The sequence below is a fragment of the Brachycentrus maculatus genome, unplaced genomic scaffold (assembly GCF_059751285.1).
Source record: "Brachycentrus maculatus isolate JH-2025_06_01 unplaced genomic scaffold, ASM5975128v1 h1tg000109l, whole genome shotgun sequence".
NCBI classification, from domain to species: Eukaryota; Metazoa; Arthropoda; class Insecta; order Trichoptera; family Brachycentridae; genus Brachycentrus; species Brachycentrus maculatus.
Window position 1 is genome coordinate 977182 of NW_028280862.1, and position 125560 is coordinate 1102741.

The 125560-nt window shown below is 32.4% G+C and overlaps 2 protein-coding genes across 3 annotated transcripts; one reads left to right on the top strand and one right to left on the bottom strand.

Annotated features, from left to right (window-relative positions):
- Positions 1-12863: 12863 nt before the first annotated feature.
- On the bottom strand, positions 12864-17821 carry LOC148310068 (uncharacterized). Its single transcript, XM_088259080.1, has 3 exons — positions 17460-17821; positions 14065-14301; positions 12864-13517 (listed from the first exon to the last, which is right to left on the bottom strand). Exons 1-3 carry the CDS (start codon positions 17806-17808, stop codon positions 13246-13248), a joined length of 858 nt encoding a protein of 285 aa, XP_088115206.1. The 5' UTR covers positions 17809-17821; the 3' UTR covers positions 12864-13245.
- Positions 17822-39515: 21694 nt separating this feature from the next.
- Positions 39516-102468, top strand: LOC148310069 (glutamate decarboxylase-like). 2 transcript variants are annotated; one of them, XM_088259070.1, is made up of 13 exons: positions 39516-39583; positions 42584-42668; positions 60198-60307; positions 61133-61259; positions 78029-78226; positions 79337-79455; positions 81845-81985; positions 83057-83167; positions 85004-85071; positions 94158-94236; positions 99763-99912; positions 100700-100894; positions 101204-101469. In XM_088259070.1, exons 2-13 carry the CDS (start codon positions 42593-42595, stop codon positions 101375-101377), a joined length of 1548 nt encoding a protein of 515 aa, XP_088115196.1. In that variant the 5' UTR covers positions 39516-39583; positions 42584-42592; the 3' UTR covers positions 101378-101469. The 2 variants fall into 2 exon arrangements, with proteins under 2 accessions (XP_088115196.1, XP_088115195.1); XM_088259069.1 differs by lacking the exon at positions 39516-39583 and adding an exon at positions 39714-39858 and having other exon boundaries at positions 101204-102468.
- The last annotated feature ends 23092 nt before the right edge of the window (positions 102469-125560 follow it).

Below are 125560 nucleotides of genomic sequence, written 5' to 3' on the forward strand. Positions count from 1 at the left end.
TTTTTCTGGGATATAGTACATTTTCAGGGCATTCCGAAAACATGTACAACTGAAAATTTACAATTTTTTATTTATGACGTTCTTGAAAGGAGTGAGCGATATGTCCACCTCCGTAGTGTAGTGGTCAGCGCATTTGGCTAACGTACTGGATTCGATTCCCAGGGGGCTCAAAATAAATACTGATGATTTTCACTCTAATATTTATTCAATATTTCTCTGGACTGGTACGTGAAGCGGAGGGCTGATCACCTTTCCTTCCTGTGTTAACGATCAAGATAACAATGCGTTTATATGATTCAGTGCCCTATGCACCATCGGATGAGGATAAGGGTTTCAAGATCTTCACAAGGTATAGTGAATACGTGCTCTGAGGTAGATATCAATAAATTTATTTTATAAAATACTGGATATTTGAAGAGAGACGGACAAAATAAGTGATGATAGACAATTATAAAAATGTAATATATCATATGACAATTGACAAATATAAAAAACGTCTCTGTTAAGGCATGAAAATATTTGTATAAAAAATACTTACATAGGTAATGAATTCTGTAGATTGAAACCTTTTTTCCGAACCTGCAATTTGCTCTCGAAACAGCATTTCGACAAAATGAAAAATTTATAAAATTTTAAAAATTATATATTATTTTGCAGATAAGTTTTTATTATCTGAGCGTGACTAACTGGAATCGAATTAACAGTTGTAAACTGAAGTTTATCAATTACTTGCTGTACCTGGCCGTGTGAATCTGTGGCTCAGTCTAAATAAACGGAAATTAAAGAAAAATCATATTAAAACACGCGCGTCTTCAAATGCAACGTTGTGACGAAACTTCAAAGCAATCGGTGGATAACTTTAGGGGATTTAATATTTTGAACAAACGTAAATCAGCATTATTATTTTTCAATCGTGAACTAACTGATGCTCTGTCTAGTTATCCTTACTTTTGGTCTCTAAATGAAATATTTCCCACATTATCTTATACCAATCATACCTATACTCAAAATAATATATTTAACGAATGACTGACAAATCACGTAAGGTTACCACAGGTTCTAAAATTTTAATTTTTGTTTTTATTTTATATATTTTTAATTTTTTGTAAAACACATAGTAAACTACATAGCTTTGAGAATAGGTGTTTGCGAAAAACTTTAGGCGTGCGGTGATTTGACTTTGTGAGGAATGAAGAGATAAGGCGTAGGACGCAGCAAATCTTGGTCACAACTGTCGTCAAGAAAAGGCGATTCAGTTGGCTTGGCCATGTATATCAAGCTTGCCTCTTTTACAAGGCATCAGGTTCGCGCCAATTCGACAATTCTGACAATTCGTCGGCAGTTCTCGTCAGAACTTCGGGACGCGGATCTGACTTGGGAGGATGCAAGGGAGCTGGCAGCCGACAGAAAAGCCTGGAGACAGTTTGTGGACTAGTTTGTGTTTATTAATTGAAATACATAGTTACAAGGTATTTTTATAATTTAATTTTCTAGCACATAATATAAAAATCTTCAAGTACATAACCATGGTACCCGATTTACCCACAACGAAGGGTTGATGGTCCCAAAAATTAATAATAAATATGGGAGTAGAACACTTCAATACTGTATATTTAGTTCCGAGCATTTTTAATTAGTTTCCGACGGAGGTCAGAGGTGAAAATAAAATATGGAACAAAGGAAAAATAAAGGAATGGGTTAGTACTATGAAAATTACAAAATGGTTTTAATTTTTTTTTAAATTATTATATTTTTATGGATATAATGTTAAAATAGATGAAAATAATAATAACTTATTTTTTTTTACAAAAATGTTAATTATATTAGTATATAACCACTCACTAAATTAGTATATGCACTAACATGTTGGTCTTCGGGTCGACCAAAAATCGCATGTGTTAAACATTTTGTTTACTTTTAAGTGTGTAAATAGTGCTATGGTGGTGAAGGGTGGTGTTGTTTGCATGCTGTAATAGTGATTGTCCTGACGAAGAGACTGGTACGTCTCGAAACCGGTAGACATAAAAATCTCGGTGAGTGGTTATATACTAATATTATTAACATTTTTGTAAAAAAATAAACAAGTAAAAATGACTAACTACAAAGTAAATGCTTTAAAAATTAATAATATTAAGAATATAATAATAACGTTTACAAAAAGAACTCCACCGACAAGACACACAAGGCGGCTTGGTGGTTCTCTGCAAAAAAAATAATTATGTTTATGAATTTTTAAACAAATATTAACAAAAAAGTGTTACAATATATATATTTTTCAAACTACACGCACTAGTTTTCTTCCATCTGGTCCAAATAAATTAAATCTCGATTCATCGGAGAATATGACCTTCTTCCAATCCTCTAAAGTCCAATTTTTTTTCGCTCCAACTGTCCAACTGTCTTCTGGACACGATTTTCACGGAAAATGTTGAAGTACCTACTAGCAGATTGCACCTTGTTGTGTATTTTGGGTGCTGTTAAAAAACGATTTACCAAAACATTTTTTTTTATCAAACGGTACTCCGCCGAAGACCAACAGGCACTACAGTTTTCACCACAGACATGCGTTACGAGCCGAGGTTAAACATGCACTAAAGTGCTTCGGGTCGACCAAGAATCGCATATGTTAAACATTTTGTGTAGTTTTAAGTGTGTAAATGGTGCTATGGTGGTGAAGGGTGGTATTGTTTGCATGCTGTAATAGTGATTGTCCTGACGAAGAGACGGGTACGTCTCGAAACCGGTAGACATAAAAATCTGGGTGAGTTGTTATATACTAATATTATTAACATTTTTGTAAAAAAAAAAAGAATCTACTTACAATATTTTGAGTGTGTCCAAATACTTGCTCACAAAATCTGGATTATCTCCAATTACAGGAGTTATTTTCATATTATTTTTTGACATCTCATCAAAGATGAAGAAGATTATGGAAGTTCTGGGCATTTACGGGGCTGACGACCGTCATAGGCTGGTTTAAGTGATCACTTTACACACGCTTACTTTACTTTAGATGTCTCTAGTGAAGTTCTAGTGATTCAAGAACAAGGTTTCTAAATTGGTTCATGTACATAGAACTTCCAAGAATTTGAGTAGTGTGGTTGTCAATAATGGGTAGAATTGGTGAATGTTACACGTGTGTAAAGTGATCACTTAAACCAGCCTATGACGGTCGTCAGTCCCGTAAATGCCCAGACTTCCATATTCTTCTTCATCTTTGATGAGATCCAAAAATGCAAAAAAAAACAACCACTACAAAAAAAAATCTTGTGTATCTGCGTAATCCGCTTGTATCTTCCCATGAGCCTGGCGCCAGCCCTTCGTAGAACTTATCGTTATGGGGGAACCTTCTCCCACAGTTTGAGAATATCGTCATTTTGGTTAATTACTCAATGATTTATTAACGATAAATAGAATCCTTTTGTTATCGTATCTGCTTTTATTGAAAAAGTTTCCCGAACGGAAGAGAAATAATAATTAATTATTGATAAGCCACTTATATCAAAAGCTCCCATTTCAATACTCGTATAAGTACACAGACAGGTGGTTCGATAAGTTTTTGTATCGTTTATTTATTTATTTGTATGTCCTTGCATGTGTCCTTTAAATGTCTGATGAATGATACTGTATATGAACTATTTTTAATTTATATATTAATTAAAATTAAATCTCGGGTTGTTGTCCCGTTGTTAGTTTCGCGGAATCTTGAGACAACACCGCTTATCATGTCCCTACTCAGGCTTCAACTTTTTAAGTTTTATAGCCTTTGCCTACTCGTGAGTGGATTTACTCGTAAAAATTCTAGACAAAAACACTCGATACTTTGAAATCTGGACAGAAGTACATAGTACTGGGTACTGGGTTGTGGTCCCGTGGTTAGTGTCACGGACTCTTGAGTCAGAGTTTCTCGGTTCGAACCCACTCTACCACAATTTGATACCTATTTCTAATAATGAGCCGCTAGGATCACAGAAATAGTATAAATTTAAATATTTGTGTAAAAAATAAAAACACAAATATTTCTCATTTATTAAATATTAAAAAATAAATAAACTAAACATCATGCCGCTTCTCCGCAGGCGTAGGCGGAGAGAATATAACGCCACACCACTCTGTCTTTGCAAACATTCTTTGTCTCTTCCACGTTCATGCATCTCTTCATACATACCCGACGATTATTTCGACTCCTAACCTGACCGCTTTCAAGCATTTGTCATACCTAATCGTGCCAAGTTTTTCCCAGTCTTCCTCTGCTTCTTTTTCCAGCTACATTCGCCTCACAAATTTGTTTTACCGTTCTTTCCTCACTCATTCGTTCCACATGTTTCGGGAATATCTGTTGTTATCGAAACTGAACGTGTTTACATTTTACTAACCAACTAATTACTAACTATCATTCACCTCCCCCGCAGGGGTAGGCAGAGAGAATAGAACGCAGCACCAATCTGTCATTGCAAACATTTTTCACCTCTTCCACATACATGCATCTCCTTATACATACCCGCACGATTATTTCGACCCTTACCTGACCTGTTTCGAGTATTTGGCATACCTACCTGATCCTCCCGTGTTTTTATCGGTCTTCGTCTGCTCCTTTTTCCAACTACATTCGCATCATAAATTTGTTTTACCGTTCTTTCCTCACTCATTCGTTCCACATGTACAAACCATCTCCTTTCTTAAACACACCTTTCTTAATTTTATCGATAATCCTTGTCTCAGATTTGCATTCCTTCCTTATTTCACTATTCAAACATCTATCATACATCGTTTTGACACCTAACCTATCCGCTTTCGAGTATTTGACATACCTGATCATGCCAAGTTTTCCTCGGTTTTACTCTGCTCCTTTTTCCAACTACATTCACCACATGATTTCTTCAAATTATTACTTGTGTTCACATGAATTCGAACGGTACTGTATACATACAGTGGCCTTATATCCTTCAGCATACCAGTAAGGTTTTCGATACATTTGTGCACCCAGAAAATGTACTGTATCCCAGCAAAGGCGGCATATTTTTAACTTAATATTTACCCGCTAAACGGCAGAAAGTGTTGTTTTTGCATTTTGAAGAAAAGGAAAAAAATAAATTATTAATGAAAAGGAATTTTTTTTTTCTTAAATATTAACATATTTTTCAAATGGAGAAAAAACCTTCAGGTTTTACCTAAAAAGATCTGTTGCACAGTAAAAAGTTCAATAAGTGACTTGATATTTATTTTTAATACATTTTATTATATTTTTTAACTTTAAAAACGATCTCCTGATCAATCAAGTTTTTTGATTTATGACGTTGTTGAAAGGAGTGAGCGACAAGATTTCTGATGGCAAATGAGTAACGTTAAAAAAACAGGTATGTTTTCAAATAATAAATATTTTTATTGGCAAAGCATGGTTATATAATATAATACATTTTTAAAAATTGTGGAAAATTTGGCACAAAACAATTGGATACTGTTTTCAATTTTTAAATAAATTATTTATTAAGATTTGTGAACAAGTATTTAGACACACTCAAAATGTTGTAAATTTTCTTACTTTTTACGTATTTCTAGCTTTTAATTACATAAAGTTGGCAACTTGACGTAAAAATTTAAGCTGGAAATAAAAATAAATCGAGAAAATGTAGCAATAAGAAGAAGTTAGCTTACATTTTTTTTAATGCCTTTACTTTTTTTTCGTTTTCAAGCATAACTATGTATAATAAAAAAATCATATAAATTAATTATAATGATAAAAGAAAACACTTGTTTTTTACCACTTGAGTTTTATTATAGACTACATGTTTCAGAAGTTAAACTTCCATCATTCAGGTCTGTATAATAACGTTATTATACAGACCTGAATGATGGAAGTTTAACTTCTGAAACATGTAGTCTACAATAAAACTCAAGTAGTAAAAAACAAGTGTTTTCTTTAATCATTGTAACATGTCTTACCACAAAGTTAATGCCGAAACAATAAATAAAATAAATTAATTACTATTCAGCAAATGTTTGACTAAATTTAATATGAGAATTGTTTTTTAACCCTCAGTAAAATAAACAAAACTTAACTTTAGATTACCTAACTTTTCTTCTAAATAATAAGCTAACCTAATCTTACAATGATTAAAGAAAACACTTGTTTTTTACCACTTGAGTTTTATTAAAGACTACATGTTTCAGAAGTTAAACTTCCATCATTCAGGTCTGTATAATAACTGTATAGTTATTATACAGACCTGAATGATGGAAGTTTAACTTCTAAAACATGTAGTCTACAATAAAACTCAAGTAGTAAAAAACAAGTGTTTTCTTTAATCATTGTAACATGTCTTACCACAAAGTTAATGCCGAAACAATAAATAAAATATTTTAATTAATTATTATTCAGCAAATGTTTGACTAAATTTAATATGAGAATTATTTTTTAACCCTCAGTAAAATAGACAAAACTTAACCTTAGATTACCTAACTTATTTTCTAAATAATAAACTAACCTAATCTTTAGGTACATACAACTTTTCATACAAATCACAACGAAACTCAAAACAATACATAAACTAAATCCGTTTATTTCATATGTAATAACAAGTCTCTATTACAAAGTAAAATGTATGTTTTGTTAGTTGTATGATATTGCTCCACACTAAAAAGCCCATCAGTATACTTAAACATTCCGAAAAATGCTGTATAAATAATTATTTACTACATTTTTACATCTCAAAACACATGGATGAATGAGAATATGGAAGTCATGGTATTTACAGGGCTTGCGACCCGTCATAGGCTGTTTTATCTGATCACTTATTAGAGCCTATTATTACTCATGATCGACAACCACACTTCTCAATTTTCGGAAATCCTTTTTTGGATTTTTTGCAGCATAAACAGTTTAGTTAGGTTTTTATTTAAAAGAGAGCCTTATTTTAAATGTATCCTTCACGATTTTTTCACATACTGGGATACGCCTGAAAACATGATTTATAATATTTTAAAAGCTCATTTAAATAGCGTGCTCTCAAAAAAATATTGTTATAAAAACAGGGTAGTGTGGTTGTCAATCATGGGTGGAATGGTGGAGTTATATTTGTGTAAAATGATCGTTTAATGTTGATTCGCCTCCGTAGTATAATGGTCAGCACACTCGGCTACCGTTCTGGAGGACCCGGGTTCGATTCCCAGGGGGGATAAGAACAAATATGAGTGAGTTTTTCACTGTAATATTTATTCAATATTACCCTGGACTGGTACTTGAAGCGGAGGGTTGATCACCTTTCCTTCATGTGTAAACGATTAAGATAACGCTGCGTTTATATGACGCAGTGCCCTATGCACCATTAGGGTGCGGATAAGGGTTTATTATTATTATTATTATGACAGACTGAAAGCCCTGTAAATACTTAGACTTCTATATTCTTCTTCATCTATGTTGAGATGTCAATATTTAAAAAAAAACTCCTTAGTAGAGAAACCAAGATTTGTGAACAAAAAATTACACAAAATATACTGAAAGTTTTGTAAATTTTTACTCAAGTGAGAAAATGATAATTCTACTTATTTATTTTTTTACAAAAATGTTAATAAAATTAGTATATAACCACTCACCGTGAGTATATAAGGTGAGTGGTTATATAATAATTTTACTAACATTTTTGTAAAAAAATACATAAGTAAAAATTACTAACCACAAAGTAAATGCTTTAAATATGAATAATATTGAAAAAACTAAAATGGTAATTCGTTCATTCATTTTTCTTAGTATTAAGTATATTTATTATTTTAACTTATTTTAATTTTATTATTTATTATATCCTTAATCCTAGTGTATGTACAATTTTATTGTCTTATTCACTGCAGTAAGGTTTTATTAAACCATTAAAAAATTAAAAGATCAACTTTTAAAATTAAATTATATCCCTAACTATCATATACGAGTAAACATACACATATTCACAAAATATACTTAATAATGTAAATTTTAAAATTTCTCTCTTACATTCACTGTACTTCTATCTTTCTTCTATCTCACTTACTTGCATTCTTGAATCTCACATTTACACTCTGCTCATTCCTGCTTTATAATACGATTCATGACACTACCAAACCTTTATTTTATTAACTCATTGTTATATTTTTGCTAACTTCATTCCTAACATTTCTCTCTTTCTCCCTTGCATTTACTGTTCTTCTATCTTTATTCTTTGCATTCTTGAATCTCACATTCAAACTCTGCTCATTCCTATTTTCTTACACGGTTTTCTTGCACTGCATTTCCTTTGGTTTTACATTAATTTCTTATATTCTCGCTTTCTTCGTTCCTACATTCATTCCCATTCATTCATGTTATTTTATCTTCACTTTTTCTGCGTCTTACATTCAAATTGACTCATTGTCACTCACTTACTTTCAATATCTTTCTCTTACATTCATTTTCTTTCTTACCGTATCATATATATATATATATATTATTTTAAATCCTGCTTACTCAATGTATTTCTTTCAAGTATTCCAGCATTCTTTGTTACTTTGATTATTACCGATATTAATTTTCTTGGTAAATACCACTTTTTCTTAAAATTTACTGTGCCACTTCTTTCGATGCATTCCGCATTATTTTACGTTGTTTGAAAATGATGCAGAATGCAACGAAACACGTGGCATAATAGATTTTATGAAATATCGGTATTTGCCATGTATTTTAAATTAAATTATTTTATATTAAATAGATAGATATTACCGTAAAGTGACTGCTGAGTCAATTAATGAATTCATTATTACCACCCATACGTAAATACATATTTTTATATTTTTACACTTTCTTACATTCTTTTTTCAATAAAATCTCTTAGTAGTGCATTCTTTCATCTCACATTTTCTTAGTTTCATCACATATCGCTCACTCCTTTCAAGAACGTCATAAATCAAAAAACTTGATTTTGCAGGAGAACGTTTTTAATGTTTAAAAATATAATACAATATATTAAAAATAAATACCAAGCAAGTTAGTGAACTTTTTACTGTGCAACAGATCTTTTTAGGTAAAACCTGAAGGTTTTTTCTCCATTTGAAAAATAATTAGTATTTAAAAAAAAATAATTAAACAATACCTTTTCTTCAAAATGCAAAATCAACACTTTCTGCCCTGTAGCGGATAAATATTAAGTTAAAAATATGCCTCTTTTGCTGGGATATAGTACATTTTCTGGGCATTCCGAAAACATGCACAATTGAAAATTGACAAATTTTGATTTATGACGTTCTTGAAAGGAGTGAGCGATATACTCTTTTCTATTACATTCTTAAATTCTCTTTGATTATTTTCTCAAACTCATTAAATCTTACATGAAACTCCTTTATATTTTCCCTTAAATTAAAATAATACCTTATAAGTAGATACATTATTTCTATACATCCTTAATTCTTTATATTTTTTAAAAATATTTCCTTTCATTCTTATTAAAATTGTTAAATTTTCATTAAATTTCCTTAAAAAATTCATCAAATCTCCATTCATTCACCTTTTTATATTTATCCACTCTACTTTCATTCAGTTTTAACAAATTATTTTAAATGTTGCACAATTTTTTAAAATAAAATTCTTATAAAGATACCTTACATGTTAAATATATGTTTCGATATGTTAATATATTTTTTTTTTTATTATTTAATATATTATTATATTTTTCACACAATAGATATAAATCTGTAATTTAAAAATGAAATTTAAAATATTCACAAATAATTGGTTACTTGTTCGATAATATCGGCTAATAAAAAAATCAGAACTAAAATTTTGGAAGTTTTATTTATGCGACAGTTGAAAACATCAACAGCATGTTACTTTTACGGCGACATCTGTTGGTTAAATGAAGTAAGTTTTTCACTTTACATTGATGAAATATATGAAAGATTATTTCCCGAATTATTTTACATACTTGAAGACGTCTGAAAATATATTTTTCAAATTTAATTCAGTATTTTTTTAGACCAGTTTTGTTTTATTATCCACAATATATTTAGAATAGGTTGTATTAATTTGTGAGCTAAATTTGGACGCTTAAAATATCATAAATAAAAAAAATGTGTTTTTTTAACTGTAGTGTTAATGATAATTTTAAAATATAAAATACACAATTAATTTGAATATACATATACATATAGATATATATATATATATATATATATATATATATATATATATATATATATATATATATATATATATATATATATATATCCGCCTCCGCAGTGTAATGGTCAGCACGCTCGGCTACCGTTCTGGAGGTCCCAGGTTCGATTCCCAAGGGGGGTAAAATAAATGTAAGTGATTTTTTCACTGTAATATTTATTCAATATTATTACCCTAGACTGGTACCTGAAGCGGAGGGCTGATCACCTTTCCTTCATGTGTAAACGATCAAGATAACACTGCGTTTATATGACGCAGTGCCCTATGCACCATTGGGGTGCGGTAAGGGATTTATTATTATTATATATATATATATATATATATATATATATATATATATATATATATATATATATATATATATATATATATATATATATATATATATATATATATATATATATATATATATATATATATACATACATAAAGGTAAAACATAGAATCCTGAATGATCCGGACCCGTTTTGTCTCTGTTGTTTGGTATTATCAATGTTTGTCTATATTTGTGTGTCCTATCAACCATGCATTTTACGGCGATCCGTTCATTGTCGGTTTTCACTCACACTTTTTACCTCTTTAATGTCATTAAAATATCTTAAAATTACGTTTTGATTTTTTAAATACTAGTGTTATTTTAAATTATAGCTATCATCGGCGTTTTATAAAATAATTAACACTTTATTAATTGATAATATATGTATGTCAATAACTGTCCTTCTTAAATCGGTAAACTGTCAATAACTTGTATAATTAATGCTTTACTTAGTAAATACCACTATTTCTTAAAATCTACTGTAACACGTGTTTCGATGCATTCCGCATCATTTTCAAACACTAAGTATTTACTAAGTAAAACATTGATTAAAAATGGATAGATTTTACCATGAAGTGACTGCCGAATCAATTAATGAAATTGTCAATAACTTGTCTTGTTATGATCGGTAATTTGTCAGTATCTTGCCAATTTAAATTCATCTTGTAATACATGTAAGTGACTGTTTTTTATATCAGTAAAAATGGTCATTAACTAGTCATATTTGGGTCGATAATTTGTCACTGTCTTGCCAATTTTATTTCATATTGTCATTTACTTGTCATGTTTTGGTCGGTAATTTGTCACTATCCTGCCAATTTAAGATATTTAATCAGTCATTATCTTGTCACGTTAATTTTATCTTGTAATGTATGTCAGTGAACGTTTTTTTAGTCAGTAAAAAATGGTCAATAATTTGTCATGTTTGGGTCGGTAATTTGTCACTTTGTCCTCCTGATTTAAAATATTTTGTCATTTGCTTGCCAATCAAAACGACAATGCAAGGTTAAACTTTATTTCCAAATTAAAATTTATGTCACTAACTTGTCCTTAAAACAGTAAATGGTCAATACGATGTAATGTAATCTGCAATTTGTAAATATAATGCCAATTTATATCGGTAATTTGTCACTATTTTGCCAATTTAGATCGGTAAATTGTCACTATCAAGCCTATTATGAATGGCAATTTGTAATTATCATGCCAATTAAGATCGGTAATTTGTAACTATAATGTCAATTTATATCGGTAATTTGTCACTATCTTGCCAATTTAGATCGGTAAATTGTCACTATCAAGCCTATTATGAATGGCTATTTGTAATTATCATGCCAATTAAGATCGGTAATTTGTAACTATCAGGCCAATTTATATCGGTAATTAGTAACTATCATGCCAATTCAGATCGGTAATATGTAACAATCTTGCCAATTTTTGATCGATAAATTATGAATGAATAATGTTCGGAAATTTAAACGATTACACGCCGACAAAATGCTATTTTGACTTAAAATAATTAAAACTAACCTTATTACTATTTTTATATAGACACTATACATATTTAATATTATTTATAAATACATTAATATAACATCTACTCATTTGGAAGCCCTAAGTGATATTGTGTTTCGACGAATATTCTTGGTTGCTATTCTTATCCTAGAAATAATAAGTAAAAATAAAAAAATAAAAACAAAATGGAAATAATGGAAAAATAAAACAATAAAAAAATTATAAAATAATTTTAATCAATGAAAAAATCATTTTAAAATGCCGTATCGTTACTGCATACAAAAATATATTTTTATATTTATATATATATATATATATATATATATATATATATATATATATATATATATATATATATATATATATATATATATATATATATATATATATATATATATATATATATATATATATATATATAGTTTTCAACAAATTTAAAGTGCACTAACGATACACCAATTATAATAAGAAATAAAAATAAACTCAACATCCAAAATTCAATTTAATATTAAAAATAAATGATTAACCTAAAAAAATCGGTAATAATAAAATATATATATATATTTTTTTAAATTTTATAAATATGATATATTTATTTATATATATTAATTGAAGTAATAGGGTGAATTATAATTAATTACGAAGATCTTTTTTCCAGCAATAGATTTGCCTTTTCAAAATCAACAAGGATTTATTAAACGATATATATGTATATATATATATTTATATATATATATATATATATATATATATATATATATATATATATATATATATATATATATATATATATATATATATATATATATATATATATATATATATACATTTTATGATTTATAAAACATATATTAAATATCTAAACTGATAGATATAAAAGCAAAGCTTACACACACGTAGCTAAATAATAGAGTTGGTTAGTGAATCTTCATGGATATTTATGCCAGGTCGCTATTGTAGAGAGATATATTCATTCTAGTAGTAAGAAAGATAAACTATGATAAATGACGACCGTAGCTAAATAATAAAGTTGGTTGGTGAATCTCTATGGATATTGGTGTCAATTCGCCGTTATAGAGAGATGTCTTCATGGCCTGGTGGTAAGATATTTATGGCTACCGTAAATAATAAAGTTGGTTAGTGAATCAATATGGATATTGGTGTCAAGTTGCCGTTATAGAGAGATGTCGTCATGACCTGGTGGTAGGATAGTTATGGCGACCGTAAATAATAAAGTTGGTTAGTGAATCTTCATGGACATCGGTGCCAGGTCGCAGTTGCAAGCGGCCCCTCCCTGGCCGTTCTTGCACTGGACCTTGCACCAAGCCAACCAGAAGTCCGAAGGGCTGGACATAGCCAGGGGATAGGACACGAAGCTGTCAGGCGTTGGACAGGCTGGACAGCCGTTCAGGTGGTAGCTCGACTCCGCATTGCAGAACTCGTCGCATACGGAAGACCAAGAGACGGGCTTGATGATGATGATGGTACTGTTGCAAGAGCACAGAGGATAACCTGGAAAAAAGGACTTATTTATATAACAAAATACTTACTAACTAACCATCACGCCCCTTCCCCGCAGGAGTAGGCAGAGATAATAGAATGCCACATCTTCTTTTCTCATCTTCTCCGTCTATGCAAAGATTCTTCGCTTCAAAACACTCTTCTTTTCATTCATCGATCACCTTGTGTAATACCACTTTTATAAACACTTATTCGTGACTACCGGTTTCGGAATAATCATTCCATCTTTTCCATTTTTGTCACGGTGTCCGCTCTGCTTTCGATCCTATATATCATGAAAGCCGGCACACAAGTTTTGGATATTATATATTATTGTTATATTCAACAGTACGGCTGTCCAAACTTAAAACACAGTATGGGACATTTTTTTTATAGTACGTTTTTTTGCGTTTTTGCACTAAGTAGAATCTAAAAGTCCAAAAATGCAAAAGAAAATACGTACTACAAAAAAATGTCGCTTACTGTGTTTTGAGTTTGGACAGCCGAGTAGATGGAAGCATCTGTAGCTTAAAGTAACGTCATAATTTTTCATCCTTACCTAATCCATTAGCGCAGAGTGTGGGACACACCTCAGACCTTGGCACCCCTGCAGCCTGAGGCGTCTCGGTAGTGGTCTTCGTCTCCTCGGTATTCTTGGGAGGTTCCACGCTGGCTCTGGTGGTGGTGGTGGTCTTCCAGCGTGTGATGGCCAACTTCTCAAACTCGGTCTTGTACTCCCCGAAGATGTCAGGGGTGGCCAGCTGGCAGGAAGACCCGCAAGGGTCTCCGCCGAGCCCTGAAACAGATATCTTGTTTCAATGTTTTGTAAAATCAATGTTTCGTAAAATCAATGTGTAGTAAAATCAATGTATCGTAAAATAAATGTTTCGTATAATCAATGTTTAGTAAAATCAATGTTTCGTATAATCAATGATTAGTAAAATCAATGTTTAGTAAAATCAATGTTTAGTGAAATTAATGTTTCGTATAATCAATGTTTAGTAAAATCAATGTTTTGTATAATCAATGTTTAATACAATCAATGTTTCGCATAACCAATGATTAGTAAAATCATTGTTTAGTAAAATCAATGTTTCGTATAAAAATGTTTTGTATAATCAATGTTTAGTAAATTCAATGTTTCGTAAAAGTAATGTTATTAAGTCATTACCAAACATTTCATTCATGTTAATAATGTCTTAATAAGACAAAACGCGTCACAATACACATCATTGCATATATTTAAATTAAAGTTGAATTCAATCCAATAACCGTGTTTAATTTTGGATCCCAAAAAAATTATACGGAATTCTCCCAACTGTACAATAAATAAGAAAATAAACATTCCTAATTTACCGCTAATGCTTATTTCGTTATTATTATTTTATTACATATCAATCTATTACATATCATTTTTTTCCTTTTTTTTGCAAAATACCGATAATTCAGTGCTACATGTTTTTTTCATTTAAACATGCTTCTTTTTTTCTTTTCTTTTAACGCTTATGTGCCCTATGAGCCGGTTCATAGGGCACTGCATTGTAGCGACGCAGTGTTATCTTGTTCGTTAATTTCATGAAGGTAAGGTACCAGTACCAGTCCAGGGTGATTGAATAAACGTTAGAGTGTTAAATCACTAATATTTATTTCTACCCCCCTGGGAATCGAACCCGGGACCTCCAGTGCGGTAGCTAAACACGCCAACCATGATACCACAGTGGCAAGCATGCTTCTTACCTAATGTTTTTTTATATGCTTTTTTATTTGCTGTATATTTTATTGGTTCATATTTTATATTTTGCCCTGTGTTTAATTATTGATTACTTTCTCACCTGTTTTTCAGCCTTATTAACGTTAATCCCATGTTCCAAAATGAGTCATGGAAATTACTCATCGAGAATATTATACATGTGACTTTTTTATGTAATACATTTAAAAATATTAAAAATACTTCCGAATTCATCATTTTTTGCCAATTCCATCTTTCACATCGTGTGTGTACTGGCAAAAGACGTTAACTCGAAAATATACAATTTCGACTAAGGTAATGATTCATATTATAAAGTTTTCATCATTCTATAAACTGGCAAAATACACTAAGTAGTTTGAAATGTCATATATATGTGGTTTTACAAGTAAAACCCTTATCCGCACCCCAATGGTGCATAGGGCACTGCATCATATAAACGCAGTGTTATCTTGATCGTTAACACATGAAGGAAAGGTGATCAGCCCTCCGCTTCAAGTACCAGTCCAGGGTAATATTGAATAAATATTAGAGTGAAAAAATCACTTATATTTATTTGACCCCCCCCCCCCCTGGGAATCGAACCCGGGATCTCCAGAACGGTAGCCGAGCGTGCTGATCACTACGGAGGCGGACAAGTTTTTTTACAAGTAAATTCAATTTTAAGTTTGATAGCGGGTATTTTATTCAGGCTAAGAGCTGTAATTTTTTTTAAACTCTCATCCGCACCTCAGTGGTGCATAGGGCACTGCATATAAACGCAGTGTTATCTTGATCGTTAACACATGAAGGAAAGGTGATCAGCCCTCCGCTTCAGGTACCAGTCCAGGGTGATACTGAATTAATATTAGAGTGAAAAAATCCCTTTTATTTATTTGACCCCTGAGAGCTGCAAATTATAAAGGTAAAATGTAAAGGGATTATTTAAACAGGAATTTTAGAGCTAATTTTTTTTGTTAATATCAATACGTTTATCGAGAATAAAAGTTAACAACATTTTGAGTGTGTCCAAATAATTACGATTATCTCCAATTATGGGAGTTATTTATCATATTGTCCGCCTGCGTAGTGTAATGGTCAGCACGCTCGGCTACCGTTCTGGAGGTCCCGGGTTCGATTCCCAAGGGGGGTAAAATAAATATAAGTGATTTTTTCACTGTCATATTTATTCAATATTACCCTGGACTGGTGGTACCTGAAGCGGAGGGCTGATCACCTTTCCTTCATGTGTAAACGATCAAGATAACACTGCGTTTATATGACGCAGTGCCCTATGCACCATTGGGGTGCGGATAAGGGTTTTATTTCTTATTGTTATTATTTATCATATTATAGACAGGTCATAAGCCCTGTAAAAGTCGAGACTTCAATCTTCTTTATCTTTTTTGAGATGTTAAAATGCACTCGTTTATGATTTTCCATTAAATTTAACTTAAAAAATAATACTTTATTGTAGCATCACTATATGTATATCTTATTATATTATATTATTTTTTGAGAACTCAACATAGATGAAGAATAATATGGATTATCTCCAATTACAGGAGTTATTTTCATATTATTTTTTTGACATCTCATCAGAGATGAAGAAGAATAGGGAAGTCTGGGCATTTACGGGGCTGACGACCGCCATAGGCTGGTTTAAGTGATCACTTTACACACGTGTAACATTCACCAATTGTACCCATTATTGACAACCACACTACTCAAATTCTTTGAGGTTCTATGTATATATATATGAACCAATTTAGAAACCTTGTTCTTGAATCACTAGAACTTCACTAGAGACATCTATTGGTGAGATGTCAACGCCAAGACTTCCATATTCTTCTTCATCTTTGATGAGATGTATAAAATGATAATAATAATAAGTAAGTAATAATAATTAAGATGTATGTAATTTAATTAAGATGTATGGATGTGAAGGAGGCGAGGAGTGTATGCCAGGACAGAAGAGTGTGGCGTTCCATCCTCTCTGCCTACCCCTGCGGGGAAACAGCGTGATGGTAGTAGTAGTAGTAGTAGTAGTAGTAGTAGAAAGTAATAATAATTTAATAAAGGTCTAAAATTATAATAATGTTGTATTCTATAGAACAGCATACATATTTAGCTCCCAATAAAATAACGCAATAAAAAATACAATAAAATATAGCAAAATAGAAAAAAATACACATAAAATCAACAAAAAATATATATATTTTACTCACCCGACTGACACAGGTCTTGGCACACTCGTGTCTTTTCACTGACTGAAGGCTCCCAGGCAGAATCACCCCTCAGCTTCCCCTTGGTTTGAGACAAATACACCCTCTGTATCATCCCTCTATTATACTCTACAGACAGCACAGTATCAGGGATGTCTTCAAACCCACCCCCGTCCCTGTCCTGCTCGTTGGATTCCCCAACCCTAGCTTCTATCTCCATCTCTCTCTCCCAGGCGTAAGGGCGGTTCGAGGGGTTTGCTATTGGTCGCTCTTTGGGGTGGGAGGCGTGGCCTGCGTTAACAACTGCGCAGGCGTATGACAACGTCAACAGCAGGACCAATTTCCACGTCATATCTGGATAATTGTATTTTCTGAAATTTATTTGTTTCTTTCAAGTTTAATGGGAAAATTTTCAGCTCAAAGCGCGATATAAATCATGCTAAATTGGAAAATGCCTTTTAAAACCATTATTATTAATTATTTTTGACACAGAATGCAAAGAAAATTTGTGTACGGTAAAAATCATAACATTTTAGGTTGGTCAAAATTCTGGTTTTCTATACTTGTTTTTAAATTTTTTATATCTCATCTTAGAAGAAGAAGATTAATGATAATTTTTGATAATTAATGATAAATTGTGTACAGTAGAATTCACAACATTTTGGATCTTGTATGAGTCCAAATTCTTGTTCACAAATCTGTATTTCCTCACTTATTTTTACATTGATGTGAGTTTTACGATTTATATGAGATGTGAGATTGTCAATCATGAGTTTGTATAGAATGGTGAATTTTATACGTGTATAACGTGATACTTTAAAGCAGCCAATGACGAGAAAATACCTGACTAAATTAATAAAATAGCCTTGCAAATACCCTGCAAACGCCCAGACTTCTATATTCTTCATTTATTTCCATCACATGTGCTTCTTATCCCTATTTATTATACCTGTTTATTGTTTTTATATTTTGCCATGTATTAGTTTTGGTTATTTAAAAAAAATGTTTTTTGTAACTTTATTATTTGTGTTCCAGTCTTGTTAACCTTAATCCCATGTCCCAAAATGAGAAATAGAAATTACTCATATCGGGAATATTATACATCGCTCACTCCTTTCAAGAACGTCATAAATCAAAAATCGTCAATTCTCAGTTGTGCATGTTTTCGGAATGCCCAGAAAATGTACTATATCCCAGCAAAAGCGGCATATTATTAACTTAATATTTACCCGCTACAGGGCAGTAAGTGTTGTTTTTGCATTTTGAATAAAAGGTATGGTTTTATTACTTTTTTAAATATTCTAAATATTTTTCGAATGGAGAAAAAACCTTCAGGTTTTATCTAAAAAGATGTGTTGCACAGTAAAAAGTGGCTTCAATGAGTGGCTTGATATTTATTTTTAACACATTGTATTATATTTATAAACTTTAAAAACGTTGTCCTGAAAAATCAAAATTTTGATTTATGACGTTCTTGAAAGGAGTGAGCGAAATGTGACTTATGTATCTAATATGTTTTAAAAAATAAATAAATCAAATTAATCTACGTTAATTGAAATGTCAACAAATATAAACAGAATTAAAAATAAAAATATGTATTATAAAGGAATGTAAGGCTGAATTCGGAGATAATTGAAATGACAAAGAGAGGCTCTTTGAAGTGGTTTGGATATATGGATAATGACGAGGAAATGAGTATATTTGGAATGTGTGAATAGGAGAACAGAATGAGAGTTGCCAAGAAAGATTTGGCAGGACAAAACCAATCCGAATCTAAAATCTGGTCGTGCCAAAAGTCTACGTAATTGTATGACTAGATGTGGGCAATTTCTCTGAATAAGTAGGTGCGTATAAAGATTAAAGGAAAAGGAAAACATCCAATTATACTTTGTACATTTGACTTTATTTGTTGGACGTGTTGACCTCTGTTTATTTATATATAAATATAAATATATATATATATATATATATAACGTGGTAATATTTTCCTTTTGAAAATTAAGTGTAAATAATATGTAAAGTGGGTGTATAATAATAAAATAAACAATGTGTTGCTTTGTAATTAAAGTTTATTCTTAATTTATCTTTATAATAATTTTTATATCTATCTATCTATCTATCTATCTGATTCTGACAGTTAATAATATTATCGGAAGTCTTTTGTTTAATTCTGAGCGACGCATGCGGCATCTGGTGGTAGAACTGTTTTATGTAGGTACTTTTTGTAAGTACTTAATAAAATGTATAGGTAGGTACCTAGTTATTTTATTACATCTCCCCCCTTGGGGATGAAAATTCATAGTAAAATTTTCACTCGTCCTCCGGATCATCTTCTTGTATAAGTTTAGTGATATGATAAAGTTTTTTTTTTTTTTTTTTTCTTTCTTTCTTTTTTCCTTCTTTTTTTTCTTTCTTGTTTTTTTTCTTTCTTCCTTTTTTTTCCTTTTTTTTCATTCTTTTTTTTTCTTTTTTTTGTATTTTTTTTTTCTTCTTGACCCTTTTAAAGTAGACACAGTTTTTCTCAATCCATTTGTTTTTTTCTTTTGAATTCCTTCATTTTTATTCAGATCTCTTAAAGTATCTTCTAATATAACCAAATGTACAACTTTTAATTGTTCATCTGCATTTTTATTCGATTCTAAAACTGGATTCCGGCTTAGACAATCTACTTCTAAATTCTTCTTTCCTGGAGTATATTTTATTTCATCTTTCGTAGAAGTTTTTTCTACTTTATTTTTATTTTCATTTTTCAAGCACTGTTTCTGTGTTATTTGTATGTCTTCATTTTTATTCTGATCTTTTGAAATATCTTCTAATTTAACCAAATTTACAACTTTTAATTGTTCATCTGCATTTTCATTCGATTTTAATACTGGATTCCTGCTTAGACAATCTACTTCTAAATTCTTCTTTCCTGGAGTATATTTTATTTTATCTTTCGTAGAAGCTTTTTCTACTTTATTTTTATTTTCATTTTTCAAGCACTGTTTCTGTGTTATTTGTATGTCTTCATTTTTATTCTGATCTTTTAAAATATCTTCTAATTTAACCAAATTTACAACTTTTAATTGTTCATTTGCATTTTCCTTCGATTCTAATACTGGATTCCTGCTCATACAATCTGCTTCGAAATTCTTCTTTTCTGGAGTATATTTTATTTTATATTTTGTAGAAATTTTTTCCACATTATTTTTATTTTCATTCTTCAAGCACTGTTTCTGTGTGATTTGTAAATCTTCATTTTTATTATTAATCTTATCATCGTCCTTTGTTTTAAACCAGCATGTTGCTTCAGGGTGATATCGAGTTCCCTTATTTAATTTTTCACAAATCTTACATGGACTTTTATCTTTAATTTTATCACTAGTTCTTAGATTTCCACGTCTTCTTTGATTATCTTCTAATCGTTTTCTTTGATCATCTTCTAATTTTTCTCTCTCACTCCGAACATATTGTAGTAATTGTTTTAATACATCTAATGTTTCATAATCCATTTCCATTTAACAAAATTGTCGTTTTATAACGTGGTAATATTTTCCTTTTGAAAATTAAGTGTAAATAATATGTAAAGTGGGTGTATAATAATAAAATAAACAATGTGTTGCTTTGTAATTAAAGTTTATTCTTAATTTATCTTTATAATAATTTTTATATCTATCTATCTATCTATCTATCTGATTCTGACAGTTAATAATATTATCGGAAGTCTTTTGTTTAATTCTGAGCGACGCATGCGGCATCTGGTGGTAGAACTGTTTTATGTAGGTACTTTTTGTAAGTACTTAATAAAATGTATAGGTAGGTACCTAGTTATTTTATTACATATATATATATATATATATATATATATATATATATATATATATATATATATATATATATATATATATATATATATATAATATGTATATATATATATATATATATATATATATATGTATATATATATATATATATATATATATATATATAAATATGTTTATATATATATATATATATATATATATATATATATATATATATATATATATATATATACATATATATATATATATATATATATATATATATATATATATATATATATATATATATATATATATATATATATATATATATATATTCCATTGGAGTATAAAAGGGAAGATCGAAAATGATAAATCTTTGAGAAAATTCCAGTTATTCCTGTCCGAGAATTTGTAATGCTGTATACATATATATATATATATATATATATATATATATATATATATATATATATATATATATATATATATATATATATATATATATATATATATATATATATATATATATATATATATATATATATATATATATAAATATGTATATATATATATATATATATATATATATATATATGTATATATATATATATATATTTATATATATATATTTATAGCGGCTTGAAGCATTTGAGATGTGGGTTTGGAGAAAGATGACCAAGACATCATGGGTCGTAAGGAAGTCCAACGAAAAGGTGTTGCAGGACGTAAAAGAAAGAAGAGAGCTTTTAAATCATATTTTGAAGAGGAAGGCCAAGCTAATAGGGCACTCAATTAGACATAGCACCTTTCTTAGCAACATCTTCGAAGGAAGAATCTTGGGAAAACGAACAAGAGGCCGCCCAAGAACTTCATACTTCCAGGATTTGAAGCGGCTCATGGACGTCTCCTCCTATTCGCAGCTCAAGAGGATGGCGACTGACAGAGACAAGTGGCTGACACTACAAGGCGCTGCCTTTAGAAGATGATGATGATGATATATATATATATATATATATATATATATATATATATATATATATATATATATATATATATATATATATATATATATATATATATATATATATATATATATATATATATATATATATATATATATATATATATATATATATATATATATATATATATATATATATATATATATATATATAATATATATATATATATATCTTTGAGAAAATTCCAGTTATTCCTGTCCGAGAATTTGTAATGCTGAAAGTTTTTCAATTTAAAACGCAATCAAATTTCTTTGAAGATAAAACCTTTCAGACAGTTCACGTTCTCATATCGCTCACTCCTTTCAACAACGTCATATATAAAAAAAACTTGATTTTTCAGGAGATCGTTTTTAAACTTTAAAAATATAATGAAATGTTTTCAAAATTAATATCTAGCCACTTATTGAACTTTTTACTGAGAAACAGATATTTTTTTATGTAAAATCGGAATGTTTTTTCTCCATTTGAAATAATATTTAGTATATTTAAAAACATAATTAAACAATTCTTATTCTTCAAAATGCAAAAACAACACTTTCTGCCCTGTAGCGGGTAAATATTAAATATGCCGCTTTTGCTGGGATATAGTACATTTTATGGGCATTCCGAAAACATGCACAACTGAAAATGGACGTTTTTTTTATATGACGTTGTTGAAAGGAGTGAACGATATTTGCGATAGACTATCTTACAAAACCTGTTTTCAGTTTTTCGTTTTGTAGATACTTATCTTGTCTAAAAAATCAAGATCAATTTTGAATAATTCTGTTAAAATAAAATACCGGCAAAATGCTCTTTGTTAAGATAATCTACAAAAATTAAAAATAAATAAAGCAAATTGCAAAAAATTATTAAAAAGATGTGAAAATATTAAAATTTTCAATTAACGTTACTTATACTACGAGTCCGCCTCCATAGTGTAATGGTCAACATGCTCGGCTACCGTTCTGGAGGTCCCGGGTTCGATTCCCAGGGGGGTCAAATAAATAAAAGTGATTTTTTATTCAATATTATCCTGGAGGGCTGCTTACCCTTCCTTCGTGTGTTAACGATCAAGATAACACTGTGTTTATATAATGCAGTGCCCTGTTCACCATTGACATTGACAGAATCAACGAAATTTGTTAAGCAATTGCTTTCAGAATATATAAAACATAGTAACGTTGGACGTTAAACTAATTACTCCTGAAATTTCAGTTGATGCTCCGCCGATTGCATAACACAAGGCGCTCTCATAAAGTCAATATTCCGTCACCTCCCTCTCATTCCGTTTCCGGCGGCCATTTTGAATTTCCCGAAGGCTTTTTGGGTCAGAATTGGAAAGGGAAGTCGAGGCGGGGGCGGCGCATTAGTGATTTTCCGGGAAAAAACACGAATTGCTAACAAATACGCTTTTTATATGCGCGCTCACTGAACGATAAAACATCTTTCATCTGGGCTAACAAACTCGGGGACGTATTTTAAAGCTCGTAAAACGTTTTATTGCCAATAATAAATTAAGAAATAAAAGTGCTAGCAGTCACATTTTTAAATGGCGAGTGATTCAGAGAGATAAGTGTTTTCTTTTTATCACTAATTTGTTAATTTTACACAATTGGTTAAAAAAATACATGCAAAAGAAACCGAAATAGATTTAAAAAGAAAAAAAATAACCCGCAAAGCTTCTAATTTTAGAGGCTTGTCTGTAGTGGGATGAAATTAAGGATAGGGAAGGTAAATGTGAAAAATACATCAAAATCACCCAGGCCAATGAAAATCATTCTTGAATTTATTTTAGAATTGGAGTCAAACCCGCGACGCCAGTTTTGTATATAGCGTCTACACTGCACCACGATGTACCACTGCACTAGATTAAAATTATCGTTTTACACAAATGATTTTTTTACATGCAAACGTATGTTCAATGTGTGCATGTTTTTACATGTAAAATGTTAAAATACAGTAATTACAAAAACATTATTGATGTATATTTCATTAAGCATTACATTTCACATATCGCAGGCTCGATTTTAAAATGAATTTCGGTAGGTCTTTGGTGTGCATTTTAGGGATTTTAAATAATAAAAAAATTATGATTTGTGCCCCCGGGACTCTAAAATTGATGAGTGATAACTAAATTAAACGTATCGCTGAGTTTTGCTATTTAATTTTTTGAATCAGGCACACAAAATAACGTTAAAATGATCAAATATTATCAAAAATATATCGTTTGATAAAAACGACCCCATTTTACGTTACTTTTTTGGTAAAGGATATCTTCACATGAAATAAAATTAACTTTTGGTGGCTCGTCATGTCGTCAAGTCGGATGGACCAGCCAAGAGAAGTTAGGGAATATATTACATCAATCCTCCCCTTAGCTACACGACAAGACAAATCGCAATATGGTCCTCTGGCCTGTCACCGACAGACGTTTCGGAGTCACTTGTGCGCCCCGCGCTCCGGCAAGGGATGATTTATGATGAGAGGGGTGTCGAGTGTGGTAAAATGTGCAGAAAATTGTATCAGTACACGGATTAAGATGAAAAACTGATGTATTTAACAAAATAACAACTATGCAGTTACAACATTTTGAGTGTGTCCAAATACAAATTGTTCACAAAATCTGGATTATCTCCAATTACAGGAGTTATTTTCATATTATTTTTGACATCTCATCAAAGATGAAGAAAAATATGGAAGTCTGGGCATTTACGGGGCTGACGACCGTCATAAGCTGGTTTAAGTGATCACTTTACACACGTGTAACATTCACCAATTCTACCCATTATTGACAACCACACTACTCAAATTCTTGGAAGTTCTATATACATGAACCAATTTAGAAACCTTGTTCTTGAATCACTACAACTTTACTAGAGACATCTATTGGTGAGATGTAAACTATGCCGTATATTTTTTGACATCTCATCAAAGATGAAGAAGAATATGGAATTTTTAATTAATGTTTTACTTAGTGAATACCACTATTTCTTAACATCTACTGTTACACGTGCTTCGATGCATTCCGCATCATTTATACGTTATTTATTATATTAAATGTAGTAATTAAGTGTAAATAATAGTTTGTATTACATATAATATAAGCTAAATAAAGTAACTTAAAAATATAAAATTTAAAAAAATAAAAAATTGTCAATACTTAAAATTCAATTTTAATAAGAACACAAAAAGATCAGTAAGACATACAAATACAGTATTTTACTTACTTATTTTGTATTTAGGGAGAGTTGCCAAAGTATTTATTTTCAAATAAATATTTTTACTATGATTATTAGGCTATTTCAAAAAGAAAACTTTTAAAATTGCAATTAATTTACAGATTTATTGTCGGAAATTATATATGCAATGCGACTTATAATATTTTGTAGTTTTATATATAGACTTTGTGACCAGAAGCACGTTTTACACGCATGAAAGATAAAAAAGTATGTAATTAAATTTGTTACATTTTTAAATACTTTTGATAAGTTTCACTTTTTAATAGCGTAGTCCGCCAGACAAATCGCTCACTCCTTTCAAGAACGTCATAAATCAAAAAACTTTATTTTTCAGGAGAACGTTTTTAAAGTTTCAAAATATAATACAATGTATTAAAAATAAATATCAAGCCACTTATTGAACTTTTTACTGTGCAACAGATCTTTTAAGGTAAAACCTGAAGGTTTTTTCTCCATTTGAAAAATATTTAGTATATTTAAAAAAATAATTAAACAATACATTTTCTTCAAAATGCAAAAACAACACTTTCTGCCCTGTAGCGGGTAAATATCAAGTTAAAAATATGCCGCTTTTGCTGGGATATAGTACATTTTCTGGGCATTCCGAAAACATGCACAACTCAAAATTGTCGATTTTTGATTTATGACGTTCTTGAAAGGAGTGAGCGAAATGTATAGTTATGAAGGGTTAAGAAAGGTGTGTTGAGATGGTTTAGACATGAGAACCAAATAAGTGAATTAAGAATAGAAAAAACAAATTGTTGGCAATAGAAGCAGGTGAAAGCTTGATCAAGTATTTCCAATAGTTAGTGGTCAGATCAGAAGTCAGAATTACCGGTGCATTTGTGTGAGGAGGTGCGTGAATGTGGAAGCGGCGAAGATTGTTTTGTAAAGACAGATTGATGTGGCATTCTTTTTTCTCTGCCTACCCCTGTGGAGAAGCGGCGTGATGGTTAGTTTGTTTGTTAGTTTTAGAAATATATTTTTAATCAGTTTACAATCTCTCAGGTCGCAAGGTCCCGTAAAAACCCAGACTTCTACAGTCTTCTTCGTCTATGTTAAGATGTCAATGATTAAGAGAACTTACATTGGAAACCTTAAAAGACTCCTTTGAAAAATTATTGTAAAATGTATAGTTAGGGTATGATTGCATTTAGGCGACAAAAAATTGTTATTAAAAGCTTTGTCTACCTTTCCTCTATGAGCAATTTTTTTTAACAACTTTCGTTTTGTTTTTAACAGTGTAATACAGACTTTTCTGAATTGCGTACATGCTGTGTAAACATTTGAGCTTAAATGTTATTCACACTTAATGAACGGAAAAGTTAATGTGTGGTATCTATGTAATATGTATGGTATGTACCTTTTAAAATATATTTTAGTCACGATGTTGGTTTATTAGATAATAAATTAATATGAAAAATCACAAGACTATCGGTAGCATTCTTATTGAAATCTGTAGAGAACTAAGGGAGATATTAAGGTTTAAACTTTAGATATTTTAATAAAACAAAAAACGTGCGTTCGCATATGTCATCGAACGTTTAATGACGTCATATGGTTTATTACCTATGGTTTATAGAGCTGTAATAGTAGTAGTGTGGATTGTTTGTTTACCACTACACTACCATTTGTGTTATACAAATATGGTTGGGGGGTGGACTATAGAAATCAACAAAATGAGCCGCCAATAATTTAGCAATGTTACCAATATTAAAATAAGTCCATCGTTTCTGTGACGTCATTCATTACCAACTTACGAAAACAGCGTTTTTACGAAGGCAAATTTTCCAAAAGAAAACAATGAACGAAAATATTCATTATATCGGCTGTTATAAACTCAAAAGGAGTCTAATACAATCCTTTATAGGTTGAGTATGTTAAATTAGATATTCCTCCCGTCTGACAACGACCATGTTTAATTTTGGACATATTACCCAACAATTCAATTGGAATTCTACCAACTGTCAGCAGTTACAATAAAAAAAATGAAGAATGTCATTGAATTTCTTCGTAATATACAAAATTCTAACTGTTCATCTTTCACCTAATTATGGTTCACCCTATACACTTCCTGACACATTTCATTAAACGTCAGTAAAGTTATTGATCAAAATAATTCATCATCATGTTTTTTGATCAGTATAAACAGACAGCTTTCACTCTATCTTATCAGCTTAATGAAGTCGAGTGCTATAACTGCTTTATTTCATACATTGCTGAATATTTTATCTAATCAGGTATTTGAAAAAACTCCATATATGTACGTCAACAAAGGCTAAGTGCTAAATACTGATAACCTTATTTTTCTTCTTGGTGTATCCCATAGGATGCAGAGAACGTGATCATATTATAAACCATTGCTGGTTATATGGTAATATGATCAGGTTCTGCTGATATGCAAACATATCGCTCACTCCTTTCAACAACGTCACGGAGAACTTTTTTAAAGTTTAAAAATATAATACAATGTATTAAAAATAAATATCAAGCCACTTATTGAACTTTTTACTGTGCAACGGATCTTTTTATGTAAAACCTGAAGGTATTTTCTCCATTTGAAAAATATTTAGTATATTTAATAAAATAATTAAACAATACCTTTTTATCAAAATGCAAAAACAACACTTTCTGCCCTGTAGCGGGTAAATATTAAGTTAAAAATATGCCTCTTTTGCCGGGATATAGTACATTTTCTGGACATTACGAAAACATGCACAACTGAAAATTGTCGATTTTTGATTTATGACGTTCTTGAAAGCAGTGAGCGATATGCCATTGACCAATCCACAGAATTGAGACCACAAAAGAAGATTTTTCGACCAGTAATCCAAAAATGCAAGCTAAGCTTAAGGTAAAAGCTTATCAAACCAAAGTCAGATTCGCACTTCTTTATGGCTCCGAATGCTGGACGGTGTACAACACCTACTCTAGACAACTTGAAACATATTATTTATTGATTCAGCATTAACTTTGATAGGAAACATTGATAAAACAAATTCCTTTTACAAAAATGTTGTTCCTTAACCCCCCTACCTATATTTATTAACCTATATATACACCTAAATAGATTTTTATTCGTTAGTTTTAATTTGTACTAGATGATGAAAACAATTGTCGTTTTCGAAACTAGTCGTAAATAAAATAAAACTCAATTCAGTGGATTATTCAAGTGTTTAATTCAATTAAAACTTGAAACATAACTATGAAATGCGAATACTTTAATGGTCAGCTGGAGTGTCCCTCAGAGGCAAATGAAGAGTTCACGCATTCGTGAAAGCCTGGCTTTACAGGCATTAATAGTAATATAGAGGAAAGGCAATTGAGATGGTATGGGCACATAGGACGCAGAGAACCTGATCATATCGTGAACCAGGCCATCACCATGGATCTTCCTCGAAAGACATCTAGAGGGAGACTAAAAAAGAATGCAGATAATTTACTTTTATTTTCCATTTTATATGACGTTATCTCATCTATTATACCTTACAAACAATCAATCTTTTTCAGTAAACTTTCAAACGCAAAAGACAAATATCCATTATCGATTTCGCATCAAACAATGTATTCAGCATATCTGGCAAATTGTGTCGGGTTATGCAGGATATGACTAAGACTCACAGAACTAAAATATTGAATTGAATTCACAGTATGGCGTCTTTCAAAAAAATATATGGAAAAATAACATCCTAATGCTTACAAGTCTCGGTGATATAAGGAAAGAATACCAGGCTGAGATTAGCATTATCGATAAAATTAAGAAAGGCGAGTTGAGATGGTTTAAAAATATCGAACATATGAGTGAGGAATGAATAGTTAAACGAATGTATTATGAGAATGAAAACTTGATATGATGAAGTATTTTAAATATTAAAGGAATCACTCTCCTTACCATCCATTGTTTACTTTGTGTAATATCATTTTTTTTAAACACTTATGACTTATTACTTGTGGCTACCGTTTTCAAAAAATCATTCCATCATCAGGTCATTAAAATTTACTACTACTACTACTACTACCATCACGCCGTTTCTCCGCAGGGGTAGGCAGAGAGGATGGAACGCCACACTCTTCTGTCCTGACATACACTTCTCGCCTCCTTCACATCCATACATCTAGTCATATATGGCCTCCGATTACGCAGACTTTTGACACCGCCAGATTTGATCTGACCCTGCCAAGTCTTTTTCGGTCGTCCACAAAATTTGAATAAAATTACATTTAAATAAAAATTTTACGATTTGACATTTGTATAAAAACAAAATTTTTGAAAGAGAGAAAGACGACATATCGCCCACTCCTTTCAAGAACGTCATAAATCGAAAATCGTCCATTTTCAGTTGTGCATGTTTTCCGAATGCCTTTCTTGAAAGGAGTGAGCGATATGACATCACATTAGGAATATTTTCAAAAGTGGACTTGAAGTGAAATTTAGTTGGTTATTTATTATGGGTGTCTTTATCGATTGCTTTACTTATTTCTAATTATTCTAGATTATCTAAACAAAGACCAGTTTTATTTACATGTAATGTTTCTATACCCGTTGATTTATTAAAAATTATGGTCTTCAGATATACGGTGATTAGCGAATTCCGAAAAATTATTAATATTAAGGCACCTTAGATGTTCTTCGTCTCTGATATTGAATTCACGCGACGTTTTTCCTATGTAAAATTTAGAAATTTTAAATTTGATATAGAATTTTTGCATGTAAATAAAACTAGTTTTTATTAACATTATGTATAAAAATTAAAAATAAGTAAAGCAATCTATTTAGATTACAATCTATTTAACTACCCATAATAAATAATCATCCAAATTTAACTTCGAAATATTCCCATTGTGATTCCTTTGACGTCTTTCTCTCTTTCAAAATTTTTATTTTTATACAAAATTTATAAAATCGTAATAATTTTATTTTAATTTCAATAATTTCAATGTAATATTTTTATTTTTATTTTAATGACCTGATTTTTCGAAACCGATAGGAATAAATAAGTGTTTAAAAAGTGGTATTACACAAAGTAAACAATGGATGGTAAGAAGAGTGTTTTATCACCATACCACAAAGTTATCAATGCTTTTAATAAAAAAAATATTATCGGTCACGAGTCGAAATAATCGCTGGTTAGTATGAGGAGACACATGTATATGGAGACAGTAAGCTTGTTTGCAAAGACACATTCGTGGGTGGTGCGGGGTTCTACTCTCTCTGCCTACCCCTTGGGGAACCAGGATGATGTCACTTAATTTTAATTTTATTTTTATACATATATATTTTTTTGGTACCGTTAGTTCATTATTCCAAAACGACATTCCACGCTTTTCACCCCCTCACATTTCCACAGGGCGTGTCCTATTTTCCAAAGGGGAGTGTCCATCCCCTCCAGAGTCCTGGGATCTTCCCTCCCACTCTACCCCTTGGTGTCCTTTGTCCCCGAACAACTGAGCATCGATTTTCTGCTGACGTCATTGGGAATAATGGCTGGAGCAGACGCAGAGGTACTCGCAGATCGTGTCTGCATTTAATGGCTTTCATTATCCGGCTATCTTTAGACTCGAAATATTATTTAATTACCCGATTATTCAAATCTCATGAAAAAGATTTCATAAAAAGATTCAAGTTTCATGAAAGATATACTTAAAGAGAAAAGAACGCCATACCACTATTTTATTCATCAAAAGCTCAATCAGCCATTTAAGAATCAATATATAAATGGATGTTTGTTTGATATCCTAAGGTCAAAATAAATAAAAACAGATGTAAGGTAAAAAAAAATGCTTTCTTAACGTAATGGCAGCGCCATCTGTTGAACAACTGAATTCTCAACATTGATTATGGTGGACAGCGAGCTTCTTGGAAACTTCTGTCATTTATCATTTTCAATGTTTTCGATTGGATTGCTGTTTTATAGATTTTTTAAAAATATTTTCGTAGCTTTAAAAGCATCATGAAATGAAATATATTAGAAAATAATACTTCAATAAATTAGTACGATTTTTCTTCTTTTTGTATTTAACTGAACTGAACCACAATAACATCCACTTGTTAACATGTGTGTATGTATATATATATATATATATATATATATATATATATATATATATATATATATATATATATATATATATATATATATATATATATATATATATGTGTGTGTATAGTATGTTGAAATATTATTATTAAAATAATCTTTTGTACTTTAAATGTCATCGCAATCATGTTGACGTTGTCATCTTCAGGGATGGATATGTACAAGATGATCATGACAAGATGCTCGTCAAAACCGGCTGGAAAAAAGTACAAAAAATGAACGTTTTTACAAATAATCAATGTGTTTATATATATATATATATATATATATATATATATATATATATATATATATATATATATATATATATATATATATATATATATATATATATATATATAAATCAATTTATATTTGTAAATATATTGTGTGTTTATGCAAAACATATATTAAATAAACTTAACTTGATATTTTTCAAACAAAAATACTTTTTTTTATAAAAGTTTTGTATTAATGAAAATTTCAGGAATTTACTGTTTGAAGCGTTGGGAAAGGTTTCAGGTGTTCTAGTTTACCCCTTACAAGTAAAAGCTCTTTCGACCCTTATCAAAAGGAATTATTGGTAAATAAAATCCTTTTCTAATTCAACAAAACCACCATTTTGTTACGGTTGCCCATCATACAAGGGTTATGAAGGTATAATATGTATTTTAATGTTTTTTTATTGGTAATTTGTGGTACAAATTTATAATCTATATTAAAAAAAAAATTAAATAAAACTAGCTATAAGCTATAAGCTTTATTTTCTTACTTACTTACTTATAACCCTTATCCGCACCCAATGGTGCATAGGGCACTACATCAAATTGACGCAGTATTATCTTGACCTTCTATTTTAGATGATTGTCTGCAGGTAGGGTAGTAAGGATAGGGAAGGTAGATGTAAAAATTCATCACTAACACCCAGACCAATTGAAAATAAATCTTTCTTGAATTTATTTTGCAATAGTTGTTATTTTATTCTATACTTTTATTTAATACTATTTTACAACCGATTTCCAGATTATATAAATTTATTTATTTAAACATATTCATACATAAGTCACATATATAATATCCCCGATAGATGATTTCCAATACCGTACACCCCCCTATGAGATAGGTTTGCGTTATCGGAGGTAACGTTATAGGGTGTAAATGTTTTTATATTGTATTTTAATTTCATTATGACTCGTTTCATTCATTTCCGCTGGTTAAAATGTAATAATACAATTCAAAAAATCAACCCCCCTTAAAGTTCTATCGGATAACGAAGAACCTATATCAACTTTATCGGGTGGTTTACTATAGTTATTTTGGGACATGGGATTAAGGTTAACAAGACTGAAAAACAATTAAAAAAACACAATGCAAAATTTTAAATATAAAACAATACAAGGTACAGTTTTATTTTTTGATATTTCATCAAAGATGAAGAAGAATATGGAAGTCTGGGCATTTACGGGGCTGACGACCGCCATAGGTTGGTTTAAGTGATCGCTTTACACACGCGTAACATTCACCAATTCTACCCATTATTGACAGCCACACTACTCAAATTCTTGGAAGTTCTATATATATGAACCAATTTTGAAACATTATTCTTGAATCACTAGAACTTCACTAGAAACATCTATTGGTGAGATGAAAAGAAGATTTTTATTGAGCAGAAACTCTTTTAATAGTATGTGAAGTCCGAATCCTGGATTATAAAAACACACACGAGAAACGCCAGAAAATACCATTTTCATTTTTATCATTTTAAGCTTATAATTTGACCAGATAATTTATTTACAACATTTTGAGTGTGTCCAAATACTTGTTCACAAATCTAGATTATCTCCAATTATAAGAGTTTTTTTCAATTATTAAATTAAGTATACTATTTAATTTTTATTATATCTTTTTCTAATAAAAGTTTTGGACACACTGAAAGTGTTGGGGATGGATAATTATTTCAGGAAATTTCATGAATTTACTGTCGCGCTGCCCTCCGACATTTCAGGCTTGCGTGGGCAGCTTACATAAGACCAGAAATCAATTCCCCGTCTGCTTTCTCGCTCTAAAGCAGTGCATCTCTCTCGGGAGGCTGTGTTCAGGGTGCGCGCGCACTACCCTTCTTTCCACCCATTCCACAAACATGTTTAATATGGTTAGCCCCACCGAATTGTGCGACCATAAATTAAAATGATATCAATATAAATTTAAATTAAATACCCGTTTGTTGAAAATCTTTCAAATCCTATAGTTAACTAAATGACTTACCTACATGGGTATCAAATATCTCCTGCATCCTTCTGTACTCCTGGTAGCTTCATGAAAGTTTGTATGGAAATGATGAGTGGAATATCAAAACGTATGTGTGTTATTGAATTGTATTGAAAGGTTGTATGTATCCCTTCGTAGTACTATAGTAAAAATAATAATTAACTAACTAACTAGCATCGGTACAAAATACCTCCTGCGCCGTTCTGTACTCCTGGTAGCTTCATGCCATCAGTACCTTACATCCATTCATCAAACTAGGTTTATCTAGATGTTGTACCTAACTAACCATCATGCCACTTCCCCGCAGGGGTAGGCAGAGAGAATAGAAGGCCACACCAATCTGTCTTTGTAAACAATCTTTGCCTCATTCGCATTCATGCATCTCCCTATATATACCCGCCGATTATTCCGGCTCCTGATCAGGCCACTTTTAATTATTTGATATATTTGATCATGTCAATTTTTCTTCGGTCTTCCTCTATTTGCCTCATAAATATGTTTTACTATCCATTCTTTACTCATTCGTTCCACATGCCCAAACCATCTCAACACACCTTTCGTAATTTGATGGATAGGGCTTATCTCAGCCTTGCATTATTTTCTTATATCATAATTCGTACATGTATTTATTATTATATAAAATAAAATAAATCACAAAAAAGACGTGCCAAGTTTTCCTTGGTCTTCCTCCGCTCCTTATTCCAACTACAATTAGCCTCATGAATTTGTTAAATCGTTTCATCACTCATTCGTTCCATACGTCCAAACCATCTCAACACACCTTTCAAAATATACACATATCGCTCACTCCTTTCAAGAACGTCAAAAATAAAAAATCGTGACTTTTCTGTTGTGCGTGTTTTCAGCATGCCCAGAAAACGTACTATATCCCAGCAAAAGAGGTATATTTTTAACTTAATATTTACCCGCTACAGGGCAGAAAGTGTTGTTTTTGCATTTTGAAGAAAAGGTGTTATTTAAGTATTTTTTTAAATAAACTAAATATTTTTCAAATGGAGAAAATACCTTCAGGTTTTACTTAAAAAGACTGTTGCACAGTAAAAAGTTCAGTAAATGGCTTGATATTTATTTTTAATACACTGTATTATATTTATAAACTTTAAAAACGTTCTCCTGAAAAATCAAGTTTTTTGATTTATGACGTTCTTGAAAGGAATGAGCGATATGTTATATTATTTCTACGGTTAAATAACTCCGAAATAATGGTCACTCTACTATTATTTGAAAACACAAACTGTATGGTTTCCCCCACTCTCTTTGACCTTAATCAAAAAACAATTTGTTACAGGTTAACCCGTGACTAAAATTTCAACCGTGCAAAATCCGTAATTTAATCTTAAGATTTCTGTTAACGTTCATCTGACCAAAAACCCTAGATTAGTGTAACTATACACCAGCAAAAATATTATTTAAAAATAACAATTTATATATTTTTTTAACATGGTTCTAGATTCTAAAATTTCCTATTTTTTTCTACATTAATAAAATATCCTTTTCTTTAATTTTTTCTGATACTTTATGGAATATTTTTTAAACTTTATAAAATAAAACCCAATGATTATTTCTATCAACTTTCATTTTTGTAACTTTTCAGCTAGTTTTAGTCTAGTCATCATCATCTTATACATATCCATCCCTGAAGATGACAATGTCAACGTTTTTATTAAGTTTTAAAAATATCGTTATTGAGATGACATTTAAAATAAAAAAGCTTATTTTAACAATAATACTTTATCATTTTTTATTATTATTTTTACTAACAGTGTGTTCATTGGCGTGCTTACCTACATCCTTTAACGTAATATCTTGCAACCAACAAAAAATCGTAAAAACCTTACAATATAAGTGAAACAAGTAGTGGATAATGTGAACCAGATATTAAGTATGGAGGTATAGTATGGAGTTTGCAAAGGAAGGATGAAAGTAGTCTGAATGCAGTTAGAATGACATCAGTAGGAAAAATATGCACCAAAACGATATATGACAGATGTACAAATGATGATATAGGGAAAGAATGAAAGTCTAAGGTATTATCCGCCAATATAAGAAAGATGGTTTGGACACGTGGAACAAATGAGTGAGGAAAGAACGGAAAATAAATACCACGGAATCTACATGGAACTATGTACATTCCAAGTTCCAAGGTATTTATGCATTTGCTCTATAAGTCCATACCACCTTAAATAACTTCTTTTAAATTATTTTTAACTACAATTTCATATGGCAAATATCGCTATTCATTAAAATCTATTGTGACACGTGTTTTAATATTTTCGATCAAAATGATGCGGAATACATTGAAACACGTGTCACATCAGATTTTAAGAAATATTGGTATTATTTACCTACAGGACAGGCGCTGTGGCGTAGTTGGGTAGACGCTCAACTGCGAAACTGGCGTCGCGGGTTCGATTCCGCTAATTCCAAAATGAATTTAAAAAATATTTATTTTCAATTTGTCTGGGTGTTTGTGATGTAGTTTTCAGATTTACCTTCCCTATCCTTACTATCCTACCTGCAGACAAGCATCTAAAATAGTTATTCCTTTTAAAAATAAAATTAAAAAAACTATAATATAAGCAGAGGCAAACTGTATTTACCATAGTAAACCATGATTAAGTATTTCAAATTGTGCGTAAGTCAGGAGTTGGAATCACCGGCAGAGCGAATGTGAAAAAGGCGAAAAATGTCATTTGTATTCTTTGATTGGTGTTAATTGTGACTAAGCGGCGTGATGGATAGTTAGTTAGTTTACACACAGAACACTTACAGTCTCGAAGACGAATCTCTATTTTTGCAATGCAAAGAATCAAACCAATGACGTTTGAAAAATCTAACTAATAATGTTTCATAACTATTTATCCGTTGCGAAGAATCTAACAACTGATATTTAATAACTATTTTTCCGATTCAAAGAGTCTAATAAAGATGACTATTTTTTCGATGCAAAGAATCCAATAAAGATGACTATATTTTCGATGCAAAGAATCTAAGAATCTAATAAAGATTACTATTTTCCAATACAAAGAAACCAATAAAGATGACTGTTTTTTCCATGCAAAGAATCTAATAAATATGATTATTTTCATCATATTTATTAGACAAAAAAGATGTTTTTTTCGATGCAAAGAATCCAGTAAAGATGACTATTTTTCCGATACAAAGAGTCCAAAAAAACTACTATTTTTCCGATGCAAAGAATCCAATAAAGATGACTTTTTTCAGCTGCAAAAAATCCAATAAAATCACAATTTTTTCGATGCAAAGAATCTAATAAAAATTATTATTTTCCGATGCACGGAATCCAATAAAGATGACTATTTTTCCAATGCCAAGATTCTCACAAATGATGTTTGACAACCATTTTTGGAATCAACGAAAAATACCTTATTTTTATTTTAGTTTTTATTTAGACCTGAAGAAGAAACTAGTCGTCATAATAAAATAAACTCAAGTGGTAAAAAACAAGTGTTTTTCTTTTACAATTTTATAAAACCCGTTCGGAGATCAAAATTGCCAAACGAAATTCTTCAATTTCATTCATTCTTGCCCAGGAATTCAAAATCACCTAGATTGATCTAAGATAATGTAATATTGTACCAAATAAACAATTCGAAATTGCCGAATCACCCCTAATTAAAAGAATCATCCCTTTCCTTTCGGAATACTAATTCGGTATCAGCACTCCAGGGTGGGATCGAGGGTGGTGACACAGATTCGCCCCTCGGGCGTGGCCTGGCGACCTCCAGGCGTCCTTCCGCCCCAGCCTCCCCGCCGAGCTGGCTACAGCCGGGAGATCCGAGCAGCCAGTCTGGATCTAGGCGCAGTCGGGAGTGTTTCGCGAAGTCGTGTCGGTAAAATAAGAACATTACTTTTTGACCATTTTTTCTTATAAAACGAGCCCGGCCACTGGAGAATATAATCATAATTTTCCTATAAAACGAGCCTAGTTACTGGAGAATAAAATCATAATTTTCCTATAAAACGAGCCTAGCTACTGGAGAATAAAAACATTATTATTTGCCCATTTTTGTTACTATAAAACGATACCGGCCACTGGAAAATAAAAACATTTTTTTATGATTTGCATTTTATTTTGTATTTTATATTTTAAACTGACCCAAAATCAACTTAAAAATACCCCTAATATTTTCACATTTTTGTCACTGAAAACTCTTTTGAAACCCACAATTTTTTTTATGGTGATGGCTGTTTCGCCTTTCCAAAGCAAATTTGAATAATATCTTACCATATAAAAACCTCTTTAACATCTTGAATATTTTGAAACTCGCATAAATCCATTTACATACATCGCTCACTCCTTTCAACAACGTCATATATCAAAAAACTTGATTTTTCAGGAGATTGTTTTTAAAGTTTAAGAATATAATAAAATGCATTAAAAATAAATATCAAGCCACTTATTCAACTTTTTAGTGTGCAACAGATCTTTTTAGGTAAAACCTGAAGGTTTTTCTCCATTTGAAAAATATTTAGTTTATTAAAAAAATATATTAAACAATACTTTTTCAACAAAATGCAAAAACAGCACTTTCTGCCCTGTAGCGGGTAAATATTAAGTTAAAAATATGCCGCCTTTGCTGGGATATAGTACATTTTCTGGGCATTCCGAAAACATGCACAACTGAAAATTGACTAAGTTTTATATATGACGTTGTTGAAAGGAGTGAGCGACATATATCTAAAAGTTTATTATTTTTCATATGATATTGTTTTTAATTTCATTAAAATAATCAAATGAAATATTTTATATTTTCAGAGCATTATCAACTTTCTGGTATGGTAAAATAACACTCTTCTCATTATTATTCGTTCACTTTGTGTAATACCACTAAAAACTTAAAACTGTACTTAACGACTACCAGTTTCGGAATAACCATTCACTTATCAGGTCAACTATAGCCGATAGTTGACCTGATGATGGAAATGGTGATTCCGAAACCGAAAGTCGTAAAGTAGAGTTTTCAAGTGGTATTAAATAAAATGAACGAAGAATGAAAAGAAGAGTGTTTAATAAACAAAATGCCAATACGTCATATTAAAATATAGATTTTAAATATAATATAATAGTATTCATATTTAATTAATCCATTATTTGTTTTTTACAAAAAAAAACTAATCCATTTGAAAAAAATATACTTTTAAAAAGAGGCATTTGAAAAAATATATATTACAACTTACCCCACCTTTTAGATGTTGTTTAAACATTTTTTTAATATTTAACGTCAGCCTCTGTAGGCAGCACGATGGTTAGCACGCTCGGCTACCGTTCTGGAGGTCCCGGGTTCGATTCCCAAGGGGGGTAAAATAAATATAAGTGATTTTTTTCACTGTCATATTTATTCAATATTGCCCTGGACTGGTACCTGAAGCGGAAGGCTGATCACCTTTCCTTCATGTGTAAACGATCAAGATAACACTGCGTTTATATGACGCAGTGCCCTATGCACCATTGGGATGCAGATAAGGGTTTTTTTGTTTTTAAATATTTATTGGGACTAAAAAGAAGAAATTGATTTGTATTAATTGAGAATAAAGTCGTAAATGGCCAAAAAAAGGCACCCGGAAAAAAATATTACAACTTACCCCAATTTATTTTTATTTTCTTTAAACAAATTAAATTTATTTTATAATTTTTTAGGATAAAAAAATAAAACAGCTAAATCAGTCAAGAAATTAATTTGCATTAATTGAGAATAAATTCTTAAGGTATTTATTTTAAAATATTTAATATTTAAAGCATTAAATTTACCCGCTGTAGAATAATCATTTTTTATGTTATTTTTCGCTTTTTATAGACTTAATTTTGATTTGCATTAAAATCATTGTGTGCATTCAGAAACTGAACCTTCAGAGTATAAATCCATCCTTAGAGATACGAGATATTGATTCATACAAAATAGCTAACGCAAGGAATGACTGCAAAGTTTAGTTGGGATCACTTTGTTCATTACTGTAAAACATTTGCAGACAATCTTCAACTGGTAAAATATTATTCATACTTAAAAATGCATGAAAGTAGAGACTATATGTAGATTTTGACACCCAAACACACATGAAGAAGAATATGTTACATGGTATGAAAATCCCAATACCGTATGTTTTTTAAAGGTCCGAAATCCACCAATAAACAGCATCCATGCAGAAAAATTGCGTTATATTGTTTTAAATTTCTTTGACATCTCAACATAGATGAAGAAGAATATGAAAGTCTAGGTATTTACGGGGCTTACGACCGTCATAGGTTGGTTTAAGTGATCACTTTACACACGTGTAACATTCACCAATTCTACCCATGATTGACAACCACACTTCTCAAATTCTTAAATATATATAAATATATATATATATATATATATATATATATATATATATATATATATATATATATATATATATATATATATATATATATATATATATATATATATATATATATATATATAAATATATATATATTTATATATATATATATATATACATATATATATATATAAATATATATATATATATATATATATATATATATATATATATATATATATATATATATATATATATATACATATTTATATATATATATATATATATACATATATATATATATATATATATATATATATATATATATATATATATATATATATATATACATATTTATATATATATATATATATATATATATATATATATATATATATATATATATATATATACATATATATATATATATATATATTTATATTTATATATACATATATATATATATATATATATATATATATATATATATATATATATATATATATATATATATATATATATATATATATATGTATATATATATATGTATATATAAATATAAATATATATATATATATATATATATATATATATATATATATATATATATATATATATATATATATATATATATATATATATATATATATATATATATATATATATATATATATATATATGTATTTATATGGTTCAATTTCGAAATATAGTGCTGAAATCACTAGAATTTTAAAAGCGACATAAATGGTGAGATGTGAGAAGCTTTTTGTGTATAGTATGTGATGTCCAAATCCTGGATTATAATCACATACATGAGATGGACGCTACGCTATGGAGATAACGCTAGAAAAATTTTAAGTCGTAAGTCCCGTAAAATCTGACATCTATGTTGAGATGACAAAAATAATATGAAAAATAACTCCTATTATACGAGATAATCTAGGTTTGTGAACAAGTATTTGAACACACTCAAAATTTTTATAACTATACATTCCAATTATTCCAATTCGTGAGCTTACCAATTTCAAGTATTTGAAATACTCGATCATGCCAAGTATTCCTCGGTCTTCCTCTGCTTCTGTTACTAACCACATTCATCATTTTATCGATAACACTTATCTCAGCCTTACATTATTTCCTTGTATCACAATTGGAACATCTACCATACATCGGCTGTCCAAACTTAAAACACAGTACGGGACATATTTTTGTAGTACGTTTATTTTGCATTTTTGGACTAAGTAGAATCTCCAAAAATGCAAAAAAAAACGTACAAAAAAATGTCCTTTACTGCGTTTTGAGTTTGGACAGCCGACATGCAGAGGCGTGAATACCATATACGCATAAAAGCAGTGCCTACCCTGGATTACTCGCGTTCCACATAAGAATACGATCTTATTCTTTGGGATGGAGGCCTTAGGAGAATATAAGAGGTGTCTGAAGACCCTAAAAAGATGGTCCGACGACGACGACAGTCGCTGTGGGGGGTAAAAATTGGCTGCAAGCAGCAACCGACCGGAAGTAATCGAAGGATACGGAAGAGACCTATATCCCGCAGTGGAGGTCAGAAGGCTAGAGAAGAAGAATGTATGAAGAGATGCATGAACTTGGAAGAGACGAAGATTGTTTGCAAATACAGATTGGTGTGGCGTTCTATTCTCTTTGCCTACCTTTGCGGGGAAGCGGGGAGATGGTTACTTAGTTTTTTTTGTAATTAAAATGTAACTTTGTTTTAAAATCACTTTAAATATTTTATTGTAACTTAATTATAATGTCCACCGGTTTCCAAGCTAACCGCTTCTTTATCAAAACTGATAAATACTAGTATTAATCAGTCTTGGTTAAGTTATAATAAAATAATTATAGTTATTTAAAAAAAAAGTAACATTTTGATTATAAAATGGAAAATCACAAAGTTAGTACTTCAAATATAAATTATTATAATAATAATCATATTTTGGATAATCAATATAACGCCATTTTCGTGAAATAGAACTAAAACTTTGTTTTTAACCACTTTTAGTTTTGGTACCTTTCTCCAATCGGTTTCGACAAGAACTTTGTCATCTTCTGGGATGGACATGAACTTATATTGCTTACCCACGCACTGGATATACCCAGTGGCGTGCACAGAGAATTAATTAGGGTAGGCAGTAAAGGTAGGTATTAAGGTAAGCTAGGTACTACTTAGTAAGGTAGGATAGGTACTGGTTGTGTTCTTATAGGTCACGCGAGTAAGTAAGGATAGTTACTGTTTTTCTACCTTTATGGCAAAAAGGCAAAAAACATATTTTTCTATTACTTTTTTAGTTTTAATTATAAACTAGATTTTTTAAATGTATATGGGTAGTAATCGACTAAATTATACAAATTTATCAAAAAGATAATATTTGATTTGTATTTCAGACCGACAGAATGGCAGCTTTTGGTTCCGGGCCTTCTGGGAGTGGTTACCAGCTCTCGGCGAAGACGGGGCAGATGAAATATGACGGTAAGAAACTAATTTAACAAGGTATTTTAGCATCTTGTTCTCCTTCATGAACACTTTGTCCTCCACTATTAAAAAAATTGGAACATATATCAAAAATCTCCTAACGCTTTATCGATCAAATCAAATTTACATTATTTTTTGACATCGGCGACATAGGCGACACAATTATTTATCAAATTGAATTGAATTGAATTGAACTACACGTGGTTTGTCGCAAACTCCGCGTTATTATTACATGGGGTATTTCAAAAACCCTTCTTCGGAGTGTGCTTAATTTGTAGTTGTTTGAAAGAAGGTTTTTGGTTTTTGAAGAGGGATTTATTTTCTTTTTTTTTTGACATCTCATCAAAGATGAAGAAGAATATGGAAGTCTGGGCATTTACGGGGCTGACGACCGTCACAGGCCAGTTTGACGATTGATCACTTGACACACATGTAACAATCACCAATTCTACCCATTTTCGACAACCACACTACTCAAATTCTTGGAAGTCCTATATATATGATCCAATTTTGAAACATTATTCTTGAATTACTAGAACATCACTAGAGATATGCATTGGTGAGATGAAAAGAAGCTTTTTAGTTACCAGAAACTCTTTTATTAGTATGTGAGGTCCGAATCCTGGATTATAATCACACACACGAGAAACGCCAGAAAATATCATTTTCATTTTTATTATTTTAGCTTATAATTTGACCAGTTAATTTATTTACAAGACAAAAATAACTCCCAAGTGGAGATAATCCAGATTTGTGAACAAGTATTTGGACACACTCGAAATGTTGTAAATCAAATTTATGTTTTGTTCACGGGAGGCATCTATGTTTCGTTAGAGTAAGCTTTCATTTTACAGATCCTTTTATTTACCTGTATACCAAAATATTAATACCCAGACTTCCATATTCTATTACTGCAAAGTAAAAATATTTTTAAAAAAATTACTAAAAAGTAAAAATTAAATTTTAAAGAAAAATTCCGATTGGTTAAAAACGTGATTCAAGGATAACTAGTTGATCCTGACTGCGTTTGACACAATATACCATTAATCAGATTTTGATAGCACCCTAACGAAGCGGCTCTTCCTTAAAACACAATTCGTGCAGCACCAACGTGACATCTATTAATAATTTCTGAAAACAATGGGACCTTAACAAAGGACCTTTGTATACGCATAACCAAAATTTGCCTCCTCACTCATATCGCTCACTTCTTTCAAGAACGTCATAAATCAAAAAACTTGATTTTTCAGGAGAACGTTTTTAAAGTTCAAACATAAAATACAATGGATTAAAAATAAATATCAAGCCACTTATTTAACTTTTTACTGTGCAATAGATCTTTTTAGGTAAAACCTGAATATTTTTTCTCCATTTGAAAAATATTTAGTATATTCAAAAAAATAAATAAACAATACCTTTTCTTCAAAATGCAAAAATAACACTTTCTGCCCTGTAGCGGGTAAATATTAAGTTAAAAATATGCCGCTTTTGCTGGGATATAGTATATTTTCTGGGCATTACGAAAACATACACAACTCAAAATTGACGATTTTTGATTTATGACGTTCTTGAAAGGAGTGAGCGATATGAAACATGTTTTTATTAAGGACCAATAAACGATAAACCTCAACTTAATTTTCTTCAAACCCATGTCACATTTTATGTAATTGTTTTTTTTCCTTAAAAAACCGTTTTTATATTTAAAAAATAATAATTTTTCTTCGAAATAATTATATGGTTATAAAATGAAAATAGTTTTCGAAAGATAAGGAGTTAAAACACTATTGAATTTGGAGTAAAGTCCTTACAATATATTGCCTATACCCAAATTAACCAGCTGTCTGACATATCGCTATGTTTTTTATTTAATACAATGTATTAAAAATGAATATCAAGCCACTCATTGAACTTTTTACTGTGCAACAGATCTTTTTAGGTAAAACCTGAAGGTTTTTTCTCCATTTGAAAAATATTTTGTTTATTTAAAAAAAATAATTATACAATACATTTTCTACAAAATGCAAAAACAACACTTCCTGCCCTGTAGCGGGTAAATATTAAGTTAAAAAATTGCTGCTTTTGCTGGGATATAGTACGTTTTCTGGACATTCCGAAAATATGCACAACTGAAAATTGACGGTTTTTGATTTATGACGTTCTTGAAAGGAGTGAGCGACATGTACTATATATCGTATTTTATTTATTGTTTCGGCATTAACTTTGTGGTAAGACATGTTATAATAATTAAAGAAAACACTTTGTTTTTTACCACTTGAGTTTTTATTAAAGACTACATGTTTCAGAAGTTAAACTTCCATCATTCAGGTCTGTATAGTTATTATACAGACCTGAATGATGGAAGTTTAACTTCTGAAACATGTAGTCTTTAATAAAAACTCAAGTGGTAAAAAACAAAGTGTTTTCTTTAATTATTGTACTATATATCGTAGTCGTACAGGAGAAAATTACCAATTAACAAAACGTAAAATGTTCAGGAGGGCCATTTAAGTCACTTTTGCTCGGCAACAAAATAAACATCAATGCAGTTAGTCATTTTTAACAAGTCAATATATTATACTTCCAAGTTTAAAATCCATTGGGTTTTTTCAGGGCAATATTAAGCTAGTAAGATATCAAATAGTCAATGATCACGTTTTTGTAAGAAATGCACTTGGTCTCTTTTTCTTGAATGACTACGATATGTAGTACAAAAACAATAAAAATAAAAATAAATTATATCACTCACAACCATAAAGAATAACTAATGAGTGTAAGTCCCTCTCCAAGCACAAGAGCTCAGTCTCTTTATTGGAGAGAACTGCATAATCAATTTTAAGTATTATTTTTTGACATCTCATCAAAGATGAAGAAGAATATGGAAGTCTAGGCATTTACGGGGCTAACGACCGTCATAGGCTGGTTTAAGTGATCACTTTACACACGTGTAACATTCACCAATTCTACCCATTATTGACAACCACACTACTCAAATTCTTGGAAGTTCTATATATATGAACCAATTTAGAAACCTTGTTCATGAATAACTAAAACTTCACTAGAGACATCTATTGGTGAGATTTAAAGAAGCTTTTTGCTAAGCAGAAACTCTTATATTAGTATGTGAGATCCGAATCCCGGATTATAATCACACACATGAGAAACGCCAGAAAATACCATTTTCATTTTTATTATTAAGCTTATAATTTGACCAGATAATTTATTTACAACATTTTGAGTGTGTCCAAATACAAAAAAATAATATGAAAATAACTCCTGTAATTGGAGATAATCCAGATTTTGTGAACAAGTATTTGGACACACTCAAAATGTTGTTAATCAATTTTAAGGTTGTTAGAAGTAGAATTTTCTAACATTTTTTTTTTAATTAAAGACAAATAAATATTTGTGTTTTTATTATTTACACTATTATTTCGATTTCATACTATTTCTGTGAGCCTAAGCGGCTCATTGTTAAAAATAGGTATCAAACTGTGGTAGAGTAGGTTCGAACCGAGAAACTCTGACATAAGAGTCCGCGACACTAACCACGGGACCACAACCCGACTGATTTACAAAAAAATATTGTAATTATATTAAATATGTCCGCCTGTAGTGTTAATGGTCAGCATGCTCGGCTACCGTTCTGGAGGTCCCGGGTTCGATTTTTAGAATGGGGGGGTGAAGCAAATGTCATTTTTTCACTCTGATATTTGGTACCTGAAGCGGAGGGCTGATCACCCTTTCTTCATGTTTTAACGATCAAGATCACTCCGTTTATATGATGCCAACTTTATATTTGATTCCATCTTTCCTTCGCGTGTAAACGATCAAGATAACACTGCGTTTATATGATGCAGTGTCCTATGCACCATTGGGGTTCGCTTAAGGGTTTGAAGAAGAAGAATAATTTTAAATACATAAAATAAATAATAAAATAAAACCCTTATCCGCACCCCAATGGTGCATAGGGCACTGCGTCATATAAACGCAGTGTTATCTCGATAGTTTACACATGAAGGAAAGGTGATCAGCCCTCCACTTCGATCGTTTACGCATGAAGGAAAGGTGATCGGCCCTCCGCTTCAGGTACCAGTCCAGGGTAATATTGAATAAATATTAGAGTGAAAAAATCACTTATATTTATTTTACCCCCCTTGGGAATCGATCCCGGGACCTACAGAACGGTAGCCGAGCGTGCTGACCATTACACTACGGAGGCGGACGACATAAAATAAAACATCGAAATAACTATACAATAGTACTGTACAATACAAGATATTGTCTCTTCTTCCGTTCCTCTTTTTTGTATATTTTCATCATGTCTTTTAACCCTCTATTGTCATCTAAAACATCAGGGGAGCAGATAACAGAAAATAATCACAGCCCCTCCCGAAACTGTAGTAACAACAGGAATTTTAATCATCCCCAAAGGAGTACAATACACGGAAGGCATATGCTCCATTCCCATTGTCTATGCTTCGAGAAGTCAAAGACATGTCAGACTTTATCTATGCTTTTGAGTTTTTTCTTCACCCCAGTAGACTTCTAGTTAAAAAAAAAATGTGATAATAATTTTAATTTAAACATTTGTCACAAAAATTACGAGTGCAACTTTGAGACTAACTTACAAACTAACCATCACGCCACTTCCCATAGGGGTAGGCAGAGAGAATAGAACGCGACACCAATCTGTCCTTGCAAACATTCCTCGCCTTTTCCATATTCGTTCATCTCTACATTAGTACCCGCCGATTATACCGGCTCCTGATCTCACCACGAGCAAGAATATAAATACTTGATATATTATTAGATTAAAACCAATATTTTTAGCTTTTCCACTTTATTTTTTATTTGACCAGCGACCGGGTTTCGTCGTTACCGACATCATCAGACTGGTAATACTGTAAATACTTGATTAAATTGTAAATGAGAAAACTTGTTTATTACCACTTGAGTTAAAACAATAAAACAAGTAAAAAAACAAAATAAAATAAAATAAGTTTAATTAACAAGTGTTCTCCTTTCCCAATTTCATCATGTCTTACCACAAATATATAAAGCCGAAAACAAATAAAAATAAATACTTGATAATGACAAGTGTTCTTCTTCTTCTACTCCTATTACCAACCACATAATAATAATAAAGCGCCCTTGAGGTATTTTTTTACGAAAATAACGCTTTATAAGTTATCCAAATTTATTATTATTATTATTAATAATAATAAAACCCTTACCGCACCCCAATGGTGCATAGGGCACTGCTTCATATACACGCAGTGTTATCTCGATAGTTTACACATGAAGGAAAGGTGATCAGCCCTCCACTTCATGTGCCAGTCCAGTGTAATATTGAATAAATATTAGAGTGAAAAAATCACCTAAATTTATTAAACCCCCCTGGGAATCAAACCCGGGACCTCTAGAACGGTAGCCGAGCATGCTGACCATTACACTACGGAGGCAGACAACCACATACGCCTCATAAATTTGTATGACCGTTATTTTCTCACTCATTCGATCCAAGTGTCCAAACCATGTCAACATACCTTTCTTAATTTTATCTATAATGCATAATCTCAACCGTGCATTCATTCCTTACATCACCATTAGAACATCAACCATGCATAGTTTTGCCGTACTGAGAGATCGCATTCTGACTGCATTCAGTCTACTTTCATCCTTCTTTTGCCAACTCCGTACTTCACTTCCATACATTAGGGTTTGTCGAAAAATAGGCAAAAAAAGAATATAATAAAATAATAATAATAATAATAAAACCCTTATCCGCACCCCAATGGTGCGTAGGGCACCATTGCGTCATATAAACGCAGTGTTATCTTGATCATTTTTACACATGAAGGAAAGGTGATCAGCCCCCCGCTAGTCCAGGGTAATATTGAATAAATAACTATTATTTTTCCATATTTTCCATATTTTATATATTTTTCCGCTTTCATTTTATTTGACAAGTCACCGGGTTTCAACATTAACGATTTATACCTACATAATCAGGCATCACTAGTCTAATGATGTTGGTAACAACGAAACCTGTTCACCGGTTAAATTATTAAAAGTGGAGAAAATGTATTAACAACATTTTGAGTGTGTCCAAATACTTGTTCACAAATCTGGATTAACACTCAAAATGTTGTAAATAAATTATCTGGTCAAATTATAAGCTCAAATGATAAAAATGAAAATGATATTTTCTGCCGTTTCTCGTGTGTGTGATTATAATCTAGGATTCGGACCTCACGTACTAATAAAAGAGTTTCTGCTCAGTAAAAATCTCTTTTTCTTCTTACCAATATAGATGTCTCTAGTGAAGTTCTAGCGATTCAAGAACAATGTTTCGAAATGGGTTCATATATATATATAGAACTTCCAAGAATTTGAGTAGTGTGGTTGTCAATGATGGGTAGAATTGGTGAATTTTACACGTGTGTAAAGTGATCATCTGAACCAGCCTATGACGGTCGTCAGCCCCGTAAATGCCCAGACTTCCATATTCTTCTTCATCTTTGATGAGATGTCAAAAAATAATATAAGAAAATGTATAGTTATTATTTCATTATGTTAAATGCAGTTCCACCAAGAAATGCCAGTACGAAGCTCAAATCTAAAGAACAGTACTATTAACAATACCTTACGTCTAAGTGCAGATAATACTTGACGACTTTAAGACAAAGGATCAAGATTAAAATGTCCACTGGACTTGGAGCTTTTTAATTTTCCCGCCTTGCAAAGAATTGCCACGTTACTTCCGGTACGATTGGCGCGCTTTAATTTCAAATATTTCATATTCTTTTTGACATTTCAACATTCTTATTGAAAGTAAAAAACTTTTATTTTTTCCTGTTGTATTTTTGCTGTCGTTCTAATTTACAATTGTAACGAGTATGATATATGTATAACACAGTTGTATTGTAGAGCGAATGGATAGCGAGAGAATGACTGTCAATGTCAAATGCAATACCAATCATCATTGGCTAGTTTAATTGATCACCTTGTTCACCTTGTAACATACACCATTCGAAATTCCCATCTCAATACACATTAATAAATATCAATACAAGAAAATATACTTAGAAAATATATGTGGCGAATGTGAGCGGGAAAACAGAACGAAGAACACCGAAAAAGACTTGGCACGATTAGATCAATCAGAACCTAAAATCTGGCGGCATCAAAAGTCTGGGTTTCACAAGTGCCTTCATTCCTTTTTAGTACTTTAACCTATTTATGTATTCAGAAGCCTCTGACAAAATGATAACTTTTATCTTTACTTGATAATGCAAATACGTCATAACTCTTTTCATCTACGACCAAAGTTATAATTTCGGAGCATATATATCTTGATTGATATATAATTTTCGATTCAATATATCACTCACTCCTTTCAACAACGTCATAAATCAAAAAACTAGATTTTTCAGGAAAACGTTTTTAAAGTTTAAAAATATAATACAATGTATTCAATATAAATACCAAGCCACTTATTGAACTTTTTACTGTGCAACAGATCTTTTTAGGTAAAACCTTAATATTTATTCTCCATTTGGAAAATATTTAGTATTTTTAAAAAAATAATTAAACAATACGTTTTCTTCAAAATGCAAAAACAACACTTTCTGCCCTGTAGCGAGTAAATATCAAGTTAAAAATATGCCTTTTTTTCTGGGATATAGTACATTTTTTGGGCATTCCGAAAACATGCACAACTGAAAATTGTCAATTTTTGAATAATGACGTTCTTGAAAGGAGTGAGCGATGTTATAACACATATCATGTCACATAGCTCATTTATTGGTCTTATTCGTCTTGTCATATTTTCAAAATTAGACACCACAAAATACGATAGATATTTATATCCTATTGCCTCATCAATTTTTATCAACTGAATACCTTCTTTGGCACATTCTGCTGCAAATTTAAATTTATCTTCTTTTTTTTTTAATTGGACATACCCACACTAAATGACGGACATCTTGTAATGACATCTCATCACATTCACAAGCAGAGTTTTGTCTAATTTTAAAACGGAAGAGGTATTCTCGAAATGCTTCATGACCCGTAAAAATGTGATAAAAAACTAACTAACTAACCATCACACCGCTTCCGTTCATGCATCTCCTCGTACATACCCGCCGATTGTTACGACTCCTAACCTGACCTCTTTCAAGTATTTGGCATACCTGATCGTGCCATGTTATCCTCGGTTTTCCTCTGCTCCATTTTCCATTTACATTCGCCTCATAAATTTGTTTTACCGTTCTTTCCTCACTCATTCGTTCTACATGTCCGAACCATCTCAACACACCTTTCTTAATTTTATGGATAATGCTTATCTCAGCTTTGCATTCCTTCTTTATTTCACTATTCGCACATCTATCATACATCGTTTTGTCGCACATTCTTCTGAGAGATCGCATTTCGACTGCATTCAGTCTACTTTCATCCTTCTTTTGCCAACTCCAAAAACTTGATGCTTGAAACAAATGAATTTTAATTATTTTGGTTTATTTATTCATAAAAAAAAATTAAAAAATGAGAAACAGCTCCTACCCCCTCTTCAACCTTTAACGTCCCAAAGACACAAACCTTAAATTTAGACTTAGATTCACATACGGCGTTCGAAAATATAATAAGTTTAAAAAAAAAACGAAATTCCGAAAACGTAATATCCCCCCGAAATGCAGATAAGAGAAGTGCCAGACCGGATATGACGCCGTCTGTATAGCACCGCAGCGCCGCCGGTGACGGAAGCGGCACGCGTGCGCCGGAAGTCGTACCGGATGGCGTAACGGAAGTGACGCCATTTCCACAGCCCCGAAGCTTGCGCCGTAATGGCCCGGAAAATTGCCTGTTAAATGATAAGCTTACCGAGTCTGAGCGAGTATTAATGCTATAATTCCATCAGGGTTTGTTAAATCATATTCTATGTAAACACAAAAAAAAACTAACTAACTAACTAACCGTCACGCCGCTTCCCCGCAGGAGTAGGCAGAGAGAATAGAGCGCCACACCACTCTGTCCTTGCAAACATTCTTCGCCTCTTCCACGTTCATGCATCTCCTCATACATACCCGCCGCATGTAAACTCACTAATAAGGCAAATAAATGAACTAAGTGACAAACTTGATTGACAACATTTAGAGTGTGTCCAAATATTTGATCACAAATTTGGATTATCTCTACTTTCAAACTAACAAAGGATTTCAAACTTATATGAATAATATATTGACTTGTTAATAATGACTAAATGCATTGATGTTTATTTTGTTGCCAAGCAAACGTGAATGAAATGGTCCTCCTGAACATTTTGCATTTTGTTAGTTGATCACTTTCTCCTGTACGACTACGATATATATGTACATATTTATATAAATATATATATTTATATAAATATATATATATATATATATATATATATATATATATATATATATATATATATATATATATATATATATGTAAATATATATATATATATATATATATATATATATATATATATATATATATATATATATATATATAAATGTCCGCCTCTGTAGTGTAATGGTCAGCACGCTCAGCTACCGTTCTGGAGGTCCCGGGTTCGATTCCCAAGGGGGGTAAAATAAACATAACTGATTTTTTCACTGTAATATTTATTCAATATTACCATGGACTGGTACCTGAAGCGGAGGGCTGATAACCTTTCCTTCATGTGTAGAAACGATTAAGATAACAATGCGTTTATATGACACAGTGCCCTATGCACCATTCGGGTGCGGATGAGGGTTTTATTATTATATTTATATATATATATGTATTTTTTTTTTACGCGATCGAAATCAGCCCGCGACACCCATTGACTTACGCTCGATCAGCCCCGCATGAAACGTATTAAGAAACTTCTTACATTCAATGCAGTGCCCTATACACCATTGGATGATGATAACTGTTAGAAGAAGAACATTATTACATATGAAAAGCTTACTAAAACTAACACTGAAGTCACCCCTCGTCTCTAGATACAAGCTTTTGATATGTCGGGGGTAGCGAATCAACCCTTGGTAGAGAATTAATTAAACGCGGTTTAGGAATGTCAGAATTTCCAATTGGGGATCGGTAAAAGGTAGTGTTCACAAGTATCTGCCCTCCGTTTATCGCACTTCGGAAACAGGGATACTATTGGAAATACCCATAAGTAATATTCTCCCATAACTACTACTACAACTCGGCTGTCCAAATTTAAAACACTGTAAGGGACATATTTTGTAGTACGTTTTTTTTTGCATTTTTGGACTAAGTAGAGTTTACTTAGTCCATAAATGCAAAAAAAACGTACTACAAAAAAAATGTCCCTTACTATGTTTTAAATTTGGACAGCCGAACTACCATCACGCCGTTTTCCCGAAGGGGTAGGCAGAGAGGATGGAACGCCACACTCTTCTGTCCTGACATACACTCCTCGCCTCCTTCACATCCATACATACATCTAGTCATACATGCCCTCCGATTACGCAGACTTTTGACACCGCCAGATTTTAGGTTCTGATTGATCTGATCGTGCCAAGTCTTTTTCGGTCGTCCTCGTTCTGTTTTCCCTCTCACATTCGCCACATATATTTTCTAAGTCATTCTCTCGTTATTCATTCGCTCCACATGTCCATACCACCGCAAAGAACTCTCCCATAAGCTACTCAAATATACCTTAATAATATACCTTTACGTATATTATTTAAGAAAACACTTGTTTTTTTACCACTTGAGTTTATTTTATGAAAACTAGTTTTGGAAGCATAGCTTCCATTTTCAGGTCTAAATGTAAACTAAAACATGTAAATAAATATCTGTTCTATAAATATTAAATTAAAACACATCGCTAGTGAGCGAGGAGTGCCTTTCAAGAACGTCATAAATCAAAAAACTTGATTTTTCAGGAGAACGTATTTAAAGTTTAAAAATAAAATACAATGTATTAAAAATAAACATCAAGCCACTTACTGAACTTTTTACTGTGCAACAGATCTTTTTAGGCAAAACCTGAAGGTTTGAAAAATATTATGTATATTTAAAAAAAATAATTAAACAATACCTTTTCTTCAAAATGCAAAAACAACACTTTCTGCCCTATAGCGGGTAAATATTAAGATAAAAATTTGACTCTTTTGCTGGGATATAGTACATATTCTGGGCATTCCGAAAACATGCACAACTGAAAATTGACGATTTTTGATTTATGACGTTCTTGAAAGGAGTGACCGACATGTCAAGTATTCACAGTTATTATTTTATTCTATAAAATGCAGTTCTACCAAGAAATGTCAGTACAAAACATAAAATCTAATGAAATCAATACCTCAATTCAAATTGCAAAACTAAATGTACCATTATGTGTGAATAAATATGAAAAGAGGAAATTTCAAGGTAGTTGATGAGTTTTCACGATAAATTGAAAAAGAATGCACAGAACTCGGAGAAGGAAGTGAAATGGAATACAGTGAATGCCACAAATCCTCCCCAACCCTCTCCAAATGTAAATAATGAAAAATTAGTTTAGAATCCCCGCCATAAATTACACTTAAGTACACGGCAGTTCATGGCGTACAGGGGTGCAAAACCTACCCTCATTTGCTATATTCCTAGAGAATAATATTTTAATTCCCAATTTTTTATGTAGTTCTCACTATATTTTATTTATTGTTTCGGCATTAACTTTGTGGTAAGACATGTTACAATGATCAAAGAAAACACTTGTTTTTTACCACTTGAGTTTTATTATAGACTACATGTTTCAGAAGTTAAACTTCCATCATTCAGGTCTGTATAATAACTATATTATACGTTATTATACAGACCTGAATGATGGAAGTTTAACTTCTGAAACATGTAGTCTATAATAAAACTCAAGTGGTAAAAAACAACTGTTTTCTTTAATCATTAGTTCTCTAAATAATAATAATAATAATAATAAAACCCTTTTCTGCACCCCAATGGTGCATAGGGCACTGCGTCATATAAACGCAGTGTTATCTTGATCGTTAACACACAAAGGAAGATAAGCCCTCCGTTTTGGGTACCAATCCAGGGTTATATTGAACAAATATTATAGTGAAAAAATCACTTATTTTTATTCGACTTCCACCCCCCCCACTGGGAATCGAATCCGGAACCTCCAGAACGGTAAACGAGTGTGCTGACCATTACACTACGGAGTTGGACAAATATCATTTTTTGCAAAGCACCCAAAATTGAGTGATACATACCACAAACAATTGGTATTTTTTTTATAATTAGGTATGTTCATTATATTTTGTTTTATTTTTTCAAGTGCTTTATGATTGCATTATTGATTTATTATACATTATAACTAACTAACTAACTAACTAACTAACCATCACGCCGCTTCCCCGCAGGGGTAGACAGAGAGAATCGAACGCCACACCACTCTGTCTTTGCAAACATTCTTTGCCTCTTCTACATTCATGCATCTCCTCATACATACCCGACGATTATTACGACTCCTGATCCGGCCGCTTTCAAGTATTTGACATACCTGATTGTGTCAAGTTTTCCTCGGTCGTCCTCTGCTTCTTTTTCCAACTACATTCGCCTCATAAATTTGTTAAACCGTTCTTTCTTCACTCATACGCTCCACATGTTCAAACCATCTCAACACACCTTTCTTAATTTTATCGATAATGCTTATCTCAGCCTTACATTCTTTCCTTATCTCATCATTCGAACATCTATCAAACATCGTTTTGCCACACATTCGTCTGAGCGATCGCATTTCGACTGCATTCAGTCTGCTTTCATCCTTCTTTTACCAACTCCATGCTTCGCTTCCATACATAAGGGTTGGAACCAGAACTCCATTGTGTACTGCCAGTTTAATTATATTTTATTAAAATACCAATAAATAAATAAAATAAAAAGCTCCTACCACCTTCATCCTTCAACGTCCTGAGGACACAACTCCAAAATTTAGATTTTCATAATAATGTCAATAACACAAAATGCCGCCACAAAAACAGTGCAGAGGCACCTTTCGGAATGCGTTGCGAACCTCATCTTCGGGATTAGGTCTGAATCCCCGTTTTGTCAGTTGAAATAAGACATTAAATCCGGGAAGCTTTGCGTCATGATATAAACGCCATTTTTCTATTTCCTTTACCATACAGAGGGGCGAAAATCGATACCAACCATAATTATCCTCAAGGGTGGTTTTATGGGACTCTGGGATGTGTGTGTATATATATATAAATATATATATATATATATATATATATATATATATATATATATATATATATATATATATATATATATATATATATATATATATATATATATACATATATATATATATATACATATATATATATATATATATATATATATATATATATATATATATATATATATATATATATATATATGAATATTCAAATATCGTTGTATTCATTATAATACCATCTTTTATCATTTTGGCAAATTACAATATATGTTAATTTAGATTGAAATTACGTAAGCGCAATGATTGTTTCGTCTAATTCATTTTAAAAATAAAATAAATAAAAAAATCTGTTTTCAACAAATCAATTAGACAAAACAATGTGTGCGCATAAAAAATTACAATTTTAATTCTTGCTATTTGTCGAAATGATAGTAAAGTTGCTTTCAATTTTATTCAAACAGTATTTGAATAAAATTTGTTTTAGTAAAAAGCTTGGTATGAAGTGAGTTCCGGTACCTTTTTTGTATAAAAAAGCCCTGTATATATATATATACATATATATATATATATATATATATATATATATATATATATATATATATATATATATATATATATATATATATATATATATATATATATATATATATATATATATATATATATATATATATATATATATATATATATATATATATATATATATATATATATAATATATATATAAATAATAGTTCGTATTCATTGTAATATATGCTTACTAAAGAAATAAGTGATTTTTTCACTCAAATATTTATTCAATATTACTCTGGACTGGTACCGGAAGCGGAGGGCTGATCACCTTTCCTTCGTGTGTTATGTGACAAGATAACACTGCGTTTACATGATGCAGTGCCCTATGCACCATTGGGGTGCGGATAAGGGTTTGAATGAATGAAAGAAAAAAAAGAAAAAAAAAAGAAAATAAAAAGGGAACAGGACATACTGAAAGTTCCCCGTTTATTTGATCAGTATTTGAAATACAAACCCTTATGTTTGCTACAAACTGATGTGTAGTGTATGGAGTATAGCACTGCGAGTACAGTACACAAAATCACCCTCCACATCCCCTAACACAGGATTAACTAAAACTCACTCCCGGGGAAATTACTCCCACAACATGTCATTCCAAATACATGGTGATTACAAAAAGAGTATTTTTAAAATTATTTTTTTAAACTATATATCGTAGTCGTACAGGAGATAGTGACCAACTAATGTAACGTTAAATGTTCAGGAGGGCCATTTAAGTCACTTTTGCTTTGGCAAGAAAATAAACATCAATGCAGTTAGTCATTTTTAACTAATCAATATATTATACTTCCAAGCTTAAAATCCTTTAGGATTTTTTTCAGGGCAATATTAAGCTAGTAAGATATCAAATAGTCGACGATCACGTCTTTGTAAAAAATGCACTTGGTCACTTTCTCCTGTATGACAACGATAATACCATATTTTGAGTATGTCATTTTTTTTTATATTCTTCCCTTATTTTAAAAGGTTTTTTTAAATATGCAAATTTAAATAAAATTAAATATGAAATGATTTTGATTTGAAAGGCGCTTTGGCGTAGTTAGGTAGATGCTCGACTGCGGAACTGGCGTCGAGAGTTCGATTCCCGCTAATTGCAAAATAAATTTAAGAAACGTTTATTTTCAATTGGTCTGGGTGATTGTGATGTATTTATCACATTCACCTTTCCTATACTTACTATCCTACCTGCAGACAAGCCTCTAAAAATAGAGACTTTGCGGGTTATTCCTTTAAAAAAAAAATGGATTCATTTACTAAGTAGAAAATTACTATTTAATAAAATACATACATTTAACTATGGTAACCAGTGAAGAAAGAACAGTGAACTGTTAGTAATAAAAACAGAGCAAGACCGAGGAAAAATTGGCATGATCAGTACTTCGAATACTTGGTCATGAGTTTGATAAGGAGTCGGAATCATCTGCCTAGCCCTGCGGGAAACCGTGGTGATGCTAATTAATTTTTTTTAATAATATTGATGGAACGTGGATTCATTTACCAAATAGACAAATAGTATTTAGTAAAATATATTGAATTATTTCAACGGTAATTAGTCCCAAATACAAGCCTTGCGGTAATCCAGAATCAGTTTGGTCAGTTTATTTGGTTTACAATGTTTTAGGAGCGTCCAAATTTTTGTTTTATATTAAAATATGTGAACCTGCTTTTAAAATTTAAAAAAAAAAACATGTTCAAAACTTGTGCGATCCTTAATGACAAATGGCATCGAATGCACAGCGGACACCGCAGTAACAAAAACCGCACTAAGAGTGTCGCACTGTACTCTTTAAAACAGGCCGCAAAGTCTTCACCAAGAAAAAGAAGAAAAATAAATATCTTCTTCTTCCTAGATCCAACTTCTTTCTAGACCCAACTGTGCGGTTGTCAATCATGGATAGAATAGTGAATGTTGCACGTGTTTATAATGATCACTTAACCAGCCCTTGACAGGTCGTGAACCCTGTAAATACTAAGACTTTCATCTTCTTCTTCACCTATGTTGAAATGTCAAAATAATATTTTATTATGTACGAAGACTTTTTGGTGACCCTGTGCTGAATTAATACGGGAATAAAACCATCGACCTTATTTAAGGGAGACTGAAGGCGCTCATTAAATAGTTCAATAAGAAGTGTCACTTTGACAGCTCTGCTACTTACTTACTGCGAGCTCCCCTTAAGCATTAAGTGTTCCTTTTATAAAGCGAAGTGGAGGCGCACTTTAAGACATGAAAAAATCGTGGGTTTTTTTTATCAATTTTATCTTAGCGGTCTTAAGGGTGTATTCGCAAATATAAAAATTGAGTATATGACCGACTGTGGGTCACACATCGTTCACTCCTTTCAACAACGTCATAACTCAAAAATCATCAATTTTCAGTTTTGCATGTTTTCGGAATGCCCATAAAATGTACTATATCCCAGCAAAAGCGGCATATTTTTAACTTAATATTTACCCGCTACAGGCCAGAAGGTGTTGTTTTTGCATTTTGAAGAAAATGTGTCGTTTAGTTATTTTTTTAAATATACAAAATATTTTTCAAATGGAGAAAAAACTTTCAGGTTTTACCTAAAAAGATCTATTGTAAATTTGGAGTAAATTCCTTAAAATATATTGCCTATACTTAAATTAACCAGCTGCCTGACATATATAAAATAAAACCCATTCGGGGATCCAACATAAATGATCTGAGAAGTTACTTCATGGAAAGATTTATATCTAGTGATAAGTTATATTTTCTTATATTATTTTTTGACATTTCATCAAAGATGAAGAAGAATATGGAAGTCTGGGCATTTACGGGGCTTACGACCGTCATAGGCTGGTTTGAGTGATCACTTTACACACGTGTAACATTCACCAATTCAATTCATTAGAATTGGTGAATGTTACACGTGTGTAAAGTGATCACTCAAACCAGCCTATGACGGTCGTAAGCCCCGTAAATGCCCAGACTTCCATATTCTTCTTCATCTTTGATGAAATGTCAAAAAATAATATGAAAATAACTCCTGTAATTGGAGATAATCCAGATTTTGTGAACAAGTATTTGGACACACTCAAAATGTTGTATATTTTCTTATTTTGTTTTTACCCTATGTTTGTTATATTTTCTCATTTTTTATATTTTCTCATTTGTTTATTTTAAATAAGTAATAAATAATTTGTCCGCCTCCGTAGTGTAATGGTCAGCACGCTCGGCTACCGTTCTGGAGGTCCCGGGTTCGATTCCCAAGGGTGGTGAAATAAATATTAGTGATTTTTTCACTGTCATATTTATTCAATATTACCCTGGACTGGTACCTGAAGCGGAGGGCTGATCACCTTTCCTTCATGTGTAAACGATCAAGATAACACTGCGTTTATATGACGCAGTGCCCTATGCACCATTGGGGTGCGGATAAGGGTTTTATTTTATATATTATTTATAATAAATAATATTCTTACCTTATGTTTCTCTCATTTATTTCTTTTAAATATGCTTTTTATGCCTATTTATTATACCTATTTATTGTTTTTATATTTTGCCATAAATTAGTATTAGTTTTGGGTATGTAAAAAAATTGTTACTTCATTATTTTTTTCCAGTCTTGTTAACCTTAATATTATGTCCCAAAATGAGAAATAGAAATTTCTCTTCGGGAATATTATATGTATATATGACTTATGTGTGTAATATCTTTTGAAATAAATAAATAAATAAATTGTTCGCGTTGTTCCAGAGATTCTGCCCATGAGAGAGGATGGCTTCCCGCAGACGAAGGAGTTCCTGATGAAGGTCATAGACGTCCTAATGGAGTACGTCAAGAATACCAATGACAGGAATGAGAAGGTAAAGAACAACATTATGTTTTATCTCATCAATGAAATGTGCCCATCAAACCTCCAAATCGACTTATCAGGGACGCATAGGGAATCGCTTTTGTATGAATCAAAGCACATTGGATCACATCAAAGCTAAAGCCCTGTTTTGTGTCAGCTGGGACACAAAATGCCGAACCCTCTTCTAGTGGATCGGAAGGCCTGTTGACGACAGTCAGCAGTCCGGCTTCTCCTGAGGAGTGCAACGTAGTTTCCTCCCAGCAACGAGCAAATGCTGACAAGTTCTTGATTGGCCCATACTAGATTATCCATCCTGTTCCAAACGCAGATTATTTAAAAAATGTTTATTGCCCCTCCCATTGGAAGCTGGCGACCATCTCCACGAACTCCACACGACCCTAGACCAGCCTCATGAGGGATGCTGCCTCCGGTATTCCAAACCACTGTCTAAGATTTTCGAGCCATAAATTTCTTTTATGCCCCAAGCCCCGTCTGCCCTCCACCTTTCCCTCTACTAAAAGCCGTAGAAGGACATATTTTTTTCCACGGAATATGTGGCCAAAGTATGTGGCTTTTCGGTTGTTAACAGTGGACAGCAGTTCTCCATCTAAATACAATATTGATCTATAAACTTTGTACAAAATAAGCAAGATAAATAATAAATGCAGCTCCTATCTTAAAAAAATATCGTGTGATTGTGGAAGCTGAATAAAAAAACCTCAAAGATGAAGTCGCTCACGATCCAAAGTTTTGGTGTTAGGATTGATGTCTGATGTCGATTAGGATTCAGAACGTTGCTGCGTGAAGTGGCCCTGAACGTTTGTGTCTTCACCAGGTCTTGGAGTTCCACCACCCCGAGGAGATGAAGTCTCTGCTGGACTTGGAGCTGCCTGAGAGGGGCCTGCCGCTGCAGCAGCTGGTGCAAGACTGCGCCACAACCCTCAAGTACCAAGTCAAAACTGGTGAGCCTCCACACCTATTACTTTGCATGACTCTTATCTGTACCACATAAAATTTTTGAAATCCGAAAAAATCTAAATTCTAATTTAATAAATAATATATTGTTTCAAAATTCTTCACCTTTGCTTTCCATTTTTCCTTTATTTTCATACTCCACCCTTTGAATAACCCCCTCCACCTAACTTACCCCTCTTCTTATTTATAGAACAGTTTTTTTATATTTTAGTTATTATTCAGACCTGACGATGAAAGTTTAGCTTCCAAAACTAGTAATCATTAATAAACTCAAGTGGTATAAAATCATGTGTTTCCTTAGTCATTTTAACATGTCTTACCACAAAGTAAATGCCGAAACAATAAATAAAATATGGTATACTATCACACAATTCCAAATGATTATTTTTTTCCATGTTTCTACTCATAGTAAAGAGAACCATTCCATTATTTCCGAAAATAATACGTACAATAATAATCCATCATTATTGGCTATAGTATCGAATCAATAGCTCAATAGGGCGGGAAAACGAAAATAAAGGAGACCGGATGTGGATAAAAGCGCGCCAAATATCGGCTTATTCCAGATGGCCGCCGCCGCCGATTACTTCCGGTGTTCTCAGTTCGAATGCAGAGAAATAAAATGTGTTTTACGACGAAACCGGGGTTAGAAGTCCAATATTTCTTAGACAGGCTCTTTTAATGGGTTTTTTCGTCTTACTACATAGTGATTAGGCTTGCCATATTTATGGATAACATTTATAGAAGTAATTAAACTTTATGGTCATATTATATTTTTTCATGACAAAAATCAATGATTGTGACAAAAAAATAATGAAAATAATATTGGATAATTTATATAACGCCATTTTCGTAAAATACGGTACTACCTAAAAAAGAGAGGTGTGTTAATATGGTTTGGACATGTGGAACGAACAGTAAAATAAATTTGTGAAGCCAATGTAGTTGAAAATAGAAGCAGAGAGAGCCGGAGAAAACTTGGTATGTTCAAGCATTTCAAATATAAATTGGTCAGATTAGGAGTTAGAATAATTGATGGGTATGTATGAAGAGATGCATGAATGTGGAAGAAGCGAAGATTGTTTGCAAAGACTAAATGGTGTGGCGTTCTATTCATTCCACCTAATCTTTTAGGGAATCGGCGTTATGTTTGTTTGTTTGATGACGTTTTTACTACATCAAGGGTACTTTAATTTAGAGAAAAGAAAATTATGGAAATTATTTGGAAAACAAATGCGATTTTAGTTTTATTCCAATGGTCTTGTCACTCTCACCGTCGCTAACTACTGGTGAAAGAGCGTCCCTCGCCATCGAACCGCAACAGCAAAGTCAACGATTTTTGGTTTTTAATATTTGGAATGAGTATTTTCGAGTTTAGGAGCCTATGCAACGGATTCAGCGGTCCGTGTGTAATGCAACATGAAAAGGGCGGGAAAATGCCCCCGGCCTGGTTCTGACAAGTGAATCGATAAGCTAGAACCCAGTGGATATGTGGATGATGAAAAAATATAATTTTAAATACAGACAAACAACATAATTTTAAATATCGTCGTAGACAAAGTTCTTAAAAAAAGGAGGGCCAAGTGATTTTTAAATACGGTTGTTAAAAAATTTAACTAACTAGCACACCGCTTTCTCGCAGGGATAGGCAGAGAGAAACTTGTACTAAAATTCTTCATCAATATTTCCAATATTGTTTTCTTCATTATCATTATTTGTAATAAATCGCGCGAACGTATGTATATATATATATATATATATATATATATATATATATATATATATATATATATATATATATATACACATATGTATATATGATTATATATATATATATATATATATATATATATATATATATATATATATATATATATATATATATATATATATATATATATATATCTAACTGACTAACTATCATAAACATCGGAAGCAGAGAGAACGGACCACCACACCACTCTGTCTTTGCAAATAATCTTCGTCTCTTCCACATTCATGCATCTTCTCATATACACCTTCCGATTATTCTTACTCCCTGACCTGACAGCTTTCAAGTGTTCGACAAACTTAATCATGTCAAGTTTTAGTCGGTCTTACTCTGCTCCTGCGGTTGTTAACATACTGCATACGTATACACACACAAACATGTTAAAACATAAAATAAATAAAATTTTCCTTTAACCTTAATCCACACTAAATGATGCATAGGAGACTGTTATGTTGCTATCGGTTATCTTGATCGAAGGATAGGTGATCAGCACTGCAATTCAGGTACCATTTTATGGTAATATTTAATAAATAAAAGAGTAACAAATCACCAATGAATATTTAGACCCTCCTCGGAATCGAACCCGTAACTCTATAGTTACCAATCTAAAGCTGCAAAGCTCTTACCACTACACGTTATTGACTATATGTTTAAAGTTCTACACGTTATAGATCTCGAACGTTTATATTAGAACACGTTCGGCCGCGCTGAGGGCTAGATGTGTCTCCACGCTATTTTTTTCGAATATATATTGGAATTTGACTTTTTTAGAATATGTTTTGAAAACATATTTTTATGATTTCATTAAAACTCCTTACTTTTCAATAACTCTTGGCTTTTCAAAACTTTATATTAATTTTAAAGAATTTATTTTTCTTAAACGATGTTTAAAGAAAAAAATTCAATAACGTCATATGTTACCTGAGTTAAAAGAAGATTAAATTGCGATTTATCGTTTATAAGGCTTTAACATAATAAAATAACAACTTTGAATACTTGATATGTGTTTTAACCCGCAAGCTGCGGATTGCATCTATTGTCGTTTTTTATAGAAGTACCGTTGACTGCGGATCGCATGCATAGTCGTTTTTCAACTTTACGTACTTATATCAACACCTATGGATAATTTTTTGCACTTAAATTTGGTTCGAGGCATGGATAAATTAGTTCTCTTTGATTTATTGTCACAAAACATCAAAATTATTTTAATTTACTGTCAACTTTATCGTGAATACTTCCGGTCGGCTCGTGCTCCGCAGATACGACAGGCGCGTCTTCTATACAGCCGTCATACTTTAGGCCGCGAGTCCGTAAATGTTAATATTTTTGTGTAAATACACCATAAAAACATAATAAGTAAAGTGCATTGTGTACTGTGAACATCTATGATGGATATCCGAAAGTTTCACTACAAAAAATAGGCAAAAATATCATTTTTTTGTCAAAAATATTGTAATGTAAAATAACCCAGCACGGTACGGAATGTTTGTCACTCGAAATCGAGCAGCTTAGAGGTTAAGTTTGCATGTACGCTACTTTATAAACCATCAATAAAAACTACACTGGGTTGAAATTTTCCCAGCGCGGGAATTGATAGACGTCAAACGCCATGCTGGAATTCCACTCAGTATTGCCAGATTATCGGATCAGCGGACGTCTTCCCATTGTGCTCGAGTACCTACCCGCGCAGAGGAAACCGGGGCAAGTTGTAACAGGGGAGGGAGATAGAGGATTTTACATGTAACACTGGAGTATTTGCTGTAATAATTTCTGTGTTTGACGCGTGTCCATAATGCGTTGAGGAATGTGGTAATAGATGTATGAACTAGACCGCTTTGGATACATAAAGATTACAAAAGATTATGTGTTATAGTTGTTTGAGACATGTGTAACTTCGAATAACCGTTCGCCTCCGCGGTGTAATGGTTAGCTTGTTTAGCTACCGTGCTGGAGGTCTTAAATAATTTTTTTTTTTTTTTACTTTATATTTATATTTATTTAATATAACCGTAGACTTGTCCCTAAAACGCAGGAGTGATCACCTTGCCTACACCTGTTAACGCTTACGATGACACCGCGTCATGTTACATAGGGCACTGCATCCTAAAGCAGAAGTGTTGGAAATCACATGTGCTTCAAATATTAATTATTCATGCCTAGTATTCGTTAATAAGTCGGAACGGAATTCGTTAATCGAAACACCGTTTTTGTATTAAAAAATATTTTTTTCTTAGAAATAATTATATGGTTTTGAAAGGAAAAGAGTAATTGAAAAGTAAAAAAGATTATTGATAGGTAGAGAGTTATTTAATATATATTAGTAAAAAAAATCAAATGTACATTTTTTTTTAAAATCGGGTGTTGATAGACGCGTTTCGTCTTCAGCGGTTTGTCGGCGAATTAGTTCTTGTTGGGTAATATATCCAAAATAAAACAAGGTTTTTGTTGGATTGAATTCTACATTTATTTATGTATATCTTAATACGTGACGCATTTCGTCTTCTTAGGACATCATCAAACTCTCTCGATAATGTCCTAAGAAGACGAAATGCGTCACGTATTAAGATATATATAAATAAATGTATAATTCAATCCAAAAACACCTTGTTTTATTTTGGATATATTACCCAACAATTCAATATGGAATTCTTTATCAAACTCTCTTTATAATGTCCTAAGAAGACGAAACGCGTCACGTATTAATTCCATCGAACCTTGTTTTATTTTGGATATATTACCCAACAATTCAATATGGAATTCTTCCAACTGTCTGCAGTTACAATAAATGAATTAGTTCTTTCTTTGCGAATATCCCATAAATTATTAATATAGATAGTCAAACATGTCAATATACACATCTCCAAGTCTTCTAGACAGATTTTGATACCTCAGCTGCACCAATCTCGCCCGCATTTCCGTTCTTCCGCTCTCCGTCCACTTCTTGCAATCATCCCTCTGTAGATCCCTATCTCGACATTTCCCTTTGTCTAGCCACCCACCGCTGTAGGGGTGGCCCTCCACCGACGCCGATTATCCGCGCCATTTACTCGGATAATTGAATGGTTATTTCGACCGCCCGTGCGGGTGATTCGGCGACATGATGGAATTGAAATGATACTTTGAAATTCTAATATTTTTTGTTCATTTTTTTCTTTATTTGTCCGCCTCCGTAGTGTAATGGTCAGCACGCTCGGCTACCGTTCTGGAGGTCCCGGATTCGATTCCCAAAGGGGTTAAAATAAATATAAGTGATTTTTTCACTGTAATATTTATTCAATATTACCATGGACTGGTACCTGAAGCGGAGGGCTGATCACCCTTCCTTCATGTGTAAACGATCAAGATAACACTGCGTTTATATGACAGTGCCCTATGCACCATTGGGGTGCGGATAAGGTTTTTTTTATTATATATATATATATATATATATATATATATATATATATATATATATATATGTGTATAAATATATTTTTATATATATTTATATATATATATATATATATATATATATATATATATATATATATATATATATATATATATATATATATATATATATATATATATATATATATATATATATATATATATATATATATATATATATATATATATATATATATATATATATATATATATATATATATATATATATATATATATATATATATATATATATATATATATATATATATATATATATATATATATATATATATATATATATATATATATACATATATATATATATATATATATTTATATTTATATATATATTTATATATATATACATGTTTTATGTATATATATATATATATACTTATACATAAATATTTAAAACATTAAATTTTGTGTACCCATTATTCTCATCAGCATGTGTATTTTCACTTGTTGATAAGAACATTTTTAGGTTTTTGAAACTAGTCGTGCAAGTGTTTTATTTTTTATTCAAATTATCATGTGATTTTGCAAAGTTAATGCCAAATCTATCATCGATACGTGATAAAACTAGTCTTGTGAAATGAAATGAATCTCAATTAGTGGTTCAATACAAGTGTTTACTTTTTAATGAGTAAAACTTAAATGCAACATTTTGAGTGTGTCCAAATACTTGTTATCTCCAATTACAGGAGTTACAACCGGTCGTCAGCCCCGTAAATGCCAAGACTTCCATATTCTTCTTAATCTTAGATAAGTTAAAAAAAAATATGAGAAATATATTTCAATTAGTGGTTTAATACAGTGTTTACATTTTAATGAGTAAAACATATATTTATATATATGTATATATATTTAATATATATATATATATATATATATATATATATATATATATATATATATATATATATATATATATATACATATATATATATATATTTTTTTTTTAATGTTTTATTTAAGTCTATCGATTGTTGTGCATACAAAACTGGGAACCGGGAACAACCAGCGATGCCAGTTTTGTTAGGGGACGTCTCGCGCAACAGAGCTAGGGTCGGAGGGCGCAAATAAAGGATTATTTCTACATCGACGAACCCTCTTACAGACTTACCTACGCTCCGGTTCACAGCATCACGGCCCTACAATCACTATTAGCTAGAAACGGGATGCAGAAATGCCTAAGTGTAAATTATTTTTCCTCTTTCTTTAAGCCTTTACCCACTACTACTACTACTACTACCAACATGCCCTTTGGAGAGGATGGAACGCCACACTTTTCTGGTTTACCAACATCATAGTTCTATAAACACTATGAATTATTTTCAACATTTTGAGTGTGTCCAAAAACTTGATCACTTGTTATTATCTCCAATCAGGAGTTACTTTTTATGTTATTTTTTTACATCTCTACATGAATGAAGAAGAATATGGAAGTCTGGACATTTACGGGGCTTACGACCGTCATTGGCTGGATTAAATATGTAAAGTGATAAAAAACAATGTACAAATGAAAATGATATTTTCTGGCGTTTATCATGTGTGTAATAATCCAAGATTCGGACCTCACATACTAAGCTTCTTTTCATCTCACCAATAGACGTCTCTAGTGATTCAAGAATAATGTTTCAAAATTGGTTCATATATATATATATATATATATATATATATATGTATATATATATATATATATATATATATATATATATATATATATATATATATATATATATATATATATATATATATATATATATATATAGGAAAGGTGATCAGCCCTCCGCTTCAGGTACCAGTCCAGGGTAATATTGATTAAATATTACAGTGAAAAAATCACTTATATTTATTTGACCCCCCCTGGGAATCGAACCCGGGACCGAACCTCCAGAACGGTAGCCGAGCTTGCTGACCATTACACTACGGAGGCGGACAAAATACTTATATGTATTTATTTATATATATATATATATATATATATATATATATATATATATATATATATATATATATATATATATATATATATATATATATATATATATATATATATATATAGAAAGAGAAAAATAATTTGGACTTAGGCATTTCTGCATCCCGTTTCTAGCTTATAGTGATTGTAGAGCCATGGTGTTGGTGAACCTAAAGAGTGTTGCGTTCCATCCTCTCTGCCTACCCCTGTGGGGAAACGGCGTGATGATAGAACTAGTAGTAGTCATAGTAGGTAAGGGTTGAAAGAAATAGGAAAAATAATCTACATTTTTTTTAACAACATTTTGAGTGTGTCCAGATACTTGTTCACAAAATATAGATTATTTCCAATAAAAGGAGTTATTTCCATACTATTTTTTGGTACTGGTATTTCATACTGGTTTAAGTGATCACTTTACACACGTGTAACGTTCACCAATTCTGCTTATTATTGACAACCATACTATTCAAATTCTTGGAAGTTCTATATATAAATAAATTCCTTTTTAAATAATTGTTCCTTAATTTTTTTTGTGTAATTTTACAAGCAAAGTTTTCGATTAATCATATCTTATTTTAAAATAGCTCTTAGCTTACGAATATTTACATTAATGTGCTACCCTCTGCTGTGCAAATAACTAATTTAAAACAATTTACCACACTAGAAAGAGCGTTGAGCCTTACTACGACTCAGGGGTGGCAAACGAAATGAATATTGGAAGATATTTTATACGATTATTAAGGGTTTTTTTCAAAAGCCCTGAATAATCAATTATATCAAGCTTTTTACTTAAAAAATATATACGTATATTGTAATATCATTTAAATATTTATTACAATTCCATATTTTATCATTTTTACTAAATAAATAAATACAGATTATTAGGAATGCAAAGCTGAGATAAGCATTATCGATTAAATTAAGGAAGGTGTGTAGAGATGGTTTGGACATGTAGAAAGAATGAGTGAGGAAAGAACGGTAAAACAAATTTATGAGGCGTATGTAAATGGAAAAGGAGCAGAGGAAGATCGAGAAAAACATGGCACGATCAGGTACGCCAAATACTTGAAAGCGGTCAGGTTATGAGTCGTAATAATCGGCGGGTATGTATGAGGACATGCATGAACGTGGAAGAGGCGAAGAATGTTTGCAAAGACAGAGTGGTGTGGCGTTCTATTCACTCTGCCTGCCCTACGCGTAAGCGGCGTGATGGCTAGTTAGTTAGTTAGTCAGATTTTAGTAACGTAAGCACAAACGTTGTTTCGTTTTATTATGTTTGAAAATTTATAAAAAAAATACATTCTTGAAAAAATATATTTATTGATTTGGCGTTTAATTTGTAGAACTCCATTTTAATTTATGTATTAATTTTAAATCAAACACAGATTTTTTGTCACATTCGTTTGATAATGCCCTAACAAGGCGAAACAATTGTCACAATATATTTTTTTATGTGTTTTTGTTAATAAAATACAACTTAGTAGACTCAAAAAATCTGTGTTTGATTTAAAATTAATACATAAATTGAAAAAATATGCCGTGTGCCGTTCCACCGCATTACATGGGAAAAAAGGCCTGCTTATAACTTCATTAAATATTCATATAAAATATGATGATATAGAAATTCCCATCATTAAAAAAATTCCTACTTTCATCCTTATGTTGCCAACTCTAACACATAACTTTTGATACACGCCTGTGCAGAAATTGAATAGCCTAGGGTTGTTCACCCCTTCGTGTGATGTACGGCTCCCCTCCCCCACTCACATCCCTTTCCCTTAAGTCAAGCCCATTCGGTGGAGGTATGTCGGATTATATTAAATTCCTCTTGATGAATTAATATTGTTTTTATAGGAGCCCATTCCGCGTCACTCTACCCCACGCCGGGATTACAAATGCCGGGAATGCTTTACGCGAATTTAAAGGCGAAAGAATGCTTTTATGTCGGCATTTTGCTCGTTATTAAAATGAGAAAATTTGTATTTTTATTTTAGACTTTATTTTTTATTTACAAATGCGATTGAAGCTTTAGTAAATGCGTGAAAAAAATATTAGTCTCCTCTTCCTCAGGTTGTAAGTCCTTTTATCATATACAATGTCACCTAGGCCATACCTTTGTATCATGTTATCTTTCTTAACAACATTTTGAATGTGTCCAAATACTTTGCTCACTCCTTTCAAGAACGTCATAAATCAAAAAACTTGATTTTTCAGGAGAACGTTTTTAAAGTTTAAAAATATAATACAATGTATTACAAATAAATATCTAGCCACTTATTGAACTTTTTATTGTGCAACAGACCTTTTTAGGTAAAACCTGAAGGTTTTTTCCCCATTTGAAAAATATTTAGTTTATTTAAAAAAATAATTAAACAATACCTTTTCTTCAAAATACAAACACAACACTTTCTGCCCTGTAGCGGGTAAATATTAAGTTAGAAATATGCCTCTTTTGCTGGGATATAGTACGTTATCTGGGCATTCCGAAAACATGCACAGCTAAAAATTTACGATTTTTGATTTATGACGTTCTTGAAAGGAGTGAGCAACTTGTTCACAAAATCTGGATTACCTCCAATTACAATTGGAAAGTATTTGGACACACTCAAAATGTTGTAAATAAATTATCTGGTCAAATTATAAGCATAAATAATAAAAATGTAAATGATATTTTCTGGCGTTTGTCATGTGTGTGATTATAATCCAGGATTCGGACCTCACATACTAATAAAAGAGTTTCTGCTCAATAAAAAGCTTCTTTTCATCTCACCAATAGATGTTTCTAGTGAAGTTCTAGTGATTCAAGAATAATGTTTCAAAATTGGTTCATATATATATAGAGCTTCCAAGAATTTGGGTTGTGTGGTTGTCAATAATAAGTAGAATTGGTGAATGTTACACGTGTGTAAAGTGATCATCTAAACAAGCCTATGACGGTCATCAGCCCCGTAAATGCCCAGACTTCCATATTCTTCTTCAACTTTAATGAGATGTAAAAAGACAATATGTTTTTTTTTTCTGTAACATCCATGAATTCTTTGGTCTTCCTGTAGATGCCTTTCGAGTAAGATCCACGGCGATTGCCTGGTTCACGATATGATCAGGTTCTCTGCGTCCTATGTGCCCATACCACCTCCAATTGCCTTTCCTCTATCTAACTATTGATGCCTGTTACAGCCAGGCTTCTACGAATTCGTGAACACATTATTTTGTCTCTAAGGGACACTCCAGCTGACCATCTAAGCATTCGCATTTCAGCAATTTCTAGTTGCCTAGAGTATGTGATCATACTATCTCAATTGCCTTTCCTCTACCTTAGTATTAATTGCAAAGACAGAGCTGTGTGGCTTTCGATTCTCTCTGCCTACCCCTGCGTTGTTTACTTAGATATGTGTGGATACAATCAGATTATAATGAAAGGGTGCTATAGTTTGAAGAAGCAACAAATAATGCACACGTGACGTGATATTCAATATGCAACTCACCCCATATAAATATAAGCTTCTCAATATTATTAATATTTATTTAGAGCATTTACTTTGTGGTTGGTCATTTTTACTTATTTATTTTTTTACAAAAATGTTAATTCAATTCAAACCCTTATCCGCACCCCAATGGTGCATAGGGCACTGCATTATGTAAACACAGTGTTATCTTGATCGTTAACACGCGTAGGAAAGGTCATCAGCCCTCCGCTTCAGGTACCAGTCCTGGGTGATATTCAATAAATACAAGAGTGAGAAAATCACTTATATTTATTTGATCCCCCCTGGGAATCCAACCCGGGACCTCCAGAACGGAGGTGAGGCTAGCCGAGCGTGCTGACCATTACACTACGGAGGCGGACTGTTGAAAATGTTAATAATAATAGTATATAACCACTCGCCGAGATTTTGACACTGCATGTGCATGTTTAACCTCGGCTCGTAACGCATGTCTGTGGTGAAAACTTGTGCATGTTGGTCTTTGGGTCGACGAAAATTTTTCATATTTATATATATATATATATATATATATATATATATATATATATATATATATATATATATATATATATATATATATATATATATATATATATATATATATATATATATATATATATATATATATATATATATATATATATATATATATATATATATATATATATATATATATATATATATATATATATATATATATATATATATATATATATATATATATATATATATATATATATATATATATATATATATATATATATATATATATATATATATATATATATATATATATATATATATATATATATATATATATATATATATATATATATATATATATATATATATATATATATATATATATATATATATATATATATATATATATATATATATATATATATATATATATATATATATATATATATATATATATATATATATATATATATATATATATATATATATATATATATATATATATATATATATATATATATATATATATATATATATATATATATATATATAAAATATGAAAATTTTGAGAACCTTTGGTTTACTGTCACGTGACTCCAGTGGCGTAGGAAGGTGCCTGTGTAATGGTATTACCAATTTGGTGTCGAATTGAGGACCCCTGATTTCATTAGTGGACTGATGAACGCTCACAAACCACTGATTGCTCTATTCACCCAAATTCTACCATTGTATTGAAGAAATCGTATATCATACGAACACTCCGACGTATGAATGATTTTTTTGAATAAATTTGAACTCAATTCAAAATCATTTGATTCCAATTGTGAAGGTCTTCTACAAAAAGTAACATTTCCAATATTGCACAAAAAATCCTTTAAATGCAAATATGTTCTGTTGACTGTATTCTATCGAAATCTTAATTAAAGTTGCAACAAAACGGGACCAATCCTGTGTTAAACCAATATGAAATCATTAAATCGCACCAAAACGTAACAATTTTACAAGCTAGAATTCCTGATTACTTAAAATCATTTAAAATCGAAATATAACGTTTTGGTGAGGACCTCCACATATCGCTCACTCCTTAACGTCATAAATCAAAAAACTTGATTCTTCAGGAGAAAGTTTTTAAAGTTTAAAAATATAATGCAATGTATTAAAAATAAATATCAAGTAACTTATTGAACTTTTTATTGTGTAACAGATCTTTTTAGGTAAAACCTGAAGGTTTGTTCTTCATTTGAAAAATATTTAGTATATTTAAAAAATAATTAAAAAATACCTTTTCTTTAAAATGTAAAAACAACACTATCTGCCCTGTAGCGGGTAAATATTAAGTTAAAAATATGCCGCTTTTGCTGGGATATAGTACATTTTCTGGGCATTCTGAAAACATGCACAACTGAAAATTGACGATTTTTGATTTATGACGTTCTTGAAAGGAGTGAGCGATATATGTATCGATTCGGCATTAACATTGTGAAATAACATAATTTTTTATTTGGTTATTTATTTTAAAACATATTACATACATAAGTCACATATATAATATTCCCGATACAGATCTGAAATAGATCGTGTCATTCAGCCATGCGGTATTTTATTACATTCAAACCCTTATCCGCACCCCAATGGTGCATAGGGCACTGAATATAAACGCAGTGTTATCTCGATCGTTAACACATGAAGGAAAGGTGATCAGCCCTCCGCTTCAGGTACCAGTCCAGGGTGATATTGAATAAATATTAGGGTGAAAAAATCACTTATATTTATTTGACCCCCCGTGGAAATCGAACCCGGGACCTACAGAATGGTAGCCGAGCGTGCTGACCATTACATTATGGAGGCGGACAATTTTATAACATACCATTGACAAATTTCTTTCGTATAGTTTTCTAAATAAGTATTGTAAAATGTGTCCTCGGCACGTGAAAACTCGGTGAGGACACATTTCTGTAAATTGTTATTACGTGGATGATGAAATTTATAAATAAATATATAAAAGAAAAAATGGTACATATTTATATACAATAAAAAAATTCACGATATTTTTTATGGGGAAGTTAGGGTAGATAAGACGTGTCCGTATATTTCCCATAAATAAACACATAAAAAAGGAACAGACATGGAAGATGATAATATCTCCAATATTTTGAGGGGAAAAACTCGACACCCCTGGGATTCGAACTCGGTAGCTAAAATAATCGAATTGAAAATATATCGAGTCCTACCTTAGTTTGGAAATCATTTAAAACTTAAACCAATGGTTTGATAAAAATAAATAAGAACTAATTCTGAATTTTTGTCCGCTTTCGTAGTGTAATAGTTAGCATGTTCAACTACCGTGCTATGAGGTCCCGGGTTCGATTCCCAGAGAGGGTGAAAATTAGTGATTTTATACTTTTTTACACAAGGTGGGTCCAAACTTCTAGCTTCTAAAACATTTCCATCAATGGCAGCGCCATCTGTTGAACGTAAAAGCAATACACGCAATACTCAACAACGCTCATGGCGGAAAGCGTGCTTTTTGACAGCCGCTAAAATATTGTATTCGTCTCTGTGGTGTAATGGTTAGCGTGTTTAGCTACCGTGCTGGAAGAGCCGGGTTAGATTCCCAGAGGGAGTGAGAATAAATGTTTCAGATTTTACATTCTACTATTTATTTAATAATACCCTGGACTGGTCCCTTAGGCGCAGGAGTCTTCATGAAAGTAACGATCAAGATAACAGTGCGTCAATATGATGCAGTGCCCTATGCACCATTGGGTGTGGATAAGAGTTAGAAGAAGAAGAATTCTGAATAGGTCTCACCTATCTTCAATTGGAGTAAACTATATACATACTTACTTCACAAATTTCCCAACGGTACTTAGAACCGTGTCAACTTCAAATATTAAAAAATGTTTTACTTAGTAAATACCACTATTTCTACAAAGTGACTGCCGAATCAATTTATGAAATTATTAAAAAATTATTTAGAGTGTGTTTTTTGTTGTCAATAGAAAGAGTGAACTAAATATTCGGCTATCAACGCCAGGCAGCATCTGTTAATTAATTTTATTAAAAAATGCGGTGGCACTTGTGTCCCTTATCGCCCCAATTTCCCCCACGCAAGTGCACGTGCACCTATCTCCGAACCGATTACCAGCGCTTCTCAAAGTTTCCATTTTTTTCCACAACATTTTGGGACTCTCAGACTTATCATCATCTCTCGTATAAAAACGGTAAATACATTTTTTTAACTAAATAAGAGAAATATTTGTGTTTTTATAATGTTCAAAATTTAACCATCTACCGTCTTTGACATGTCATAAGCCGCGTAAATAACCAGACTCTCATCTTCTTTACTTATATTAGGATGTTAAAATTTAAACAAAGTGTCGTGTTGTGGTTCCATGGTTAGTGTCGCGGACTCTTGAGAAGTCAGAGTTTCTCGGTTCAAACCCACCCTACCACAATTTGGTACCTATTTCTAATAATGAACAGCTTAGACTCGCTAAAATACCATAGTATGAATTTGGAGTATTTTTGTAAATAATAATAAAATCTTTTTTTCTTAAAAAATATATTGACGTGGTGGTTTATGTATCACTTTGCGAAAAAGATACAAACTATAATAAAATAACGTGTTTTTCGTTTTTTCCACATTAATATATAGCAATATATCGTTCCGAACATTTTTAATATGTTGCCGACGGAGGTTAGAGGTCAAAATAAAAAATGGAACAAAGGCAAAATAAAGAAGTGGGTAAATGATCAAGACTTAATTTTATGAAAATTGTAAAATGTTTACAAGTATTCTTAATTTTTCTCTCTTTTTTATGTGTACATAAGGTTAAAATGGTTAAAAACAATAAAATATTAATCAAAAATAACTCCACCGACAAGACACACAAGGTGGCTGCAATTTTTTTAAAAATATGTTAAAAATTGTGATTTAAACTAGAGTAAAAAAATTATGTTAATAATAAAAAATAAAAATACATTTTTTAAAAATTAATAATAAAAAAAAAACAAATATGTCTCTTTGATTATAAAAATAAATATACATATATTAGATAGCAAAAATAATGAAATTCGATTCATTCTGCCAGAAACTCAAAAATTTCAGGCGCACATGCTTACAAATTTTAAGAACCTCTGAGAAACTCTGGATAGGGGAGGTCGGGCAAGACGGCCCATATTGTTGTCTGAATACATTATTGAAATGGGGGTAGTGATTGCGCCAGGGGAGCTCCCGCCCCCGCCCCTACCCTCTGCCCTCCCGCTGCGGTCCCGCGGGGATGTTTATCTGCCCGACACACGTTTAGGCCGCAATCCGCCGCCCGGATTTGCATAATCCGCCGCAGGACGAAGGAAGCTGACGATGATCCATCATTTTGTGGCCCGACTTACTTTTTATCGCCTTAAGTGAATTGTGTTTAGGATTTTTTACGGGGAAATACACTCAGTTTAATGCGTACTGTTTTAAATATATGTATAATAAAAATCATCTTCTTTTTCTTCTTCTTCTGCTTAGTCTTGGTCTTGTGGCCTGTTTTAAAGAGGGACACTTATAATATTAATAAAAATGAATTTATATAAATACATATCGCTTACTCCTTTCAAGAACGTCATAAATCAAAATTCGTAAATTTTCAGTTGTGCATGTTTTCGGAACGCCCAGAAAATGTACTATATTCCAGCAAAAAAGGCATAATTTTAATTTAATATTTACCCGCTACAGGGCAGAAAGTGTTGTTTTTGCATTTTGAAGAAAAGTTATTGTTAAAATTTTTTTTTTTAAAAATGTTTATACGAGTATGTATACACATATTCATTCATTTATTATATCATATACAAATTTAGAAATAACAAAATACAAAAATGTGCCATCACTGATTTTTCACTTGCGAGGGCATATTTTGCAATAATTGTTTGAAAATTATAATGTGAAAAAATAGTTTATGCAGATATTATTCCTTCCTGGATAAATTTCTGTGTTTTCATGGATATACATATTTCAATAATAAAGTTACTTAAAAAAAGTATTTATAAAACTCTTTAATAAGCCATTCACGCCGCTTCTCCGCAGGGGTAGGTAGAAATAATATATAATCACATCAATCTGTATTTGCAACAATCTTCGCCTCTTAATCATCTCATCAGTCATTAAAGAAAGAAAAAAAATAAAGAAAATTATCTGTGTGTATATATATATATATGTATATATATATATATATATATATATATATATATATATATATATATATATATATATATATATATATATATATATATATATATATATATATATATATATATATATACATATATAATTTTATGACTGGTGTGTCATTCTATTATCTCCGTCTAACTCTGCAGAAAGTGACGTGCTACTTTGTAAGTTACCAGATCTATTATTTTTCTCCAATTTACCATATAAAAAGCAGCGATCCACCAGTTAGGACGTCTGTCAAGGCGAAATTAGAAAGTAAATACTGTGGATAGTCTGTCAAACTAACCTGACCTAACAGTCTGGCAACCTACCCAACCCAACCTAATAGTCTGGCAATCTAACCTTACCTAGCCTAACTTCTGACGGACGACCCTCTCTACCTTCCTCAGGCCATCCGCACTTCTTCAACCAGCTGTCCTGCGGGCTGGATCTCGTCTCCATGGCCGGGGAGTGGCTGACGGCCACCGCCAACACCAACATGTTCACGTACGAGATAGCTCCAGTCTTCATCCTCATGGAGCACGTGGTCATGGAGAAGATGCGCTCCATCATCGGCTGGGACACTGGCGACTCCATCCTGGCCCCTGGTGAGTGGATTCTCTACCATAGAAGCTGTAAACCAACCACCAAGCTTGAATCCCCTACCATAGAAGCTATAAAGCAACCACCAAGCTTGAATTCCCTACCATAGAAGCTATAAACCAACCACCAAGCTTGAATTCCCTACCATAGAAGCTATAAACCAACACCAAGCTTGAATACCATAGAAGCTATAAAACAACCACCAAACTTGAATTCCCTACCATAGAAGCTATAAACCAACCACCAAGCTTTAATTCCCTACCATAGAAGCTATAAACCAACCACCAAGCTTTAATTCCCTACCATAGAAGCTATAAACCAACCACCAAGCTTGAATTCCCTACCATAGAAGCTATAAACCAACCACCAAGCTTGAATTCCCTACCATAGAAGCTAAATATAAACCAACCACCAAGCTTGAATTCCCTACCATAGAAGCTATAAACCAACCACCAAGCTTGAATTCCCTACCATAGAAGCTATAATCCAACCACCAAGCTTGAGTTTGCTTTAGATCATGTGTGGCCAACATTTTCAGCAGCCGGGCCAAATTTTAGAAATCAGATTTCTTCCCGGGCCGCAAACCAAATTTCTTTTATTATTCAAAACAAACATGAAAAACATTGTTGTTTTGAAGAAGATATGATAAAAATATGAATCAAACATATTGATAAGAGTTAGACAGTACAAAAAATAAACATTAAAAATTTTTAAAATGTTGTTTTTTGAGACGTCTGATTTTGTTTGTCAGAACTATGTGCATCCATAAAAAAATAGGGTACATCTTATGGGGGTCGTATTATATATATACATATGAATATTCATTTATAAATTTAAAAAAAAACAACAAAGTTAATATGTTTTTTTTTTGCAAAGACTCACCATGCCACTTATGCGACTCGTCGGTGGAGTTCTTTTTACATAGGTTTTTTTTTAATTCTATTTCAGCATAGTACTGTACTGGTAGTACTTTGTTTATGTGTTAACAAGGCCAAAAAATTATCTAGAATTTCTATTTTTATTTTTATTTACCAAAAAATTTAGTAGACCCAAAATCAGTGTTTGGTTTTAATATAAAAAACGCCATTTTATTATTTTTCCTTCTATTTTTCCAGGTGGATCGATTTCCAACTTGTACGCCTTCCTGGCGGCCAGGCATAAGAAGTTCCCTCACTACAAGGAAAAGGGCCTAAACAGCATCCCTGGGGAGCTCGTGATGTTCACCTCTGATCAGGTAATTTCAAAAACTCCTCAGTTCATCAGCAAAAAAGAAGAAGACAATATAACATTTATTTGACAATGCATTCCAGTAATTTTTAGTTGGCTATATTCCTCGTACGACTTTATTACTCAGTATGCGCAGAGAGGTGTGCGGAAGGCCAGAAGGATGGTGGAACTCCATACGTATTAGTTTTTGCAAACAGTCTTCCACATACATGCATCTCCTCATACATACCCGTTGATTATTCCAACTCCTAACCTGGCCACGCTCAAGTATTTGAAAAACTTGATCAAGCTACAATGATTAAAGAAAACACTTCGTTTTTTACCACTTGAGTTTTATTATAGACTACATGTTTCACAAGTTAAACTTCCATCATTCAGGTCTGTATAATAACTAAAATATAAAATTGTTCTATAAATAAGGAGAGGGGAAAGTAAGGGGAAGGGGTTAGTCAAGGGACGGAGTTTGAAAACAAAGTAAAAATGGAAAGCAATGGTGAAGAATTTTGAAACAATATATTATTTAATAAATTATTATTAGAATTCAGGTTTTTTTGGATTTCTAAATTTTCAAGATAATTCATTATTTGGCCTTTATATGGAACAAGATGTAATAATTTTAATTTATGAGAGTGAAATGAGTGATTAGTATCTATTATGTGATTTGCAAATTCCGAAAAATAATTACTAACAAGATCGCTATGATGTTCTTTAATTCTAATCTTTAAATTTCTCGCAGTTTGATCAAGCTTATAGGACAAATTTAAAATCACTCTCAATAGTTAAAAAAAAAATGCAAAAATAATTCTTAAAAAGCCCAGAACTTACCCCTCAAACTAGTATTCAAAGAACTTATTGTACCAACAATTGAAGTTATTTTTAATAAAGCCACTATCTTACAAATTTTTAAAGAAAAAATAACTAAAGTTTAAATTTCGCGTAACCTTAGATTTTCTAATAATTTAATATTACACAGGTGTAGAACAACAGCGGCATTAAACCATTATACGTACGTAGGTAAAGTTTTTTTAATAAACTTTCGGAAAACTTAAAATTTATAGAAAATTATCAAATCTTTAAAACTAAAATTAAAAAAAAACACATAAGATTCACCCCTACCTAGACTCAATACCAAAGAATATTTTTTATTATTAATTTACTTTGATTATTTTTTATTTTAATATTTATTTACTTTGTTTAAAAAAATACAATTGTAAAACGAACTCCCTCTCTAAACACAAGTATCTACTTTATTAGAGAGGTAGAAACGTTATATTTGAAATGTATTGTATATTTACCAACTATTTTGTATTGTTTAAATATGTATTCTGTAAAAAAACAATAAAAAAGCTTTTTTTTGCTTCTATTACCAACCATATTACTTATAACCCTTATCCGCACCCAATGATGCATAGGGCACTGCATCGAATTGACGCTGTGTTATCTTGATCATTACTCACATGAAGGCAAGGTGATCACTCTTGCGCTTCAGGAACCAGTCCAGGGTAATATTAAATAAATATTACCGTGTAAAATCACTAATATTTATTTTCACCCCCCTGGGAATCGAACCCGGGACCTCCAGCACGGTAGCTAAACACGCTGACCATTACACCACGGAGGCGGACAAAACCAACTATATTCGCTTCATTAATTTGTTTTACCATTCTGTTCTAGCTTATTCTATTCCCATGTCCAAACCATCTCAACACACCTTAATTCATTTTATCGATAATGCTAATCTCAGCTTTGCATTGATTTATTATATCACCTGTTTTGAATATTGAAAGCATTAACTTTGTGGATCATATTGATATATTATTTTGAGAAATAAAAAGACTTATGACAGTCATAAATTAAACCCTGAAGAGGGCAACAGGCTGTTGCCGAAACTAGTTGGTTGTCAATAAAAATGGGAGTGGATCAAAAAACAAAATCTTTTTATTTCTCAAAATAATATATCTTATATCACCATTCGAACATCTACCATAAATCGTTTGGCCGCACATTGCGACTGGATTCAATGCTTTTTGATCGTCTCCTTCCTGGCTAAATTCCACTTCACCGTCTTTGCAGACCGTTGGAATCAGCTCTCCTCGTCCTCAGGTTGGTCCATGCCTTCGAATCATGTTATCTTTCTGCAGCATCCATGAATTATTTGGTCTTCCTCTAGATATCTTTCAAGGAAGATCCATGGTGACTGCCTGGTTCACAATATGATCAGGTTCTCTGCGTCCTATGTGCCTATACCACCTCCAGTTGCCTTTCCTCTACCTTACTATTGATGCCTGTTACAGCCTGGCTTCCACGAACGCGTGAATTGTTTCTCCATTTTGCTGTATTGGGAGGATGGAGTTTTGTATTGAATGTGTGACGTTCATGTTGTGTATTTGTTCTAGTGCCACTACTCGGTCAAGTCCTGCGCTGCAGTGTGCGGTCTTGGTACAGACAACTGTATCATTGTGCCAAGTGACGAGAGGGGCAGGCTGATCCCGACGGAGCTGGAGAGACTCATCTTGGAGAAGAAGAGCCGAGGACAGGTAACCAAAAATAATAATAAATAAACAATATAAATACCTTTACCGCACCCCAATGGTGCATAGGGCACTGCTTCATATAAACGCAGTGTTATCTCGATCGTTTACACATGAAGGAAAGGTGATCAGCCCTCCACTTCAGGTACCAGTCCAGTGTAATATTGAATAAATATTATAGTGAAAAATTCACTTATATGTATTAAACCCCCCTGGGAATCGAACTCGGGACCTCCAGAACGGTAGCCGAGCATGCTGACCATTACACTACGAAGGCGGACAAAACCAAAAATAATAAAAAATAAAAATATTAAAAATATCTCACAATATTTTGATGGACCCAAATCTCTTGAGGGTTTTTACAGCAAAGATAAAAGATTTTTTCAAAATTACGCTTTGAAAATAGTGCTTAAGAAAAATTGATATAAGAATGTAGAAAAAATTAGAGAAGAACACAACTATTATTTTTTGACATCTCATCAAAGATGAAGAAGAATATGGAAGTCTCGCCATTTACGGGGCTTACGACCGTCGTAGGCTGGTTTACGTGATCACTCTACACACGTGCAACATTCACCAATTCTACCCATTATTGACAACCACACTACTCAAATTCTTGAAAGTTCTATATATATATATATATATATATATATATATATATATATATATATATATATATATATATATATATATATATATATATATATATATATATATATATATACACATATATATATATATATATATATATATATATATATATATATATATATATATATATATATATATATATATATATATATATATATATATATATATAAATATATATATATATATATATATATATATATATATATATATATATATATATATATATTTATACATATATATATATATATATATATATATATATATATATATATATTTATATATATATATATATATAAATATATATATATATATATATATATATATATATATATATACTTACTAAACGAAAGAGTGAACTCTTAATTTTGTCGAGCTAACCCAGATCAATTGTTTACTTTTTAAATATTTTATTTGTTTTTTATTTAGATTCCATTCTTCGTGAACGCAACTGCAGGAACCACTGTGATTGGAGCATTCGACCCCATCGACGAGATAGCAGATATTTGCGAGCGTCACAACTGTTGGCTGCACGTTGATGTAAGTCTAAGTCTAAATATACAAATGAAACACGTGTCTAAGACCCTGTTTGAGTTTATTTACGTAAACGCGACTGTATTATTATTACGGTTAGATTAACGCAGAGAACATCATAGTCTAAGCTTAACTCTTCCGTGTCTGTCTGCTGTGCTGGTCGGGGTTGTGGGCGTCTGTGTACCGGCCAACGTCGAGTTGGAATCGGATCTAGCCGACTAATTGAACTAAACACTAATCCCTTTCACTGCCTACACTGGGGTACTTCTAGAAAACTCGGAGATGGACTTACAATCTTGTATTTATTTAGATTGGTAGTGATAGGTATATTGAAAGCTTTTCTTTTTAAAAAATGTAAATTCACAGTATAATCGGGATACAATTTTATATTGTTTCACATTTTCAATAAATTTCGCAACTTAGTTTTTAAAAAAATGCTTAGCAAGAGCAGATCTGTCAGGAAGCCTAGATGCTTCTGTATCAGATCTGGTCATGCGGTGGGACAGCTTTCAATAACGTATTATTATTATATATGTATTATTATTATATTGGAACAGGTAGATGATTTCGTGTATTTGGGTAGTATGTTTTCTAGGGATGGAAAGATTGATAAAGACATAGAAAGGAGAGTGAATGCTGGAAACAAAGTGAATGGTGCACTGAAATCAGTTATAGCAAATAAAAACCTATCAGCGGAAGCTAAACTGGCAGTGCACAACGGAGTCCTGGTTCCAACTCTAATGTATGGAAGTGAAACATGGAGTTGGCAAAAGAAGGATGAAAGTAGACTGAATGCAGTCGAAATGCGATCTCTCAGAAGAATGTGTAACAAAACGATGTATGATACATGTGCGAATAGTGCAATAAGGAACGAATGCAAAGCTGAGATAAGCATTATCGATAAAATTAAGAGAGGCGTGTAGAGATGGTTTGGACATGTGGAACGAATGGGTGAGGAAAGAACGGTAAAACAAATTTATGAGGCGAATGTTAGTGGAAAAAGGCGCAGAGGAAGACCGAGAAAAACATGGCACGATCAGGTATGCCAAACACTTGAATGTGGTCAGGTTAGGAGTCGTAACAATCGGCGGGTATGTATAAGAAGAGATGCATGAACGTGGAAGAGGCGAAGAATGTTTGCAAGGACAGAGTGGTGTGGCGCTCTACTCTCTCTGCCTACCCCTGCGGGGAAGCGGCGTGATGGTTAGTTAGTTAGTTAGTTTTATTATTATATTTTAAACCATATCCGCTACCTATGTGGATAATATATAAAATAGAACCCTTCGGGGATCCAAAATAAATTATCAGAAAAATGCTTTATGGAAAGATATATCGCTCGCTCCTTTCAAGAACGTCATAAATCAAAAAACTTGATTTTTCAGGAGGACGTTTTTAAAGTTTAAAAATATAATACAATGTATTAAAAATAAATATCAAGCTACTTATTGATCTTTTTACTGTGCAACAGATCTTTTTAGGTAAAACCTAAAGGTTTTTTCTCCATTTGAAAAATATTTAGTTTTTTTTTTTAAATAATTAAACAATACATTTTCTTCAAAATTCAAAAACAACACTTTCTGCCCTGTAGCGGGTAAATGTTAAGTAAAAAATATGCCACTTTTGCTGGGATATAATACATTTTCTGGGCATTCCAAAAACATGCACGGCTGAAAATTGACGATTTTTGATTTATGACGTTCTTGAAAGGAGTGAGCGATACATGTAGTGATTAGTCATATTTTCTTATTTTGTTTTTACTTTTTATTTTTTTAAATTATAATATATACAATTTGAAGGAGTTGTGTTATAAATGTATGTATTTCTTTCTTTCATACTTTGAAGGCCGCCTGGGGAGGTGGTATCCTGTTCTCCAAGAGACATCGCTTCCAACGATTGCGAGGAATTGAGAGGTAAGTCCATTCTGCAATAAAATATGTGTCGTTTCTTTTTTTTTACAGAGCAACGCGATTATTTTGAGTCCAATATTTTGACGTCGCCCACCTTATCAAGCTGATATACCCTGGGAGTATTAGAAAGAGGGGTAGGGAGATGAAAGAAAATTCAGCACAAAAAAATATACTTGAATTAATTTAATTAAAAATATCAAAATTATATGAAAGCGACTTTAACTTAAACTAATCTTAAATTGCTATCTTAAATTAGCTTAAAATTAATTAATCCTATCTTAAATTAAACTTATTCTAACCTTTGGTGAAAAAGATGCGCCGTGATACTGGGGTGGCCGTGATCCTTTGTGAAAAAGCTGCGCCGTGGGATGCTGGGATGAGGTTCTTCTTATGACGGGCCGCCGTGCGATGATTCTTGCTTCTTATCTTCTTCTTCTCCTAGTAGAGCTTCAGCTCTTAATTTGAGGCTTATGACCCGGCGTGGGTCTGCTTTTGATACTCCGGATGAGTAACTCCCTTTTTTCTATCTTCTCTCTCCCTGCGTAGAGCTCCCGCTCTTCTCCTCACTTAAGTCTTAAAACCTGGTGTAGGTATGCTCCTTCTAACTGATTTCTCCCGACTGCTCGATCCCCCTGATCTCTCCCGACTGCTCCTTCCAACTCCTCGATCCCACTGATTTTCCGAATGCTCCGTCCAACTCTTCTTCTTCTCTGTGTCTTCTGACTGACCAGCCGTCCGACTGGTCGATCTCCTCTTACGACTTACTCCCTCCAACTGATCCTTCCAATTGTTGGCTTCCAAGAGATCTATTCCGACCAACTGCCGGCTTCCAAGAGAGCGATCCCACTGATTTCTTCCCGTTATATTCGGTTTCTCTCCTTGAAGATCACGCCCTCGAAACCATTTTTCATTGGCTGACGGTGCGCTTGTTTCCACCCCCAAAATTTTCAACGTCTAGACATCAATTAGCCTTAATTTTATTTATAATATAATAAAGAATGCTCTTAGGATAAATGACCGCCGGCAAACATCTATTATCCCTCAAAGGCCAGCGGGTTGGCGACAGTTTTTTTATGATTCAAACCTTTTAAATACATTTTAGTTTTATGACAGGTAAATTATAAAAGGTCGGGGCCATAAAAAATATTTGCGCGCACAGAAAAAAAATTTACCTAAGACTAATTAAATTAAACGATTGATAATTGATTATTTTTGCCAGGCTAGAGGAGAAACGTGGTTTCACCACGTCAATTTATTTCTTGAATGTTTTTCGCAGACACTATGTGGCACATTTAATAAACTTTATAAAAAAAAAAACAACTTTGTTTCAACCACTTTTTATTGGTACACTTTATCCAACCGGTTTCGACAAGAACCTTGTCATCCTCAGGGTTATGTGCTAATTCAAAAAAATTGAACTATTCATAGTTAATTACCCTTCCCTTACCTTTTTTGGTAATAATAATAATAATAAAACCCTCATCCGCACCTCAATGGTGCATAGGGCACTGCTTCATATGAACACAGTGTTATCTTGATCGTTTACACACGAAGGAAAGGTGCCCTCCGCTTCAGGTACCAGTCCAGGGTAAAATTGAATAAATATTACAGTGAAAAACTCACTTGTATTTATTTTACCCCCCCTGGGAATCGAGCCCCGAATCGAATTTTTGGTAAGGGAAGGGTAATTAACTATGAGTATTTCAATGTTTCAGAATTTTTTACATAAACCCTGATGATGACAAGGTTCTTGTCGAAACCGGTTGGATAAAGTGTACCAATACAAAAGTTGATATAACTAAGTTGTTTTATTTTATACATTTTCTAATATTTATTATAAAGCTCTTAACTTGAGAAAAAGTTGTGGTTTACGAAGAGATGTTGTAACTTTCGATCTAAAATCGTTTCCATGAATGTTTTTACAATGGGAGTATCCGTTTGGTACGTTAAATTAGAAATAGTGATAAAAAACACACTTTTTTTTAAATATATGTATTTTTTTTAATATTTTAAAATTATTATTTCTTTTCTCCTTACCTTTTATAACACTTTTCTTTTCAAAACCATCGAATTATTTCGAAGAAAAACTCATTTTTTTAATACAAGAAGTTTTAAGCACAAAAAATCAATTGCGTACTTTATTTACAACATTTTGAGTGTGTCCAAATACTTGTTCACAAAATCTGGATTATAATATAAGAGTTAATAAAAAGCTTCTTTACACCTCACCAATAGATGTCTCTAGTGAAGTTCTAGTGATTCATGAACAAGGTTTCTAAATTGGTTCATATATATAGAACTTCCAAGAATTTGAGTAGTGTGGTTGTCAATAATGGGTAGAATTGGTGAATGTTACACGTGTGTAAAGTGATCACTTAAACCAGCCTATGACGGTCGTAAGCCCCGTAAATGCCCAGACTTCCATATTCTTCTTCATCTTTGATGAGATATTAAAAAATAATATGCGTACTTTATATTTTACCTAGGCCTAAAGAAAATTAAGTTGCTGTTATTCGAATACTGGGCCTTAAATTGAAAAGTTTATTGACTTAACAGGAGACTTAGTTCATTATTAAATAACAAATTTTCTTCAAAATGCAAAAACAACACTTTCTGCCCTGTAGCGGGTAAATATTAAGTTAAAAATATGCCGCTTTTGCTGGGATATAGTACATTTTCAGGCCATTCTGAAAATATGCTCAACTGAAAATTGTCGATTTTTGATTTATGAGTGAGGGAGTGAGCGAATTGTCAGCAGTGGTCGTCCTGGGCGGTGCGAACCTGATGCCTTGTAAAAGAGGCAAGCTTGATGGCGGCTCTCGGGAGGCATGCGGAGTACATGGCCAAGCCAACTGAATCGCCTTTTCTTGACGACAGTTGTGAAAAAGAAATCATTTATATAGCTCTATCATATATTGTGTCTGATTGTGGTCCCGTGGTTAGTGTCGCGGACTCTTAAGTCAGAGTTTCTCGGTTGGAATCCACTCTACCACAATTTGATACCGATTTCTAATAATGAGAAAATATGCTTAATTTAAAATTAACGATTTTTGATTTATGGAGTTGTTAAAAGGAGTGAGCGAATTGAGAAATTAAACATATAAGAAAGGCGCATCATCTGTTTTCTTTCTTTTCCATTCAACCCGACTGAGCCACAACAACGCTTGGCCGAATAGAGCTAGTCTCTAAAAAAATCATTTGATTACTAATAATAACATCATAATTAATACTTAGTTACGTTTCTATTCACCCCACAGTTGAAAAGGTTAATCCAAATTGCTGTTTAATGTTCGCTTGTGTTCCCCATCCCTACGCAGGAGAGTCCCACCCCTTACGTCAGAGGGTGGCTAATGCATCCCCGACAGCTGTTACTCTCCTGAAATGCTTTTAGCTGAAACCCCGAGGTCTGAAGGCTGAAAGCACAGCTTTTCTCTGAAGCTAAGCTCTAAAATAAAGCCTTACAAACTCACATTTTTGCCATAAAAAGCGGCCTTATTAAAAAACATAAATAAACCTCCAAGGGTAAATTTTAAAAGCTTACGTACTATGCTGATATACGAGAGCTTAATGTTTTACCTACGTATAAAAAAAACAATCGTTTTTATTTATGTAAATCAACAAAGTCTCCTATAAAGTCAATAAACTTATAAATTTAAGGCCCTGTGTTCGATTAACAGCATCTTATTTTCTTTAAACCCAGGAGACAATTGACGTAAATGATTTTTTTCTAAGAACACCATTTTTGTTGAGAAAATATAAGTTTTTCTTTTAAATAAATATACGGTTTTGAAAGAAAAAGAATTATTGAAAGGTCAGAAGTTTAAAAATTATGTTTTTTTAATAAGTGTTTATTCTAAAAAATAAATGAATTTAGATTTTTTTTAATTGGTGTGAAATCACAACTGGCTTTTAGCGCAGCCGGACGCTTACTTAATTATATTATTGCGAGTAAGACCTTAATGATTTAAAAATCGATAATACAAGCAGAAGAAGACCGAGGAGATCTCAACACGATCAAATACTAGATACTTGAGCGTAGTCAGGTCAAGAGTCGAAATAATCGGCGGATATGTATGAGGAGATACACGAATGTGGAAGAGGTGAAAAACTTCATAAAAATTCATCAAATAACGTCAGCTTTTCAATCACTATTCCACTTCATACTACTCTCCACCCCTATCTTATTTTTAAATGGTACAAGATATTTTACTCTAATTTTCACACCCGGTTTCCCCCTCGCGGACATCCTCGGACCAAACACCTGCACGTTCCCAGATTAAGGATGTTGACTTTATCCAGGATTTGAACTAAACCCCGTTTCTAAAATACTAAGGGATGAAGTGTGTAGTCCAAATATATTTAAATTAAAAAACTCAGAGATGAGGGTGTCTAAGGATGCCCTCTTCAAAGTACAAACTAAAGCTTTTATATTGGCATCTCAACATAGATGAAGAAGAAAAAGAAAGTCTGTTTTTTCAGGGTTTGGGAACTGTCACAGGCTGCATTTTTTACAACATTTTGAGTGTGTCCAAATACTTGTTTACAAAATCTGGATTATCTCCAATTACAGGAGTTATTTTCATATTGTTTTTTGACATCTCATCAAAGACGAAGAAGAATATGGAAGTCTGGGCATTTACGGGGCTGACGACCGTCATAGGCTGGTTTAAGTGATCACTTTACACACGTGTAACATTCACCAATTCTACCCATTATTGAAAACCACACTACTGTTTTTTTTAATTACCTAACGTCCAAGTGACTCTGAAATCAGGCTACAGCTTATGCAACACCTCTAATCATGTCCCTACTCAGGCTTCAAGTTTATAAGTTTCATAGCCTATGCCTACTCGTGAGTGGATTTACTCTTTATGTTTAAAGTTACTATAATTTCATGAAATTCATGAGTGAAAATTCTAGGCAAAAACACTCGCTCATACTACTTAAATTCTTGGAAGTTCTATATATATGAACCAATTTCGAAACGTTGTTCTTGAATCATTAGAACTTCACTAGAGACATCTATTGGTGAGATGAAAAGAAGCCTTTTTATTGAGCAGAAACTCTTTTAATTGTATGTGTGGTCCGAATCCTGGATTATAATCACATACATGGAAACGCCAGAAAATATCCTTTTAATTTTATTATTTTAGCTTGTAATTTGACCAGATAATTTATTTACAACATTTTGAATGTGTCCAAATACTTGATTACAAATCTGGATTATCTCTAAATTAATTGGATTTGTGGACAAGTATTTGGACACACTAAAAATGTTGTAACCTTCATTAAAACTCATCAGTCAAAGGGTTAGCAAATTACGCGTATTGAACAGCCCTGTTTAAAGTGGTATGCAAATTCAGGGTTGCCCAAATTTGATAAATTGTGCGTCATTAAAAGCAGGACTGTAATTTTTATTGCCCTCCGAGACCTGAGCGAGGCAGACATGATTAATTGTCCTCATTTGAGGGCAAATTATTGCCACGACAGAGTGTTTCGAATCGACACAACGCAAGCAAGCAAGCTGAATACCGCATTGATTGAGAGTGATTGATATTCTAATTTTAATCACATTTTGGTGTAAACTTTATAAAATAAAACAACCTTGTTTTAACCACTTGTTATTGGTACACTTTTTCCAAACCGTGAAAAAATCACCTTGTCATCTTCAGGGTTAATGTACTAATTCTAAAATATTATTTTTAACATCTCATCAAAGATGAAGAAGAATATGGAAGTCTGGGCATTTACGGGGCTGACGACCGTCATAGGCTGGTTTAAGCGATCACTTTACACGCGTGTAACATTCACCTATTCTACCCATTATTGACAACCACACTACTCAAATTCTTGGAAGTTCTGTATATATGAATCAATTTAGGAACCTTGTTTTTGAATCACTAGAACTTCACTTGAGACATCTATTGGTGAAAAATATGAAAATAACTCCTGTAATTGGAGATAATCCAGATTTTGTGAACAAGTATTTGGACACACTCAAAATGTTGTAAAATTTAATCACATTTTGGTACGTTTAGACGCACGGATTTTGGTGTAAGAATTTGGATCCTTGTTCACAAATCTCTGCTTGGTGAAAAACCTTACTCAATTCAACCATAAATGCCTGTGAGAACTCACGCGTGTAAGAATATAGTCCAAATCCTTTGCATTTTAAAATAAACACCTTTTGTCCAAAGCATTAAAAATCTGAATTTAATTACATTTTTGTGTATCCAAATCCATGTTCATAAATCTCTGCCTAATAAAAAAGATTATTCAAATCCACCACAGATGCTGGCGAAAACTCACACGTAAAATAACGTGTCATAAGTTCCAAATCCTCGTTCAAAAATCTGGGTTTCTCCACTTACGACTTATCTTACATTTAGCGTGTTTAGTTATCGTGTTTGAGTCCCGGGTTCAATTCCCAGAGGGGGTGAAAATAATTACTAGTGATTTTACACTCTAATATTCAATAAATATTACCCTGGACTGCTGAAGCGCAGGACCAAAATTCGAGTAGTGTGGTTGTCAATCATGGGTAGAATAGTGAATGTAACATGTTTACAAAGTCATCACTTAAACCAGTCTGTGACAGTCGTAAGCCCTGTAAACACCCAGACTTCCATAAACTTCTTTGATTATTTCATTAATTGATTCGGCAGTCACTTTGTGGTAAAATCTATCCATTTTTAATTTATGTTTTACTTAGTAAATACCACTATTTCTTAAAATCTACTGTGACACGTGTTTCGATGCATTCCGCATCATTTTCAAACACCGTATGTGAAGGTAATTCTAAATTTTAGAGTTGGGTCCTTGGGACGTTGAAGGTTGAAGAGGGGGTAGTAGCTGTTTCTTATTTTTATTTATTAATTTAATTTAAATTTTTTATTTTTATTTCTTATCAGAGGGAACATAGACAAAAGGGGGAAGGCTTTAGTCATTGTCATATTGTTAATTATGGTTTTATTGTTATTTATATTCTTATGAATTTCTATTGTTTCAAAATGCTGCAGTTTATGGCTATTCGTATTGATTATTTTTAGGATTTCTACGTTAAACTAACTAACTAACTAACCATCACGCCGCTTCCCCGCAGGGGTAGGCAGAGAGAATCGAACGCCACACCACTCTGTCTTTGCAAACATTCTTTGCCTCTTCTACATTCATGCATCTCCTCATACATACCCGACGATTATTACGACTCCTGACCCGGCCGCTTTCAAGTATTTGACATTCCTGATTGTGCAAAGTTTTTCTCGGTCATCCTCTGCTTCTTTTCCAACTACATTCGACCCATAAATTTCTACGTTATTGTGGTTAAATTTGTGATCATTATCTATCAAATGGTTTTTGAGATATCAATACAAACAAACCTTTAAATGGACAAACCCGGATTTGTTAACAGAGATATTTGAGCACTCAAAATATTGTGGAATTAAATGAAAGATATTTAAAATCGGTTAACTCACCCTATTTTTGGGTTTTAAATTATTCAAATAACCCTCGACTGAGCACACTCCGATAACACAATCGGGTGTTAATGTTATACAAATCAAATAAAGTAGGTACTCGCATCCCCTTAACCCTTCGTATACCGATTGTTGACACGAAGACGGTACAGCAAAACCTCGATATAACGGACCTCTATTTAACGAATTTCGGATATAACGAAAAAAAATTCAAATGTCAAAAATAAATAAAAACGTTATATTAATAATTATTATTATCTTCTTCTGACCCAATGCAAATTGTTTTTTTTTTAAAGAGAGATTTTTGTGTTTTTATTATTTGCAAAATTACTTTAATTTCATACTATTCCTGTGAGCCTGCGAGGCTCATTATAAGAAATAGGTATCAAATTGTGGTAGAGTGGGTTCGAACCGAGAAACTCTGACTACAACCCGACACATTAATATTATCTTCTTTTAAATCTTATTCAAATGGTGCATAGGGCACTGCATCATGTAAACGCAGTGTTATCTTGATCGTTAACACGTGAAGGAAAAGTGATTACTTCTGCGCTTCAGGGTTCGTCCAGGAATAAATAAATTAATATTATCGTGTAAAATCAGTAATATTTATTTTCACTCCCCCCTGGGAATCGAACCCGGGACCTCCAGCACGGTAACTAAACACGCTAACCGTTACACCACGGAAGCAGACAATTAATATTATATATGCTTGAATTCAAGTATCGTCACATGTAAAAAAAAATTAGTGGCCACGATAATCACGCTAATCATGATAATGTCCGTCTCGGCTACCGTTCTGGAGGTCCCGGGTTCGATTCCCAGGGGGGGTCAAATAACTAGAAGTGATTTTTTCACTCTAATATTTATTCAATATTACCCTGGACTGGTACCTGAAGCGGAGGGCTGATCACCTTACCTTCGTGTGTTAACGATCAAGATAACACTGCGTTTATATGATGCAGTGCCCTATGCACCATTGGGGTGCGGATAAGGGTTCGAATGAATGATAATCACGTTATACGCCTAGCACTAGAATTTGGGACATGATGCCGTCCTGCCCGTAGACTGCACCTAGCAGGAGCAACATAAACACTGCCAAAAGTGAAGTCATCAGTGGTAAGATCACATGCTCACTCCTTTCAAGAACGTCATAAATCAAAAATCGTCTATTTTCAGTAGTGCATGTTTTCGGAATGCCCAGAAAATACACTATATCCCAGCAAAAGAGGCATATTTTTAACTTAATATTTACCCGCTGCAGGGCAGAAAGTGTTGTTTTTGCAGTTTGAAGAAATGGTTCTGTTTAATTATTTTATAAAATAAAGTAAATATTTTTCAAATGGAGAAAAAAACCTTCAGGTTTTACTTAAAAAGATCTGTTGCACAGTAAAAAGTTCAATAAGTGGCTAGTAATTTATTTTTCATACATTGTATTATATTTTTAAACTTTAAAAACGTTCTCCTGAAAAATCAAGTTTTTTTTTGTATGACGTTCTTGAAAGGAGTGAACGACATCTCGACGATCTAATAACGTGTATTGACTATTCGTCAGATAACAAACTTCAACGAAATTCAAAAACACCCTTTACATATATGGTACTTTTTTTCTAGGGCTGACTCTGTGACTTGGAACCCCCATAAGCTGATGGGAACTCTACTGCAGTGCTCCACTATTCATTTCAAGGAAGACGTAAGTGGTTTTCATTTACTTAGCTGGCTATTATCCTTGGCTCTACCCGACCCAGATTCTCCATGGTATGTTTGGCTACAATAGTTTAGAGACTAGAAGGAATGTGTATTTGAATACGCATTTTTATCGATTGTTGCGCGGTATGATGGATAATCCTGAAATTATCCGGAACATTGGTCTGCATGTTCCCGATAGTTACCAAAACAGCGTCGACATAGATTGTTTCCCATTCCTATATACAGGACTAACCTGGCGATGGTTGTGCCTGCAGAAAGAGCTACCGCTATGTTGAACAATATCACATTAAATATTGATCTGTTCCATGTATCCGAAGGTGTTTTCCGAAGCGGGATTCTTCTACACCTTTAAATCTATACGCCTTGAATATTGTTTGTTATGTATGTATATTTTTTATTAATAGTTTATCTTAATAATATTAATATATTACATTTTTGTTAATAATATTACTAGATGTAGAATTTTGGCTGAAAGTACTATTTTTTTAAATATCCAAAACATAAAATCACTGATTTTTATTATTCTGAAGCAAGCAGATATCAAGAGCAGTTTTAAATCTGTTTCTCGATAAAATAAGAGTGAATTATGTAGCTAAATGTCAGGTCACAGCTGCGTCCGCCATTTTGGAGCAAGTTTTTGGCGGGAAGGGGAACAGGGTTGCCAGTTTAATTAAATTCCGGCAGGCTGTTGGCTGGCAACATATGTTACAAATTTCCTGGGTTATGTTTCTGTGGCGGCTCGTGCAATGAATAATTTATAAGTACCTATTTAGCTGATTTGAAAAAAGATAATCCAAGTGCTTACGGAATGGATTTTTTGGATGTGTGTATATATATATTTATATATATATATATATATATATATATATATATATATATATATTATATATATATATATATATATATATATATATATATATATATATATATATATATATATATATATATATATATATATACATATATATATTATATATATATATATATATATATATATATATATATATATATATATATATATATATATATATATATATATATATATATATATATATATATATATATATATATATATATATATATATATATATATATATATATATATATATATATATATATATATATATATATATATATACACATATCCAAAAAATCCATTCCATATATATATATATATATATATATATGACCGTCAAAACACGCCTTTAACTTTACTATCCATCCTTGGGACCCTAACTGTCTATTATACCATTCTTCCTTGATTTCCTCTAGCTCTTTCCTCTCAACTCCTTACCTGATCTTACTTTCTTTGCATTACTTGCCTTCACCAATTTACTGTTTGTTTATTATTGTATGTAACCTCTCAGCCGAAGCCCCAAAACTATATATGAAAGTTGTTTGATTGGAAAAGTAAGAAAATAATGCAAGGTCGAGATAAGCATTATTAATAAAATTAAGAAAGGTGCGTTGAGATGATTTGGACATGTGGAACGAATGAGTGAAGATAGAACGGTAAATCAAATTTATGAGGCTAATGTAGTTGGAAATAGGACCAGAGTTAAACCGAGGAAAACTTGGCTTGATCAATCAGGTCATATACTTGGGCGTGATCAGGAGTAGAGTCGGAATAATCGGCGGGTATGTATGAGGAGATGCATGAATGTGGAAGAGGCAAGTATTGTTTTCAAAGATAGATTGGTGTAGGAAAGCAGCGTGGTAGTTAGTTAGCTACAACGTCCAGATCAACCTAGTTTGATGAATGGCAGTTAGGTATTCATGGTTCGAAGCTACCAGGAGTACAGAACGGCGCAGGAGGTATTCGGTAACCATGCTAGTTAGTAAGTTAATTATTATTTTGACTATAGTACTACGAAGGGAGACATACAATCTTTCAATACAATTCTACAACACACATACGTTTTGATATTCCGATCATCACTTCCATATAAACTTCATGAAGCTACCAGGAGTACAGAACGATGTAGGAGGTATTTGGCACCCATGCAGGGAAGCGGCGTGATAGTTAGTAGTAAATTAGTTAGATAATTTATATAAAAATATAATTATACCTTTAATAAATTAATTCACGAACAGCCGTTGGGTCAGTGGAATGTGACATCCCCTCCAAAATAGCTTCGCTAATATAAATTCCTTGGCACAAAACATCCCCTGAAATTCAACCTACAACAGTTTTTGCAACTAGATTCTTTAGGAGTTATCTGGCGGAATATGTGCTCACTGCGTATAAAATAAGAGAATTGCAAAAGCGCTATATAATTTACAACATTTTGAGTGTGTCCAAATACTTCTTCACAAAACCTGGATTATCTCCAATTACGGGAGTTATTTTCATACTATTTTTTGACATCTCATCAAAGATGAGGAAGAATATGGAAGTCTGGGCATTAACGGGGCTGACGACCGGCAGAGGCTGGTTTAAGTGATCATTTACACATGGTACGTTCACCAATTCCAAATTACAAGTTTAAATAATAAAAATGAAAATGAAATTTTCTGGCGTTTCTCATGTGTGTGATTATAATCCAGGATTCGAAACTCATGTACTAATGAAAGGGTTTCTGCTCAATAAAAAGCTTCTTTTCATCTCACCGATAGATGTCTTTAGTGAAGTTCTAATTATTCTAGAACTTCCAAGAATTCAAATGTTGTCAATCATGGGTAGAATTGGTGAACGTTACATGAAAAAAAACTTTTCATCTCTAGTGAAGTTCTAGTGGTTCAAGAACAAGGTTTCTAAATTGGTTCATATATTATATATAGAACTTCCAATAATTTGAGTACCTAGTGTGTTTGTCAATAATGGGTAGAATTGGTGAATGTTACACGTGTGTAAAGTGTTTTCTTAAACCAGCCTATGACGGTCGTCAGCCCCGTAAATTCCCAGACTTCCATATTCTTCTTCATCTTTGATGAGATGCCAAAAAATAATATGCAAATTACTCCATTAATTGGAGATAATCCGAATTTTGTGAACAAGTATATGGACACACTCAAAATGTTGTTAAAAAAAACCCTGGTTAGATATATGAATTAATTGGAAGTTTTCGAAGGGTTCAGTACTTTATAAAGCATGCTACCGATAGGTAGTACGTAAATATAGTATCATCCGTGTTTCAAAGTTTTAATTTAGTGCTCCCACGAGAACCAAGTAGGAACTGCGCAGCATAAACTAGACCTAATGTTCCCTCCTGTCAAACTGCTTTCCCGCCATCTGCGGCTCGCGCCCAATCAATCATGGCGGACAGTTCTTTATTTGAATTTTTAGTCTAAAACAGGGTGACCAGACAAAAATATTGCGTTATTTAAGTAGGTACCATAACATTGAATAAAAGCGGGGTTATAATTTTAAATTTAGACCGAGGAAAACTTTAGTTTAGTCGTAATCAAGTACCTTAAATGCGTAAAAGCGGGTATGTATGAGGTGATGCACGAATGTGAAAGAGGCGAAGATTGTTTGAAAGAAGTGCAATTCATCAATATGCAGTTCATTTAATGTTGTGTTCAATGTCTATGACGAATGTGCTGTAAAACGATGTATGATTCATTTCATGTGAAAAAAAAATGAAGGCTGAGATAAGTATTCGATTGCATGTCATTATCAATTTTCTATTATCATTATTTTACAAACAATTATTGTAGAATGTGCCCTCGGCACGGAAAAACTCACTGAGGGCATATTATTATTTTTTATATAATTAAGAGAAATATTTATGTTTTTATTATTCACACAAATAATTCAATATTATACTATTTCTGTGAGCCTAAGCGGCTCATTATTAGAATTTTTTTAAAACCCTTATCCGCACCCCAATGGTGCATAGGGCACTGCTTCATATAAACACAGTGTTATCTTGATCGTTTACACATGAAGGAAAGGTGATCAGCCCTTCGCTCCAGGTACCAGTCCAGGGTAATATTGAATTAATATTACAGTAAAAAAATCACCTATATTTATTTGACCCCCCCTGGGAATCGAACCCGGGACCTCCAGAACGGTAGCCGAGCGTGCTGACCATTACGCTACAGAGGCGGACAAAATTATTAGAAATAGGTATCAAATTATTGTAGAGTAGGTTCGAATCGAGAAACTCTGACTTAAGAGTCCGCAACACTAACCACGGGACCACAACCCGACGTATTATAACTTGTAAAATTACAAGTATACAAATATAAGTATATACATAAGTATATAAAACAAGTATATAATTAAATAAAAAAAATAATAAGTTAATATAATTATACAAAAATGAATATCTAGTTCAAACCTAAATTGATATTTCTGTCTATTGTTTTTATGCTGTTAGTTTTTTTTTTAAATGTACTAGTTATTTTGAAATGATCACCCTATGAATCAGGACCTTCGTAAGGGGAGACTGCCACATACTATGAACCTGCTAGATAAAATCCCAAACTACACAATGCCTCATTCTTATGCTAAAAATATTGAGAAGTGGTTGACTTTGGGGGGGTGAATTGGGTTTTTATTATAGGTAATCCTATAATTTAAAATAATCTTCCCCATAAAGGGTGCAGAAGGGATCTTCCTTGTATTATCCTGGAGAGTAGCTATTGATAAGGTGCTCCAGGAAATAGGTGTCAAGTTACAATATAATGTACGATAAAAGAATATATATATATATATATATATATATATATATATATATATATATATATATATATATATATATATATATATATATATATATTTCCGCCTCCGTAGTGTAATGGTTAGCACGCTCGGCTACCGAACTGGAGGTCCCGAGTTCGATTCCCAGGGGGGCTCAAATAAATAAAAGTGATTTTTTCACTCTAATATTTATTCAATATTACCCTGGACTGGCACATGAAGCGGAGGGCTGATCACCTTTCCTTCATGTGTTTATGATCAAGATAACACTGCGTTTATATGATGCAGTGCCCTATGCACCATTGGGGTGCGGATAAGGGTTCTAATGAATAAAAAGTCATGGTGTTTTGAATATTGAAAGTATTAACTTTGTGGATCATATTGATATATTATTTTGAGAAATAAAAAGACTTTGTTTTTTGACCCACTCACATTTTTACTTAAAAACCAACTAGTTTCAGCAACAACCTGTTGCCCTCTTCAGTCATAAATTAAACCCTGAAGAGGGCAACAGGTTGTTGCCGAAACTAGTTGGTTGTTAAGTAAAAATGTGAGTGGATAAAAAAAAAGTCTTTTTATTTCTCAAAATAATAAATAAAAATTCATAGATTGTCACGTAGTTTTGCTCTGATTAAAGAAAACACTAGTTTTATGCCACTTGAGTTTTATTAAAGACTACATGTTTCGGAAGTTAAACTTCCATCATTCAGGTCTCTATAATAACAGGAAGTTTAACTTCCGAACATGTAGTCTTCAATAAAACTCAAGTGGTATAAAACAAGTGTTTTCTTTAATCATTGTAACATGTCTTACCACAGTTAATGCCGAAACAATAAATAAAATAGTTTTGCTCTTGTAAAGGGTCTCCTGATCAGCTGCAATCAGATGTCGGCCGAGTACCTCTTCATGACGGACAAGCTGTATGATGTCCAGTACGACACGGGAGACAAGGTCATCCAGTGCGGACGTCACAACGACATCTTCAAGTTGTGGCTGCAGTGGAGAGCAAAGGTAACAGAGCATCAAAACTAGCAACTTTCAAAATACTGAAACTATATTAAAAATATGTAATTTCTTTTCCTAGATACTAGAACATACTGTTCCCTTGTGTGTTGTATTCAGATTGCAGATTTATACTCGCTTCGGGACTAACGAGTATAAACACGAGTTGTCGAGGAGACTAAAACTGAGTTAACACTCGCAAATTACACATTCATACATAACAATTATTTTTTGTATTCTTCTCTTCTTGGCCTTGTTGCCCGTTTTTAAGATGGATTAGCCTCTTGCAATGTCGATTCCCGGCCGTCAATCCATCTCTTTGGTGGTCTGCCCGGGAGTCGGCTACCTTGGGGTTGGGCGTGCAATGCAATATGGTGGAGTCTGGATAGTTCCATTCTCCTCACATGCGCATACCATTCTTTTTTATTCATTACATATAATAAGATAATGTGTCAAGGTTGTATATTTTTAATTCAATAACATTTTTATGCCATTTGACTCATTATCATACATACGCGCTAGGCGCGTATCCGCATCGGGGGAAAAGTAAATCTACGCACCTGGGGTGTACGCCGCACACAACGTATTAACTAACATTCAAGGGACATTTCTCATACAAAAGGCAGCAAACAGTCAAATCGATTATTTAACTCCAATATAATTTAATCAATACATAAATTGAACAGCCACGGTGACATTACACATCCCTGTTTAACGCCTTTGTGTGGCGTGGAGCCTGTAGCCATAAGGATAACACATGTAGGATGAATTATTGATGCGATTGCAATGCCTCCAGGGAACCCAAGGGTTCGAGCGGCTGATGGACCGCCTGCTGGAGCTGACCGAGTACATGGTGAACAAGATCAAGGCGTCGCCCGACAAGTACTACCTCATCCTGGAGCCGGAGCTGGTCAACGTCTGCTTCTGGTACGTGCCCAGGAGGCTGCGCAGCGTGCGCCACGACAGGAGGCGGGAGGAGGAACTCGGCAAGGTATGAAAAGTTTATTATAAACTACTACTGCTACCATCATGACAAGTACTACCTCATCCTGAAGACGGAGCTGGTCAACGTCTGCTTCTAGAGGCTGTTACCCTCCTCTTTCTATTTACCAGGCAGAAACCCAGTCTGTTGTATAAAAATATCGAACGACAATTTCCAAAATTTTCAGACTTCTTTCATATAAATGATAAATGTTTCGTCTCGAGACACTAATAATCTTTATATATCAACCGTAGGGTTAATAATTCAGTGTCTGATAGAATAAGTAATAAAAAATTATTATTTATTTCTCTCGTTAAGGTGTGCCCCATCCTGAAGGGTCGCATGATGCAGTCAGGAACCATGATGGTGGGCTACCAGCCCGACGACCGTCGTCCCAACTTCTTCAGGAACATCATCTCGTCTGCAGCAGTCACTGAAAAGGACATCGACTTCCTTCTCGATGAGATGGACAGACTGGGACAGGACCTGTAAATCAACCGAGCTGACAACGAGACTCCAAGCTTCGACTGTGCATGAATTACCAAGAAATATGTGTTTAAATATTTAATATTATATTTAAACGTTAAAAATTATTGTTTACGTACTTGTTTGTTATTTAAGTCTAAAAAAAATCTTTTTATAAATCTTGTGACATGAAAATACCGTAAGCGGGAGTCACAAATCACAAAATAAAGCAAATTAACCTCAAAATGGCAAAATCTATGAAGAAATAAAGTTTTGTTACTATTTAATGTTATGCCTATGTAAAACAGGTAAAATTAACAGAGAATTAATCATATTCAGCAGTCAATGTTGTACCCTGTAATCGTTTTTAGTTATTTTTAAAAAATAGCAACCTACCCCTGTTTTATGGCGTTAAACGTCGCTTACTCTGTGATTGGATCTATGGAAATTATGTTTTGAAAAGTTGTCTATGACACTAAAAGAACTGTCAAAATTCAAAATTTATGGAATCTCAGAAAGTTGGTATATTATTACAAATGTTATTTGAGAATATATTTACTGTCATATAGTTTATTAGGTTTTAAAAAATAATAAGAAATTTTATTTAATTTTTGAATCCTTCATGTGCATACGAAGTTTGAGGTTTATCTCTGCGTATTTTTAAGAGTTGCAAAGCGAAATATTAAAAATTAGCACGAATTTCAGACACAAAAACCTTTTCGTTTCATTTTGGTCGACGATAATTTAATGCACTGTATTTAAATTCGTTCCGCACATTGAAAAGTCGTTTTGCAATTCGAAATTAAAATATAATGCTGTTTACGTTGCACTTTTAAACTATATCAACTATCACCCTACGAATTAGTTATCGGTGTTAAATGTATAGATTTTGAAACACCTAAAATACTGTTTTATTTTATGAGGACTTTTAGAAAAAAACATCTTACCATGAAATAAAAATCACTATTTTCTTCAAAACTCTATATTTTTTCTGAATCCACTAAGAAATAAACTGTTTATCGATTTGTTGTACGCCGAAGGCATGAAAAATTATAGTATATTCGATGTTGTTCGCTAAATAAGTCAAAGCTTTTTCTGTAACCATTAAAAACACAAAAGTGTTGGATGTTATAGCTGTTATAATTAAGAAATACATAACCTAAAAAAAAACTAGCCATAAGATTCACGAAAAAGTGTGCTGAATGTTAAAATTGTTAAAATATTATACTAGAAAAATGTTAGAAAACATCTAAACATATCAGGTGTATGAAAGAATATCATATATATGTATTTATAAGTATAGTATTTATACAAAATATAAATAAAATATATATTTATTGTTTGAATAGCACAAAAATATGTATACAATGCCATCTATGAGCGAATAGTATAAACTTCAAACTTTTGTTTCACAATCATAGATGGTGTCTCCGAAGGATTTAGTTTTTACTATTATAAGATTGATTTATTAAAATTGACGAAAAATATATAAAATTACTGTTATTTTAATCATCTTTAAAATGCAATAAATGTTTTTAATTAAATATCTTAGTTAATGAATGAATGTTTCGAAAGATTTCATCTGCAACTTTTCTTGGTTTATACAAAAGCAATTTTTAAGCATTCATTTGTTTTGATGATAATTTAATTTACTGTCTACTGTCAGGTGAAAATCACTCACTAACAAGCACTTTGTTGTTCTATCTTGATTCTTAAAACAGAATCATATGAAAAAAAGATGTTTGCATTATCTTAAGTTTGAATTTTGAGTAGTAATGCTCGGTTTTATATGCTATGAATAGAGAAAGATTACTCTGCTTGTTTGTTAGTGAATTTTGCTTGGACAAGGATGATGCGACATTAAGGGTATAAAAGCAGAAGTTAATGTTATAAGACACCAACATGAACTCAATAATACAAGATCACTGCACTAGATGATGTTACATCATATCGACGTGCCCTACGTAAAGTGCTGTAACTACATTTTACTCAATTTCGACATATTTGGTGTACAGCCCTTATATATAAAACCATTATTTATGCTTACCTAATAAATAAAACCATTATTTATGGTCCGCCTCCGTGGTGTAATGGTCAGCGTGTTTATCTACCGTGCTGGAGGTCCCGGGTTCGATTCCCAGGGGGGGAGGTGAAAATAAATACTAGTGATTTAACACTGTAATATTTATTTAATATTTCCCTGGACTGGTTCCTGAAGCGCAAGAGTGATCACCTTGCCTTCATGTAAGTAATGATCAAGATAACACTGCGTCAATTCGATGCAGTGCCTTATGCACCATTAGGTGCGGATAAGGGTTATAATTGATAATATATTAACTGGAGCAAAAGTTCTTTAAAAATATGTATTTTTTGTTTATTTCCTTTCTATTTTAGGTAGTTTTGATTTGTTTTTCGTAAGATGTAGATCATTTCTAAAAGTCAATAAGTTTTAGTTAAAATTAAAGAAATAAAATAATATTGTCATGTTGTATCTCCCGTTTTGCCAATTATATGTGTATAAAATTTTAAATGGTTCGTTAGAAGTCAAATTGACGACTTGGATTCTGTCTGAGATCATTGTACTTAATTAAAACTTGATTAGTTGGTTATTTTTTGTGTTGAATGAGTAGATGTGATTGTGAGTAAAAAGTATATAAGATATATATATATATATATATATATATATATATATATATGGCGTTATTTAGGAACCTGTACGTTAATGTTGAAATGTAATTTTTGTTTCATTAAAGTATAATATTGCTTCTCTCCTCTCTTTTTTTTTAAAACACAAAATAATTATAAAAAAATATACTAGATAGCAGTGGTATATATATTAGGGGGTTGAATTAGTTCTTTCCGTTTATAAAAATTTAATATTTCTCTGTGATTTAGATAGATTCCTTTCTTTTTTTTTGTTTTCCTGTCCCCCGTTGCCTCGAACACCCACGTTGCACTTTCAACCGCTTCAAAATTAAGGCTATGCTCTGAAGGAGAGAGATATGGAAAGGCGACTTTGCATGTGTGATTCACTCTTACAACGGCATCACAGAAAAGGTTTTTTGCATCGTGTCATCACCAGCGATGAGAAGTGGATCTTCTTCGACAACCCCAAACGCCGCAAAGTCATCTGCCAGCCAGGTCAGCCACTCCCTGCTGGAGCCAGCATTGCAAAACGCCACATTCACAGCTCAAAAACGATGATTTGGTGGGATCAGCAGGGAGTAATTTTTTTCGAGCTTCTCAAAGCAGGCCAAACAGTCACAGCAGAGGTTTATAAGCAGCAAATGATCAAACTGAAAACAGCAATTGAAGAAAAACGTCCAGAATACGCAACCAGGCACGAGTCGATTCTCATTCTGCACGACAACGCGCGCCCGCATGTTGCCAAAGTGGTAAAAGAACAGATAAACTCCTTTGGCTGGAGGTTCTGTCACACCCACCCTACTCCCCTGACGTCGCACCATCCGATTATCATCTGTTTCGGTCCATGCAGCATGAATTATCGGGAAAAATTTTCAAAAGTTATCGAGAAGTCGAGTTATGGGTTGAAAATTTGATTGCCTCAAAAGACAAGGTTTTCTTTTATAGGGGAATACGACTTCTTCCTGAAAGATGGGCCAAAGTAGTCGAGAAAGAATGGCAATACTTTGAATAAATTCTTACTTTTAAAAAAAAATATATTTTCGATTCAAAATACTACAAAAAACGGCGAGAATTAATTCAACCCCTATTACATAAAACTGCCTTCCAGACTTCCAGAAAATTCAATACAAGAATCGGGGAACATGAATTTCGATTTTAAGAAATAATAACTTTTCAGAGTTCACTAACTGTTTGATAGATGTAATATTTTAAATTAATAAAAATATGAAAAATAATAAATCCATAATTAACAAAATGCCAAAGACTAAAGTCTCCCTTAAAAAACCCTGATAATTCTGAATGCTGACATGACCATGCTCAAGTATTTGAATAACACCCGCCACAAACAAAGTATATTATATATAAACACACGCGTACTCGCGGAAATTCACTACAGAGGCTCTAAAGCTTAGCAAAAAACAAATAAGGATCCTAACCAGGACCTTGACAGGACACTGCAGACTGAGGAAACACATGACAAAATTGGACTTCATGACTCCTCAGTATGCAGATTTTGTATGGAGGATAACGAAATGCCAATTCACATTCTCTATAATTGTGACGCACTCGCTCGCAAACCAAGTCACATCCTTGGAGGACCTCTACTGGACTCCGAGAAGGTGAAGTTCCTACCACCAAGACAGGTTGTGAGTTACATGACACACGTAGGTCTTGGGAGTGAGCTGTGATACAGAGGGAGGTCACAATAGACCTAATACGATCGCAGTGACATAAGGGATGCAAGATCCCTTGACCTCAAAAAAAACACACACGGGTATTAGATTCCAACGTTGCGACAAAATTTCAAACAAATCCGTACATAACCTAAGGAGATTTAAGATTTTGACCATCCTAACAATTCTCATTTTTATTTATATATAATATATTGACATAGCACTATCGAATTCAGTTCAAAACTAAAGAGAGATGAATATATGAGATATATTGACACACACGCGGCAGTCTAAAATCTAATTTCCCACATTTTAATATCAACGACAGGCTCTTAGATAACCCCAATAAATTGGTTTAGGTATCCTATTATGTTGTGATTATATTACAAATACTATATATATATATATATATATATATAATTTAGCATAAATTAATATCAAGCTTAGAAAAGAAGGAATACATAGAGAGATGTAAGTTAAAAATCAGACGTTAATTTAGCTTTATATCATCCAATTCAGGCAGTGTCATAAACAAAAAAAAGACATGGTAATCTCTTCCAATTATGCACAAAACACTTTGAAAAATGTAATACATATTTGCTTTTTTTAATTATTATAATACCTTGAACTATCTACTTAAACAGTGGATATATTCCGCGAGATGCTGTGTAAAAAAATATATTAAAATTAAAAATTATGGTGCATCAAAAAATAAACTTCATTTTTGCTTTTTGCATTTTTTTAAAATACTTTAAACTACATAAATACATATTATCGAAATATGTAAATTACCAAGTTTTTTTTTGTGAATTTAAAATTGACAAATATAATAATGGCGTTTAACGTGTTAAAAAAATTAAAGGTGACAGAAATGATTCAGAAGAATGCCATCTAACTGTAATTTCTATAAACTTCAAAAAAGCCTCAACAGCAGAGGCATCACATTTTTAATTTGTTAAATCGTAGTCATACAGGAGAAAGTGACTAAGTCCTTTTTTTATAAAAACGTGATCATTGACTATTTGATATCTTACTAGCTTAATATTGCCCTGAAAAAAATCGCAAAGGATTTTAAACTTGGAAGTATAAAATATTGACTTGTTAAAAATGGCTAACTGCATTGATGTTTATATTCTTGCCAAGCAAAAGTGACTTAAATGGCCCGCCTGAACATTTTACGTTTTGTCAGTTGGTCACTTTCTCCCGTACGACTACGAAATGTTTAGCATAATAAGGAAAGGATTACACACAGATTGAATCCTATGCATATTATATTTATGAAGTTTTTTTTTGTATGTAAATTTATAATTGGCATTAGTGATTAGCGTCCAAATTTTTAACTAATTTAAATATTTATCAAAAAAAAAATATCCACGAGAAGCAGTTTATAGAAGATATTAAATTATCATCAGATTTGGCAATATTCAAAGGCGCTGCGATTTTGAAAAATTATTGAAAAAGGCATATTCTAAATTATATTATTGAAATTACATAATGTTAAAATGTTTATAAACTCAAATTTATGGCAGTTAGTACTCCACTTTTGTATGATGGTTACTTCGTTTGGCTACCTTGCTGGAGGTCCCGGGTTCGATTCCTAGGGGAGTCAAAATGAATGAAGCATTTTGGCTGTCCAAACTAAAAACACAGTAAGGGAATTTTTTTTATTTTTTTTTATTTTGCATTTTTAGTTGAATCTACTTAGTCCAAAAATGCAAAAATAACGTACTACAAAAAAAATGTCCCTTACTGTGTTTTAAGTTTGGGCAGCCGATTAGTGTTGCATTGTTCTAGGGCACAGGTTCCCAAACTTTTTAAGTATGGCGCCCCCTATTAAAATTCCTTGTTAAAAGAGAAAATAAAATTGCCAGAATATCCCATCATAGAAAGAAAGAAGAAAAAATATATATATCTTACTTCGTAGCACTTCTATTTGTCTCTTTGGGCTTCTTATGCCCTGTAAAAGTCTTCTAGAATGCCCACATTGAGAAATAACGTTTCTAGGGCAACATATTCAATACTTGATATCGATTATGGCTCTGCCTGGACTTTAACCGGACCCTCATGAATGGTAGTGAAGCATGCTAGCTACTACACTACAAAGGAAGGAATATATTCAATGGTAAACGTATTTAGTGACACTTTTAGCCATGAAAAACTGCCTTAAATTCGAGGTTATACTATAATTAAAAATAGTATATATCTTCATATATGCTTATTCTTATTTTATTTGTATTTATGCTATTTCTTTATTTTTTAAACAAATTCAAATAATCCAATTTTAATTCAATGAAAATCAACAATCAAAATTCTACTACCTGTTCTCATAACTAACCTATGGAAGATGTTCCTGTGATTATCATATTTAAAACCTATCTGTATTTTTCGATATATGAAAATTTAAAAAAAACAACTCAATTACAAATTTACTATAAGTATATATTCATATGAGTCCATAAAATTCTGTTTGAGGAAAAACATTTTTTTTCTAAAAATGTTATCATAGACTGCCATCTGTTGACAACTTTGTGAAGTAATATATCACCATCAGGGCTTTAGAATCTTTTAATACATCAATATACTTCTTTCAATAAAAAAAAAATATTTATATATTACTAATTTTATGGTTAATTGGGCCAGATGCTAAATTGGACCGAGTATCCAAAATTTGCGGAACCATTGTAATAAAATTTTCCTATAAAATACTTAATATTTCTTCTCTCTTTATTTGTCAACTATTTTAAAGGCCCTGATAAAAACCTCTTTATCTCTGTCAAGATATCAATAAACAACTTTATGGACTCTTTATGAAGTTTAATAAAATATATTAAAAAATGCTTTATAGCTACTGTTCTGAACGCATATAGTCTTTATGCATTTAATTTTTTTTTATTATATAATATCAATTCAATAACAGTGGAACCTCTCACAACGAGAATAATTAGTTCCAGAATCTTACTCGTTAAACGAAATATTTTTTTTACTGCTGCAGAAGTTCCGGCTCACAAGTGAATGTCGTGAAAAGGGAACTTGCCCATTCTCTGTATCTCGTTATACGAAATTTCGCTCTTAAAGGAAGCAAATTTTTTACTTGTTTTTTGCTCATAAGAGGGTTCCACTGTACATTATTATAAAAGTATGTGTGAAAATTCAATTATAAAGATAATTATTGTAAATAATAATTATATATTGTAGAAGGATTAGTCCTCAATAAATAATTTTACCCAAATGTCAACAGGGGTCGTTTATCGTGAATTAGTTCTCTATAACGAAATAAGAAATATATATTTAAAAATCACATGGACATACAATGTCATCACTGCTATCACCGTCATAATATATGTGTTTTAATGCCTGGTACACACGGGAATGTCATCATGAATGCATATGGCGGACCACTTGAACACGAACTTGAACCACGCATTTTCAGAAATGCTACCTAGCTACAAATTTATCAGTTGATGCTACCCATCAATTGATAAATGCGTCTAGAGCATAGGTGGCCAACATTTTCAGCAGCCGGGCCGGATTTGAGAAATGTGATATCCTACCGGGCAGTAAAACAAAATTTATTTTATTATTCAAAGCAATGTTATACTTTTTCAAGATAAAAACAGAATCATTGCATATCAGGCATGCTGGTTTTGTTTTAAATTCCACGAAAAAATAGTTTATAGTCCATCTGTCTTTAAAACTTCTCAGTTCTTCTGTTATTCTTCTCTTATTTAGTCCAACGCCTTTACTACTTGACGCCATTATGGGTCTTGAAATTGTCAGGATAGTGAAATACTCCCATATATGGGATGTGATACGAACTACGCACGATGGAATGTTCTTTTGGTGGTTTTATGTACACTTAAGGAAAAAATGTGTGATTTGCTCCGCGGGCCGCAAGTAGACACCCAACGGGCCACATGCAGCCCGCCGTCCGCGGGTTGGCCACCCTTGATCTAGAGTCAATTATGGTAAAATTATATACACCTTATAATAAAATTACTCGTTTGCAATCAGTATTAAACGCAGCAGCGAGACTGATTTTTGGAGTTTCTAAATTCAGTCACATCACCCCACTACTTCACTAACTGCACTTGCTACGCTTTCTCGAAAGGGTTGAGTGTAAACTCTGTCTGCTTATGTATAAATCAATACATAATACGGCTCCAGAGTATCTAAAAGAGCTGTGTATTCCGAACGAATCGATGGATAGACATCTCACGATCCGGTATGTCATGGGTAAAGTGATCTTACCAGCTCACAATTAAATAATAATAATAATAAAACCCTTATCCGCACCCAAATGGTGCATAGGGCACTGCGTCATATAACGCAGTGTTATCTTGATCGTTTTTACACATGAAGGAAAGGTGATCAGCCCTCCGCTGCAGGTACCAGTCCAGGGTAATATTGAATAAATATTACAGTGGAAAATCACTTATATTTATTTGAACCCCCCTGGGAATCGAACCCGGGACCTACAGAACGGTAGCCGAGCGTGCTGACCATTGCACTACGGAGGCAGCTCACAATTAGTTAACTAAAGGTGGGCGTGCTTTTACTATTGCGGGATTGATGGAGTGGAATACTATTCTATCAGCAGTTAGAAACGTTGAAAGTGATATGATATTTAGAAAAAAACTAAAAATGTATTGGTTTGCTAAAATGATCTCCACAATTTTCTTCTCGCAAACTTAATAACAGTGAAGCTCCCTTGAGGTAGCGTTTTACGCTAAAATGACGCAATGTAAATTATCCAAAATTATTATCATAACAGAAAAGTCTCTACATTGAGCTTCCACAATGACAGAGATAGACTGACAAAGACAGATTGACAAAGATAGACTGACAAAGACTGACTGATTTCCGCCATCTTGATGTTTGACCAAGAACTGACAATGAACCAATTGCCACGAATTGCACGGCTGACAATACACACTACAGACTATATACAGACAAAATGAATTACGAGCCAAACTCATTCGTAAAGATATTTTCTTGTGTGTATTTAGCATTTTTCGCACAGTTAATAATGCAATTTTTTCCAATATAATTTGAAGAAATAAATTTAAAAATAAATACAAAATGACCTTACATTTGACAGTGGACTGATTTTTCAAAAATTATACTTAAAATTATTAGACATTTTTATTAGTGAGTCTAATAGAATTTAAATGCGTTGGAATTAGATAAAATTACAAACAGAGTTTCTTATTCTTATTTTTATGATATTAGTGTCAGATAGAGAGGCTCCCAACGTCCCTGCGATCTATGTAGATCTATTGTGACAGATTAATGAGACAATCTTGCCATCTGTTGTCAAGATCCGGCTACTAAGTGAATGTAAAGTGGCGCCCTCACATTCTAAAGTTTAATTAAGTGTCTTACTCAGATATGGCTTTTTGAGCATCGTCATCACATAGAATGTGTATGGCATCTCCTCATCTTCCATTGAGAATCCTCCAGGACCTGTAATTTCCAGTGCGGGTTTTAGTTAAAACCCTCGTCTGTGACTTTGTCTCAACAAATCCAAATTATTCTTTTGCAAAAACCCAACTAATAGTTGTAATTCACCCTGTCTTTGTAAAAAGCAAACAATTTATCATAATTATTTTTAATGAACAGTAATTAGACTTCTGATAATATTACATTTATATGATTTTAAATCATTTTTATTGGTCAATGGATTATTCACCCTATGAATATATATATATCAATATTTATTACAGGTGTCTCGGCTGAGATGAATCTTCTATTGTTTTTATATAAAAGAAGATGAAAGTCTGAGTATTTCCATTACTTACGATCTGGCATTTGGCTGGCTTAAGTGATCACTTTATTTTACACTCTTTAACATATCGTAGTCATACAGGAGAAAGTGACCAAGTGCATTTGTTTACAAAAACGTGATCATTGACTATTTGATATCTTACTAGCTTAATATTGCCCTGAAAAAATCCCAAAGGATTTTAAACTTGGAAGTATAATATATTGACTAGTTGAAAATGACTAACTGCATTGATGTTTGTTTTCTTGACAAGCAATAGTGACTTAAATGGCCCTCCTGAACATTTTACGTTTTGGTAGTTAGTCACTTTCTCCTGTACGACTGCGATATATTCTTGTGCCCATTATTGAATATCCATATTGTATGCCATTCTGACCATTATTGAATATCCATATGGTTTACGATCTTGCATTTAGCTGGATCAATTCACTTTATATACACTTATGTAACATATCCTATTCTGAGCAGTATTGAATATCCATATTGTATCAAATTGTTGATAACTGGTCAAATAGAAGTGCCTAAAATTTACATCTGATATAAGGTTCTGTCTCCTAAAAAATATATGTGAACTAATTGTGAATAAATCACCTATGTTCAATTGGAAAAACCGATATACGTCTATCGAAATAACAACTAACATACAAAAGGAATCCAATAACAGTGCATATACGTATACATCTTTTAAAAATTAACGTCATTTGGATGTTCAATATGGACAGAATGGTGAATGTTTTACAAGTGTATAAATATGATCAGTAAGCCAGCCAAATGCAAGGTTGTAAGCTCTGGAATGCTTAGACTTCCATCTTCTTTTGTATTAAAATGATAGATGCGCCATATAAAGTTGAAACAACTTATATATATATTTTACTTTATCAAACATACATATAATATAATTTATTTTCCTTGTCAAAATATACAATGCCTATATTACTTTCATATATTACGTATATATTATACTTAAAGATATTGTATTCTTATAATTTAAGAGTAATTTTAAAAACCCAATACTGTAATATTGACGTACTTGCATAGTTAAGTAGCGCATTTAAAATGCATAGATTAAAAAAAAAGTATGTCCTATAGTTATTTAATATAAGTATGTCTGGAAGAAAGTGCGTACGTTAAATTTGTTCTTCATCTACAGCAATGTCAGTTTCAAAATATACAAATCCATTTTAATTCAAACATACTAAGGACGAGTGTCTTTTACAACTGCGAAGCGATGGCGACGAGATTCGATAAATGTGTACATATAGCGAAGATCTTTACAAAGAGATTGGTACATAATATTCATATGAAAACATTGAATAATTCCTTCTTTTTTGATTTTGAAATGAGGCCGGTGCAGAAGGTGAAAATTTCCTTCCAAGCATCAATCGAACAAATGGGTAGAAATACCTTTCCCGTCTTTAGTGTGTAAATACCTACTTACTTAACCATATGTGCTCCCTATATGAGCTTATGGAATTCACAAACTGCCTTCAGGATCTTCTGTCGACTCCCAGCTCCCTTGTATCCTTACAATTCAGTTCCGCATCCCGAAATGCCAACTGTTTGTCAGCAGTGAGTGGGAATCTAATGCCTTGTAGAAGAGGCTAGCTTGATGGTGGCTCTCGTGAGGTATGCGGATACATGGCATAGCCAACTTTTTATGAAGATTGTGACTGCGGGTCTTTATAACTAGCATTACAAAAAAAATTGCTGTAATTCAGTGTTTAATTTTACAAAATAATGCATGTCGAGTGGTTGGCACATTTGATAACCACATAAGTTTGATTCCCAGTCGGGTCAAAATAAATATCCCTCTTAATATTTGTGTATTTCTCTCTGGACTGCTGCCTTAAATGCGGTCCGACCGCCTTGCCTTCGTTTGATCAACGATCGCTGCGACAACCTGATGTCGTAATATGAGTATTTTTCTGGGTTTGTTTGATTTTGTGACTGGCATGAGGTTGTAGAATTCAGTATGTATGCGTGAACCTGTTGCTTACTAAACTAATGTTGTTACTATGTGTGTTGAGATTCAATTAACCAATGTAAGACTATTGTAACATTGTAAAGCATTCTTGAAATAAACTATACATCTCAAATGCACTTGTCTTTCATTTAAAAAAATTAAACACTTGTATAATGCCATCCCATATAATACCCATCATGACATATCGCTCACTCCTTTCAACAATGTCATATCGCTCACTCCTTTCAGGAACGTCATAAATCAAAAAACTTGATTTTTCAGGAGAACATTTTCAAAGTTTAAAAATATAATACAATTTATTAAAAATTAATACAAAGCCACTTATTGAACTTTTTACTGTGCAACAGATCTTTTTAGGTGAAACCTGAAGGTTTTTTCTCCGTTTGAAAAATATTTAGTATATTTAAAAAAAAACTAATTAAACAATACCTTTTTTTCAACATGCAAAAACAACACTTTGTGCCCTGTAGCGGGTAAATATTAAGTTAAAAATATGCCTCTTTTGCTGGGATATAATACATTTTATGGGCATTCCAAAAACATGCACAACTGAAAATTGATGATTTTTGATTTATGACGTTCTTGAAAGGAGTGAGCGATATATAAAAAAAAACTTGATTCTTCAGTAGATCGTTTTTAATGTTTAAAAATATAGTAAAATGTATTAAAAATAAGTATGTATCAAGCCACATATTGAACTTTTTACTGTGCAACAGATCTTTTTAGGTAATACATACCTGAAGGTGTTTTCACCATTTGAAAAATATTTAGTATATTTAAAATAAATAATTAAATTACCTTTTCTTCAAAATGCAAAAACAAAACTTTCTACCCTGTAGCGGGTACATATTATTGAAAAATATGTCGCTTTTGCTGGGATATAGTAAATTTTCTGGGCATTCCGAAAACATGCACAACTGAAAATTGACGACTTTTATATATGCAATATGGGATTGAAAGCAGATTGGACACCGAAGTAACAAAAAACGCACTAAAAGTGTCAGAAATGAAAACTCTAAGGAGGATATCTGGTAAAAGTCTACGAGACAGAATAAGGAACACCAGGGTAAGGGAAATATGCGAGATCGAAGATGTCGTTAGGTGGGGAAGACAACGAAGGAGATAATGGCATGCGCATGTGAGGAGAATGGAATCGTCCAGACTCCCCCACATTGCACTGTACAGCCAACCCAAATGTAGACGATTCCCGGGCAGGCCACCTAAGAGAAGACAGCTGGGGATCGACATCGCTGGAGGCTAATCCCTCTTAAAAATAGGCCACAAGGCCTACACCAATCAGAAGGAGAGAAATACTATAATACCACTTATTGTTTAAAAATAATCAACATGTCTTTGCACAAAGCCGCTGTTGAATCAATAAGTATTACACTTGTCTTTTCTCTCATGCATGCGCTTTTTTAATGGTATATGTTTGTGAATCGCGGAACAAAAGTGGAACTGGGCAAGTCATGTGGCAAGTATTTCTCATGATAGATGGATGAAATGCAATGCTTGACTGGAGGCCTAGAAGCGTGGGTAGGCCCCAGACAAGATGGTCCGCTGGCATTAGGAGAGTGGCGGGCCTGCACTGGAAGAGAGTTGCGTCCAACAGAGAGCTGTGGAACCCCAAGAAATCTGAAGTACGTAAGTAAGTATATAGTGCTGAGCACGCAATAGTTTGCAGTATAAAGATGCTATCCGACTCGATCAGACCCAACAACGGATATATAAGAATATATACGTGTGTAAAGTGATCACTTAAACCAGCCTATGACGGTCGTCAGCCTTTTAAATGCCCAGACTTCCATATTCTTCTTCATCTTTGATGAGATATCAGAAAATAATATATAAGAATATTTTGAGTGTCTAAGAGTGTGAATATTTTTTAATTATCTAATGTCTAAATAACTCTGAACTCTTGATAGGGATTATGCAACACCGCTTTTCATGGCCTTACTTGAAGTTTGGGTATTTACCAGGCTTATGACCAGTCTTAGGCTAGTTATAATAAACCGAAATTTGAGCAGTGTGGTTGTCATGGGTGACAGGTCTTTTGAGGCCTGTAAATATGTACTCAAACTTCCATATTCTTCTTCATTTATGTAAAAATATATATATGTAAATAAGTGGAAATACCCAGATTTTATATAATGTGTGTGAGCACCCTGACATTTCACGATCATATAGAGGCAGTCAGTGGTAATGCATTGAAAATGCTAGGATTTGTTCTGCGTACTGCCAGGGTTTTCCAAAATACCCGCGTGCTGAGAACTCATTATAACTCCGTAGACTCGAGAGTGGCTCGATGATCTGGGGGCCACACGAGCTTAAGTACTCTCTTATGGTAGAGAAAGTCCAAAAGAAGTTTTTGAGGTATCTCTACATGAGAGAGTACGGCTATTATCCTCGGCTCTACCCGACCCAGTTTCTCCAGGGTATGCTTGGCTACAATAGTTTAGAGACTAGAAGGAATGTGTATTTGAATACGCATTTTTATCGATTGTTGCGCGGTATGATCGATAATCCTGAAATTATCCGGAACATTGGTCTGTATGTTCCCGATAGTTACGTAAGACAGCGTCGACATAGATTGTTTCCCATTCCTATACACAGGACCAACCTGCCGATGGTTATGCCTGTAAGGAAGAGCTACCGCTATGTTGAACAATATCACATTGGATATTGATCTGTTCCATGTGTCCGAAGGAGTTTTCCGAAGCGGGATTCTTCAACACCTTTAAGTCTTCTTGCTTACTTTTAGTATATAATAATAATAATAAAAAAACCTTATCCGCACCCCAATGGTGCATAGGGCACTGCTTCATATGAACACAGTGTTATCTTGATCGTTTACACACGAAGGAAAGGTGATCAGCCCTCCGCTTCAGGTACCAGTCCAGGGTAATATTGAATAAATATTACAGTGAAAAAATCACTTATATTTATCTGACCCCCCTGGGAATCGAACCCGGGACCTCCAGAACGGTAGCCGAGCGTGCTGACCATTACACTACAGAGGCGGACAAAAGTATATATTTAGTATATACGCCTTGAATATTGTTTGTTATGTATATATTATTTTTTTGTTGAATAAATTGAATTGAATAAAATAAAGTATTTAAAACGTTTTAAAAATGTCAGCAATTTAAAAAATATTATTACTGACATCTATGAAACGTTACGTTAACCTGTTAGTGCCATCTAACGATTAAATAAAGTTGCTCAATTTAGTATACAAAAATATCAACAGGTGTCAGTAATCATAATAATTTTACTAAAAACCTATAGATGTCTAGCGCAATCATAAATGTATTAATTTTTAGTTACATATTTTCTTATGTATTCCATAGTTGCAATTTGAACTCAGTACTTTCGTAAATAATAATAAAAATATAACCAAAAGTATTGAAAACCTTATTTTTATACATTCAAATACACAACAGGCATTTTTTATTTCACGTTCGGGTATTATTTATATTAGATTATTTCTATATAGTGTGAGATTTTCGGATAGAAAAAAATCAGAATGAAGAAGAGGCGCCCTCTCTTTTTCAAACAGCACCTTCACCTAGTAAGGAGCAAAAGGTAAAAGGTCATACAGGGAATGAAAAAATTTTTAAGTCGAGTTTTGAGGGTTATAATATAATAATAATTTAAACTAACTAACTAACCATCACGCCGCTTCCCGCAGGGGTAGGGGCAGAGATAATAGAACGCCATACCACCCTGTCTTTGCAAAAATTCTTCGCCTCTTCCACATTTGTGTATCTCCTCATACGTACCAGCCGATTATTTTGACTCCTAATCCCGCCGCTTTCAAATATTTACCATTCCTGATTGAGCCAAGTTTTCCTCGGTCTTCCTCTGCCTCTTTTTCCAAATACGTTTGCGTCATAACTTTGTTTAACCGTTCTTTTCACACTCATACGTTCCACTCGTCCAAACCATCTCAACACACCTTTTCTTAATTTTATCGATAGTGCTTATCTCAGCCTTGCATTTTTCCTTATTTCACCATTTGAACAATCTATCAAACATCGTTTTGCCCCACATTCGCCGGAGGGATCGCATCCCGACTTCATTCACAGTCTGCTTTGTGCTTAACTACATGCCTTGTTTCCATACATAAGGATTGGAACCAGGACTCCGTTGTGTACACCCAGTTTATCCTTCGTATAATATAACTTTATTTAATATTTTGTGTTGTAATATTTGAAATTTCAATATACTTAATATCTTTTGATATAATCAATATTTTCATTCATCATTTTCTTTTGCAAAATCCACACTACTACTATTACAGCTCGATTAAGCAGATACATAAAGGGATACGCCCCATAACACATCCGATGACGTAAAATTTGATGACGTATGGCGGTGTTTTTCGTTTTATTAAAATATCTAAAGTTTAAACCTTCATATCTCCCTTAGTTCTCTACAGATTTCAATAAGAATGTTACCGATAGTCTTGTGATTTTTCATATTAATTTATTACCCAATAACATATCATGAGAAATCCTATTATTTTATTAGGTGTTTTTATAAACAACATTTTGAGTGTGTCCAAATACTTGTTCACAAATCTGGATTACCTCCAATTATAGGAGTTTTTTTCATATTATTTTTGACATCTCGTCAAAGACGAAAAAGAATTTTGAAACATTGTTCTTGAATCACTAGAAGTTCACTAGACACATCTCGGCTGTCCAAATTTAAAACACAGTAAGGGACATTTTTTTGTAGTAGTTTTTTTTTGCACTTTTGGACTAAGTAGAGTCTACTTAGTCCATAAATGCAAAAAAAACTACTACAAAAAATGTCCCTTACTGTGTTTTAAATTTGGACAGCCGATCTATTGGTGAGATGAAAAGAAGCTTTTTATTAAGCAGAATTGAAAAATTGGTTCATATATATAGAACTTCCAAGAATTTGAGTAGTGTGGTTGTCAATAATGGGTAGAATTGGTGAATGTTACACGTGTGTAAAGTTGTCAGAAAATAATATGAAAATAACTCCTGTAATTGGAAATTGTACAGATTTATCATCATTTTCAAACACCGTACGGTGTTTGAAAATGATGCGGAATGCATCGAAACACGTGTCACAGTAGATTTTAAGAAATAGTGGTATTTACTAAGTAAAACATTAATTAAAAATTCCATATTCTTCTTCATCTTGATCTTTGATGAGATGTCAAAAAATAATTCATTCATTCAAACACTTATCCGCACCCCAATGGTGCATAGGGCACTGCATCATATAAACGCAGTGTTATCTTGATCATTAACACATGAAGGAAAGGTGATCAGCCCTCCGCTTCGGGTACCAGTCCAGGGTAATATTGAATAAATATTAGAGTGAAAAAATCACTTGTATTTATTTGATCCCCCCTGACCTCCAGAACGGTAGCCGAGCGTGCTGACCATTACACTACGGAGGCGGACAAAATAATATGAGTTTTTATAATGCAAAGTAGTTGTATTGGTAATAGATGTCGAGGAGGAATGAGTAGTAAGTGTCGCGCTGTGATGATTCCGATGGGGTGGTTCTGTGAGGGGATGACGGACGTTAAAATCGATTGCCGCTCACTGATTCATACTTAATTCCACCCTAATAATATCGCGTCATTATTATTATGAATTACCGAGTTCTCATCGGTAAACGCTCGACGAAATATTATTTTTTTGACGTTTCACAATCAAGATAACTCTGCGTTTATATGTTTTTTGATTTACCTAACGTCCAAGTGACTCTGAAATCTAGCTACGGCTTATGCAACACTGTTTATCATGTCCTTACTCAGGCTTCAGCTTTAAAAGTTTCATAGCCTATGCCTACTTGTGAGTGGATTTACTCTTTATGTTTAAAGTTACTAAAATTTCATGTAATTCATGAGTGAAAATTCTAGGCAAAAACACTCGCTGCGTTTATATGACGCAGTGCCCTATGCACCATTGGGGTGCGGATAAGGGTTTTATTATTATTATTGTTAGTCTAGATCAGTGCTCTTCAACCAATGTGCTGTGAGCCGGATGTAATCTATTTGACTTTTTACACTTTTAGATTGTGACTTTTAGATGAATACACAATGGCAATAATTATTTTTCATAATAATATGAAATTTTTTCTATATTTTGAGTGTGTTCAAATGCTTGTTCACAAATCTGGATTATCTCCAATTATAGGAGTTATCTTTCATATTATTTTTTGACATCTCATCAAAGATGAAGAAGAATATGGAAGTCTGGGCATTTACGGGGCTGACGACCGTCATAGGCTGGTTTAAGTGATCACAATTGTAACATTCACCAATTCTACCCATTATTTTAACATTAACTCAGTTAGCAGCAAATTTAAATAAAAGGAACCATTCATATTTATTGTTCGGTATTTGGACCATCAACACTTCGATGTGGGTGAAGCGGGTATCATAGTTACGAACTTAAGTATTTTTAAACTTTTTTTTGACATCTCATCAAAGATGAAGAAGAATATGGAAGTCTGGACATTTTACAGGGCTTACGGCCGTCATAGGCCCGGTTAAGTGATCACTTTACACACGTGTAATATTCACCAATTCTACCCTTGATTGACGACCACACTAATCAAATTCTTGGAAGTTCTATATACATGAACCGATTCAGAAACATTGTTCTTGAATCACTAGAACTTCACTAGAGACATCTATTGGTGAGATGAAAAGAAGCTTTTTACTGAGCAGAAAAAATATACATAAATTTTTCAACATATTTCCTTTGCGTGCGTTGTATACGACCTCTTGCGTGGTCGTCAGCGTTCTGATATTGCATTCAGCGAATTATTCTCCTAAAAGATATCGTTATTTTACTCGATCGGCCATGTGTATTTTATAAAGTAATACAATGTTTTGCAGGGGGAAGTGTTGATGAAATACAAGTCCGTTGAACGTTGAACCGCCGCGTGTTGAAACGCAGAGCGGAACTCGCGATACGAGCGCTGGGCGCCAGGAGCTAGGAGACACTAGTAATGTGTATGGCCCACCTAGCAATACGCAAAGCCTAGCCGGGCTAAAATCAATATTTACGACTCGCCTTCCGACTCGTATTGTAGTTTATTTTTTACACCGCCTCCCCGGGATCATATTATATCACCCAGCCCCGCACAGCGGAGGCCATCTTGTCTTTGTCGAGATGATGCCCGTATTTGTTTAATTATGAAACCCTTCTTGTAAAATAAAATATAAAATAAAATAAAACTGAGCATAAAAATCTCTAATGTGGAGTTCCTGTAGGTAATTAGAAAGATTTTAATTTTGTTTATTTTTTTATTAAAAGTAAAGATAACAAAAATGTGTACGTATTATTTACAAAAATATGACAACTCCTTTCCATATTTTTTTATTTATATATAAATCAAAAAATCGTCGATATTTAATTGTATGTTTTCGGAATGCCTATAAAATGTAGTATATCCCAGCAAAAGAGGCATATTTTTAACTTAATATTTACCCGCTACAGGGCAGAAAAAGGCTCATAATTAGAAATAGGTATCAAATTGTGGTAGAGAGAGCTCGAACCGAGAAACTCTGACAAACCACGGGACCACAATCCGACAAATTATTATATTAAATTATAATAATGTGTCCTGGGTTTTTCCCTGCCGAGGGCACATTTTACAATACTTGTTTATGAAACTGTATATAGTTTACCATAATTTACTCTTAGAAGAGTAAATTGTTAATTACATGCAATCAAATACTACATGGTGGAATCTATTTCTGATATATCCACATTATACACATATATATACATATATATATATATATATATATATATATATATATATATATATATATATATATATATATATATATATATATATATATATATATATAAATATATATATATATATATATATATATATATTTATATATATATGTTTATATATATTTATACATATATATATATATATATATATATATATATATATATATATATATATATATAATAAATAAGGGAAATTCTATCCCAGAAACGTGTGCGATATGAAGATTTTCAGGTAAAATTGAGCGAATTCATAGGATATTCATATGACTCACCTCACCGTGTCAAGACTTATCATTATTTTTTGACATCTCATCAAAGATGAAGAAGTGGAAGTCTGGGCATTTACGAGGTTAACGACCGTCATAGGCTGGTTTAAGTCATCGCTTTACACACGTGTAACATTTACCAATTCTACCCATTATTGACAACCACATTTCTCAAATTCTGGGAAGTTCTATATATCGTAGTCATACAGGAGAAAGTGACCAAGTGCATTTTTTTAGAAAACCGTGACATTGACTATTTGATATCTTACTAGCTTAATATTGCCCTGAAAAACGTCCAAAAGGATTTTTACCTTGTAAGTATAATATAATGACTTGGTAAAAATGACTAACTGTATTGATGTATTAATTTTAAATCAAACACAGATTTTTTGAGTCTTCTAAGTTGTATTTTATTAAAAAAATATATTGTGCCAATTGTATCGCTTTGTTAGGGCATTATCAAACGAATGCCAAAACATTCGACAAAAATTCATCGTAGACTCAAAAAAATTGTGTTTTATTTAAAATTAATACATAAATTAAAATGGAGTTCTACAAATTAAACGAGAAATCAATAAATAAACTGTATTGATGTTTTTTTATTGCCAAGCAAAAGTGACTTAAATGGGGCTTCCTGAACATTTTACGTTTTGGTAGTTGGTCACTTTCTCCTGTACGACTACGGTATATGTACCAATTTAGAAACTTTGTTCTTGAATCACTAGAACTTACCGTATCAAGACTTAGTGTGTTGAGCAGAAATACTTATATGCCGAAATTCTTGTATGCTAAAGTGTGGGGCGTCAGAAAAGTGTCGGCTGAGTGAGAAAAGCGTCGACAACTCTTTAATTCGTATTTTTTTCTATCCTAAGATGTGGCCGTCGCATCGGGCGGGAAATTGTAGCCCGGAAAGGTATGGAAATGAGGATTTTCCGGTAAAATTCAGCGAATTTATGAGATATTCATATGACTCATCTCACCGTATCATGACTTAGTGTGTTGAGCAGAAATACTTATATGCCGAAATTCTTGTATGCTTAAGTGTGGTACGTCTCGGCCGGGTCAGAAAAGCGTCGACATCTCTTTGATTCGTCATTTTTTCTATCCCAAGATATGCCCGTCGCATCGGGCGGGAAATTTTAGCCCGGAAAGGTGTGCGACACGCCGGTGTTGGCGCGAGCGCGGGTCGCCAGGAGCCGTCGCCCCGTTCGGCCGTATCGGAAATAAAGAATATTATCATCTCCCTCGGCCGGCTATGATTCTCTCCACTCTCCATTCTCCATTCCACATTCCGCCCGCCGAGTTGTTATTTGTGCTGGTGTAAGTGAATCGATAAAACCGGGTGATGGGACGCCCGGCGTATCGTACTCTACCCGAGCCTGGCTGCCGAAGTACGAATTTTTGTAGCTTCGTATTAATGATACAGCGATTATACACCGATCAAAATTATATATATATATATATATATATATATATATATATATATATATACATTTATATATATATATATATATATATATATATATATATATATATATATATATATATATATATATATATATATATATATATATATATATATATATATATATATATATATATATATATATGTGTATATATATATATATATATATATATATATATATATATATATATATATATATATATATATATATATATACATATATATACATATATATCGCTCACTCCTTTCAAGAACGTCATAAATCAAAAAAGTATCAAGCCACTTATTACTATTATTATTTACTGTGCAACAGATCTTTTTAGGTAAAATCTGGCGGTTTTTTCTCCATTAATTTTTTTTTTGTATATTTAAAAAAAATAGTTAAACAATACATTTTCTTCAAAATGCAGAAACAACGCTTTCAGCCGTGTACCGGGTAAATATAAAGTTAAAAATATGCCTCTTTTGCTGAGATATAGTACATTTTCAGGGCATTCCGAAAACATGGACAACTGAAAATTGACGATTTTTGATTTATGACGTTCTTGAAAGGAGTTAGCGATATGTAGTTTGTAGTATAGCCGTTTCATATAACTTTGCTGAACAAATCCTAGCTTGATTTCGGTGCATATGGCTACAGTAGGTGGCTGGTGAGTCATGTGCTAACTAATTAACTAACTTATTTGTATAAAGACCGCCGACTCTTTCTTTTTTTTCATATTTATATTATTTTTTTTCTTTTCTTCTTCTTATTTCCTTTTGTTTTTAAATAAAAACATTATTATTTTTTTATTTAACATAAAAACTATGAAAAAATACGTGCTTTCTTGAATATAGGTACATACTGTTACGCAAAAATTGGTAGATATCACGTTTTGAGGAAAAAAATAAATAGTCAGTTTAATCATACATCGTTTTGCCCAGATTCTCATTTTTACTGCATTCCATCTATTTTCAACCTTATTTTGCAAACCCCATGCTTCATTAGGGTTGTTACCAAGACTCTTATGTCGATTTATGCAACACCGCTTATCATGGTCCTACTGAGGCTCCAACTTTAAGTTTTATGGCCTATTCTTGCTTGTGAGTGTGTTTACTCTTTATGTTTAAAGTTACTACAATATTATGTAATTCTTGAGTAGAACTGTTGTAATTTTGGACATATCGCTTACTCCGTTCAAGAACGTCATGAATAAAAAAACTGATTTTTCAGGAGAAGGTTTTTAAAGTTTAAAAATTTAATACAATGTATTAAAAATAAATATCAAGCCACTTATTGATCTTTTTACTGTGCTACAGATCTTTTTAGGTAAATCCTGAAGGTTATTTCTCCATTTGGAAAATATTTAGTATATTTAAAAAAATTATTTAACAATACCTTTTCTTCAAAATGCGAAAGTGTCCTGTAGCGGGTAAATATTATGTTAAAAATATGCTGCTTTTGCTGGGATATAGTATATTTTCTGGGCATTCCGAAAACATGCAAAACTGAAAATTGTCAATTTTTGAAATATGACGTTGTTGAAAGGAGTGAGCGATATGTAACACTACACTCACCCACACTAGTATGCCTTCGTAGATTAGTGGTGAACACTTTTGGCTACCGTGCTGGATGTCTCGGGCTCGATTTAAAGCTCCTTTTAACTCAATGTTTATTTAATATTACCATGGACTAGTATCTGAAGCGTAAGAGACTGGTCACCTTTATTTCATATATGTAATTGACGATCAACATCACATGGCATCAATATGGGTTAGAAAAAGAAGCCCACTCACACTTGAGAGGAATTGGTTATAAAATTAACTGGGAACCTGATAAGGGGTGTTGCATAAGCCGTAGCTAGACATTAGAACCACTTGGAGATTAGGTAGCTCCTTACTTATTTTTCTACTTCTAACCCTTGTCGCACCATAGTGCATAGGGCACTGCATCGTACTGAACCAGTGTTATCTAGACACTTACTTAAAAGCAAGATGATCAAGCTTGCGCTTCAGGTACCAGTCCAGGGAGATATATACTAGTGAGTATATTATAGTGAAAATTTGGTGTAGTCGTGCCAAGTCTTTTGCTAACTAACTAACTAACAATCACGCCGCCTCCCCGCAGGGATAGGCAGAGAAAATCGAACGCCACACCACTCTGCCTTGGCAAATATTCTTCGCCTCTTCTACATTCATGCATCTCCTCATACATACCCAACGATTATTACGACTTCTGACACGGCCGCTTTCAAGTATTTGACATACTTGATGTGCCAGGTTTTCCTATTTTTATATATATATATATATATATATATATATATATATATATATATATATATATATATATATTATATATATATATATATATATATATATATATATATATATTTATATATATATATATATATATATATATATATATATATATATATATATATATATATATATATATATATATATATATATATATATATATATATTTATATATATATATATACATATACATATATATATATATATATATATATATATATATATATATATATATATATATATATATATATATATATATATATATATGTATATATATATATATATACATATACA

What these genes read in the sequence shown, in the direction of transcription:
- LOC148310068 (XM_088259080.1), bottom strand. Translation starts at nt 17,808, where the DNA reads ATGACGTGGAAATTGGTCCTGCTGTTGACGTTGTCATACGCCTGCGCA. An exon ending in CCAAGACCTGTGTCAGTCGG is followed by an intron (nt 14,302 to 17,459) that starts GTGAGTAAAATA and finishes TATCTGTTTCAG; the next exon opens with GGCTCGGCGGAGACCCTTGC. An exon ending in ACTCTGCGCTAATGGATTAG is followed by an intron (nt 13,518 to 14,064) that starts GTAAGGATGAAA and finishes CCTTTTTTCCAG; the next exon opens with GTTATCCTCTGTGCTCTTGC.
- LOC148310069 (XM_088259069.1), top strand. Translation starts at nt 39,790, where the DNA reads ATGACTGCAAAGTTTAGTTGGGATCACTTTGTTCATTACTGTAAAACA. An exon ending in CAAGTACCAAGTCAAAACTG is followed by an intron (nt 61,260 to 78,028) that starts GTGAGCCTCCAC and finishes TACCTTCCTCAG; the next exon opens with GCCATCCGCACTTCTTCAAC. An exon ending in GGGAGGAGGAACTCGGCAAG is followed by an intron (nt 100,895 to 101,203) that starts GTATGAAAAGTT and finishes TCTCTCGTTAAG; the next exon opens with GTGTGCCCCATCCTGAAGGG.